This window comes from Rana temporaria, chromosome 3, assembly GCF_905171775.1.
Source record: "Rana temporaria chromosome 3, aRanTem1.1, whole genome shotgun sequence".
In the NCBI taxonomy this organism is placed as follows: domain Eukaryota; kingdom Metazoa; phylum Chordata; class Amphibia; order Anura; family Ranidae; genus Rana; species Rana temporaria.
In genome coordinates this window covers 446241972-446352747 of record NC_053491.1, presented here as the reverse complement: position 1 = coordinate 446352747, position 110776 = coordinate 446241972, and the positions used below count along the sequence as shown (strand labels likewise).

Sequence of the window (110776 nt, the reverse complement as noted above, 5' to 3'; positions counted from 1 at the left end):
ATGAAGCGCGTCCCCGCGCCGAACAAACTGCGCATGCGCCGTCCCTAAATTTCCCGCCGTGCATTGCGCTAAATGATGTCGCAAGGACATCATTGTTTTGACGTGGACGTAAATTATGTCAATCCCAATTCACGGACGACTTACGCAAACGGAAAAAAAAAATTTCAAATTAAACGCGGGAACGACGGCCATACTTAACATAGCAGGTTTAACTATACGCCACGAAACAGCAGCTTTAACTATACGCCGGAAAAAGCCGACTAGAGACGACGTAAAAGAATGCGACGGCTGCTCGTACGTTCGTGGATCGTCAGAAATAGCTAATTTGCATACTCAACGTGGATTACGACGGGAACGTTACCCAGCGGACCCCGAAGAATTGCATCTTAGTTTCGAAGGCGTACGCCTGTTGGATCTAACCCAGATGCCGTCGTATCTTGTTTTGAGGATTCAAAACAAAGATACAACGCGGGAAATTTGAAAGTACGCCGGCGTATCAGTAGATACGCCGGCGTACTCGCTTTGTGGATCTGCCCCACAGTATACCATCTTATGAAAAGCAGGGGCGTTTTGAGAGCAGTGTATACAGCGCTCCTAAACCGCCCCAAAGATGCTGCTTGCAGGACTTTTTCTAACGCCCCGCAAGCACACCGCCCCAGTGTTACAGGCATGAAAGGAGTATTGAAGCGGAGTTCCAGGCAAAAATGTAATTCCTTTGAAAAAATATGCACCCCCCTTTGTTTTTGGATATTTTTTTCTTACATACCTTTTTTGTTTATTTTCTCCGGAACTTCTGTCCCACGGCACCGCAGCCAGTCACTTCTACGATTTTATCCAGGTTCTCCTCCTTCCCCCGTCGTCTTCTGGGGCCTGTGTGTGTCCCCAGAATACAAAGAAGAAGAGTCGCTGCTTCAGGTGTATAATGATAACCTGAGGTGAAATGTCTCATAGAGTGCCAGAGCCAGCCCACCTCTGTGGAAAACTTGTAAGAAAATAAATGGCTGCACATCCAGGAGTTCCGATTGCCTTTTATTGTATTTGTATTGTAGTAATAACACCAAAGACACCAACACGAGGTCACGTAGGCGCGTTTCACACATACATCGTGTGCTTAATCATTTACAATGACTAAAATAACTGATATATCTTAAAGCGGGGGTTCACCCTTAGAGGGCACTTTTCCCCCTTAGATTCCTGCTCGTTATTACTAGGGGAATCGGCTATTTATTTTAAAATATGTGCAGTACTTACCCGTTTACGAGACGCATCCTCTCCGTCGCTTCCGGGTATGGGCTTCGGGAATGGGCGTTCCTTCTTGATTGACAGGTTTCCGAGAGGCTTCCGACGGTCGCATCCATCGCGTCACGATTTTCCGAAAGAAGCCGAACGTCGGTGCGCAGGCGCAGTATAGAGCCGCGCCGACGTTCGGCTTCTTTCGGCTACGAGTGACGCGATGGATGCGACCGTCGGAAGCCTCTCGGAAGGCTGTCACTCAAGAAGGAACGCCGGCTCCCGAAGACCCATACCCGGAAGCGACGGAAGAAGATGCAGCTCGAAAACGGGTAAGTACTGCACATATTTTAATATAAATAGCCGATTCCCCTAGACCGAACGAGCAGGAAGCTAAGGGGAGATTTTTTTTTTTTTTTTAAATGGGTGAACTCCCGCTTTAAATAGACTGCCCAGCCACTGCCTTTTCTGAATCCACTTCCTGAATCTGCACCTAGGTGAGGATGATGCAGATCCAGCCACCTGCTGCCTCCTGGGATGTCTTACGTCAGATCTCAGGAGGCTGTGTTTAATGCAATATCCGATACATGCACAGATTGCCACAGGGCTCAATGAGAGATGTGTCCTTCATGTGTCCTTCATTGCCCTGCTCCTGTGGCGCCATCTTGGAAAAAAATCAGGGCCACTCTGTGCAAAACCAACTGCACAGAGGAGATAAGTATGACATGTTTTTATTTTTTTTAGATATCCTTTAATTGAAATTCATCTGATCACTCTTCATAACATTCTGGAGTATATGCAAATTGCCAACACAAGGCAGCAGACTTTGTGAAAATTAATACTTGTGTCACTCTGAAAACTTTTGGCCACTGGCTGTATTATCTCTTTTTTTCATTTTTTTTAAAGGGGTTGTAAAGGTAAAAGTTTTTTTACCTTAAAGGGGAGGTTCACCCTAAAACTACTTTCTAGTATTACAATTTCCCGACACATTACAATACAATTATGCCTATTTTTTTTTTTTTTATGCTGTATATACCTCTGGACAGCTAAGTCACCCGCGGCTTCCGGGTTGCGAATCCCATGGGAGTGGGCATTCCTAACTTGCTGGTGATTGACGTGATGACCAAAAATGAGCTCCCCCCCCCCCCCCCATCGCGTAAGCTGCGTCACGATTGCCGAAAGGAGCCGAACGGCGGTGCGCAGGCACAGTATAGCGCCGACTCGCCGTTCGGGTTCTTTTGGCAATCGTGACGCAGCTTATGCGACGGGGGGAGCTCGTTTTTGGTCATCACGTCAATCACCAGCAAGTTAGGAACGCCCACTCCCGCGGGATTCGCAACCCGGAAGCCGCGGGTGAATTAGCTGTACCGAGGTATGGACAGCATAAAAAAAAACAAAATAGGCATAATTGTATTGTAATGTGTCGGGACATTGTAATACTAGAAAGTAGTTTTAGGGTGAACCTCCCCTTTAATGCATCCTATGCATTAAGGTAAAAAAACATCTGACAGCACCGCCCCCCCCCCCCCCCCCCCGAGCCCCCATTTTACTTACCTCACCGTTCGAAAGTCCCGGGCGCGTGCTTGTCATCTTGCTCGGTTCCCAGCCTGTCCGTTGATTGGCTAGGCTGGGCGGATTGATAGCAGCGCAGCCATTGGCTGGCGCTGCTGTCAATCACAGCAGATGACGCGGCACTCCCGGGGGGACAGGGCAGAGTGATACAGTCGGCGGCTATGGCCGCTGCTGTATCACGGGAGCGTGCTCGCAAAAGCTTTCCACCATGCGAGGGAGCTCGCATGAACGTGGAAAGCTTTTGAGAGGAGGAGCCGAGACAGCCGCTGAGGGACCCCAGAAGACACGGATCGGGGCCACTCTGTGCAAAACGATCTGCACAGTGGAGGTAAGTATAACATGTATGTTATTTAAAAAAAAAAAATTGTGCCTTTAGTGTTCCTTTAAATGTTAGCCTCTAGTGTCACTTTAATATTACAAAGTATCAACTTACATGCAACAGTGTTTCCGTTTACACATATCACTGGCTAGCCTAAGGGAAAATTCAGTGATATGTGTATCCAGTACACACAGGCCGAATGTAGAAACCGGCTGATATTAGGCCCATGTGTACAGCGGCCGGTCCGGCAGAAGGCTCATGTCCGAAAAAGGTCTGCCGACCGGTGACCTGTCCTTAATGTTCCCCTAACGGGGAAGTTCCTTCAATGTCTGCGCAGGCGCAAACTTGCCGACGGAAATCTCCGAACCTCGCCCGGCATCCAGGCTCATTCTTTAACATCCCCGTGGATTGGAGGATGTTAAAAAAAGAGCCAGGAGGCCGAACGCAGCGAGGACGTGAGGCCGACTGGCCACTTACCTCGAAATTCACGTCGCCCTGGATGCCGGCCGCGGTTCGGAGATTTCCGTCAGCAAGTTTGCGCCTGCGCAGTCCTTGAAAGAACTTTCCCGATAGCTGGAACTATCTCAGCACATCAGCTTGCGCATGCGCTGGAACTTCCACGATAGCTGGAACCAGCACGGCAGATCACCGGCTCCCGGTCGCCGCTCAGTGTTCTGGCGGGGGGGGGGGGGGGGTCAGGATACAATAGTACAGCAGGGGAGATCACTGTACTAACATCAGATTGTTAGTACAACTGCTCCTCCTGAGCTGTTATTTTTTTTTCATTCAACCCACTGGGTTGAACGGAAAAGGACTAGTAGTGTGTACGAGACTTAGAAGGTGCCAGAGCACTTTACCTCTCAGTGAGCTCTCCGTTACCCTGACTGTGGTAGGGGGCAGTGTGGTGCACGATTCACAGCTCCTTTTTTTGTACAAACTTTATTTGAAGTTTACAAAAATACACTTTATTCATGGCGCTGTAGAGCAGTGCGATGTGCTACGCTGCTGTACATTGCCACCCAGTTCTGTGCAGTGTGCCGCGAGCTTACTGCAGCAAAGCTCCGGGCTGCGCTGCAGTGTGAATGGGACACAGAAAACAGTTGTTTCCTGTGTGCCAGTGCAGTGACAGATGTTTTACAATGTGTGCATTTGCCATAAGGACATTTGACCAGAAGAGAAAATACCCGTAAAACAGTTGATTTTTCCCCATTCCCACAACAGCTGGTTACAGAACACACAGACTGAATGTAAAGAAAGTTTTACAGGACAAATAGCTATATGAATTTTTTAAGAGAGTGTCTATTATCTAATTATGTATTTTTGTAACACCTATCACAAGATAAAAGTAGTACATTTTTTTTTCAAAACTTTATATAATTATCCTCTTGCTGTTTCTTTTGTTATATTTTTTAGCATTCAATCTATACAACACCTTAAAGTCTCCTGAAGAAGCTCTTTGAAGCGAAACATGTAGAGCGGTAGTGTTTGTATCTGTATAAGAATTGACCTAATAGTACAACAAGAAATTTTAATGAATTTTAATGTTAATAAAATTTATATGTTTTCATACAAAATGTATTATTCATTTATTTTGACACCTTAAAAGTCCTGCAAATGTATTTTTTGTTCATGTATCTAGCTATATGAATGTTTAACCGCTTGCCGACCGCCCACCATAGTTTTACGGCGGCAGGTCGCCTCGGCTGAGCGAAATCACGTAATATAACGTGATTTTGCATTGCGGCCACTAGGGGCCCCCTTCTCGCCCCTGGTGCTGATGCAAGTGCCCGGCGGGCGCGATCACCGCCGATCACTCGTGACAGAGCGAGAACTGGGAGCTGTGTATGTAAACACACAGCTCCCGGTTCTTTCAGGGGGAGAAATAACTGATCGTATGTTCATACAATGTATGAACAGCGATCTGTCATTTCCCCTAGTCATTCCCACCCCCCTTTCAGTTAGAACACAATGAGGGGACATAATCAACCCCTTGATCGCCCCCTAGTGTTAACCCCTTTCCTGCCAGTGACATTTTTATAGTAATCAATGCATTTTTATAGCACCGATCGCTATGAAAATGCCAATGGTCCCAGAAATGTGTCAAAAGTGTCCGATGTGTCTGCCATAAGGTCGCAGTACTGATAAAAATCGCAGATCACCGCCATTACTAGTAAAAAAAAATCATTAATAGAAATGCCATAAAACTATCCCCTATTTTGTAGACGCTATAACTTTTGCGCAAACCAATCAATAAACACTTCTTTTACGAAAAATATGTAGAAGAATACGTATCGGCCTAAACTGAGGAAAGAAATTGTCTTTTATATATTTTTGGGGGATATTTATTACAGCAAAAAGTAAGAAATATTCATTTTTTTTCAAAATTGTCGCTCTATTTTTGTTTATAGCCAGTGGCGGCTGGTGCTCAAAATTTTTAGGGGGGCGCGAACAAATGAAAAAAAAAAGAAAAAATTGCAGCCTCACTGTGCCCATCAAAGGCAGCCATTGTGCCCATCAAATGCAGCCATTGTGCCATCAATTGATGCCATCAATTGTCACCACTGTGCCCATCAATTGTCACCACTGTGCTATGCCAAACGCAGCCACTGTGCCATCAAACGCAGCCACTGTGCCATGCCATCAATTGTTACCACTGTGCCCACATTAATTGTCCCCACTGTGCCCACATCAATTGTCCCCACTGTGCCCACATCAATTGTCCCCACTGTGCCCACATCAATTGTCCCCCACTGTGCCCACATCAATTGTCCCCATTGTGCCCACATCAATTGTCCCCACATCAATTGTCCCCACTGTGCCCTGTAAAATTCTGCCAGTCAGATTGCCCTCCCCGCCTGGCACTTACCTTTCTGGGGTTTGCCAACCTCCTTCCACAGTCCCTCGATGTCTTCTGCCGCCCTCGATTACGCTTCAGCCAATCAGGTTACTGATAACCAGAATCAGTGAACCTGATTGGTTGAGACGGCCGTCAGTCTTATCCAAGGGACGTAGCCCACTACGTTCCGAGGATAAGACATCCGGGAGCTGAAGGGCTGTACTGGAAAAGCCTATCAGAGCCGCTGGCTCTGATAGGCACTTCCGCACAGCCAACCAGCTGTCCTTATTCAGATAATCCGTGCCCAATGTCCGGTTATCTGAATAGGCTGGCCACAATAACATACACTCGTGCAATGCATGAGTGTATGTTATTTGCGCGGCGCTGCAAAACGAATTTTTAAAAGCCTTAAAAGACCCGTTTGTTTTTTTGTTTTTTTTATGACTACAGGAGGGGGGGGGGGGGGGCCGGCGCCCGGGCGCCCCCTATGGACGGGCCACCACTGTTTATAGCGCAAAAAATAGGGGAGGTGATCAAATACCACCAAAAGAAAGCTCTATTTATGGGGAAAAAAGGACGTCAATTTTGTTTGGGAGCCACGTCGCACGACCGCGCAATTGTCAGTTAAAGCGACGCAGTGCCGAATCGCAAAAAGTGGCCCGGTCATTGACCAGCAAAATGGTCCGGGGTTGAAGTGGTTATTTCAATAAAATTGAATTGGCAACCTCTTTGAGTTGAATGCACAGAATAAATACGCTTATTGGATCATCGATAAAAATGATCACAGCACTGGCAATCTTTGACAGAAAGAAATCTGCCTGCAAACAGCTCAGTAAGTCCCAGAACCGTGCCTGTGCACAGGAGGGATTAAACAAAGCTTATGCAGCAGAGCGCCGGGGATCATCATACACCCCCCTCTCCACCAGCCAAGCCATTGTCAACTGTGAGCAGCAGGAAAGCTTCACGTGACCTGAAAAGCCAAAGCAGAAACAGCGCCCAGGAGGTCGATGAAGAAAAGCTTTGATCCTTTAGAAATGCTGTATGTGGAGTATGTCTTTTCTAAGGCACTTCTTTTCTCACATATTGCATTAAGGTTCAGATATAAAGTGCTTTATACAGCAACTTTATATACAGTAGATGGTAGAGGAGAAAATAGAGGGAAACTGTCAGTAAAGTAAAAGTAATCGTATTTAACCTCTTCAGCCCCGGAAGGTTTATTCCCCTTCATGACTAGGCCATTTTTTGTAATATTGCATTGCGTTACTTTAGCTGACAATTGTCGTGCGATGCTGTACCCAAATAAAATTGATGTCCCTTTTCCCCACAAATAGAGCTTTCTTTATGTGGTATTTGATCACCTCTGCGGTTTAATTTTTTTGCGCTATAAACAAAAAAAGTCCGACAATTTTTGAAAAAAAAAAAAAAATTTCACTATATGCTATAAAACATATCCAATAAAAGAATGTAAAAAATCTAATTTATTCATCAAATTATTCCAATATATATTCTGCTACATGTTTTTGGTAAAAAAAAAAATCCTAATAAGCGTATATTGATTGGTTTGCGCAAAAGTTATAGGGGCAGATCCACAAAAGAATTACGCTGGCGTATCTATTGATACGCCGCATAATTTTAAAGTTCCTGCGTCGTATCTTTGTTTTGTATCTACAAAACAAGATACGACGGCATCTGGGATCGATCCGACAGGCGTAGTACGCCGTCGGATCTTAGGTGCATTTCTTCCGCCGGCCGCTAGGTGGCGTTTCTGTCGAATTCCGTGTCGAGTATGCAAATTAGCTAGTTACGGCGATCCACGAACATACGTCCGGCCGGCGCATTTTTTTACGTCGTTTGCGTTCGGCTTTCTCCGGCGTTTAGTTAAAGCTGCTATATGGTGGCGTACTCAATGTTAAGTATGGCCATCGTTCCCGCGTCGAAATTTGAATTTTTTACGTCGTTTACGTAAGTCGTTCGCGAATAGGGATTTGCGTAGAAGGACATCACCGTCGGAAGCATTGGCTTGTTCAGGTTTAATTTCGAGCATGCGCACTGGGATACCCCCACGGACGGCGCATGCGCCGTTCAAAAAAAAACGACGTTTGCGTCGGGTCACGATGTATTTACATAAAACACACCCCCATCACAGCAATTTGAATTCCGCGCCCTTATGCCGCCAAAGATACACTACGCCACCGCAACTTACGGCGCAAATTCTTTGAGGATTCGAAAAAAAAAAAAAGTTACGGCGGCGTAGTGTATCTTAGATACGATGCGCCCGGCGGAGAGAAGCGCCGAGGTACGTGGATCTGCCCCATAGTGTCTACAAACTATGGGATATATTTATGGATTTTTTACTTTTTACATATTTGTTTTTTACTAGTAATGGCTGTGATCAGCGATTTTTAGCTGGACTGCGACATTGCGGTGGACAAATCGGACACTAATAGCTAGATTCAGGTACATGTGTGTATCTTTGCGGCGGTGTAGCGTATCATATTTACGCTACGCTGCCGTAAGTCAGAGAGGCAAGTGCTGTATTCAAAAAGCACTTGCCTCCTAAGTTACGGCGAGGTAGCGTAAATGGGGCCGGCGTAAGCGCGCCTAATTCAAATGAGGATGAGGGGGGCGTGTTTTATGTAAATGGATGGTATGCGCCGTCCGTGTACATATCCCACTGTGCATTGCTCCAAAGTACGCCGCAAGAACGTATTGGTTTTGACGTGAACGTAAATTAAGTCCAGCCCCATTCATGGACGACTTACGCAAACGACGTAAAATTTTCAAATTTCGACGCGGGAACGACGGCCATACTTAACATTGGCTACGCCACCTAGGAAGCAGCTTTATCTTTACGCCGGCGTACCTCTTACAGAAACGGTGTATCTTTACTGCGACGGGCGCACGTACGTTCGTGAATCGGCGTATCTAGTCATTTACATATTCTACGCCAAACTCAACGGAAGCGCCACCTAGCGGCCAGCGGAAAAATTGCACCCTAAGATACGACGGCATAGGATTCTCCTACGCCGCTCGTATCTTAGCCTAATTTAAGCGTATCTGGTTTCCAGAATACGCTTAAATTTACGCTGGCGTAGATTCAGAGTTACGACGGCGTATCTACTGATACGCCGGCGTAACCCTACCTGAATCCAGCTAGAAGTGACACTTCTGATGTAAAAGAAGGAGGTCTGTGATGTAAGGAGGCGGCTGTGATGTGCAGTGAGAACAGAGGACATTGAAGTAAAGAAGAGGCTGTGATGTAAAGGGGGGCTGTATTGCAAAGGGGGTTGCTGTGATGTTAAGAGGGTGCAGTAATGTAAAGGGGGGCAGTTTTTAAAAAAGAGGTACAGCCAAAGGTCGTTTGGCTGTACTTGTAGTATGGATCACAGGATTGCAGTACGTTTTGCACTCCTGTGACCCATTTTCATCACGACCACAGAGTCAGGACCCGCCCAGATCCATACCTCCCAACACGGATTCTGCGGGACTTTCGCAACGAAGATGAGTGAAGGAGGTAGGAAGATATGACCCTGCGGCGCAGAACGAAAACATTTGTTTTGTTTCGATTCGTTGGTTACATAAATGTGTTTAGTTAAATTTGTTTCATTCATTTCATTCGTTTTCGAGTGATTCATTTTGTTTATCCGTTTTCAAATCGATTCGAAAAGTTTAAATAGTTTTTGAATTTGAATAGTATCTGAATCAATTTCGAATAGTTTTCAAATTCGAAAAGTTTTCGAATTTCAAACGTTTTTGCCTTCGAATAGTTTTCCAATTCAAATGGTTTTCCAATTTCCAATAGAATAGGAAATAAAGGAATAGAATCAAAAAAAATTCTATTCTATTCCTTTATTTTCTATTCTATTTTATTCTCTTTGGAAATTGGAAAACTGTTTGAATTCGAAAACTTTTCAAATTTGAAAACTATTTGAATTTGAATTTCATCCGAATTCAAATTTCGATATTTCGGATTGGTTTAAATTCTAATTCGGAAATTCGTATACATCCGAATTTCCGAATAACAAAAATTTGTCCGAATTTTCATCCAGAACGAAACGAACCGCACGTGTCTAGTTTACCCTATTTTATGTCAGGCGGGAAATCTTGCTAAGGTGGAGGGGGGCGGAGCTCCCTTCAAAAAGCTCTTGAGTAAGCGCCATCAATAAAGTGTTTCCGCTCTACAAGATTACGTATGAGAGTAGTTTGATAAAGTTTGTCTAATCGATCTGGATCGACACATGTGGCTGAGCCTAACAGTAGATGTTGATATAATGGGCACGCTTCTAGTGAACATGGGTGGTGCTGGGCCTTCCCCCTCCCCCCCATACCCTTTCCTTTCTTCTCCTCCTTGGTGTCACACTCCTGGTTGATTCACCTCCTGGCATTGGAAGATCATCGAAGGCCTAGATTTCCCTAGTTCTGATCTTCATTCAACCCTGCAATTGTATGTGTACCGGATGCTCCACTGTTTGTTTATACTGATAACTTACCTGGTAATCTTGGTTCTGTGCTGGCATTTTGACATGTACTGTTGACTCTAATCTGATTTCTTGGTCATGCTTGTTGTGTTTTTTGTTCAATAAAATCTAGTGTTACTAAACCCAATAATATGGAAATAGTTCATCTGCCCCCCCCCCCCCCCCCAGTGCCCACAGCTTATAAATCCATATACGTTTTTTGGATGATCTGTATACCACGGTCAGGCCTGGGGACCCGAGATGGCCAGGGGCCCCAGCAGGGAGGGCCCTTGTCGCACGCTGCGTCCTCCTGCAGTCCGGTCGGCCGTGTACCATAACCGCGCGGTACAGGAGAATCAGGTTCCTGTTCGCGGCCGGACTGACAGGAAGTGCACACACTGAGTGTTCACTTCCTGTCAGTCCGGCCCCGGGAACAGCAAAGTGAATCTCCTGTACCGCGCGGTTGTGGTACACGGCAGGAGGACACAGCGATGCGGCAAGGCCCCACCTATGCTGCGTACACCAACATCTGCCAGCTTGTGCGTGTGAGGTGGAGGATAGGGGTAAGGGGGTAAGCCAAACCGCCAACCCCCCCCCCCCCCCCGCTTCTCAACGTGAAATGTCACTTTTTTTTTTTTTTTTTTTGCTTGGGGCCCCTAAATGTCTTCGAATGGCCCTGACCACGGTAAGTGATAAACTGCACAGTTTCTCCAGTGCTGAGAGTTCAGGTAGGAGGAGATTTCCACTGCAGCCTGTATAGACGCCCACATCTGTGATGTCAATATCATGTGACCTGGCTAGCTCTGAGAAGAAGGACATGTTCTCTCCAGCATAAAAGACACAACGGAGCATGTGCAGGTGAGCTACCCTGCCTGTGTTAGCTGGCCTTCCCCAGATAGACAGTGCAGGAGGGAAGGATCTATGCATACAGGATCAAAGAAACTTTTTACACAATGCAGAGGATTAACCCCTTAACCCCTTAACCCATAGGTGGCAAACACAAGGCCCGCGGGCCGAAATCTGGGAAATCTGGCACTCCGGGCCATTTCATGTGGCCCTCGCACCTCTCCAGCAGCTGCAGGAGAGCTTCAGCCATCCTGTGGTCCTACTCCAGACCCTTACTTTTTGCTTTCAAGCAATGCATCCAGCTTCTTCCCAGCAGCAGCATATGGAAAGGGGGGTGCATTGTGATGTAAGGGAGAGTGGGGGACTCAACTTCTGATGGTGGGGTGGCTCTTGACATCTAATGTAAAGGGGAGGCGATGCGCTGGACATCTAATCTTACAGATGCAACCGGCCCTTTTGAGGGCAATTATAATGCTGATGTGGCCCACAATGAAATTGAGTTTGACACCCCTGCCTTAACCCCTTAACCCCCCTGGCGGTATTCCCGAGTCTGGGATCAGACTCGGGATCGCTCGCAGCATCCAGGCAGGCAGGGAGTTACTTACCTTGTCCCCTGGATCCTGCGATGCCTCCCCGCTGTGTGAGCAAGCTGTCTCCTCGCTCGATTCACACAGTGCCCGTGTGCCCCCGATCTCTGTTCCCTGCGACGTTATGACGCACGGGGGCGGAGAACGGCGCCAAATTCAAAAAAGTAAATAAACACAGTACATACAGTATACTGTAATCTTATAGATTACAGTACTGTATGTAAAAAATACACACACCCCTTGTCCCTATTGGTCTGCCCAGTGTCCTACATGTACTTTTATATAATAAATAATGTTCTTTCTGCCTGGAAACTGGAGATTGTCCATAGCAACCAAAAGTGTCCCTTTATGTCAAAAGTGGTTTTAGAGCAGCTAGAAAACAGCGATAATAAATTAGAATCACTTGCAGAATTGAGCGATAGCGATTTGTGGGGAAATTCCTCATCAACCAATAAACGTAATGACAGCGACAATTCTGCAACTGAGCACATTTCAGTGTTTTTGATTTGATTACATTATTGAATCATTTTTATTATAATTACATTATTATTTGTTAAAATTATTTATAGTTATTTATTAAATTATAATTTATGATTTTGTGTTTCAAACTTTATCATACCTGGGATGTCTACTAGACTCTTGTTTGGACAGATTTAGGTGAGTTATTCTTAAGAGATACAGGCCTAAACTATAAAATGCCAAATTTTCATGCAAAATAATTGTACCGCTTTCAGCACCTAAAACCAAAAAGAATCATACCGCCAGGGAGGTTAAGTTCCACAGTGGGTAGAACAAGCATGCTATGCTGCATATACAGACTGATTTTACTGTTTTGGGCTTAGTAGCACTTTAAATTCAGAATGTCTGCCCTATACTCACACAGGGCTCCTACAACTCCTTGACGAGACGTTGCTGTGTAGATCACAGCATCCAAAAGCATCACACCAAACTTCTTCCAGTGTACATCTCTATTCTCTACCAGGAAATCTTCAATTAGCGGACCTCCAGCTGTTGTAAAACTACAAGTCCCATCATGCCTCTGGATGTCCTGCTTGTGGCTGTCAGAATCTTGCAATGCCTCATGGGACTTGTAGTTCTGCAACAGCTGGAGGTCGGCTAATTGCATATCCCTGCCCTATAGGCTCAGGTTTCAACAGGCAGTTTCCTCTAACAACCCTCTCCTGGCCATACTAAGAACTTAGTTAGAAAACGGTAATCTTCTATGTTTGTTTCATTTTTTTAATGGTGACAATTCGACAATCATTTTCAAACATAGTGGCCGAAAGCAGAATAAAAGGGGGAACCTTTCAATGGGGACACTTGTTTCCACAGATGGTAAACAAATAACAGCTTACCAGTAGGGAACATCTGTGCAGCACAGGGTGATTAGGGTGTGCCTGGGCACACCTGGCACACCTATGTGGATATGTGAAATTAAAGACTCAGCCGGGGCTCCAGCCAAGCCTCTCCCCAGCGGGTTTCACTCCGCCCAGAGCTTAATCATGGGGATGATTAAGCTCCAGGGCCAAAGTGAACCGTGTTGAGGGAGTGGCTTGGCGTGAGCCCAGGCTGAGGCCATCATTTTACATAGCCACAGGGTCTTGCAGTGATGTGCGGCACATAGGACCTTGTTTGTCTGTTGTATCATTGGAGCTGGGATAAGCCCCGTCCTTGCCAGCACTCCCAGCAGTGTACTACAGGAGAGGAGCCGGCTGCAGCCTTGAGCGGCACCCAACGCTGTATCCTGGCCTAGGCCAACAAGGCCCAGGCCTAGGGCAGCACTTTACAGGGGGGCTGCACGGAAAGACTCCCTGCCGGCTTGCGCTACATTGTTGGTGTAAGGCAAGCTGCTTCTAATTTTGACTGTCCTATCATCCTGGACCACAAACCTTTCTCACTGTGCTAAATGTTTTCTGCTGCACCATTTGCATGGTTATATCTTCTTAGTCCTCTCCATCAAATTATCAGAAATTTGTGCTTAAAGTAGAACTATAGGCAACACTTTTTTCTTCATTTTGGATAGAGTATGGGAGGGTTATAGCCCCTGTCAGTTTATTTTTTACCATTCCATTCCCATTACAGAGATTTCACTCCCTGCCCCATAGCCAAACAGGAGGTGAGAGGAAACCTATGCAAATTAAGGGAATCCTCCCCAGGCCCTAAGAACTCTGTCTCTACTCGATAATTTCAGGGTGGGTCTTAAACAGAAAGGGGTGTGGCCTTGACAGGAATGGGTGGGTCATATGTAAATTAGGGGGTGCATGAGTTTAGTCAGGCCTAGGGCAGCACAAAACCTAAATACACTACTGGCGGCACGCTCTATCTGTTGTCTGGTAACACTCACTGCACTGTATCTATAGAAGAGCAGTGTTATTACCCTAGAACAGGGGTCGCCAAACTTTCTAAACAAAGGGCCAGTTTACTGTCCTTCAGGCTTTAGGGGGGCCGGGCTGTGGCTGGTGGGAGTAGAAAATGCCATCCTGTCAATGGGGGTAAGCAATACCCATTGGTTTTAATAGGAGGGATTAGTGCCCCATTGTTGGCGTCAGTGGTAGGCATAGCACCCCATTGTTGGTGTCATTGGGAGGAATGTTGCCCCAAAGGCCAAATAAAGGCAAGCAAAGGGGCCACATTTTCCCCTGGGCCACAGTACGGAGACCACTGCCCTAGAACAAGAAGTATGTTAGGACTACTAACTCCTTTACCCTCTACATCTCCATGACATAAAGGGGAATTATTTTGTAGCTCGTAGAAGTTTGCTGGGAAAACTGATAGCATACCAATGTAATCATCCGTGAGCTAGACCCGGCGCATCACGGATCGCGGTAAATTGCCGCTGATAGTGGCCGTTTACCACGTGATCGCTCCGTCAAATGACGGAGCGATCACTTGTAAACAAACCGGCGTCATGTGATGATGCCGGTTCCTCCCTCCCCTCTCTATACCGATCGGTACAGTGTGAGAGGAGAGGGGGGAGAGCGGAAGCAGCAGCAGCACTGTGGGCTGAATCTGTGACAAATGAAGTCACAGATCCAGCCATCCATCCTTCCCTGCACAATACTCTGCAATACCACCAATACTCTGCAATACCCCCAATACTCTGCAATTCCCCCAATACTCTGCAATACCCCCAATACTCTGCAATTCCCCCAATACTCTGCAATTCCCCCAATACTCTGCGATACCCCCAATACTCTGCAATACCCCCAATACTCCGCAATACCTCAATACTCTGCAATACCCCAATACTCCGCAATACCCTGCAATATTCCAATACCTTGCAATATGTCGCCTATGGGGATTTTTAAGTAGCGAAGTTTGGCGCCATTCCACGAGCATGTAGAATTTTGAAGGGTGACATGTTGGTTATCTATTTACTCGGCGTAACTTCATCTTTCATATTATGCAAAAACATTGGGCTAACTTTACTGTTTTTCTTTTTTTTTTAAGCACAAAACCGTTTTTTTTTTTACGCGTTCAAAAAATTGCTGCAAAAATACTGTGCGAGATAAAAAGTTGTAATGGATGCCATTGTATTCTCTAGGGTCTTTGCTAAAAAAGCATATATAATGTTTTGGGGTTCTATGTAATTTTCTAGCAAATACATGATGATTTTTACATGTAGGAGAGAAATGTCAGAATTGGCCTTGGTGTTCCAGAACACCTGATGGTGCTCCCTGCATGTTGGGCCTCTCTATGTGGCCACGCTGTGTAAAAGTCTCACACATGTGGTATCGCCATACTCAGGAGGAATAGCAGAATGTGTTTTGGGGTGTAATTTGTGGCATGCATATGCTGTGTGTGAGAAATAACCTGCTAATATGACAGAAACGAGAATTTATTTTTTATTTTTACAGAATTTTCAGTCTTTTTTCCTTTATAGTGCAAAAAATAAAAAACCCAGAGGTGATCAAATACCACCAAAAGAAAGCTCTATTTGTGTGAAAAAAAGGACAAAAATTTCAGACGGGTACAATGTTGTATGACTGAGTAATTGTCATTCAAATTGGGAGAGCACCGAAAGCTGAAAATGTATCTGGTTAGGAAGGGGGTTTAAGTGCCCAGTGGTCAAGTGGTTAATATTTAATAATAAATATTTCACTTACATTGTAATTTTAAAAATTTTCAACTATAAACATTTTTTATAAACATATTTTAAAAATAATGTGAATATTTTATTTAATATCACTTTATTATGAATAATGATTGTATATTACACCCAGACAACACAGGGATTTACTTCCGGAAATGTTTCTCTCCAGCAGGCCACAATGTAACTGAATGAGACTTAGTGCACCACGTGACACACACCGCACCGTCGCTCTCTCGCGGGGAGACGTCACGTGATGAGAAGACGCCAGGGGATGCTGGGAGTTGTAGTTTTTAGCGCTGCGACTTCCGGGAACGAGCAAGAGTAAACAGCCCGAGCTGGAGGGGAATCCGGGGGCGACAGCTGGATCCCCGGCGGTGGGGGATGGGGAACTGCCTGTCATCCCAGTCCGCTGATGACCTGTCCCTGCTGAATGATTCTGATGGGGCCAGCCTGCCCGGGGAGCCCCCCCCGCCCTACCAGGTGACCGACTGCATTGTGTGTGTATACCCTGTATACTGACACCTCCTACCTGTATATACACCTCTATATATACCGATCCCTGTATACTGACACCTCCTACCTGTATATACACCTCTATATATACCGATCCCTGTATACTGACAGCTCTTACCTGTATATACACCTCCTATATATACCGATCCCTGTACTCTGACATCTCTTACCTGTATATACCGGTACACCTCTATATATACCGATCCCTGTATACTGACACCTCCTACCTGTATATACACCTCTATATATACCGATCCCTGTATACTGACACCTTCTACCTGTATATACACCTCTATATATACCGATCCCTGTATACTGACACCTTCTACCTGTATATACACCTCTATATATACCGATCCCTGTATACTGACACCTCCTACCTGTATATACACCTCTATATATACATACCAATCCCTGTATACTGACACCTCCTACCTGTATATACACCTCTATATATACCGATCCCTGTATACTCACACCTCCTACCTGTGTATATATACACCGATCCCCTTATACTGACACCTCCTACCTGTATATATACTGATCCCTGTATACTGACACCTCCTACCTGTATATACACCTCTATATATACCGATCCCTGTATACTGACACCTCCTACCTGTGTATATATACTGATCCCTGTATACTGACACCTCCTACCTGTATATACACCTCTATATATACCGATCCCTGTATACTCACACCTTCTACCTGTGTATATATACTGATCCCCGTATACTGACAACGCCTACCTGTATATACACTGATCACTGTACTGACACCTCCTACCTGTATATACACCTCTCTCTCTCTCTATATCTATATCTATATATATATATATATATATACCGATTCCTGTATATAATACACCTCTATATATACCGATCCCTGTATACTGACACCTCCTACCTGTATATACACCTCTATATATACCGATCCCTGTATACTGACACCTCCTACCTGTATATACACCTCTCTCTCTCTCTATATCTATATCTATATATATATATATATATATACCGATTCCTGTATATAATACACCTCTATATATACCGATCCCTGTATACTGACACCTCCTACCTGTATATACACCTCTATATATACCGATCCCTGTATACTGACACCTCCTACCTGTATATACACCTCTATATATACCGATCCCTGTATACTGACAGCTCTTACCTGTATATACACCTCCTATATATACCGATCCCTGTACTCTGACATCTCTTACCTGTATATACCGGTACACCTCTATATATACCGATCCCTGTATACTGACACCTCCTACCTGTATATACACCTCTATATATACCGATCCCTGTATACTGACACCTTCTACCTGTATATACACCTCTATATATACCGATCCCTGTATACTGACACCTTCTACCTGTATATACACCTCTATATATACCGATCCCTGTATACTGACACCTTCTACCTGTATATACACCTCTATATATACCGATCCCTGTATACTGACACCTCCTACCTGTATATACACCTCTATATATATATATATATATATACCAATCCCTGTATACTGACACCTCCTACCTGTATATACACCTCTATATATACCGATCCCTGTATACTCACACCTCCTACCTGTGTATATATACACCGATCCCCTTATACTGACACCTCCTACCTGTATATATACTGATCCCTGTATACTGACACCTCCTACCTGTATATACACCTCTATATATACCGATCCCTGTATACTGACACCTCCTACCTGTGTATATATACTGATCCCTGTATACTGACACCTCCTACCTGTATATACACCTCTATATATACCGATCCCTGTATACTGACACCTTCTACCTGTATATACACCTCTATATATACCGATCCCTGTATACTGACACCTCCTACCTGTATATACACCTCTATATATACCGATCCCTGTATACTCACACCTCCTACCTGTGTATATATACACCGATCCCCTTATACTGACACCTCCTACCTGTGTATATATACTGATCCCTGTATACTGACACCTCCTACCTGTATATACACCTCTATATATACCGATCCCTGTATACTCACACCTCCTACCTGTGTATATATACACCGATCCCCTTATACTGACACCTCCTACCTGTATATATACTGATCCCTGTATACTGACACCTTCTACCTGTATATACACCTCTATATATACCGATCCCTGTATACTCACACCTCCTACCTGTATTTATACTGATCCCTGTATACTGACAACGCCTACCTGTATATACACCTCTATATATACTGATCCCTGTATACTGACACCTCCTACCTGTATATACACCTCTATATATACCGATCCCTGTATACTCACACCTCCTACCTGTGTATATATACACCGATCCCCTTATACTGACACCTCCTACCTGTATATATACTGATCCCTGTATACTGACACCTTCTACCTGTATATACACCTCTATATATACCGATCCCTGTATACTCACACCTCCTACCTGTATTTATACTGATCCCTGTATACTGACAACGCCTACCTGTATATACACCTCTATATATACTGATCACTGTATACTGACACCTCCTACCTGTATATACAACTCTCTATCAATATATATATATATATATACACATATATACACCGATCCCTGTATACTCACACCTCCTACCTGTATATACACCTCTATATATACCGATCCCCTTATACTGACACCTCCTACCTGTATATACACCTCTATATATACCGATCCCCTTATACTGACACCTCCTACCTGTATATACACCTCTATATATACCGATCCCCTTATACTGACACCTCCTACCTGTATATACACCTCTATATATACCGATCCCTGTATACTGACACCTCCTACCTGTATATTCACCTCTATATATACCGATCCCTGTATACTGACACCTCCTACCTATATATACACCTCTATATATACCGATCCCTGTATACTGACACCTCCTACCTGTATATACACCTCTATATATACTGATCCCTGTATACTGACACCTCCTACCTGTATATATACCGATCCCTGTATACTGACACCTCCTACCTATATATACACCTCTATATATACCGATCCCTGTATACTCACACCTCCTACCTGTGTATATATACACCGATCCCCTTATACTGACACCTCCTACCTGTATATATACTGATCCCTGTATACTGACACCTCCTACCTGTATATACACCTCTATATATACCGATCCCTGTATACTGACACCTCCTACCTGTGTATATATACTGATCCCTGTATACTGACACCTCCTACCTGTATATACACCTCTATATATACCGATCCCTGTATACTGACACCTTCTACCTGTGTATATATACTGATCCCCGTATACTGACAACGCCTACCTGTATATACACTGATCACTGTACTGACACCTCCTACCTGTATATACACATCTATATCTATATCTATCTATATATATATATATATATATATATATATATATATATATATATATATATATATATATATATATATATATATATATATATATATATATATATATATATATATATACATACCGATTCCTGTATATAATACACCTCTATATATACCGATCCCTGTAAACTGACACCTCCTACCTGTATATACCCCTCTATATATACCGATCCCTGTATACTCACACCTCCTACCTGTATTTATACTGATCCCTGTATACTGACAACGCCTACCTGTATATACACCTCTATATATACTGATCACTGTATACTGACACCTCCTACCTGTATATACAACTCTCTATCTATATATATATATACACATATATACACCGATCCCTGTATACTCACACCTCCTACCTGTATATAATACACCTCTATATATACCTATCCCTGTAAACTGACACCTCCTACCTGTATATACACCTCTATATATACCGATCCCCTTATACTGACACCTCCTACCTGTATATACACCTCTATATATACCGATCCCCTTATACTGACACCTCCTACCTGTATATACACCTCTATATATACCGATCCCCTTATACTGACACCTCCTACCTGTATATACACCTCTATATATACCGATCCCTGTATACTGGCACCTCCTACCTGTATATTCACCTCTATATATACCGATCCCTGTATACTGACACCTCCTACCTGTATATACACCTCTATATATACCGATCCCTGTATACTGGCACCTCCTACCTGTATATTCACCTCTATATATACCGATCCCTGTAAACTGACACCTCTATATATACCGATCCCTGTAAACTGACACCTCCTACCTGTATATACACCTCTATATATACCGATCCCTGTATATTGACACCTCCTACCTGTGTATATATACCGATCCCCGTATACTGACACCTCCTACCTGTATATATACTGATCCCCGTATACTGACAACGCCTACCTCTATATACACCGGTCACTGTATACTGACACCGCCTACCTGTATATACACTGATCCTTGTATACTGACACCTCCTACCTGTATATACACCTCTATATATACCGATCCCTGTATACTGACACCTCCTACCTGTATATACACCTCTATATATACCGATCCCTGTATACTGACACCTCCTACCTGTATATACACCTCTATATATACCGATCCCTGTATACTGACACCTCCTACCTGTATATAATACATTTCTATATATACCGATCCCTGTATACTGACACCTCCTACCTGTATATAATACACCTCTATATACACCGATCCCTGTATACTGACACCTCCTACCTGTATATGCACCTCTATATATACCGATCCCTGTATACTGACACCTCCTACCTGTATATAATACATTTCTATATATACCGATCCCTGTATACTGACACCTCCTACCTGTATATAATACACCTCTATATACACCGCTCCCTGTATACTGACACCTCCTACCTGTATATACACCTCTATATACACCGATCCCTGTATACTGACACCTCCTACCTGTATATACACCTCTATATATACCGATCCCTGTATACTGACACCTCCTACCTGTATATGCACCTCTATATATACCGCTCCCTGTATACTGACACCTCCTACCTGTATATACACCTCCTATATACACCGATCCCTGTATACTGACACCTCCTACCTGTATATACACCTCTATATATACCAATTGAGGATGAGCTCTGGCGTGTTCGCATAGAACACATGCAGAGCCCGCCAGGAAGTGAGCACGGCGCTGCGCTAATAACAGCCAGGGAGACATTTCACGATCCCCGCAGCCGAGCATCGGGACAATGTCTCCCTGGCTGTGATTAGCACAGCGCCGTGCTCACTTCCTGGCGAGCTCTGCACGTGGACTGTGCGAACACGCCAGAGCTCATCCTTAATACCGATCCCTGTATACTGACACCTCCTACCTGTATATACACCTCTATATATACTGATCCCTGTATATTGACACCTCCTACCTGTATATACACCTCTATATATACCGATCCCTGTATACTGACACCTCCTACCTGTATATACACCTCTATATATACCGATCCCTGTATACTGACACCTCCTACCTGTATATACACCTCTATATATACCGATCCCTGTATACTGACACCTCCTATCTGTATATACACCTCTATATATACCGATCCCTGTATACTGACACCTCCTACCTGTATATACACCTCTATATATACCGATCCCTGTATACTGACACCTCCTACCTGTATATACACCGATCCCTGTATACTGACACCTCCTACCTGTATATATACCGATCCCTGTATACTGACACCTCCTACCTATATATACACCTCTATATATACCGATCCCTGTATACTGACACCTCCTACCTGTATATACACCTCTATATATACCGATCCCTGTATACTGACACCTCCTACCTGTATATACACCGATCCCTGTATACTGACACCTCCTACCTGTATATATACCGATCCCTGTATACTGACACCTCCTACCTGTATATATACCGATCCCTGTATACTGACACCTCCTACCTATATATACACCTCTATATATACCGATCCCTGTATACTGACACCTCCTACCTGTATATACACCTCTATATATACTGATCCCTGTATACTGACACCTTCTACCTGTATATATACCGATCCCTGTATACTGACACCTCCTACCTGTATATATACCGATCCCTGTATACTGACACCTCCTACCTGTATATATACCGATCCCTGTATACTGACACCTCCTACCTATATATACACCTCTATATATACCGATCCCTATATACTGACACCTCCTACCTGTGTGTGTGTGTGTGTGTGTCTATCTATCTATCTATCTATCTATCTATCTATCTATCTATCCCTGTTTACACACCTCTATATACACTGCTCCCCGTATACACCAGCATTCTCCAGTTTTGGTAAATCGGCCCCAATGTGTCTGTAGCATTAACGTCTTTTGATGCCCCCTGTAACGTTGGCGCTCGTCTGTAGAAGAGCTGAGAACCCGTCTTCTGTGCTGAGCTGTTTTTTTGTGCATCCAACTCGGAGCTGCGTGCAGGCAGCCCATTGAAGTGGATGCAGGCACAGCAGCTGCACAGACACAGTCCCATGTCAAAATGTATCACGCGGGTGTACATATCCGATCACAGACACTGCATTCGGATCTGTGCATTTCCTCCTACCACAACCTGTTGATCCATTAAATAGTTGCAGGCAATGTGAAGCAAGTTGTTTGTATTGTAGTCTCAGCACCCCTTGCTATACCCTCTCAAAACCTCTCCTCGATATTTACATTAGAGGCTGATAAGGCTGTCCAGTCACTGCTGGAAGTAGGAGCAGCAGGAAGGGGATCTGCTGAGTCCCAGTTTAGAGGGAAAGCTGAGAGCTGCAGAGTTAGGACTCTTGCACACGGTTTTACATTAAACAGTATGGGCCAGATTCACGTAGAATCGCGTCGGCGTAACGTATCCTAGATACGTTACACCGCCACAATTTTTCATCGCAAGTGCCTGATTCACAAAGCACTTGCGATGAAAACCTACGCCGGCGGCCTCCGGCGCAAGGCGGGCCAATTCAAATGGGCGTGTGCCATTTAAATTAGGCGCGCTCCCGCGCCGGACCTACCGCGCATGCTCCGTTTCCGAACTCCCGCCGTGCTTTGCGCGAAGTGACGTCATTTTTTTGAACGGCGACGCGCGTAGCGTAACTCCGTATTCCCGGACGGCTTACGCAAACGACGTTATTTTTTAAATTTCGACGCGGGAACGACGGCCATACTTTATACAGCACATACGTGTGCTGTGTAAAGTTAAGGCACCAAAAAAACCTACTAACTTTGCGACGGGAAACTAGACTAGCGGCGACGTAGCGAACGCGGAAAACCGTCGGGGATCGCCGTAACTCCTAATTTGCATACCCGACGCTGGTTTACGATGCAAACTCCACCCAGCGGCGGCCGCGGTATTGCATCCTAAGATCTGACAGTGTAAAACAATTACACCTGTCGGATCTTAGGGATATCTATGCGTAACTGATTCTATGAATCAGTCGCATAGATAGGCCGTCGTATCTCTGTTTCTATCAGGAGAAACGCCGTCGTATCTCATTTGTGAATTTGGCCCTATGATCTTATAGAGAGAAATATGAGATAGAAAACTTTAAAGAAAAGCTGAGTGGGTTTTTTTCTCTGTGTACCTGTGATGCAGCATTCCACTCTTGTGGCAGGTTAGAGGTACTGCATGCTTTAGAGGAGTTTTCCACCATCTTGTCCTAATTTCTTTGTCCTGCTTTATTTCAGGAACGGGAGCCGGTGCCCGTTTACCACCCCACACCCAGCCAGACCCGTCTAGCCACCCAGCTGACTGAGGAGGAACAAGTGTGGATTGCGCAGAGGATGGGCCTAATTCAGCATTTACCGAAAGGCAGATATGACTCTGGATCTGAGCCCTCGGAGAAGAAGCTGAAAGAGTTAGTGTTATAAGCACGGGATCGCATGTTCTCATTGTCTCCTTATGAGCGTTAGACCCCTTTTCACGCTGAGGGCGTTTTGCAGGCGCTATAGCGTTAAAATAGCGACTGCAATCCGTCCTTAACCACTTAAGCCCCGGACCATTATGCAGCTAAAGGACCAGGCACCTTTTTGCCATTCGCTTTAACTGACAATTGCGCGGTCGTGCGACGTGGCTCCCCAACAAAATTGGCGTCCTTTTTTTCCCACAAATAGAGCTTTCTTTTGGTGGTATTTGATCACCTCTGCGGTTTTTATTTTTTGCGCTATAAACAAAAATAGAGCGACAATTTTGAAAAAAATGCAATATTTTTAACTTTTTGCTATAATAAATATCCCCAAAAAATTTATAAAAACATATTTTTTTCCTCAGTTTAGGCCGATACGTATGCTTCTACATATTTTTGGTTAAAAAAAATCGCAGTAAGCGTTTATTGATTGGTTTCCTCAAAATTTATAGCGTCTACCAAATAGGGGATAGTTTTATTGCATTTTTATTAATTTTGATTTTTCTAGTAATGGCGGCGATCAGCGTTTTTATCGTGACTGCGACATTATGGCGGACACTTTTGACACTATTTTGGGACCATTGTCATTTTTACAGCGAACAGTGCTATAAAAATGCACTGGTTACTGTAAAAATGACAATGGCACTGAAGGGGTTAACCAGGAGGGGGCGCTGTAGGGTTAAGTGTGCCCTAAGGGAGTGATCCTTACTGGCACAGGCTGTGCGTGTGATGTCACTGATCGTCGTTCCCTATGACAGGGAACAGACGATCAGTGACAGGCTCACTAGGAAGCACGGGGAGATGTTTGTTTACACTTACCTGTCCCCGTTCTTCCTCTCTGTGACCCGATCGCAGGACACCGGCGGCGATCAGGTCCGCCTATCCCGCGGGGACGGTCACAGAGCTGAGGACCGGGGGTTGCGAGCTAGCCCCCCCCAAGGCTGGGCTCTTATAGGGGACGTACATGTACGCCCTTGTGCCCAGCCGTGCCATTCTGCAGATGTATATCTGCGTGCGGCGGTCCTCAAGCTGTTAAACAGCTGCTCTATTCCAGTGTGAAAGTCCGAGGGCTTTCACACTGGAGCGGTGCGCTGGCAGGACGTCAGAAAAAGTCCTGCCAGCAGCTTCTTTGGAGCGCACTAGGAGCGGTGAACTCGCCTCTCCTATTGCGCTTCTGCCCATTGAAAGCCATTACAGCGGCTCATTGCGGGCGGTTTTAACCCTTTCTCGGCTGCTAGCGGGGGGAGTTAAAGCGGAGCTCCACCCTAAAGTGGAACTCCCACTAATCGGAACCCTCCCCCCCTCCGGTGTAACATTTGACACCTTTCAGGGGGGGAGGGGGGTGCAGATACCTGTCTAAAGACAGGTATTTGCACCCACTTCCGGCCACACAGTCTCGGGTAAACTGCGGGCATGACGTCACCTCCCGTCCCCCCGTTGTGTTCTGGGAACACTCGGGTCCCAGTACACAGCGGGAGCCAATCGGCAGGCCTAGCGCGACTCGCGCATGCGCAGTAGGGAATCGGGCAGTGAAGCCAGAGCACTTCACTTCCTGGTTCCCTCACCGAGGATGGCGGAGGGGGCAGCAGAGTGACGCGCTATCGCTCGTCCTCTGCTGCGGACGGCGCTGGACTCCAGGACAGGTAAGTGTCCTAATGTTAAAAGTCAACAGCTGCAGTATCCTTGCTAAAGTCTTGTTTGTTATTTAAAAAAAAAAAAAATTATACTTGCCTGCTCTGTGTAATGGTTTTGCACAGAGCAGCCCGGATCCTCCTCTTCTCAGGTCCCCAGCCGGCACTCCTGGCTCCTGCCGGGTGCTCCCACAGCAAGCAGCTTCCTCTGGGGGCACCCAAGCAGGTGCACTTCGGAGCCGTGGCTCTGTGTGTCAATTTACACATGGAGCTGTGGCTCTGTCCTACCCCCCTCCATCTCCTGATTGGCTCACTGGTTGTCAATCAGAAGTGCGAGTCCGCGAAGAGACAAGGATCTCATGGACATCGCTGGATTGAGAGGGGGCTTGGGTAAGTATTAGAGGGGCTACTGCACACAGGTTTTTTTTACCTTCATGGTTTTTAAAGTCAGCAGCTACAAACACTGTAGCTGCTGTCTTTTAACAAGGATATACCGTATTTATCAGCGTATACCGCGCACTTTTTTGCCCTGAAAATCAGGGCAAAATCGTGGGTGCGCGATATACGCCGATACCCGCGCCGAGTTTGAACCACTGCGACAGCATATACCGAGCGCAGTACACTCGGGTATAGCCTAGTTGGGCAGGCTAGGCTCATCTCGCGGTCACGTCCTGGACGCACAGGACGTGACCGCGAGAGGAGCCGAGCCTGCCCGACTATACCCGAGTGTACTGCGCTCGGTATATGCCAGTGCAGTGGTTCAAACTCAGCGCGGGGAGGACACCGCAGAAGGACGCCGGACCCGACGAGGAGGACACCACCGAATTCATTTTATACAGGAATGCGGGTCCACTTTAGGGGTGCGCGCTATACGCCGAAGCGTGCAAATTACCCGATAAATACGGTATACCTGTCCTCGCCCGCAATGTTGCCCCGCGGAGGCCGATCCTGGCGCCGCCATCCTCACTAAGGGAAACGGACAGTGAAGCCTTGCGGCTTCACTGCCCGTTTCCTACTGCGCATGCGCGAGTCTCGCGGCGCTGTATGAATGGGCGGCTGCTCTCTGGGATACAGTTCCCAGAAGGCATATGCACGTGTGTGTGTGTGTGTGTGTGTGTGTGTGTGTGTGTGTGTGTGTATATATGTGTATGTATATGTGTGTATATATATATATATATATATATATATATATATATATATATATATATATATATATATATATAATTTTTTTCAAAATGCTGCTTACCATATTTGTCAGCGGCCAATACGCGTGAAAACGCGTGCTTTTATGGCATCGCTACCTTGCTGAAACTTACAGGATCTCGGCTGACAAGGGAGCAATGATGGACTGAAACTTTGGTGGTCTGGCCAATGAGGAAGCGATTCCGTAGTAATAGGCTCTTTTAGTAATCTCTTTCTACTCCCTCTTCTTTTTTTTTTTTTTTTAGCAATCCCATCACTGGCGAGCTGCCTCCGGCGACAGGATTGCTGGAGTGACATGGGTCTTTGGGTTATCTAATAGCATTATTCAAAGTAATCTGCTTTCAGTAGCATGAGCTCTGCACCTAGCGGCTTACACCAAGGAAAGGAACAATTGCTACCAGTCTTAAAGGGTAACTCCACTTTCGTGAGGGGAAAAAATTGGCAAATAAAGAAAAAACAATATAGCGTATACAATTGCAACAAAAGTCATATTGTAGTTGAATGTTATTAAAAATAACCTTTCCTTTTCAATCTGCAGCTCTGTCATTTTCTGAAAATGCAATGTAATATGGCTACCTGGAGGTGTTCTGTACACAGAACGTGTACCAGTAATGCCAACCTACCAGATTGAAATTTACTGGCGCAGCCACGTTTTTACTGACATTTCACAAAAGTTACTAAATTACATTTTTAGGTGCAAATTTCAGTATTTAGGCTACAAAAAAGTACACTAGGCAAATGGCATCCCCATCTGCCACCAACAACCCCTGCCTTCACCCCCCTCTGCGGTGCCACAATCTCCCCCTGCCTCCAATGACCCCCTGCTTTCAATCACCCCCCGCCTCCATCGTCCCCTGTCTCCATCCCCACCCTCTGCGATGCCACCATCCCCCTCTGCGGTGCCACCAACACCACCTGCCTTCAATCTCCCCCAAGCCCCCTGCCTCCATTGTTCCCTGCCACTATCCCCCTCTGCTGTGCCACCAACACCCCCTGCCTTCAATCTCCCCCAGGCCCCCTGCCTCCATTGTTTCCTGCCACCATCCCCCTCTGCGGTGCCACCAACACCACCTGCCTTCAATCTCCCCCAGGCCCCCTGCCTCCATTGTTCCCTGCCACCATCCCCCTCTGCGGTGCCACCAACACCACCTGCCTTCAATCTCCCCCAGGCCCCCTGCCTCCATTGTTCTCTGCCACCATCCCCCTCTGCGGTGCCTCCAATCACCCCCTGCCCCCACCCCCCTCTGCGGTGCCACCGCAGCCACCATCACCCCCTGCCTCCAATCTCCATGCGTAGTTCCAAGCCGAACCGATCTCGGCTATTTTTACTGGCACATTTCGGCAACCACGGACATTTACGAACGGGGGAAAAAGTGACCGTTTTTACGAACTGTCCGTAAAAATACAGACGGTTGGCAACACTGATGTGTACTGACCACCCCCCAGAAACATAATTTCCTGCTTGTGTGATTGGCTCACTGATTTTCTCAGAAGTCTGCACTAAGATTTGGTAAGATACTTCTAATAGGAACATGTCTAAAGGGATGCAGGCCCAGCAGCTTTCCTTATTAGTGCCCTATGGGGGGTGGGGGATGGGGGGGGGGGACAAAACAAAAGAACAGTTGTTAGGTGGAGGCAGGGTAGGCTTCACCAAAGAAAAAAGTTTTCAGGGATTGCCTAAAAGTAGATAGATTTGGAAATAGTCTGACAGATTGGGGTAGGGTATTCCATAGGATGGGAGAGGCTCGAGAGAAATCCTGGAGGCGAATATGGGAGGAAGTGATAAGGGAGCTAGAGAGCAGGAGGTTTTGGGAGGAACGAAGTGGAGGATTAGGTTGGTATGTTTAGACTAGGCTAGTGATGTATCTTTATGATTTACTGCTGCTCAGGGGCTCTGGTCTTCAGCAAAATGGTAGCCTTCAGCAAGAAGAAACAGGAACAATGCTAGAGGAAATTTGCAGCACATACAACATTTGGTAGCTTCATATTTAATGTGAAATGCATCTTCTTTGCTAAAGAACATTCTTTTTGTATTACATTGTGATGGGTAAAGTTCCACTTGAAATTAAATAATAAAACTGTATTTAAAAAAACATAAAAACTAACAAAATAACACAACAAACCTTTTACCTGAACTCTTTTTTTTTTTTTTTTTTTTACTTCAGCCAAAATTCGAAAAATAGCTTTAGATACACTAACCGGTTAACGACCGACTCCTGCGCATATACGTCGTCAGAATGGCACAGCTGGGCAGAGTAACGTATATTTCCGTCACTTTAAAATTTCCGGCGAGCTCCGTGCCCGCGGGACCCGCCGATTCGATGTCCGCCGCTGTCCCGAGATCAGGTAACAGAGCTGCAGAACGGGGAGAGGCAAGTGTAAACATGCCTCTCCCCGTTCTGCCTAGTGACACCGACGCTGATCGTCTGCTCCCTCTCATCGGGAGCAGCCATCAGTGACGTGTCACTCGTAGCCACGCCCCCTAACAGTTAGAATCACTCTCTAGGACACACTTGACTCCTTCAGTGCCACCTAGTTTTCACAGGAATCAGTGCATTTTTATAGCACTTATCGCTGTAAAAATGACAATGGTCCCAAAAATGTGTCAAAAGTGTACGATGTGTCTGCCATAAAGTCGCAGTCACAATAAAAATCGCAGATCGCCGCCAAGACTAGTAACAAAAACAATTATTAAAATGCCATAAATCTATCCTCTATTTTGTAGACGCTAAGGGCCAGATTCACAGACAAATACGTTGCTCCCCCGCGGCGTAACGTATCTGATTTACGTTACACCGCCGCAGGTTTACAGCGTAAGTGCCTGATTCACAAAGCTCTTACCTGTAAACTTGTGGCGGTGTAACGTAAATCCGCTCGGCGCAAGCCCGCCTAATTCAAATGGGGCGGGCACCATTTAAATTAGGCGCGTTCCCGCGCCGAACGTTCTGCGCATGCTCCGTGTTAAAATTTCCCGACGTGCTTTGCGCGAAATTACAGCGCCCCGACGTTTTTTTGAACGGCGACGTGCGTTATGGCGTTTCGTATTCTCGGACGTCTTACGCCAAAAAAAATCGAAATTCGACGCAGGAACGACGGCCATACTTTAACATGGCTGATCTAAAGATAAGCCATGTTAAAGCACGTGTAACTTTGCGATGGGAAAAACCGACTAGCGACGACGTACGAGATTGCAACGAACGCGCGGATCTTCGTGGATCGCCGTAGCTAGTCATTTGCATATTCTACGCCGACCGCAATGGAATCGCCACCTAGCGGCCGGCCTAGAATTGCATCCTAAGATCCGACTGTGTAAGTCAATTACACCTGTCGGATCTTAGGGCCATCTATGCGTAACCGATTCTATGAATCAGCCGCATAGTTAGGACAGGCGGATCACAGAGATACGACGGCGTATCAGGAGATGATCAATTTCCACCAAAAGAAAGCTCTATTTGTGGGGGGGGAAAAAGGACGTAATTTTTTTTTGTTTGGGAGCCACGTCGCACGACTGCGCAATTGTCTGTTAAATTGACGCAGTGCCGAATCGCAAAAAAGTCCTCTGGTCTTTGGCCAGCCAAATGATCCGTGGCTTAAGTGGCTAATAAAGCAAAGGGGGAAAAAAATATGCAGATGGCGGTCATATTAGTGCAGATCAGTACCGTTTGTCTACCTAAAGTGGGGGGGGGTTGTAAAGTCTCGTATTCTAATGCCCATGCATGCAGGGTTTATGTCTGTGTTGTTAGTAATACAGTGAATCATCACGTTTTTTTATTCTCTTCTGATTTGTCTGTGCAGGTGCGTGATCTGTATGCTGGACTTTGTCACCGGGGATCCAATACGCTTCCTGCCTTGTATGCACATTTACCATATGGAATGTATAGATGACTGGCTTATGCGCTCCTTCACATGTCCATCATGCATGGAGCCTGTGGATGCTGCACTGCTGTCCTCCTACGAGACAAACTGATTGGAAAGGGGGACACCCTGGATGTGCCGACACCATGGCTTCTGTCGATCAAGGACTTTGGAAAAGGCTCGTTGACACCTGCTGGCCAAAACCTGTATAAGAATGGTTTGCTGGTTAGAAATAGATGAAGTGCTGCTGCTATAAAGTCATGTGAACTACCTTTCCAGAGTCACCGGATGGAAGAATATCAATTAAAAGATAAAAAAAACCTCCATCATTTTTCTCATCTCGTTCAGCTCCGCATTCTGGTCTTCACCAATCTAGACACTTCCATGCAAGCTTTGTTTGCTCTTCCTAATGAGAAGACTTTTTTTTCATTCTTTGATAACGGGGGTCAAAATGTCTCTTTATTAAGATATCAAATAGATCCCTGAGCAACTATAGAGACTGAGGTGTGTGCATGTGAACAAGGGCAAACTGCTGGCCAGTCTGGAGAGGTGCACACATTTTAGAAGGAATGACGGTTTGGTTGAGAAAGTACCACCTGCAATGGGTTGAGGTTCTCTTGTTCCTTAGACCGGAGAGAGACGCTACCTGCAATGGCTTGGGGTTCTCTTGTTCCTTAGACCGGAAAGAGACCCCACCTGCAATGGCTTGGGGTTCTCTTGTTCCTTAGACCGGAGAGAGACACCACCTGCAATGGGTTGGGGTTCTCTTGTTCCTTAGATCGGAGAAAGACACCACCTGCAATGGCTTGGGGTTCTCTTGTTCTTTAGACAGTAGATGGGCACCTCCTGCGATGGGTTGAGGTTTTCTTCTACCTTGGCAGTAGAGGACACCACCTGCGACCAGTTGGGGTTATCTTCTTCCTTGGACAGTAGAGCGACACCACCTGTGACGGTTGGGGTTATTTTCTTCCTTGGACAGTAGTGAGAGACCGCCTGCGACGGGTTGGGGTTATCTTCTACCCTGGACAGTAGCGAGACACCGCCTGCGATGGGTTGGGGTTATCTTCTTCCTTGGACAGTAGAGGATACCACCTGCGATGGGTTGGGGTTATCTTCTTCCTTGGACAGTAGAGGATACCACCTGCGATGGGTTGGGGTTATCTTCTTCCTTGGACAGTAGAGGACACCACCTGCGACAGGTTGGGGTTATCTTCTTCCTTGGACAGTAGAGCACACCACCTGCAACAGGTTGGGGTTATCTTCTACCTTGGACAGTAGAGGACACCACCTGCGATGGTTTGGGGTTATCTTCTACCTTGGACAGTAGAGGACACCACCTGCGACAGGTTGGGGTTATCTTCTACCTTGGACAGTAGAGAACACCACCTGCGACAGGTTGGGGTTATCTTCTTCCTTGGACAGTAGAGGACACCACCTGCAACAGGTTGGGGTTATCTTCTACCTTGGACAGTAGAGAACACCACCTGCGATGGGTTGGGGTTATCTTCTTCCTTGGACAGTAGAGGACACCACCTGCGATGGGTTGGGGTTATCTTTTTCCTTGGGTTATCGTGTACCTAAGACAGTGGAGAGCAGTGGCTGCTTGGCCTGATAGCAAGGGGATGTCTTTGGTCACTGCATGCAGGACCTCCTGTGAGTTCATAGAGTGCGGCCATCGACACTTCCAATCTCCCATCCACAGCTTCATCACCATGTAGAGGGTTTGTTGTCGAGTAGGCAGAGCATTGTTTATTGAATCCCTTCCCCTGCCCAGTGCCTGGATTACCACTCTGCAGCCTCATGGCTTGGCAGGAGCCTATGCTTGAACACAAATGGAAGCCTGTAAAAAAAAAATTAAATCACCTGGGGGGTGATGTGTATAAAAATAAATAAATATGGCCGTCCATCTGCATTACATGACGGTTCATAGATGCCTACAGCTCAGCTTTACATTTGTATTTATCAGTTATTAACTATCTTCTATTCTGCCTCTGTTATGCTGCTGAATTACTAGTTATACCCAATCAAAACTATTTAAAAGGTTATTTCACCTTTACCAAAAAAACTACCTATGCAGATAAGGGAAGTCTATAGATAAAGGCAAACTGCTCAGCTCTGACTAAAGTCCTTGCTTCAGGTGTAGGCTATTTTTTGTCTTTTATGCTAAAGAAATGACAACTGTTGCCAAAAGTTATTGAGCATTTTACATGGTTGTCAGTGAAAGAATAGGTCTTCGGCTCTTTATTGTAAACCATTGTTGAGGGAAACACTAGACACTGCATGTCCTTTCCAATCGATCAAAAGCATTTTGTGTGCGCAAGAAGCCCCTAAAGCTGGATGCAGTATGATCCCGGTACTACACAAGATACACTATAATACCAAAAGTATCGGGACGCCTGCCTTTACACGCACATGAATTTTTAATGGCATCCCAGTCTTAGTCCAAAGGGTTCAATATTGAGTTGGCCCATCCTTTGCAGCTATAACAGCCTCAACTCTTCTTTAAAAGGCTGTCCACAAGGTTTAGGAGTGTGTCTGTCTATGGGAAAGTTTGACCATTCTTCCAGAAACGCATCTGTGCAGGCCAGTCAAGTTCCTCCACCCCAAACTCGCTCACCATGTCTTTATGGACCTTGCTTTGTGTACTGGTGCACAGTCATGTTGGAACAGGAAGGGGCCATCCCCAAACTGTTCCCACAAAAATGGGAGCATGAAATTGTCCCAAATGTCTTGGTATACGGATGCTTTAAGAGTTTCCTTGAACTAAGTTCTCCTGGAATGAAGGGGCCAAGCCCAACCCCTATAAGACAACCCCACACCATAATCCACCCTCCACCAAATGATTTGAACCAGCCCATAAAGCAAGTCGCACATGGATGAGCGAGTTTGGGGTGGAGGAACTTGACTGGCGCTCACATAGTTCTGACCTCAACCCGATAGAACACCTTTGGGTCGAATTCGAGCAGAGACTGCGAGCCAGACCATCCTTGTCGGACCTTTACAAATGTGCTTCTGGAAGAATGGTCAAACATTCCCATAGACACACTCCTAAACCTTGGGGACAGCCTTCCCAGAAGAGTTGAAGTTGTTATAGCTGCAAAGGGTGGGCCAACTCAATATTGAACCCTACAGACTAAGGCTGGGATGTCATTAAAGTGGTTGTATACCCCAAATAAAAACAAAACCTGCAAGGCATAATTGAGCTAGTATGACTAGCATACTAGCTCATTATCAATTACTTACCTTAGATCGAAGCCCCTGCAGTGGTCCTCGGACATGCCCTTCGTCGCCACCATGATACCCGTAGTGACTTTCAGGTATCGCCACCCCGGCGATGGGACTGGCCGGAGCGGCGATGACGTCACTCCCATGCGTGCGCGCAGAACGGCACGATCCCCGCGCATGCGCACTTTTCTGGCAGGCTCCCATTCAAGAGCCGCCGTGCTCAGTGCGCCTGCGCCGTTGTCTACGGCGCCCGATTCTCTGCAAATATATCTTCTTAACCATGTAGGTGAAGGAGATATTGCAAGCACCTACAGGTAAGCCTTAATGTAGGCGCAATTGCTATCAGAGGGTATACAACTGCTTTAAAGTGCGTGTAAAGGCAGGCGTCCCAATACTTTTGGTAATAAAATGTATTTTAGACTTCTCTGAAGTTCCGGTCGGACAACTTGCAGAGTATCTGCTTTGCATGGCTGTTTCTAATGTGATATTTCTTGACGCAAGGCCAGTCTAAAATTGTCCACTGGCCCTTTGATTGGACAGACTGACTCCTCAAAAGTATAACAATTCACAGTCTATGGTTCCTCCATGTTTTCACACTAGGCAATCCATACCTTGCATATGGATTCCAACATCAAGTTTGTTTGGCTGGTGTGATCTGTCCGTACCATTGCTTGGGTATGGTTCATCATACTGTGCCCTGACCCACTTGAAGAGGTGGGCTCGGGCACAGTTCAGTTGAACTTATTACAGTATGCATCTATGTGAGGCAGAGGTAATAAGGGAAGCGTTCTTAGGCCCAGCACAATGTGAGCGCAAGTCAGCGGGGAAGGGAGGACAATTGTGATTGGGTACGGTACAAGGCGGCAATGCCTGGTGTTAGGACGCCCTTAAACATTCAGCCAAAATAATATATTGTGTACAGGTGTAAGGAAACAAGATGTTATTTATAAAAGTAGTTCATTGTCCTGTGTTCATCACAACCATGTGAAAACCAAGGTGCTGCTGTGGTGTGCGCTGAGAGCCCATGAACAAAAAAAAACATCTTATGCAAATTTGCGATCTTGACAAAGGGTTTCCCCGATCTTTGGTATGCAGAACATTTTTTTCTCTGCTCTCAGCCCTCAAAAGTCAAAGTCTGGGCAGTCTGCCAAGTTTTAAAACATTCTATCAGTGGAATGTCAAGTCTAAACATTGTATCAATTTGTCTTTTACATCAAAGGAATAGACTTCTGTATGTAAATTAGGAACGTTTAACCGCTTTAACGCCAAAACTTTTTTCTGACCTTTTTTTTGCTAGAAAATTACTTGGAACCCCCAAACATTATATATATATTTTTTAAAGCGGGAGTTCACCCGAATTTTTTTTTTTAACCTTAGATTAATGCTCATTTTGTCTAGGGGAATCGGGTAGTTTTTTTAAAATCTAAGCAGTACTTACCGTTTTAGAGAGCGATCTTCTCCGCCGCTTCCGGGTATGGTCTTCGGGACTGGGTGTTCCTATTTGATTGACAGTCTTCCGACAGGCTTCCGACGGTCGCATACATCGCGTCACGAGTAGCCGAAAGAAGCCGAACGTCGGTGCGGCTCTATACTGCGCCTGCGCACCGACGTTCGGCTTCTTTTGGAAAATCGTGACGCGATGGATACGACTGTCGGAAGACTGTCAATCCAATAGGAACGCCCAGTCCCGCAGCCCATACCCGGAAGCGGCGGAGAAGATCCATCTCTAAAACGGTAAGTACTGCTTCGATTTAAAAAAAAACACCCGATTCCCCTAGACAAAATGAGCATCAATCTAAGGTTAAAAATGTACTTTTCGGGTGAACTCCCGCTTTAAGTAGAGACCCTAGAGCAGGGATATGCAACTAGCGGACCACCAGCTGTTGCAAAACTACAAGTCCCATCATGCCACTGCCTCTGGGTGCCATGCTTGTGGTTGTCAGTCTTGCTATGCCTCATGGGACTTGTAGTTCTGCAACAGCTGGAGGTCCCCTAATTGCATAGCCCTACCTAGAGAATAAAATGGCGGTTGTTGCAATATTTTATGTCGCACTGTATTTGCGCAGTGGTCTTTCAAATGCAGATTTTTTTGGAAAAAAATTACTTTCACGAATTAAAAAAAAAAAAAAACTAACCAGTAAAGTTAGCCCAAATTTTTTTTGTATAATGTGAAAGATTTTATGCCATGAGAATCGTGATCTTTATTCTAAGCAAAAAAATTGTGATTCTCATTTTGCCCAGAATCGTGCAGCTCTACAACCTGGTAATGGCTGCAGCAGGTGGGTGGAGTGGAGAACCCGAGTGCAGAAATCTCACCAATGGAATTCTGGACATACAAGCAGTAGCAAACCACAGTTGATGAAAAAAGAAAATCATGCCATAATGTGCTAGTATGCATCGTTATGAGAGACTTCACGTCCTCCCCTTCGGCTACAAGAGTGGCCGGGGACACGATGACGTCACTCCCACACAAGCTGCCGTTTACCGTAACGTCACCTGCTGTATGCACTCTGAATATCTCCAAAACTGTTAAAGTAAAATACAGCGAAACCTCGTATTGCGAATAACACTGTTAACGAGCATTTCGCAATACAAGCATTTTTTTTTTTTTTTTAATCCTAAATAGGGTTGGGCGATTTTGGCCAAAAATAATCAGCGATTAAAAAAAAAAAAAAAACTCAATTTACGATTCGAATCAAGTTTTTTTTTTTTTCCTGATGGACACTGCGCCGGCATACATTTTTAGGCGAGGCCGCAGCTTCGGCCTAGTCCGCTGCGATCCTGGGAAAAGGCCGCGGACTAGGCCGAAGCCGTGGCCTCGTCTAAAAAATCCTGCTCGCCGCCATCCTGGGAAAAGGCCACGGACTAGGCCGAAGCCGCAACCTCATCTAAAAAATCCTGCTCGCCGCGATCCTGGGAAAAGGCCGCAGACAAGGCCGAAGCCGTGGCCTCGTCTAAAAAATCCTGTTCGCCGCGATCCTGGAAAAAGGCCGCGGCCTACTCCGCGGAGTGCCGGTCCTATGAAAAAAATAAAATCAATTTGCCCTTGAAACTCGATTTAGATTTTAAATCGATTTTTTTCCCCAGCCCTAATCCTGCCTCGGTTTGTGAGTGTTGTCTCACAAAAAGAGCCGGCTTCAAGCCACTGCGGTGTGCAGTACCGCGTTTAGCCAGAGGTGGATCGGAGCCGTTTGAAAAAAAAACTCGGAAATACTCCGTTCCCGATCCTTTCTGAGGCTCTCCGACACCCCCCCTCACCTCTGGCCACATGCGGTATTGCATGCCATAGAAGTCAATGCGGAATGAATTATTTTCGTTTCCATTGACTTCTATGGGGAAACTAGCTTTGATATGCGAGTGCTTTGGATTACGAGCATTCTCCTGGAACGGATTATGCTCGTAATCCGAGGTTCCACTGTCTTTAGGGAGATCTTCACAGTACCTACAGATATGCCTTACTATAGGTTTGCCTGTAGGTACAGGTGGTAGAACAAAGTTTACTACCACTTTAGGAAGCCAGTAGATGATTAAACGCACTTGCCTCAGCACGAAATGGGAAATAGCGGTTCTGGATGGGCTTAGATTTCACCTCTACAGTGTCCATGGAATATATGAAAGTTGACATTTTCTGCTTTTGATTTAGTTGAATACAACTCTGCCCCGTGATCTTGGTACAAGTTCTGCCTCCCAGGAACATCTCCCCTCACATTTAGAATGATGACAAACCTTTGTGTTGGGTTAGTGCAATTTCTTAGGGTATAAGTGTATTAGATTGAATATGAAGGTTTTGTGTTTTTTTGTTTTTTTTTTAAAGCACTGTCTTTTTATCATTGCAGTACACTGCCATGAACTAAGTTTGACTATATCAGATCTGATACAATTACTGCATTGTCATGCCATAAAATAAACCCACGCTTCTATGCATTTGTAGATCGTGTCAATTTTTTTTCTTCTCCCTCTTATTCCATCTATGGGCAAATATATACTCACCGGCCACTTTATTAGGTACACCTTGGTAGTGCTGGATTGGACCCACTTTTGTCTTCAGAACTTCCCTAACCACTTAAGACCCAGACCAAAATGCAGCTAAAGGACCAGGCCAGGTTTTGCGATTCGGCACTGCGTCGCTTTAACAGACAATTGCGCGCTCGTGTGACGTGGCTCCCAAACAAAATTGGCGTCCTTTTTTCCCCCACAAACAGAGCTTTCTTTTGGTGGTATTTGATCACCTCTGCGGTTTTTATTTTTTGCGCTATAAACAAAAATAGAGCGACAATTTTGAAAAAAATGCAATATTTTTTACTTTTTGCTATAATAAATATCCCCCAAAAATATATAAAAAAAAATGTTTTCCTCAGTTTAGGCCGATACGTATTCTTCTACCTATTTTTGGTAAAAAAAATTGCAATAAGCGTTTATCGGCTGGTTTGCGCAAAATTTATAGCGTTTACAAAATAGGGGATAGTTTTATTGCATTTTTATAAAAAAAAATTTTTTTACTACTAATGGCGGCGATCAGCGATTTTTTTCGTGACTGCGACATTATGGCGGACAATTTTGACACATTTTTGGGACCATTGTCATTTTCACAGCAAAAAATGCATTTAAAATGCATTGTTTACTGTGGAAATGACAGTTGCAGTTTGGGAGTTAACCACAAGGGGGCGCTGTAGGAGTTAGGGTTCACCTAGTGTGTGTTTACAACTGTAGGGGGGTGTGGCTGTAGGGGTGACTTCATTGATTGTGGATCCCTATAAAAGGGATCACACGATCGATGACACCGCCGCAGTGAAGAACGGGGAAGCTGTGTTTACACACGGCTCTCCCCGTTCTTCAGCTCCGGGGACCGATCGCGGGACTACAGTGGCGATCGGGTCCCGGTCACGGAGCTTCGGGTCGCGGGAGCGCGGCCGCGACCCATGGCTGGGCTTAAAGATCAATGTACATATATGTTGATGTGCCCAGCCGTGCCATTCTGCCGACATATATGTGCAGGAGGCGGTCCTTAAGTGGTTAAAGTGGATGTAAACCCACTCTCATCCTTTCTAAACTCCTGCCATAGTGCTGATCTATAAGGATATAGATGCCTCCTGCATGTATCCTTACCTGTCAAATGTCTCCCCTCTGTCTGTTATAAGAACTGAAAAACTGCAGATTCTGTGGGTGGATCTGTTGTCTGGAGCTCGATGGGTGGAGTTGTGATGTCAGTAGACTCCCCGCCCTCCTCTACACTCCCCTTACACTGAATTCTGCTATGATCACTAATATCCAGTCAAAATCCAGAAAAAAAAACACGACTTCAGAAAAGGAGTGGGGGTGGTAATAAAAAAATAATGCTTGTCTCAGGCTAGTGCATGAGATATGTAAATAACCTGTCACTCACAGCAAGGGGGAAGAACGGACAAAAGTTTTCTCCTGTTTGTCCGTTTATCTCACTGAAAAACAAGGATTGCTCAGAGCTGGATTAACTCTTTGTGGCAAGACTGGGCACAGATGATAGAAAATCTTATACTCCGCAAAAAAAAAAAAAAAATATTATTGGACCTCTCTACCCAGGGTTCTTGGCTCTTGATTGGATAGATTGATAGCAGCACAGCCATTGGCTCCTGCTGCTGTCAATCAAATCCAAGACACGAGCACCGGGGCCGTGTCTGTATTCTGTGTCTTTGCGCGCAAATGCTGGGCTCGGGAGCACGCCCGCAAGGTAACCCCCCTCGGGAGAGCACTTCTCCTAGGGGGTTATACAATGTGGGGATGAGCCGCAAGCGCCGTCGGGGGACGAGGTTCGGGGCCACACTGTGCAAAACAAACTGCACAGTGGAGGTAAGTATGGTGTTCGTGTTTTTTTTTTTTTTATATAAATAACAAAGGTTTACAACCACTTTAACCACTTAAGGACCGCCTCCTGCACATTTATGTCGGCAGAATGGCACGGCTGGGCACATGTACGTCCTGTACAACTGTAGGGGGGGTGTGGCTGTAGGTGTGACATCATAGATTGTGTCTCCCTATAAAAGGGATGACACGATCGATGACGCCGCCACAGTGAAGAACAGGGAAGCCGTGTTTACATACAGCTCTCCCCGTTCTTCAGCTCCGGGGACCGATCGCGGGTCTCCAGCGGTGATCGGGTCCGCGAGTCCCACTGTCCCGGAGCTTCGGACCGGGTCGCGGGAGCGATCGGGAACGGTCATCATTGACGTGTCACGTGTAGCCACTCCCCCCTAACAGTAAAAATCACTCCCTAGGAAACACATAACCCTTACAGCGCCACCTAGTGGTTAACCCCTTCAATGCCAGTGCCATTTTCACAGTAATCAGTGCATTTTTATAGCACCGATCGCTGTAAAAATGACAATGGTCCCAAAAATTTGTCAAAAGTGTCTGCCATGTCGCAGTCACAATAAAAATCACTGATCGCCGCCATTACTAGTAAAAAAAAAAAAAAAATATATTAATAAAAATGCCATAAACTATCCCCTATTTTGTAGACGCTATAACTTTCGCGCAAACCGATCAATAAACGCTTATTGCAATTTTTTTTTTACCAAAAATATGTAGAAGAATACGCATCGGACTAAACTGAGGGAAAAAAAAGTTTTTTTATATATATTTTTTGGGGATATTTATTATAGCAAACATTAAAAAATATTGATTTTTTTTCAAAATTGTTGCTCTATTTTTGTTTATAGCGCAAAAAATGTAAACCGCAGAGGTGATCAAATACCACCAAAAGAAAGCTCTATTTGTGGGGAAAAAAGGATGTCAATTTTGTTTGGGAGCCACGTCGCACGACCGCGCAATTGTCAGTTGCAATAGAATTCAATGGACCTGCATCCAAAACGCAAGTACCGCGTTTTGCATTTTTTAACCTGTTTATAGCTGGTTGTTAAAGGAAATGTAAAAAAAAAAAAAATTACTGGCTAAAAAAAAAAAAAAAAAAAAACCTAAATCGCGGTAAAAACGCACGTCAAAAACGCTCAAAAGCAACATCCATAGGTGTGAATCGAGCCTAAGGCTGGATTCACACCTATGGCATTTTCAGTGCATTTTGCAGATTTGCACTACAGAACATTTAACATGGTTTCCTATGGGACACGTTCTGTAGTGCAAATCTGCAAAATGCACTAAAAATGCCTTAGGTGTGAATCCAGCCTTTCATAAAAAACGCTGCTTTTTGCGGGGAAAAAAAAGTTTCCGACCCTTTCCAAAAACACAGAGGCACGAAAAAGCATTGATGTGAACGTGGTCCATAGGAAACCATGTTAAAAAAAATTCCCTGCAAAATGCATCAAAAAACGCATTAGTGTGAATGGAGCCTTACAACCCCTTTCTTCCCCATTGTGATGCTCAGTTTGAATGTCAGCAAGCAGTCTTCACATCTAGATGCCTAAATGCATTGAGTTGCTGCCATGTGATTGGCTGATTAGCAATTTGTGTTACCAAGCAATTGAACAGGTGTACCTAATAAAGTGGCTGGTGAGTGTGTATATATATATATATATTACATATACACACACTGTATATTCTTTTTATATATTGTATATACCACATATCCGCTTACTGTGCAATTCACAAAGGTGGCTGGGCCTAATGGCACAGCATTGGCAGGCTTGCCCACTGAACCTGGAAGAGCCTGTGGGCATCTCGCTGGCATCAGAGACAAAGGTGGCACAGAACCAAGCAGTGACAGGATATGAAAGGATCTCAGCAGGACATCACTGGATTGGTGAGTATCTGAAATCTGAAGCACTAACCTCCTTGTAAACCCAGAAGAAAAAAAATTCCCAGAGGCTGCCATACTGCAAACCTTCCCCCTGCATATAGCACCTGGGGAGAACCTAACACCACCTTGGTTCCTGTGGCAGCACCTGCACCATGGTGAAGGGAACACACAAACAGAGACCGTGATGGAAGTCCTCTGATTTTAAAGACTATTGCTGCAGTGTCTCTTGGGAGAAGGAGAGGCGCTACACTTGCTCCGGATGCTGTCCTGAAGACGCTTGGGGAAAAAATAGGATTTTTGTACTCACCGTAAAATCCATTTCTCTGAGTTCATGGACGGACACAGCATCCTTTGACAGTAGGGTTATGCACCTTCCTTCCAGGAGAGTTTAGGCAGAAAAAAACTCTCCTGGAAGGAAGGTGCATAACCCTACTGTCAAAGGATGCTGTGTCAGTCCATGAACGGAAGAGAAATAACCCGGGCGTGGGTGGAGATTCATTTTAACTCTTAAAACAAGTTCACAAAGATTGTGTTAACCCCTTGACTGCTATGCCATGGTACATATCCAAAAGGCTTACAAATCCAGGTTTCCAGTAAACGTAAATAGTTAATATGGGCAAAGCTGGCCCAAAATGAACTATTTCCATGATCATGTTTTTTGGTGGCCTTCTTGAGCAGCGGTACGGGCGACTTCTCATCTGCTGCTGGAACAAAACTCACTTGGGCTGAATGCTTCTCATTTATTCAATGCAAGCTTTGTATTTTTCTCAATGAATAAAAAGGATTAAAACTTCATTACCACCCCCTCCCTGCCCAGGCCAGCTTTCAGCGCTGTTTAGAAGACGATTGCGCGGTCGTGCTACACTGTACCCAAACAGAATTTTTATCATTTTGTTCCCACACATAGAGCTTTCTTTTGGTGGTATTTGATCACCTCTGCAGTTTTTATTTTTTGCTAAACAAATTTAGAAAAAAAAGTTTTTTTCTTGTTTCCGTTATAAAATGTTGTAAATAAGTAGGTTTTCTCCTTCACTTATGGGCACTGATATGGCGGCACCGACAATGGACACTGGTAGGCAGCACCCATGGGTGGCACTGATAGTGCAGCCTATCAGTGTTGTCTGATAGGTACTTTTGGGTGGCACTGCTAGGCATCACTGATGGCACTGGGGATGGGTACTGATTGGCATTTCCCTGGTAGTCTAGGGTGGCGGCCATCCGAGGGGGGGCTGCGCTGATAAACAATCATCACAGACCCCCCCCTGTCAGGAGAGCAGCCGATCAGCTCTCCTCTACTCGCGTCTGTCAGGCGCGAGTGAGGAAAAGCCAATCAACAGCTCTTCCTGTTTACATCGTGATCAGCCTTGATTGGACACGGCTAATCATGTGGTAAAGAGCCTCCCACGAGCATGCAGCGGCTGTTATTCTGCCTTATACATGACGCCCAGTCAGGATAACTGAACCACCGCCCGGCTGTCATTCTGCTATAGGCCAGGCGGTACGTGGTTAACTAAGGTGGGTGGACACAATCTGCAAGGAATATTTGAATTTATTGATTTAAAAAGACTTTACAATCACTTTAAAAGGATAAGTTCACCTTTATAAAACAAAATATGTTTTTATTATCAGGAGCCTATAAAGCTGCACTCATGATAATCAGATCAGGGGTACAATCTCAGGCTCCTGTAGCCTGTCAGTCCCTACAGCATACAAGTAGGCATTTACTGAATGAGGCTGGGTTCACACTACTACACTACTTTCATCCTACTTTGCTCTGTGTTCAATGTTTCCCTATGAGAGCGTCTTGTAGTGTCCTACACAAGTCGGTCCGACTTTGAAAATGCTCCCTGTACTACTTTTGGTCCTACATTGATCCTACTTCAGGCCCATTGAATATCATTGAAGTCGGACCAAAGTAGTATCCTGTTCATGAAAGTAGGATGGATGTAGGACCAATGTAGGATCAGTGTAGGACCAATGTAGCAGATCAAAGTAGGATGAAAGTAGTGTAGTAGTGTGAACCCAGCCTGACAGGTAGATTCAATGAGCAATCAAGGGTGATCATCATCTCCCTGGTAGTTCATTGAGAACTACAAGCCACAATGGCTGTAGGGAGTTGTAGTTCTCTCATTCAGAGTGGAGGAAGAGCCCTGCGCGGCTGCGTTTCTTTTAAACAGGTTGTAAACCCTGTTTGCTAATTTTACCTACAGGAAAGCCTATACCTGTAAGTAAAACTAAGATCTCCTAAAAGTACATCGAAATTAGTCAGTTAGTAACATGTTACACACTAAATATGGGTGCAACATGTTACGTAAGGTGAACGTATCAGTTTAAATGTTCTGTATAGAGCAGCAATTCAAGTCATTTTGTCAGTGCTGAGCTAGGAGAGACGATATCACTCTAGGAAGGAACTACCGTATTTATCGGCGTATACCACGCACTTTTTTGCCCTGAAAATTCGTGAAAAATCGTGGGTGCGCGATGTACGCCGATACCCGCGCTGTGTTTGAACCACTGCGCCGACATATACCGAGCGCAGTACACTCGGGTATAGTCGGGCAGGCTCGGCTCCTCTCGCGGTTACGTCCTGTACATCCTTTACGCGAGAGGAGCCGGCCCGACTATACCTGAGTGTACTGCGCTCGGTATATGTCGGTGCAGTGGTTCGAACACAGCGCCGGAAGCGGGGAGGACACCACGATGGCCGCAGGACCGGACGAGACCGCCAATGGACGACGGGCATCCAAACTAAGTATTTTTTTTTCAGGAATTTTCCTTCAAGTTCAGGGGTGCGCGCTATACGCCGGGGCGCGTTATAGCCAGATAAATACGGTATATAGCGCACACTTAGCCACAGATGCTCAGATCAACAATTCTCTTCCTCCTCACTACACACAGACATAAATTCAGGTTACACTGCTAAAACCTTCCGTCCCCCTCCCCCAGTCAGCTTTCTACAATAGCATGGCTTACAATGCACAATCTCTTCTGTCTGAACATATCTTCAGCTGACGCATTTCACCGCTGTTCAGGTCTTATGATGAAGGATATTTCCTGAACCAAGTGAAACGTATCAAAGTAAACGTTTTACCCAGTAGAAGGATCCTGTTTTTGGAAACCATACGATTGTTGCAATAAAAGTTATTTAAAAGAAGAAGAAAAAAACAAAAAAAAGTTTTTAGCGGAATGCAACCTGAATTTCTGCCAATGCTGAGCTAGGAGAGCATGCCAACATTTGTGTAGTCGCCAACAATCCCTGTCTTTCCACTGTAAACAACTGCTAAAAAAATAAACCTTACGCAACTAAAGTATGGAATGTAGTTTCATAACAAATGTATTAAAAATAGGAAGACTTGAGCAAACAGAGAACCCTCCAGTTTAATGAAATGACATTAAGCAAAATGAAAACACACATTGTATGTGAATTCGGAAATAATTATGTAAACACTGTAGACATCATGATTGTACAGGTGAAAAAAACTTGTGTATTCTCCATGGTATTTTCATTTCTATGCCTCAGGGTAAGTCTAAAGCCTCATACAGACGATCGGATTTCCATCGGACGAATCCGTGGATTTTTTTCCAAAGGGCGTTGACTGTCAACTTGTTCTGCATACAGACGGCAGATCTTTTTCAGCCAACATTCACAAAACGACATGTCTTTTTTCTGCTCTTTACCGCCACCCTTTTGGCAATTTCTGCTAATGTTGTCTTATGGTTAGCATTGGTTGGGAGCATGCGTGTTTGTACTTTGGATTTTAGTCCGACGGATTTGTGTACACGCGATCAGATAATCCGACAGAACACATTTTGTCGTGCACATCCAACATTTGTTTCGGAAAATTCAAGCGTATGGCACATTTTTTGTCAAAAATTCTGACAACAGTTGTCCGATGAAGCATACAGATGGTCGGATTATCCGACAAAACAGGTCCATCACACAATAGTTGTCGGAATATCCGATCGTGTGTACGGGCCTTAAAAGACCGTCCTAAGCACTTTCAACTCAAGTTTGACTTCCAATGTTAACTCTATCACCACCAGTAGACATGCATTGCAGTCTACATGTTGCAAAAACACAGTTTGCAGTTAGTGGATACCCTCTTGTCTTTGACAAAAGCAATGGTCTGTCATTCAAATGACACGGCTCTGCTCCTGTTCACAGTACAGATTATGCAAGGCTGTGCTTGGAGCAAAGATTGGTAACAGCGAGGGGGAGAGAGTGTGAACAGCAGGAACCCCTCAATCAGGACACTTCCAGAAGTGTTTTGGCACTTCTCACTGTTGCCAGCTTAAAGCGGAGGTTCACCCTCAGAGAGCACTTTCTCCCCTTAGATTCCTGCTCGTTTTCTCTAGGGGAATCGGCTAATTGTTTTAAAATATGATCCGTACTTACCGTTTACGAGATGCATCCTCTCCGTCGCTTCCGGGTATGGGCTGCGGGACTGGGCGTTCCTTCTTGATTGACAGTCTTCCGAGAGGCTTCCGACGGTCGCATCCATCGCGTCACGATTTTCCGAAAGAAGCCGAACGTCGGTGCGCAGGCGCAGTATAGAGCCGCACCGACGTTCGGCTTCTTTCGGCTACGAGTGACGCGATGGATGCGATCGTCGGAAGCCTCTCGGAAGACTGTCAATCAAGAAGGAACGCCCGCTCCCGAAGACCCATACCCGGAAGCGACGGAAGAAGATGCATCTCGAAAACGGTAAGTACAGGTCATATTTTAAAACAAATAGCCGATTCCCCTAGACAAAACGAGCAGGAATCTAAGGGGAAAAATTTAATAAATGGGTGAACTCCCGCTTTAAAGCGGTAGTAAACTCCTATAGCCAGATTCATAGAGAGTTACGCCGGCGTAACTCTGAATCTACACCGGTGTTAATTTAAGCGTATTCTGGAAACCAGATACGCTTAAATTAGGCTAAGATACGAGCGGTGCAAGTCTCCTACGCCATCGTATCTTAAAGTGTAATTTTTAGGCTGGCCGCTAGGTGGCGCTTCCGTTGAGTTCGGCATAGAATATGTAAATGACTAGATACGCCGATTCACGAACGTACGCCCGTCGCAGTAAAGATACGCCATTTCCATAAGAGATACGCCGCGTAAAGATAAAGCTGCCCTCTAGGAGGCGTAGTCAATGTTAAGTATGGCCATCGATCCCGCATCGAAATTTAAACATTTTACGTTGTTTGCGTAAGTCGTCTGTGAATGGGGCTGGACGTAATTTACGTTCACGTCGAAACCAATACGTCCTTGCGGCGTACTTTGGAGCAATGCACACTGGGATATGTACACGGACGGCGCATGTGCCGTTCGTAAAAACGTCAATCACGAGTAATTAACATAAAACACACCCCCCCAACCTCATTTGAATTAGGCGCGCTTACGCCGGCCGCCATAAGTTAGGAGGCAAGTACTTTGTGAATACAGTACTTGCCTCTCTGACTTAAGGCGGCGTAGCGTAAATACGATACGCTACCTTAAAGTTGCGGCGGCGTCTCTGAATCCAGCTACTAGACTGTAAACTCTAACAAGCAGGGCCTTTTAATTCCTCCTATATTGAATTGTACTGTCTGTCCTCATATTGTAAAGCACCGCACAAGCTGTTGGTGCAATATAAATCCTATATAATATTTTTTCCTGGGCAACTGTATGCCATGTAAAGTAGTATTAAATCACTTACAAGTAGGTGGATTTAACAGTATTTCAACTTGAGCCATTTAGGAGATATAACCCAATGTTTCTGTCAATGATGTCGCTCGCACATGTCCATTCCCCCCCCCAAATTGAGGGCACACTCATCGTGCCGCCAGTCTGTGCATTTACATGCCATGCCTCCGTCAGAACTCTTGCAGGATTGAAACACTGTGTAGTTATGCTGACCATTCATAACGTTGTAAAACATCCCATGTGATTAGATCCGTCACAGGGAGTGTGTAAAGAGAGCAAGGCGACGACACATTCTATTGCCGGGTTTTACATGAAAGCAAAGCTTGGTTCTCATTCATTGTGCATGCGCAAGATTCTGTCATTTACATACTGAAAAGGTGAAAGTACAAACGCAGAAAGATTTAAAAAGCAGCCGCAAAGATGAACAGAAATAGGGAAAACAAGCTGCACAAACCTGCTACGAGTCTAGTCTATCCCTGTGTTTACAAATCATAGTGGTCTTATGCTTGCTGGGTGTTTAATTTTATTTTCTACCGCTTTAAGAGGTTCAAGGTGGTGATCAGGTCTCATTAGTAAATAAATGTTGAGTAATGATTTTCAAAATAACAGTTCACCATTTCCATGAAAAGGTGCAGAAGAACATGGTGTAAAGATCCCTGTAGTGATTTACATTTTTGTACTAAACACTCATGGTAGAGAAGAGATTTATTTTTGCATGAATTAGAGAACAAGTATAATGGGAAAAGAATAACCCAGGGCCTGTCCCTACACAGGCAATTTCTTCAGCACAACCTGCTACAGATCCAATCTGGATTTCATACATTACAGGATAACTTGTTTCGTGTAACTAGGAACAAGGGTAGGGTTAGAAGAGGCTGGGAGTATTGCATTAAAATTCATGTGATGTCCCAGAACCCCAAAAGTCTGGAGGTTCTGAGGCAGCCTTGTACAAACTAAGCACCCTAGTTTTGTGGGCCTAGAGGGTGAGCCTAAATATTCCTGATTACATCTCAAAAATAATAAAAAAACACACCACTTACAGCCAGCTGCAGCAGAATACTTACGGTGGAAGTCTACTAGCACCACGGCTACCCAAAACTTCCGAGTAACAGATAACATGTCCCCCTGTGGGGTACTGCACATGTCCCCCTGCTGGCTGCTATGTTACTACATAGTAGTGACCTAAATTTTGCCGGAAAAAACAACAACTGAACACTGTGGGGTACTGAAGACATGAACACTTGCAGTAGTGCTGGTCTTCCAGCAGACTTTGGGGTACAATTCCTCTACATTGGAGCGTTATTTGGCAGTCCTTGTAGCAGAGAGGACTAGGCTGCCAATCATGTTCCAGAAGCTACAACTGTGGTGAATGGATACTATGCAGCTTGTGGTAAGGCTGCTTTCACACTGGGATGGGTGGGCAGTGATGGTAAAACGCTGCTAGTTTTAGTGGCGATTTACCGTCATTTTAGTGGCACTATTCACCCGCTAGCTAGGAGCTTTTAACCCCGCTAGTGGTAGAATAAAATGATTTAATGCGCCCGTGTAGCACAGCTGCCGAGGCACTTTGGCAGCGGTGCCCATTCATTTCAACGGGCAGGAGCGGTGTATACACCGCTCCTTCACCGCCCTAAAGATGCCGCCAACGCATCACACCAGCGTGAAAGCACTCTGGCTTTCAAACTAGGACTGCAGGGGGGGGGGGGGGTGTTTCAGGCGCTATTTTTAGCCCAAAAGTAACCTGCGAATTGGTTGCGTATTTTTTCCGCATTCAATTCGCATTACAGGAGAGTGTGACCGGTTTCAATGGAGCCGGTTTACACATCTCCGGGGTGGCCGCGGTCTGCACTGAAAAAGGGTCCTCTGCATCTTTGGCTTTGTTTCAGGTCCAAATTCAGGCAACATTTCAGACCTGATGATTAGCACCTGAAACAGCGAAACAGGGACGCACCGACTCCCTGCTGCAAGCCGCGGCAAGTATGAACCCAGCCTACATGGAAACTATAGAAAAAAAAAAGGTTAGGATGGGAATATAATTGGGGTCAGGTTGCCTTTCATTTCACAGGGCAACATTCTACATTGATATTGATCTGAATGCAAGCGTTGTTACAAACATAAAGTGAAAGAAGTCATGCCCACAACACATATAAAAAACAAAAGTTTATATTCCTCCATTCTGCAGCAGCAGACAGGTTAGGGGGGAAACAAGGTGCTCCAAGAGTCCAGGTAAGGGAAAGCATCCTCTTTGAGGAGTGAGCATTTCACCAGCACAGCATTTTAGCACCCACTAGGAAAGTCTCTTCTCTCCATGGTAAAATTAGCAAGTCCAAAACAGATCAACAATATACACTCCAAGGTGACATTTGGGGGGACAGCAGAAGGATCCTGCAGTATATGCAGCTGGTGTTGGGAAAGAATTACTCTTGGGTTTGGGAATCCAAAGCCACCCCCTAAATTCACTCGGCACAAGTCCATACATTTTTCTTTGTTATTTGACAAGCGGTCGGGTTTTGTCATCATCACTGCACTGATGGGCTTTGTATTTTTTAACTTCGGCCATGTACTGTGCCCAAGCCCCTCCTTTCTGTACGACAACCTGGAGAAAAAAAAAAAGGAGAGTGGTATATTACAGTGAGGCACAATTAATGAATGATTTTTAAAACGAGGTATAATAAGCGGGACTCCCTTAGAAGATGCTTAGTGTATCAAAGCTGGATATACATGGTGAAAAAAAAAAAAAAAAAAAAAAGGGGGGGGGGGGAGAAAAAAAAAAGAGAGGGATTCCCCCAGCCACACAAGCAAAGTGGATGGAGAAAGCCTAACTTCTGCAACATTGTATTCAGACAGCTGGACTCTCTGCTAGAATACACTGATCAGCGACTGCAGCTGGTGGTCGACTAAAGTGTTCTAACGTGACCACGCCACAAAAGTCAACTTCTGTCAAACAGGAGGACCACACATGCAGATCAAAATTCAATTCCCACGTTAAAGGATACGTTCTCCTTTTGACAAAAAAAAAAAAAAAACACCACACACAAGGGGTGCACTTATTTTTTGTTGCAGGAGCTTGTAGGTATTGTAAAGCATTGCACCAGTAATCAGCAGACCGCTGATGCCATGCAGGTCTCCTGCAGAAATGTCAGTGTATGCGCTTGCTAGTACCTCATATGAGCAAGCCAATATACGCAGACAAGAAACAATAAACTACCACAGTGCTGCAGTAGTTCATTGAAAGCTGCAAGCCAACAGCCACTAAGGCGGCCAGGACATTTAAGGGACACCATGAATGAGTGATGACAACAGGCGAGAGGAGCTGCGCACAGCCACTTTTTTTTTTTATTGTTAAAGCTAGCCCCAACTAGCTGTCAAAGCAGGGAAGCAGGAGCCAGTCCTAAGTTGTGAGAGGTGAACTTATCCTTTAAGTCAGATTCAGTTCTTTTAAGGAAAGCCTATTTTCAGCAAGATTTGTTTACTAGCAGATTAGTACCCATTCATGAAGTATTCTGGGTGCAGCCTGTTCATTGTTTATGTGGATTTTTTCATAGAAGAGATTTTAATTCTATTATGGGTAGGGGTTATAAATATGTTACAATAAGGCTATATGTACACTACTGCTGATAAACAGACGTTTAGGAGCAGTTGGGTGTTTTTTCAGCTGCCTCTGAACTCTCCTCTATGTTATCTTATTAGTACATGTACACAGGGTCGTTTATAGCAATTTCTAGACAGTTGAGTTTTGAATTTTTTGGGGGAAAAAAAAAAAAAAAAAGCATTCAGGACGGATGTTCAGAGTAATTATGGTTTATAAACGTTCAACAGTCAGAACACAGAGACCCTGCAGCAATGCAGAGAAATGTTGGCTTCTGGAGTGTGGTTGTACACACATGGCTATAAAATATCCCATAGTTAGATACTCGGCCACGACAACTTACAGCTCCATGGCCGGGCACGAGACCCGCTGTGCTCTGCTATTGGCCAGCCGATTTTCTGGGACCTGTGTTGTGTCCCAGAATATCACCGGCAGGAATGGGCCGCCTAGGGCGAGAGGACTCGCCATATAGGCAGCCAAAAAAGGAAGCAGGAACTGGGACAGGAAGTCCCACTAAAAATGACACGCCATGTCAGGGGGCAAGGAGTACTTAAAGCGGAAGTTTGACTTTTTGGTGGAACTCCGCTTTAAAAAGCTCAATGTAAGATTGCTTGCATTGCCACTCTGACCGAGCTACAGCGCACATGCAGTAGTGACCTTATCTCGGCACCCAGAAGCCGCTGGGCTAAAGATGTCAGCAGCCACAGTGGAGCTCATGGAACGCTGGAGAACAGTTGAGTAAATTTCCATTTAGTAGCTAAAAATGTATTTATTTTTTATTATTATTTTAAACTGGTAGATGTTTTACTGAATAATACACAGAATTGGGCATACCAAGCCACAGTCTTATTTTTTTTTGATTAGCTGGAAAGTGTAATGGGGAAATTTTACACAGCTTTTATACATTTGCCTTTGTATTGCAAAAAAAAACCTGCAAGTGTTGGGCTTCCTGGATCAGACAGTATGAATACAATGACCCTCAGAGGAGATCAGGCATTAGCATTGTGCATCACATCCAGGCAACACAAAAATGTAAATGATTGGGTTTCACAAACAGGTATAACACCGGTTACCACATTCCAACTGTTCTTTCAAATGTGAAGCATGGACATGCAAAAGTAGAAGCTTCTTACCTCTTCCTCGTCCGTCTTTGGCTTCTTGGCTACCAGGCCAGTCTTCAGGGCCAGCTTCGCCCCTCCTCTACGCCTGCCCACCTGGGGGTGGAAGGAACAGAAGACTGCAACCGTTATACGAGCCCTTGCAGCCTCTCTGAGTCCCTCTATATAACAGAATATAAGGGAGGCCTCAGTTAGACAGGCACAAGACACTCCCCAACTGCAATGCTTAAGAAACCAAACAACTCACCACACTCCCCTTCTATATATCCCAGCTGCGGGGTGCTAAAGCCTTTGCAGGTCAGCTGAATATGAACAGGGACTCTCCCAATTAGCATGCACACAACTACACACACACATCGGTCAAACCCCAAAGGACAGCTTGCACCTTTGTTTTAAGAGTCCATATTATAATGAACCTGGCCCTTAATACATACATATGCTATACCTTCCCCATACATACATATGCTATACCTTCCCCATACATACATATGCTATACCTTCCCCACACAAACTAAAATGTTGCCCTAGCTTGGCCAACTTGGCTATTGCTAAAAATTAACCACATCGCTAACTGACCATCCAGGCTCCTGTGGAGGAACAAGTAGTACTATCCTGGGCTCCACAAGATCTTGCATTCAACGCACCCGAGGAAGCCGGCTAATAGATGGGTGCGATGGAAGAGGAGATTTGTCAAATTTTGACCATTAACATTTTTAGAGCCCTTTCACACTGAGCCGCCTGCCGTGGGTAAAAAAAGCACTTTTAACCCCCGCTAGTGGACAAAGAAAGGGTTAATAGCGCTTGTGTAGCGCTGCTGCTAAATTGATTTGCAAGCAATGAAGCAGCAAACAAGAAGCCTCTGGCGGGACTTTGAAGGGCAATGAATCCAAAAAATTGTGCATGTAGACAATAATTGTTTAAAACTAATAATACAAAGTCTAAAAACATAGATGCATGAAAAAGTTTGGTATCAAGTTCAATGATGTGTATCCATATGAAATTGCAACAAACCACTTAAAGTGGTTGTAAACCCCCAATAAAATTATATATATATATATATATATATATATATATATATATATATATATATATATATATATATATATATATATATAAAAAAAAAAAATACACACAACACACACACCTGCATAGCATACTACCTCAGATCGAAGCCCCCGCATCGGTCCTCGTCCCCCCACTCCGGCATCTCTCCTGGGGCTTACTTACAGGTATTGCAGCTACGGTGCTGCGATTGTCCGGAGTCGCATGACGCAGGATCCGCCGGTAACGGCACATGGACTGAAGCAACGGCACAAAGGTGCCATTGACATGCAGGGGATAAGTCCTAAACCGTGCAGGAGATGTCCTGGGTAGCTACAGGTAAGCCTTAACGGTAGCATAAAGTGGTTGTAAAGGGTTTACAACCACTTTAAACTTATATCACTCTTGTACAAAGTGAAACATTACAAAAGAGAGAGCGAGCGAAATTTTGAACTTACTGTATCTTGGATTGTAGATATCATAAACCCCTATAGCACGTTCTGATGAAGAGGAATGACGTAGAATCTTTTAAGTGGTTTGTTATGATTTCATGTGGATACACATCATATAACTTGTGATACAAAAAAACAGATACATGAAAAAGTTTGGCAAGTTTGTATTATTAAACTTCAATTACATTTTAAATTGTCTACATACACAATTTTTGGGATTCATTGCCTTTCAAAGTCCCGCCAAAGGGTTCTTGTTTTGCTGCTTCTATGACTTATTAGGGATGTGGGCAATGTCTCCAAAACCCCCAGAGTTTAACTATCCCTTATATACAGTGAAACCTCGGATTGTGAGCAACGCAGTTAACGAGCGTTTCGCAATACGAGAATTTTTTTTTTTTATTCTGACTCGGTTTGCAAATGTCTCGTAAAACTAGCAGGATTCAAGCCACAGCGGTGTGCAATACCACATTTGGCCAGAGGTGCGAGAGCGCTGGAGTCGAGCCAATCAGAAATACTCCGTTCCCGAGCCTTTCCCCAAGTTCAGTCGAGCTGGCCGAGCCTTTCCGGCCCCCCCCCCCCCCGACCACATACGGTACTGCATGCCATAGAAGTTAATGTGGAACAAATTATTTTCGTTTCCATTGACTTCTATGGAGAAACTCGCTTTAATCGCTTAACGACCGCCGCATGTATATGTATGTCCACAGAATGGCACCTACAGGCAGATGGGCGTACATGTACATCCCTGTACATCCCTGCCTTTCCGCGGGTCCGAGCGGGTCCGACCGGGACCACCCCCCCCCCCCCGGTACATGCGGCGGTCGGAAATCGTGTGGGAGCGATCCGGGACGACGGCGCGGCTATTCGTTTCTAGCCGCCCCCCTCGCGATCGCTCCCCGGAGCTGAAGAACGGGGAGCGCCATATGTAAACACGGCTTCCCCGTGCTTCACTGTGGCGGCGTCATCGATCGTGTGATCCCTTTTATAGGGAGACACAATTGATGACGTCACACCTACAGCCACACCCCTCTACAGTTGTAAACACACATTAGGTGAAACATAACTCCTTCAGCGCCCCCCTGTGGTTAACTCCCAAACTGCAACTGTCATTTTCACAATAAAGAATGCAATTTAAATGCATTTTTTGCTGTGAAAAGGACAATGGTCCCAAAAATATGTCAAAATTGTCCAAAGTGTCCGCCATAATGTCGCAGTCACAAAAAAAAAAAAAAACTGATCGCCGCCATTAGTAGTAAAAAAAAAAAAAAAAAAAAAAAAAAATTTTTTTTTTTTTAAAAATGCAATAAAACTATCCTCTATTTTGTAAACGCTAAAAATTTGGCGCAAACCAACCGATAAACGCTTATTGCGATTTTTTTATACCAAAAATAGGTAGAAGAATACGTATCGGCCTAAACTGAGGAAAAAAAGTTTTTTATATATATTTTTGGGGGATATTTATTATAGCAAAAAAAAAGAAAAAAATATTGAATTTTTTTTAAAACTGTCGCTCTATTTTTGTTTATAGCGCAAAAAATAAAAACCGTAGAGGTGATCAAATACCACCAAAAGAAAGCTCTATTTGTGGGAAAAAAAGGACGCCAATTTTGTTTGGGAGCCACATCGCACAACCGCGCAATTGTCTGTTAAAGCGACGCAGTGCCGAATCACAAAACATGGCCTGGGCATTTAGCTGTCTAAAGGTCCGGGGCTTAAGTGGTTAATTTCAATGGGCAGGGGCGTTGGAGGAGGGGTGTATACAGCGCTCCTTCACAGCCCCAAAGATGCTGCTTGCAGGACTCAACATCCTGCCAGTGCAGCGCCCCAGTGTGAAAGCACTTAGGCTTTTACACCTGGGAGCATTGAAAGACGTTTTTCAGACGCTTTACAGGCGATATTTTTAGCACCAAAATACCTTCAGTGGGAAAAGAGTCTTAGGGTGTAACATGTGGTAGTATCTGCAACCTCCCCCCCAGGTTACAGCGGATTATCTCCCTGCACCAGTGGTCACAATTTGACAACAGCGCAGCCCTACGGGGGCTCCGCCCACATTCATAGTTTCTTATGAATGAAAACTACAACAACCATCATCTATTGCAGCTGACGGTTTGTAGTTCTCAATGAACTACAAGGGCGCGGGTGAGCACTCTAGTAGCTCACCAATTCTTCCTATCTTCTGGTAACTGCCTTATTCTACAAGGAGACAGCTCTGCTGAATGTCTGCAGGAGCCTGAGATTGCACCCGCGACTTGCTAATCACTAATCAGAACACGTGCCCCCCCATTGGAAGATCTCCCCTCACTTCCTGTCCCATAGCCAAAACAGGAAGTCAGGAGGATATCCCCAGAACTAATGTCCCCATTGGAAGATCTCCCCTCACTTCCTGTCCCATAGCCAAAACAGAAAGTCAGGAGGATATCCCCAAAACTAATGTTCCCATTGGAAGGTTTCCCCTCACTTCCTGTCCCATAGCTAAAACAGGAAGTCAGGAAGATATCCCCAGAACTAATGTCCCCATTGGAAGATCTCTTCTCACTTACTGTCCCATAGCCAAAACAGGAAGTCAGGAGGATATCCCCAGAACTAATGTTCCCATTGGAAGGTTTCCCCTCACTTCCTGTCCCATAGCTAAAACAGGAAGTCAGGAAGATATCCCCAGAACTAATGTCCCCATTGGAAGGTTTCCCCTCACTTCCTGTCCCATAGCTAAAACAGGAAGTCAGGAAGATATCCCCAGAACTAATGTTCCCATTGGAAGGTTTCCCCTCACTTCCTGCCCCATAGCCAAAACAGGAAGTCAGGAGGATATCCCCAGAACTAATGTCCCCAGTGACAGATCTCCCCTCACTTCCTGTCCCATAGCCAAAACAGGAAGTCAGGAGGCTATCCCCAGAACTAATGTCCCCATTGGAAGATCTCCCCTCACTTCCTGCTCCATAGCCAAAACAGGAAGTCAGGAGGATATCCCCAGAACTAATGTCCCCCATTGAAAGGTTTCCCCTCACTTCCTATCCCATAGCTAAAACAGGAGGATATCCCCAGAACTAATGTCCCCATTGGAAGATCTCTCCTCACTTCCTGTCCCATAGCCAAAACAGGAAGTCAGGAGGATATGCCCAGAACGAATGTCCCCATTGGAAGATCTCCCCTCACTTCCTGTCCCATAGCCAAAACAGGAAGTCAGGAGGATATGCCCAGAACGAATGTCCCCATTGGAAGATCTCCCCTCACTTCCTGTCCCATAGCCAAAACAGGAAGTCAGGAGGATATGCCCAGAACGAATGTCCCCATTTGGGGAGATTTCCCCTCACTTCCTGTTTCCGGTGACAACCCAATATGTGGGATATCGATGATGAAATCAGTACAATGGAGGGAAGGGGGGGTGTAAATCTCAATAATGACTCCCCGGGCATCTTACAAAGCTGATGGGCTTCCTCTTCTCGGGCTCGGGGGGTTTCTTCTCCTCCGGTGCGGCCTCCTCTTTGCTCCCGGCCGGGCCTTGCTCCATCTTCTTCTTGAAGAGCTCCATGAAGCTGCCGTCGTTGGCGAAGACGTTGACTCCGGGGGTGGTGGAGGGGAAGGCCGGAGCCGCGGCGGGGGTGTAGTAGGCGGGGTAGGCCGGCATGGTGATGGGGAGGGCCGGTGGTGTGGGTTGGAGAGGCTGGGGCGCGGTGGGGGAGGGTGAGGCCTTCTGCTGCGCCTTCCCCTCCTCGTGCGGCGGTGGTGGGGGTTCGGGGGTGGCCTTGGCCTCCTCCTCCTCGGTACTGTCCTCGGACTCCGGCGGAGTCTCCTTCTTCATTAACGCCGGGGCCTCTGCGGCTGCCTCCCCCTCGCTGTCCTCTCCGGACTCCGGTCGTGGGCTCTCCTCTGCCATCCCGGGGCCTCCGGACCTCACTGACACTCCGCCACAGCCGCCCCGGTCTCTAGGCCGCAACGTTCAACTCGGGATAACCGGCGGGAAAGCTTTTCCAAGATGGCGGACAGCGGTAAACCCGCAAGAAGAAATTTCTAGACTTACGCAGAATCGGTGACTGGCGAGCAACAGCCAATGGCGGCTTACGTACGAGGACGCTACGTAACGACAAGCGGCGCCGAGGAGAGGAGATTGTCAGGAAAGATAGCCAATCGGTACGCTGCTTTTGCAGGCACAAATCCAATCAGACGATTGACTGCGAGACGCATCTGGGCGTGTTTCTCTGGCGTGCCCAATGAGCACTTCCAGCAAATCCTGTATTAGAAGCGCCGTGCAGTCCACCAATAGGACGCCGCTTATGTAAATGAGGAGAATGACATTGATTGGCGTGTCTCCCGGCCACTCAGCGTCAGGGAGGTTTCGGGATTGGTGACAGCTGAGGCGGGGCCTCCCTTCTCTGTGTGATGTGGTGCGGGCTCTGTGCGGATTGGCTGTCTGTGGTCACGTGAGTCGGACTGAAGATGGCTGCGCCGGTAGATGAAGAGTTTGAGGATGCCCCAGATGTAGAGCCGCTGGAGCCTACCCTGCTCAACGTGATAGAGCAGCGCTCCCTCCGCTGGATCTTTGTAGGAGGGAAGGGCGGAGTGGGCAAGACCACGTGCAGGTGAACGGCGCGGCCTGTACTGCGTAGGCCAGGCAGGAGATGGGTGTAGGTGGACTGTACCAACTCAGCACCTCGGGAGGGGGGAGAAACTATCTGTGTAGGAGGGGTGTCTGATTGGGTTTCCCTAGCAACATCTGCTGGCCTTATTCTAAGGGGTCTGTGCTTTGCCAGATGTGGTGGGACTACAAGTCCTAGATTGTCAGGGCATGCTGGAAGTTTGTGCCACCCTCTTATATGGGGTGGCCAGGACATGCTGGGAGATTGGGGGATCCTCTTATATGGGGTGGTCAGGGAATTCTGGGAGATTGGGGGACCCTCTTATATGGGGTGGTCAGGGAATTCTGGGAGATCCTCATATATGGGGTGGTCAGGGAATTATGGGAGATTGGGGGACCCTCTTATATGGGGTGGTCAGGGGAGATTGGGGGACCCTCTTATATGGGGTGGTCAGGGAATTCTGGGAGATTGGGTGACCCTCTTATATGGGGTGGTCAGGACATGCTGGGAGATTGGGGGACCCTCTTATATGGGGTGGTCGGGGAATTCTGGGAGATTGGGTGACCCTCTTATATGGGGTGGTCAGGACATGCTGGGAGATTGGGGGACCCTCTTATATGGGGTGGTCGGGGAATTCTGGGAGATTGGGGGACCCTCTTATATGGGGTGGTCAGGACATGCTGGGAGATTGGGGGACCCTCTTATATGGGGTGGTCGGGGAATTCTGGGAGATTGGGGGATCCTCTTATATGGGGTGGTCGGGGAATTATGGGAGATTGGGGGACCCTCTTATATGGGGTGGTCGGGGAATTATGGGAGATTGGGGGACCCTCTTATATGGGGTGGTCAGGGAATTCTGGGAGCTTGGGGGACCCTCTTATATGGGGTGGTCAGGACATGCTGGGAGATTGGGGGACCCTCTTATATGGGGTGGTCGGGGAATTCTGGGAGATTGGGTGACCCTCTTATATGGGGTGGTCGGGGAATTATGGGAGATTGGGGGACCCTCTTATATGGGGTGGTCGGGGAATTATGGGAGATTGGGGGACCCTCTTATATGGGGTGGTCAGGGAATTCTGGGAGATTGGGTGACCCTCTTATATGGGGTGGTCAGGACATGCTGGGAGATTGGGGGACCCTCTTATATGGGGTGGTCGGGGAATTCTGGGAGATTGGGTGACCCTCTTATATGGGGTGGTCAGGACATGCTGGGAGATTGGGGGACCCTCTTATATGGGGTGGTCGGGGAATTCTGGGAGATTGGGGGATCCTCTTATATGGGGTGGTCGGGGAATTATGGGAGATTGGGGGACCCTCTTATATGGGGTGGTCGGGGAATTATGGGAGATTGGGGGACCCTCTTATATGGGGTGGTCAGGGAATTCTGGGAGCTTGGGGGACCCTCTTATATGGGGTGGTCAGGGAATTATGGGAGATTGGGGGACCCTCTTATATGGGGTGGTCGGGGAATTCTGGGAGATTGGGGGATCCTCTTATATGGGGTGGTCGGGGAATTCTGGAAGATTGGGGGATCCTTTTTATATGGGGTGGTCAGGGAATTCTGGAAGATTGGGGGATCCTTTTTATATGGGGTGGTCAGGGAATTCTGGGAGATTGGGGGATCCTTTTTATATGGGGTGGTCAGGGAATTCTGGGAGATTGGGGGGACCCTCTTATATGGGGTGGTCAGGACATGCTGGGAGATTGGTGGACCCTCTTATATTGGGTGGTCAGGGAATTCTGGGAGATTGGGGGACCCTCTTATATGGGGTGGTCAGGGAATTCTGGCAGATTGGGGGACCCTCTTATATGGGGTGGTCAGGGAATTATGGGAGATTGGGGGACCCTCTTATATGGGGTGGTCGGGGAATTATGGGAGATTGGGGGACCCTCTTATATGGGGTGGTCAGGACATGCTGGGACTTGTACTCATTCACAAAGACAGGTTCTCTTGAAGGCCCATCCACCAACACTCCCCTGCTACGTGTCTTCTCAGCACTGTCATTATAGGGGATCATGAGACCATCTCCCCTCCTCCCAGCATGCATGCTTGGGCCTGATCGGCCAATCACTGCAATGCAAGGGAGGGGAGAAGGTAATTTCCTTTACATTTTGTATCTCTTTATTTAGTCTTATACATAAAATGTAAAGAAAGTACAGCAGGCTGTGATCTATCTATGCGGCCATCATAATAGTAATAGAGATACACAAGTGACAATGGGTCACATAATAAAACCTAGAACACATTGATTCTCTTTTCACTTTGGAAAGTACCTAACAAGACCATCTCCTTCATCCAAATGAGAGTGAAATAAGGCCGTATAGATGCAGTGCATCCGGGAAGTATTCACAGCGCTTCACTTTTTCCACATTTTGTTATATTACAGCCTTATTCCAAAATGGAGTAAATTAATTATTTTCCTAAAAATTCTACAAACGATACCTCATAATGACAACGTGAAAGACGTTTGTTTGAAATCTTTGCAGGTTTATTAACCACTTCCCGCCCGGCTTATAGGCGATTTACGTCCGGGAAGTGGTTTTGAAATCCTGACTGGACGTCCTGCAGGATTTCATGTCGCGCGCGCCTGTGGGGGCGCGCAGCGCGGCGACCGGTGATGCGGGGTGTCAGTCTGACACCCTGCATCTCCGATCTCGGTAAAGAGCCTCCGGCGGGGGCTCTTTGCCACGTGATCAGCCGTGTCCAATCACGGCTGATCACGATGTAAACAGGAAGAGCCGTTGATGGCTCTTCCTCACTCGCGTCTGAGGAGAGCCGATCGGCGGCTCTCCTGACAGGGGGGGTTCGCACTGATTGTTTATCAGTGCAGCCCCCCCTCGGATCGCCACACTGGACCACCAGGGAAGGACAAAAAAAAAGTCTGGGGGGGAAAAAAAAAAAGCATTAAAAAATAAAAAAGATGCCAATCAGTGCCCACAAATGGGCACTGACTAACAACATGTGTAAATCAGTGCCGCCCCACAGTGTCCATCAGTGCCACCCCACAGTGCCCATCCATGCCCAGTGCCCACCTATCAGTGCCCATCTGTGCCATCCATCAGTGCCGCCTATGAGTGCCGCCTATGAGTGCCCATCAGTGCCGCATACTAGCGCCGCCAATCAGTGCCACCTCATCTGTGCCCGTCAGTACTACATCATCGGTGCCCATCAGTGCCCGTAATTGAAAGAGAAAACGTACTTATTTACAAAAAAAATGAACAGAAAAAAATAAAAACGTAATTTTTTTTTTCCAAATTTTCAGTCTTTTTTTAGTTGTTGCGCAAAGAAAAAAATCGCAGAGGTGATCAAATACCACCAAAAGAAAGCTCTATTTGTGGGGGAAAAAGGATGCCAATTTTGTTTGGGTACAGTGTAGCATGACCGCGCAATTGCCATTCAAAGTGCGACAGCGCTGAAAATTGGCTTGGGCGGGAAGGTGCGTAAGTGCCTGGTATGGAAGTGGTTAAATAAAATCCCATGTACATAAGTATTCACAGCCTTTGCCATGACGCTCAAAATTTAGCTCAGGCGCATCTTTTTTCCACTGATCACGATTGAGATGTTTCTACGATTTGATTGGAGTCCACCTGTTGTAAATACAGTTGATTGGACGTGATTTGGAAAGGCACACACCTGTCTATAGAAGGTCCCACAGTTATCAGTGCATGTCAGAGCACAAACCAAGCCATGAAGTCCAAGGAATTGTCTGTAGACCTCCGAGTCAAGATTGTACTGAGGCACAGATCTGGGGAAGGGTACAGAAAAATGTCTGCAGCATTGAAGGTCCCAATGACCACAGTGGTCTCCATTCATAAATGGAAGAAGGTTGGAACCACCAGGACTTTTCCTAAAGTAGGCCACCCGGCTACACTGAGCGATCGGGAAGAAGGGCCTTAGTCAGGGAGGTGACCAAGAACCCGATGGTCAATCTGACAGAGCTCCAGTGTTTTTCTGTGGAGAGAGGAGAACCTTCTAGAACAACAATCGCCTCTGCAGCTCTCCACCAATCAGCCTGCATGGTAGAGTGGCCAGACGGAAGCCACTCCTCAGTAAAAGGCACATGACAGCCCGCCTGGAGTTTTACAAAAGGCACCTGAAGGATTCTCGGACCATGAGAAACAAAATTCTCTGTCTGATGAAACAAAGATTGAACTCTGACCTGAATGGCAAGCGTCATGTCTGAAGGAAACCAGGCACCATTCATCACCCGGCCAATACCATCCCTATAGTGAAGCATGGTGGTGGCAGCATCATGCTGTGGGGGTGGTTATCAGCGGTAGAGACTGGGAGACTAGTCAGGATAGAGGGAAGGATGAATGCAGCAATGTACAGAGACATCCTTGATGAAGACCTGCTCCAGAGCGCTTTGGACCTCGCACTGGGGTCAAGGTTCATCTTCCAACATGACAACGACCTTAAGCATGCAGCCAAGATAACAAAAGAGTGGCTACAGGACAACTCTGTGCATGTTCTTGAGTGGCCCAGACTTGAACCCTGGAGATATCTGAAAATGGCTGTGCACCGACGCTCCCCATCTAATCTGATGGAGCTTGAGAGGTCCTGCAAAAAAGAATGGGAGAAACTTCCCAGAAATAGGTGTGTCAAGCTTGTAGCATCATACTCAGAAAGACTTGAGGCTGTAATTGGTGCCAAGAGTTCAAACAAACTTTTTTTCTCGTTGTCATTTAGGGGGTATTGTTTGTAGAATTGTGAGGGAAAATCTATTTTGAAATAAGGCTGTAGCGTCACAAAATGTGGAAAAAGTGAAGCGCTGTGAATACTTTCTGGATGTACTGTACAGTCAAGTAGCTACAAGGTTGTGTTTCAAAAGCAAACCTATACAGAGGATATGAACGACATCAATGTTAGAACAAGTAATATAAGTACTGCCTATCTATACCATTGTTACTTGGTATTGTAGGATGGTGGCAACCGAGCTAATGGATGAAAATCTGATGGTTGACCTCCATATTGTGAAACTGAGAAAGTAAGCAAGACAAAAGCAGAAATACAAAGTAGATAAAAGTAAGAAAATAAAGTGTAAGTAATGAGGGGGTAAGGGCCCAACCACTATGGCATATCCAAGTCCGAGACACTGACTGAGGATGACAATTAGGGCAGTAAGTGAATCAGATATAAGAGATAAACTTGCAGGGTTGTTGTAAGTGATTACAGACTGACCATGTCACAAAGGGATACTGAGGCACAGGCGCAAGGACACACGGGGATACCGAGGCTCAAGGACACACGGGGATACCGAGGCTCAAGGACACACGGGGATACCGAGGCTCAAGGACACACGGGGATACCGAGGCTCAAGGACACACGGGGATACCCAGGCTCAAGGACACACGGGGATACCCAGGCTCAAGGACACACGGGGATATCGAGGCACAGGCGCAAGGACACACGGGGATAGCCAGGCGCAAGGACACACGGGCGTACCCAGGCGCAAGGACACACGCAGGGGCAAGGACACACGGGGATACCGAGGCACACAGACACGCACGCAAGAACACAAAGTGATACAAAGGCACACTTGATACACATGCAAGCACTCACAAGGATCCCGAGGCACATGGGACATACATGCAGCGACACACATACAATAACACACCGAGATACTGAGGCACACATGCAAAGACACACAGGGATACTGGGCCACATGGGGAACACTTGCAAAGGCACACATCTATGGACACACAGGATAGAAAGGCACAAGGGACACGCATGCGAGGACACACAGGGTTGCTAAGGCACATGTGTACGCTGGCTCTAGGAATGATGGGATATGTAGCCTTGATAAATGTAATCCTATGACATGGGTGCACACTCTGTTATAAGGGTGAGAAAGTAACCAATATCTTTTGTCTGTGCCCCACAGCTGTAGCCTGGCAGTGCAGTTGTCTCGGATTCGGGAAAGCGTGCTGATCATTTCCACAGACCCCGCCCATAACATCTCCGACGCCTTCGACCAGAAGTTTTCCAAGGTCCCTACGAAAGTGCGCGGCTATGATAATCTCTTTGCTATGGTGAGCAGACTCTCCTGTCTAATGTGAAGACAGTATAGGACACGGCTCACATTTTCCATCTTTCCCTTGAGTAGGAAATAAAAATGCATTCCAATGCTATGGACATTGCCCGACTCTTATGAGGGCCTTCTCTGTTCTGTCAGTCTCCTATGGAGTGTGCAGGGTACCCTTCCACCAGGCAGTACCAGAAGGCTGGTCAGCATTTTGTTCATGAATATCCCCCTGTAATCATCGCTCCTAAAACAAACTATGAATGAACACATGTGGAATTATACATAACAAAAAAGTGTGAAACAACTGAAAATATATTTCATATTCTAGGTTCTTCATAGTAGCCACCTTTTGCAGCAGACACATCTCTAGAACTGGTAAGAGGAGACTGTGTGAATCAGGCCTTCATGGTAGAATATCTGCTAGGAAACCACTGCTAAAGAAAGGCAACAAGCAGAAGAGACTTGTTTGGGCTAAAGAACACAAGGAATGGACATTAGACCAGTGGAAGTCTGTACTTTGGTCTGATGAGTCCAAACTTGAGATCTTTGGTTCCAACCCCCGTGTCTTTGTGCGACGCAGAAAAGGTGAACGGATGGACTCTACATGCCTGGTTCCCACTGTGAAGCATGGAGGAGGAGGTGTGATGGTGTGGGGGTGCTTTGCTGGTGACACTGTTGGGGATTTATTCAAAATTAAAGGCATACTGAACCAGCATGGCTACCACAGCATCTTGCAGCGGCATGCTATTCCATCCGGTTTGCGTTTAGTTAGACCATCATTTATTTTTCAACAGGACAATGACCCCAAACACACCTCCAGGCTGCTGTGTAAGGGCTATTTGACCAAGAAGGAGAGGGATGGGGTGCTGCGCCAGGGGACTACCTCTTGAAGCTCATCAAGAGAATGCCAAGAGTGTGCCAAGCAGTAATCAAAGCAAAAGGTGGCTACTTTGAAGAACCTAGAATATGAAATATATTTTCAGTTCTTTCACACTTTTTTGTTATGTATAATTCCACATGTGTTCATTCATAGTTTTGATGCCTTCAGTGTGAATCTACAATTTTCATAGTCATGAAAATAAAGAAAACTCTTTGAATGAGAAGGTGTGTCCAAACTTTTGGTCTGTACTATATATATATATATATATATATATATATATATATATATATATATATATATATATATATATATATATATATATATATATATATATGTATGTATGTATGTATGTATGTATGTATGTATGTATGTATGTATGTATGTATGTATGTATGTATATGTGTGTGTGTGTATATATATATATATATATATATATATATATATATATATATATATATATATATATATATATATATATATATATATATTGTTATTGTGGTTAAAATAATTCTGTTCCCCTGTTTTCTACCCATGAAGAACCTTTTGTATAACTCATTGTGTCCTGTGTATGCAGGAGATTGATCCCAGCCTGGGAGTGGCTGAGCTGCCAGACGAGATATTTGAGGAGGACAACATGCTTAGCATGGGCAAGAAGATGATGCAGGAAGCCATGAGTGCCTTTCCTGGAATAGATGAGGCTATGAGTTATGCGGAGGTGATGAGGTGAGCAAAAATCTAAAACAGAGACCTAGCTGTCAGCATACCAAACCCACAACAGTAAAATCAGTCTGTATGTGCAGTGAAGCATGCTTGTTATACTCACTGTGGAACCCTCTGCATTGTGTAAAAAGGCTGCTTGATCTTGTATGCACAGATCTTCCCTTTCCGGCACTGTCGTCCTGGACAAGTCTGGATAAGGCTTGATTCACACCAATTGGTGTCCGCTCCATAGGGCAAGGGGGGGAAATTGACCCCCCCTGGAATCGAGAAGGTGTTGAAGAGTGAAGACACCCCTCCGCGACTGAAGCAGTGACAGTGCCACGGTGACAGGCAGGTTAGAACAGGGAGAGAGAGAGAGGCACGCTGCTGGCCGTGGCGTTGCAAGGGGGGGGTGGTCTGGTGCGGGGTGACACCACTGCACCTGACCAACCATCCCCTTCTCTCGCGGCCACGGGCTGTCTGAGCAATCCCGGGCCGGATGTCACACAGGCACAGCAAGCAGAGTGAAGCCGCCTCCCCCTCCAGTGTTTGTGTACGCAGTGGGAGGGACCGTCTGTGCTGAATGGGGGGTTTGTGCTGAATGGGGGGTTTGTGCTGAATGGGGGGTTTGTGCTGAATGGGGGGTTTGTGCAGATTGGGGGGGGGGGGTATGTGCTGAAGGGGGGTACATCTGTGCTGAAGAGAGGGGGTCTGTACATTCTCTAGACTATATTTATATGGGCATGGAAGCTGAATTATCTCAAGAGCTATTTTATCGGTAAAGCGCCGCTAAAAAGCAGTGCTTTACTAGCGTTTTAGCTGCGCTATTTCGGCCGCTAGCGGTAGAAGAAAGGGTTTAATGCGACTGCGTATCGCCACTGCCGAAGCGCCCCCCCCCCCCCCCCCTGAAAAAAATTCTGCGGACGCCCATGTTCACACATATGCATTTTTGGTGCATTTTGCAGATTTGCACTACAGCCCATTTAACATGGTCTCCTATGGAACACGTTTTGTAGTGCAAATCTGAAAAAAACACTTAAAATGCATAGGTGTGAATCAAGGCCCCTTTCACACTACTGCGATTTTTTTTTTTTTTGACGTGATTTTTTTTTTTTTTCTGCGATTTCAGGGAATGGCTGTGTAAGTGGCATCAAAATGGGACCAAAGTACTGCAGCGACTAGAATGGTTGTCATTGGAAATCATGGGAATCAACTTGTCATGCTACTTTGCCATCACAAATTGTGGGACAAGTCGTATAAGTGTGATAGGGGCCTAAGACAGCCTTTGGTTTCAAGCTGCACATGCTCAGTTTGGTGTGCATTGCTAGAGAGGTGTTTTGTTTTCTTGGGAGAGTACATGTGATGAGCACAGGGCCAATCGGCACTGTCCAGACAGAGGGTCAGTAGCCCTGAAGCCCCATAGAAGAGCTCAGTGCAGTAGAACTCCTCCTGCAAGCTTTACCAGGAACTGATAGAAACCACAAGACTGCCATTTACTGCTGATGAGAAAAGGTATTTAGCCATTTATATTTGCTAAAAGAATTGTCTGTGTATTGTGGGAGAACAGATATAGTGAACGCAGTGTCCGGGGTTTAGTAACACTTTAACGTTATATGGCATGGCGCAGGTGACCACAGACATATGCATGCTTGCAAGCTCTGAAGATGAGACAAGTATTACAAGCTGTGTGTGCGTTTTTTATATAGACCTCATGTAAGAAAATGGTCAACTCCCACTGTAAGCAACACTATGACCTTTTAAGGACTTGGTCAGTTGCAGTAACATTCCTTTGGTATGAGTCAACTAAAGGAACCATCCTTTTCTTGTAAAGCCCCTTAACCAGGTTTAGAATTTATTATTAGATATTGTGAGCTCCTAATAAGGCTCCATGCACACTGAAGCTGATAAACTGCAGTTTATTGGCGTTTTGGCTTTTTTTTTTTTTTTTTTAAAGCCCATAAACCAGGGATATGCAATTAGCGGACCTCCAGCTGTTGCAGAACTACAAATCCCATGAGGCATAGCGAGACTCTGACAGCCACGAGCATGACTCCGAGAGGCAGAGGCATGATGGGACTTGTAGTTTTGCGACAGCTGGAGGTCCACTAATTGCAGATCCCTGCCATAAACTGAACTCTTTGTTAGCCTATGTGCCCATGCACACCTGGGTGTTTTTTTAGTGTTAATGAGCTTTGGAGTTTATTGGCTTTTTTCTGAACGCCCGAAAATTTGCGTTCAAAGTGCCGTTTTTTGGCAGGAAAAAAACGCAGAAAAACGCGCAAAACCGCTTAAAAACGCCGGTGCCAGCATTTTTTTGCGTTTTTGAATCCACTGAAAAGCGCTGATTAAAGCTATTGCAAAAACGCTAAACGTTGAAAGGCTCCCTGCAAAGCTACTGGCATTTTTTTATAGCTTTTATCAGCTTCGGTGTGCATGGAGCCTTATAATAAGATAAAAAATTGACTGTTTCCTCATCGCTGCCAAAGCCTTGATCTTGGTATTGATTTTTACGACTGATTCTTGTTTTTTTTGGTGATCACTCTTACAGGGCTCCAAAGGTGCCATCTCCCCCAGCCCCCCAACCCTTCCTCACTAGTGTTCGCAGTGGTTCTTGGGCTCTCCTGTTCCTCTGAAGAGCTCAGGACTACTGTAAACCGTAGTAACTTTGAGAGCAGGAAGTGATCAGGTTAACACCCGTTCCCCCCCCCCCCCCATAAGACTAATGATCCCCGAAGCAACATATTATATCACTTCCAGGTTCACAGCTGTCATTCCTCAGCTACTGTAGTCAAGGATGCATCTAATCATTTACTACTTGTGAGGGAAGGTAAGACATTGGGAAACACCAGATGTCTCCATAAAGAGGACCTGTCACATGCCAATGCTATATCACAATGGGGTTTGTTTGCCCCCATGTGATGGCAATAATTAAAAAAAATATATATTTTTGTAAAAAAAAAAAAAATTATATATATATATATATATATATATATATATATATATATATATATATATATATATATATATATATATATATATATATATATATATATATATATATATATATATATATATATATATATATATATATATAATTAGGGCTGTGCAAATTAACTTTTAATTAATCGATTAATCTTTAATTTTTTTTGATCGATTTAAAATTCTTTTGATTGGTACTCACCTCTCCGCCGGCTTCTGGGCCTTCAGGGAGTTCCGTCGGAGATCCAGTAACGTCACGGACACCGGCGGGGCTTGCCGTGTCCATCTGAAGGGCTCCTTTGCTGTGCCTTCATATCTGCATGCCGGCGGGACCTTATTATCTGCCACACGCAAGGGCTGTTACACTTCCCTCTATCACTTCCCTCTATCAACCTGGGATTCTACAACCATCCACTGGGAGTTGTGATAGTTCCCTTCATGGGACATCTACATGCCGACGGACTGATGTTAACCTCTCCTCATCTGGATTCAGCAGTGGTATCGTTGTACAAATTTTTATACCAGTATCATACTTGGCTACATGTTGTTTTTATGACTGCTTTTGGTACCGTTTGGTATTACTCGCACCATTTTTACAGTTTATGTAGCTACATCAATTTTATCTCCAGTGCAATATTTATTTGGTTACCTACTTGAAGACTATAAAAGTTTTAATGCTATTCCCATCGAGCGCTGCCTTTGTGTGTTTTTTGTATCCTGCTATCCATTTTTCCAGTGGTTGGTAGCTGCACTGGGAATCAGCCTGCAAGGAGATCAGCTAAAAGTAGTTGAATCTGTATGTGCGTTTATAATTAATCGAAATTAGTCGATTAATCGATAAAAAAAAAGATTAATCGAACAGAAACATTTTGATCAGTAACATCCCTAAAAAATATATTTTTTTTTATTTTTGTAAAACAAATAATTGTAAAAAAAAAAAAATATATATATATATTTATATTAGTATCCCCCTCACTATTGTGCACACTCCAAATGCACAGCTGGTTGCTGGAAGTAGTGCCTGGAGAGGATGAGGCTTAACCTTGAATTGAAAAATATATAGAAAGAGCCGCACTACGTGTATATAAATTAATCCAATTTAATTGGAAGTGCCAGTCCTATTAATTAATTTGGTGTTAACCATAAGTGTCAGTCCATATAAAACAAATGCTGTAATGCACTGTAACTTTCAATAAACACTCCAAAACTGTGATTTGCTCTTCCCACTACCATACAGGTACACTCACCAGAACTCCAAGACCCCCGAAGAGGTCTATATTGCTTAATTAGTTTCCTCCGATGGTCATGGGTATTGCAGCATATACTCCCAGGAGTTTCAGTTGGGTCCTCAACAAGATGTCAAAAAGCCACAATAGAAGCCATCATTGCACAACATCACAACACAAAATCTTTGTATTAAAAACAAAATGGTTCACTCACATTTGATGGTGCCCTCAGAATCGGCACCTAGTTGAGCCAGCGATCATTCACAGCAATGCACCCCGCCATTCCCGCAGTTTGGGCCTGTGTGCGTTCGAATTATAGGACGTGACATATCGGGAGAGGCCGGATCTGACGTCCGAATCATGCTACTGCATCTCAACGCGTTTTGCACGCATTGTGCATCCTCAGGAAGCCAGTGGATATTTGTATTCTGGTTGTTAATCTTGAATTGGAAGTCCGTGTCCTAGCTAGATTAGACTCTAGGTGTCCAGAGGGAAATGGGCTTCAATACAAAAACCTGAATCAAGAATGCAGCAAGTGAAGTCAGGATGTCTTTTTTTTTTTTTTTTTTCCACCCACTGTGTAATAGGCATGCTGCCCCCTCTTTTATTAATTTGGTTTTACTGTCCATTATGTGGGTTTGTGACAAATACTGTTTCCTCTGTTCCTCTCAGGCTGGTAAAAGGAATGAATTTCTCAGTAGTGGTCTTTGACACGGCTCCTACAGGGCACACGTTACGACTCCTCAACTTTCCAACCATTGTGGAGCGAGGTCTGGGAAGGTTGATGCAGATTAAAAACCAGATCAGCCCCTTCATTTCCCAGGTGAGACCCCCTCTCTATTCACTAGGCTATATTAAATAAAGCGGTATTAAACTCTGTTAATTTTTATTTTTTCTTAATGGGCCCACAGGAGGTTTATTCCTTACCATATATTAACACATCATGGCAGACTGACCTGTCATACCAGCCCTCCAGCTGTGCTGTCACTGCTGCAGCTGGTCCCGGGTGCTTCTATCTTCGCCTGGTTTTCCTTTCAGGTTCAATCGCTCCGGACGATTGATTGGCCAGGCCCGTGATGACATTACTCCTGCATATGCACACAGGATTCACTTCATCTCGGTACAGAGCAGCCTGTCAGTTGTTTTTCAATGATTAAAGCGGATGTGCCATGGGAACAAAATATTAAAAGTCAGCAGCTACAAATACTGCAGCTGCTGACTTTTAATAATAGGACACTTACCTGTCCTGGAGTCCAGCGCCGATCGCAGCAGAGCACGAGCGATCGCTCGTCACTCTGCTGCTCCCCCCGCCATCCACGCTGAGGGAACCAGGAAGTGAAGCGCTGCGGCTTCACTGCCCGGTTCCCTACGGCGCATGCGCGAGTCGCGCTGCGCCCGCCGATTGGCTCACACGCTGTGTGCTGGGAGCCGAGTGTTCCCAGCACACAACGGGCGACAGACGGGATGTGACGGAATGCCCGTCTTTCGCCCGTATCGTGTGGCCGGAAGTGGGTGCAAATACCTGTCTTTAGACAGGTGTCTGCACCCCCCTCCCCCCTGAAAGGTGTCAAAAGTGACACCGGAGGGGGGGAGGGTTCCGATCAGCGGGACTCCACTTTAGGGTGGAGGACCGCTTTAAATTCAATACTGCTCTAAATCACAGTACTCTACTCTGTCGCAAGAAATGAGCATATGCTTACCCTCTTCACCAGATCTGACTAATGGTTACATTAAAGTGGAGTTCCACAAAGAAATATATATATATATATATATATATATATATATATATATATATATATATATATATATATATATATATATATATATATATATAAAAAAAATTTTTTTCTTGTACTCACCCGAAATACCTGTTGCTATGCGGAAGTCTGTAATCTGCCTCTTCCGTAACCGCGGACTATCTTCTTCTAGTGAATGGGGCGCGCTGCTTTCTGGGAACTGTGTGTAATCCCAGAGAGCAGCCGCCCATTCACAAGTCGGGTGGTTTTAACCCTTTTTCGGCCACTAGCGGCGGTTAAAAGTGCGGCCAAATACCTCCGCAAAAATGACGGTAAATCGCCGCTAAAAATAGCAACGCTTTACTGCCGACGCCTCCCTAGTGTGAAAGCGGCCTAAAACACAGAAGGGTAAGCTCTTCTTGTATTCTATGTGCTGAGAATTCTTTATTTTCCCTGGTTCAAAACTGTGCAGCTGTTACACAATGAGGAATGGTAGTGGTCATGCAAACTTTGGCCCCTTTCACATTGGGCGGATCAGTAATAATCTGCCCCGTGAACCTCCGCTTGCTCAGCGGGGATCGCTCCGTTGATCCGCGCTGCGCCGGCGGATGACAGGGCGGTCCCTGCACACTGTGCAGGGATGGGGGATCGTCTGTCCGTGTTCATCCGATCCGCCAGACGGATGGAAAAGTAGGTTTTTTCTCCGTCACACTTTGGCGGATCGGATGTCAGCGGGCATGTCACCGCTGACATCCGCGGCTCCATAGAGGAGCACGGAGCGCCCGTTCAGATCCGCCTAAAAAACTGGCATGCAGACCTGAACGGGCCGCCCGTGTGAAAGAGCCCTAAGTCATGTTTTTTTGTGTTTTTAATGTTCAAGATTTTTTTGTTACTAATGAAAGATTTTTTTTTTCAGAAATTTGGGCTTTGAAGTTTCCAAAGCAAAATGAAATTGACTTGGGACCAATAATGTTTCACTTTAATCACAACATTCCACTTGTTTTTCTTTTCATTCTCCTTCTGTGTCTTTCTGCTCTTCAGATGTGCAACATGCTGGGACTTGGGGACATGAACGCCGACCAGCTTGCTTCCAAGTTGGAAGAGACTCTCCCCGTCATCCGATCAGTCAGCGAACAGTTCAAAGACCCGGTGAGATCTGTAGCAGTGGCTATGATTGAGGTCATGGGTTAAAGCGGGGGTTCACCCTAAAAACGATTTTCTAACATTACATCCAGCTCACTCTCTACATTGACAGTATGCCGTTTTTTTTTTTTTTTTTCTGTACATACCTCGTACAGCTATTTTCTTCCCCGGCTTCCGGGTCGGGACTCCCGCAGGGGGTGGGCATTTCTATCCAGCAGGTGATTGACGTGATGACAAAAACTACCTCCCCCCGTCGCATAAGGAGCGTCACGAGTTGCCGAAAGAAGCCAAACGTTGGTGCGCAGGCGCCGACTCGCCGTTCGGCTTCTTTCGGCAAAACGTGACGCTCCTTATGCGACGGGGTGAGGTAGTTTTTGTCATCACGTCAATCACCTGCTGGATGGGAACGCCCACTCCCGCGGGAGTCCCGACCCGGAAGCAGGGGAAGAAAATAGCTGTACGAGGTATGTACAGAAAAAAAAACCCGGCATACTATGAATGTAGAGAGTGAGCTGGATGTAATGTTAGAAAATCGTTTTTAGGGTGAACCCCCGCTTTAAAGTGTAAGTCCACCCTAAAACTAAAATCCTTGCATATACAGCTATCCATGATCTAACACTAACCTATCTAGCCCTGTAAAGTAGAAATCAGTATACATAACTTTTCCTGAAGCCGTTTCGACCTGATCTCCAGCGGTGGAAGCTCTGCAGAGGAAACCGCTGACAACGGCTGTGAAATAAATGGGGAGTGATGTCGCCCGTAGAGTTACTATGGCGCTTCCGTTGTCAGACGTGTCCTCTGCACCTGCCCATACAGCGAAGCCGCAGCTGCCAGCTCAGTGTGGGATCGGGTTGGATTGGCTGCAAAAAAGGTATGTATACTGATTTCTTCTTTACAGGGCTAGATAGGTTAGTGTTAGATCGTGGCCATCTGTAGGTGCAGGGATTTTAGTTTTAGGGTGGGCTTCTACTTTAAAGTGTTCTTAATTATCTTCAGCAAATATGTACCGCTGTGTGTGTGTGTTTTGTGTTTTTTTTTTTTTTTTTTTTTTTAAATCTTTATAAAATTTCAGTAAGGACAAGTAGAAGATGAGCTGCTCAACAAATCCAGTTCCAAAATACAGTACAGGCAGTCCCCGAGTTGCATACATACATACATACATACATACATCCGACCGACCGACCTACCTACAACTAATACTTACTTACAAATGAAGGGAGAGGAAATCTCCCCCTAGGAAGGGAAATTCACTCCTGTAAGGCCCCGTACACACGGACGGACTGTCGGATGAAAACGGTCCGCCGGATCGTTTTCATCGGACATGTCCGCTGCCGGATTTTGGTCTGATGGTTGTACACACCATCAAACCAAAATCCCTGCGTACAGGATACGCGGTGACGTGCGCGACCCTGGAAGGTCAATGCTCCCACGCATGCGTCGAATCACTTTGACGCATGCGAGGGCTTTCGGCCAAGCGGACATGTCCGGTGAGTCTGTACAGACGACCGAACATGTCCGACGGACAGGCTTACAGCGGACATGTTTCTTAGCATGCTAAGAAACATTTGTCTGCTGGAAACCTGTCCGTTCTGCCAGAAAATTGCCCGGTCGGACGTACAGACGACCGAACATGTCCGCTGAAACTGGTCTGCGGACCAGTTTCAGCGGACATGTTCGGTCGTGTGTACGGGGCCTCAGAGTAATGATGGGAAAAGGGTGTCTCGGCTGAAGCTTTATCACCAATCCTTGTTTCCACAACAACCCAAAATGTTCAAAATACAATTGTCACAGAGACAGAAAGTGAGGTGAAATCTTCTGAACAGGGGCACAGACGGCAAAACAAACGTTACAGGGGTGTTAACCCTTCCCTATGCTATCCAAAAAAACGTAAAAAATATTTTTTTAGCTGGAGTTATGCCGCGTACACACAACCGTTTTTAATGTCATGGAAAAAAACAAAGTTTTTCTCTACGTGATTCTTGTCAAGCCTGCCTTGCATACACACGATCATGGGGGGACAAAAAACGGTGACGTACAACACGTATGACGGCACTATAAAGGGGAAGTTTCATTCGGATGGCGCCACCTGCTTTTGCTGATTTCGTGTTGGTAAAAGTTTGGTGAGAGACGATTCGCGCTTTTCAGTCTTCGTGCTTTTCAGTCTGTTACAGCGTGACGAATGTGCTATCTCCATTACAAACACTAGTTTTACCAGAACGAGTGCTCCCGTCTCATAATCTGCTTCTGAGCATGTGCGTTTTTTGCCATCGTTAAAGCGTACACGTTTTTCACGACGAGAAAAATTAGAGCATGTTGTAAATTTTTTAATGCCCATTTTTCACGTTGAGAAAAATGCTCTGATACATACACATGATCATTTTTAACCACTTCAGCCCCGGACCATATTGCTGGTCAAAGACCAGAGCACTTTTTGCGATTCGGCACTGCGTCGCTTTAACTGACAATTGCGTCTTTAACTGAAAATTGGCATCTTTTTTTTGGTGGTATTTGATCACCTCTGTGGTTTTTAGTTTTTGCGCTATAAACAAAAATAGAGCGACAATTTTGAAAAAAAATATTTTTTTTTTTTTTTGCTTTAATAAATATCCCCCAAAAAATATAAAAAAGCTATTTTTTTTCCTCCAGTTTAGGCCGATACATATTTTTCGTAAAAAAAAAAAAATCACAATAAGCGTTTATTGGTTGGTTTGCGCAAAAGTTATAGTGTTTATAAAATAGGGGGTAGTTTTATGGCATTTTTATTAATAATTTTTTTTTTTTTCGGTACTGCGACATTATGGCGGACACCTTTGACACATTTTTGGGACCATTGGCATTTTTATAGCGATCAGTGCTATAAAAATGCATTGGATTACTATAAAAATGCCACTGGCAAGGAAGGGGTTAACACTGGGGGCGGAGTTAAGTATGTTCCCTGGGTGTGTTCTAACTGTAGGGGGGGTGGCCTCACTAGGGGAAATGACTGATCGCTGTTCATACATTGTATGAACAGACGGTCAGGCATTTCTCCCCTGACAGGACCGGGAGCTGTGTGTTTACACACACAGCACCCGGTTCTGTAACGAGCGATCGCGGGTGCCCGGCGGCGATCGCGCACGGGAGTTGAGGGCCCCTATTGGCTGCTTGGCGAGATGACGTATAGCTACGTGATCTCGCCCAGCAGAGCTGACCTGCCGCCGTATAACTGGCGGCTAGTCGGCAAGCAGTTAATGACCAATTTAAAAAAAAAATTATAATATTCTCGTCATGAAAAACAGTTGTGTACGCGGCATCACACCTAAAAAATATTACCTGTTACAACTTGCATACAACATCAGCTTAAGTACAAACCTACAGAACAGATCTTGTTTGTAACCCGGGGGGCTCCCTGTATGAAGGTTATCGGATCCAGTGCGTCTCTATGAACATAGTTGCCGGTATGTGAAAACAGTGATGGTGAACCTTGGCACCCCCGGATGTTCTGGAACTACATTTCCCATGATACTCGTGCATTCTGCAGTGTAGATGAGCATTATGGGAAATGAAGTTCCAAAACATATTTTTGTCCTGTCTCTCATTGTTTAAAATAAACCTACCATTAAAATTATAGACTGTTCATTTCTTTGTCAGCGGGCAAACATACAAAATCGGCAGAGGATTAACCACTTGAGAGCCGCGCTATAGACGAAAGACGTCCACAGCGCGGCTCTCAACTGCCGGGTGGATGTCCCTGGACGTCCTTTTATGTGCATTCCCCACACTGTGCCCGGCGCATCGCTGAGATGCCGATGCGCATGCATGGCGGCCGCGATGTCCGCCGGATACCCGCAATCGGCGGTGACAGCAGGGACATGGAGCTCTGTGTGTAAACACAGAGCTCCACGTGCTGTCAGAGGAGAGGAGACCGATGCGGTGTCCCTTGTACATAGGGACACAGCATCGGTCACCTCCGCCAGTCGTTCCCCCTCCACACACAGTTAGAACACACCCAGGGAATACATGTAACCCCTTCCTCACCCCCTAGTGTTAACCCCTTCCCTGCCAGTCACTTGTATACAGTAATTAGTGCATTTTTATAGCACTGATCGCTGTATAAATGTGAATGGTGCCAAAATTGTGTCAAAAGTGTCTGATATGTCCGCCGCAATATCGCAGGCCTGACAAAAAAATCCCAGATCGCCGCCATTACTAGTAAAAAATAAGTCGTAAAAATCTATTTTGTAGGCGCTATAACTTTTGCGCAAACCAATCAATTTACGCTTATTTTTTTTTTTTAACAAAAAAATGTAGAAGAATATGTATCGGCCTAAACCGAGGACATTTAAAAAAAAAAAAAAAATGGGATATTATCATAACAAAAAGTAAAAAATATTGTGTTTTTTTATTCAAAATGTTCTGTCTTTTTTTTTTTTTTTTTTTTGTTTATAGCGCAAAAAATAAAAATCGCAGAGATGATAAAATGCCACCAAAAGAAAGCTCTATTTGTGGGAAAAAAATGATAAAAATATAATTTGGGTACAGTGTTTTATGACACAATTGTCATTCAAAATGCGTCAGCGCTGAAAATTGGTCTGGGCAGGAAGGGGGTTTAAGTGCCCAGTAATGAAGTGGTTAAATACCCTTTTCACCCCCTCACTGTATGTACATACACATTGTATTAGATGACACTACATTTTAGTAAAATTTTGAGGGCCTTTATTTGGATATAATGTTAAATGGACATAAATACAGTATTGTACACGTTCCATTTTTAATGTTTGGGAAAAAGCTAAACACTAAGGCCCAGATCCACGAAGAAGTTACGTCGGCGTATCTATTGATACGCCGCGTAACCTCTAGGTTGCTCCGGCGTATCTTTGTTTTGTATCCACAAAACAAGTAATGCCTGAAGCTGGGCTAGATCCGACTGACGTACGTCTTGGTACGCCGTTGGATCTAAGGTGCATATTTACGCTGGCCGCTAGGTGGCGCTTCCGTTGATTTCCGCGTCGAGTATGCAAATTAGCTAGATACGCCAATCCACAAATGTACGTGCGCCGACGCATTTTTTTACGTCGTTTACGTAAGCCTTTTTTCGGCATAACATTACCCCTGCTCTATGAGGCATACGCAATGTTAAGTATGGACGTCGGGCCAGCGTCGAATTTTCCGTCGTTTGCGTAAAATGTTCGCGAATAGGGCTTTGTGTAAATTACGTTCACGTCGTCTAGGCATTGAGCGGGCGTAATTTAATTTGAAAATTCGACTTGATACTGAGCACGCGCCGTACGAAAAAAGCGTCATTTACGTGGGGTCAAGCTTATTTTACATAAAACACGCCCCCCTGTTCATCATTTGAATTCCGCGCCCTTACGCCGGGAGATTTACGCTACGCCACCGTAACTTTAGAGGCAAGTGCTTTGTGAATACAGCACTTGCCTCTCAAAGTAGCGGCGGCGTAGCGTAACTATGATACGCTACGCCTGCCTAAAATTACGCCGCGCTACGTGGATCTGGCCCTAAATGTACATTATTTTTTTTAACATAATACAATTTGAACTTTGTTAAGGTTTTATTTATTTACCTCTATTGCTATACACATTGATAAATAATAATATTGCTGACCGAGCTGGTATGATGTCCCTCCATACAGGAGCAGACGACGTTTATCTGCGTTTGTATTGCTGAGTTCCTGTCCCTGTATGAGACCGAGCGATTGATCCAGGAGTTGGCGAAATGTAAAATAGACACTCATAACATCATAGTGAACCAGCTGGTGTTTCCTGAACCTGAGAAGCCATGCAGGATGTGTGAAGCCCGACACAAGATCCAGTCAAAATACCTAGACCAGGTATGCTAATGACGATTGGGGGGGTAGTAAGAGGGAAATCTATTTTATTATAGTTGAAGGGAGGGGAGTGCGGCTTGGTAATAATTGGGGAAGTGTGTGTGTGCAGCAGGGAGCGGCCTACAGGGTAAGGAAGGGTTAAGACCTTAACCATTAATTGGCCAAAGTGTGGAATTTGCTGGTAATAATAGGAAAGGTGTTGGAACTGTCTGGTATTAAAAGGTAGATTGGATGAGCATTCTAAATTGAAGAGTGGGTGGAGCTTCCAAGATAAAAATGGGGGGGGGGTAGAGAAACCTTACATTTCTCTGAAAATGGGTGGAGTATCCTGGTATTGGACGTACATATTTCTCTTTCGTTCATAGACGGACACAGCCTTCATTGACCTTAGGGTTATGCTTCTTCCTACCAGGAGAAAATCTCCTGGTAGGAAGAAGCATAACCCTAAGGTCAATGAAGGCTGTGTCCGTCTATGAACGAAAGAGAAATTGATTTTACGGTGAGTACAAAAATCCTATTTTTTTTACATAGGAAAAATCAGAAGGTGCCGATGATTTGCATAAATGAGGCGTAAAGTTATTAGGGTGAAGGACCTTCCTGGTATTAAAAGAAACTTCTACTAAAGCTGCTCACTTCTACTCACCCTGTAGATCTCAGTGGCTCACAGCAGGAGTCCAGTGCGTGTCTTTTGGTCCGCTTCAGGTCCGATTTAATTTGGACCCGAAACGGACCAAAAGACACGCAGGACCCCTGTGCTATACGCACCGGAGCTGCTGAGAAACGGTGTGAATCGGCCCCATAGAGAGCCAGTCACAACCTCCTGCTATTGCGAATTGGATGTGGAGAAACCTGCATCCAATTTGCAGTAGTGTGAACCCAGCCTAAGGCTTCATCCGCACCATGTGGGGGAAGTTTTTCATAAACTTGCGTTGACACCCAGCGAATCGAGTTCTAACCCACCGTTTTGCTGCTGCTCACCCAGGCCACTCTTGTGTCCTCTAGATCAGTGGTCATCAACTCCTGTCCTCAGGGCCCACTAACAGGCCAGGTTTGCAAGATAACTGAAATACATCACAGGGGATATCATTTTCTGCTCAGTGATTGCAGTATTCTAGTCTGCATCTCCCCAAGGTAATACATAAAACCTGGCCTGTTAGTGGGCCCTGAGGACAGGGTTGATGACCGCTGCTCTAGGACAGTGGTCATCAACTCTGTGCTTAGGGCAGGTTTTATGTATTACCTTGGGGAGATGCAGACTAGGTTCCTGCAATCACTGAGCAGCAAATGATATCACCTGTGATGTATTTCAGTTATTTAGCAAACCTGGCCTGTTAGTGGGCCCTGAGGACAGGGTTGGGGACTACTGCGCTAGGAGCTGGCTGTGTCTTCCTGGTAGTTGCAGCCAGCCTACTGATGGCATGATGCAGTGTATGTGCTGTACATCACCGTGAGGCCTCCTGAGATTTCTGGCAAGAGAATCCCAGAAGGCCTCGGGCACCATTGAGATGATCATGCTAATTTTGGTGAAAAAATATTTTTTTTCAGGGAAGTTCTCCCAAAAGGGTATTTGGGGGGGAAGAACGTATAATTTGCAGTTGCGTGAAAGGTGGGGGGTAAGGGGTAAAAGGATTAAAAGTGGGTGAGGCTAATCGGCATTCTGTGCCACCGTGTATTTAAACCTATATGTAAAATACACCAATGTGTGCAGATTTTTATTATAGCGCAACTTCACTCAAAAGGAGAAGTTCCACTTTTTTACATCCTCTGCCACATTTGGCATTTTTCGGAGGGTGCTTGTACCTAGTTTTGACAGGTACCCGCTCCTATTTCTGGTCAGATTGCTACTGCGATCTGAGCAAAAGTTGGACCCTCCCCCCTAGGCTTTTGGGACACATCACAGGTCCCAGAGGACAAAGCTGGATCCTTGGACAGATAAGTTTGCGTTTATTTGTAGCTGCTGACTTTTAGACCAGGTTCACACTGATGCGGGTTTGAAATTGTGTGAGTTCAGCTTTAACTTGTACATGGGAGTAAACTGAATGATTTCAAACCGGTGACTTGTCCTTAAGGTTCCCCTAACGGGGATGTTCCTTCAAGGACTGCGCAGGCGCAAACTTGCCGACGTAAATCTCCGAACCTCGCCCGGCATCCAGGCTCATTCTTTAACATCCCCGTGGATTGGAGGATGTTAAAAAAAGAGCCAGAAGGCGGAGCGAGCACGTGAGGCCGACTGGCCACTTACCTCGAAATCCACGTCGCCCTGGATGCCGGCCGCGGTTCAGAGATTTCCGTCGGCAAGCTTGCGCCTGCGCAGTCCTTGAAGGAACTTTCCCATTAGCCGGACCCATCTCGGCAGATCACATTGCGCCTGCGCAGGAACTTTCACGATAGCCGGAACTAGCTCGGCAGATCACCGGCAATGCAGCCTGACTTCGGGGGCGATTTCACAGACATCTGTTCGGGTTCATGCACAGATGTCTATTCAAATTACCCCTGAAGTCGCCAAAAGTAGTACAGAAACGACTTTTGGGAACCACTATGGCGCCGCAAAGTCTGTGTCGCACTAATTCGGACAGTGCTATTGTCAGTAATAGCCGCCGATGTGGCATGCGATTTGTTGCATCAATCCCAGAGGAACAAGACATGGCAAAACTTTCATGTTTCATGCCACAAATGGGTGCTTAATCATAGCTAATGCCATACCAGCGATTCCCCTGTATATGTAGGAGTTATCTACCAATCAAAACAAGTGACTGGACCGTGCAGCCCACACACACAGAAGGGAATCCGGTCATCAGAACGTAAAGTGATACACCCGATGGGCATCTATGCATATTATGAGATTAAAAATTATATATATATATAATAATTTTTTTCTGTTCTGTTGCATATATTATATAAAATGCAACAGACCGGCAAAAAATAATTATGTGTGTGTGTGTGTGTGTGTGTGTGTGTGTGTGTGTGTGTGTGTGTGTGTGTGTATATGTATATGTGTGTGTATATATATATATATATATATATATATATATATATATATATATATATATATATATATATATATATATATATATATGTGTGTGTGTGTGTGTGTGTGTGTGTGTATATATATATATATATATATATATATATATATATATATATGTGTATATATATATGTGTGTATATATATATATATAATTAGGGTTGTCCCGATACCACTTTTTTGAGACCGAGTACAAGTACCGATACTTTTTTTCAAGTACTTACCGATACTTGTTTTTAATGTCATGTGACCGTGGCTTTTTTTTTTTTTTTATATAGTGATTTTTTATTTATTTATTTTTAGGGGGGGGGGGGGGGTTGTAGTGGATTGTCTGTGTGTGTTGTTTTTTTTTTTTTTTTTTCTTTATTTATTATTCACATTTTATTTTTTAAATTTATTTATTGCAATTTTTTTTTTTTTTTTAAATCAGCCCTGTTGGGGGGGCTTTGGTGAGATATCGTGGGTCTTAATAGACCTCTGACATCTCCCCTTTGAGACAGAGGAAGGGACTAAGGACACAGATTCCCCAGTCCCTTTCTCTGCAGCCTCAGCTGAAATGAATGGAGAAAGCTCCTCTCCATTCATAAATTTAAGCATTGTAATCACAGGTTCATTCGGAAAAGGTAGGAGCCGGGTTTAGTGGCTCCTACCTCTGCTCTCCTTCCTGACAGATTGAGGGGGGAGAAGACGGCATGGGGGGGAGAGCACAGCACGGAGGGGGACAGAAGACGGCACAAGGGGAGAGGAGATGGCACGGGGGGAGCAAAGCACGAAGGGGGACAGAAGATGGCAGGGGGAGAGAAGATGGCACAGGGGAGAGCACAGCACGGAGTTGGACAGAAGGCGGCACGGGGGGCGAGAAGATGGCACGGGGGAGAGCACAGCACGGAGGGGGAGAGAAGATGGCGAGGGGAAGCACAGCATGGAGGGGGACGAGAAGATGGCACAGGGGAAAAGACAACACTGAGAAGACTTGTAACTCCCCCCACCACCTGACTGTACAGGTATCGGGTGAAGCATCGGAGCATTTCCCCCGAGTACAAGTACTCGGGAAATGCTCGGTATCGGTACTGATATCGGTATCGGGACATCCCTAATATAAATATAAAAAAAAATTGCCGCCCTGTTGCCCTTTTTATTTTTTTATATATATATATATAATGCAACAGAATGGGGGGAAAAAAATGAAATAAATTAATCGTTTGGATCTCTATAGTCAAAATCAATTTAAGGTGTTACCACAGACAGAACATTGCGTCTTCCTTACTCTTGTCTCTTCTCTCATTTTTTTTTTTCTTTCATTCTACCTCTCCTCATTTATTCTCTCTCTACCTGTAACATTCTCTAATTCAATCTAAGATGGAGGACCTGTATGAAGATTTCCACATCGTGAAGCTCCCTCTCCTCCCGCATGAAGTTAGGGGAGCAGAAAACGTGAACACATTCTCTAACCTTCTACTGGAGCCATACAAACCTCCAAGTGGGAAGTGAGGGGTTGGGATGCGGGGTGGTTACCCACAACACCGTTTTCATGAACACTACAGAGGCAAGCAAGACAGATGACCTCCCTCTGACAGATCAGGTTTTACCCCCCTCCAAAAACCTCCTGTCGCCCGCACCCTTATTGTGGAGGATTTATTTATTGTTTCTGGAATTTGGGGACCCAAACAATATGTACATCTCACTCCGATCTCCTTGTTGTCTGTGTATGTGTCTCGGCCTCATTCTATCTCCCTGGACATTTTGTCTTTTCATAGTCTCTCAAAAACATTGAGAATACTACACTAAAAACCAATACTAAGCATGACGCCACTCTAGTTTCAGGGTATCACTAATATACCCCCTCTTTTTCCCCCAAAAAAACACATACTGTAGTGCTCTGGGAGCGGAGTATTAAATTCTCTTTATACAAATCTGTGTTGTGTGTTTTATTATCAGAGTACAACATTTATAATCCTTATACATTTACCAGTGTATAAATACTTTTTATAGCGTACAGTGTGATTATCGGTGGATATAGGTATTCAATATCCTTATGGGGGGGTGACAAACCCTCTGTCCTCAAACAGATCTAGGTCCGCCATCAATGCTTCCTCTGTCCAGATCTAGCACCTTCCAAGATCACCAGACAACACCTCAGTGTAGAGTGGCAAACAAACTGCTTTATTTTCACACATGAACACAATAGCTATCCCTCTCAGGACCATAACCCCTCCCTTTGGAATTTAGGGTGGGGTAAACTGTCCAATCAGCAAGGAGAGCTTGTGGGGTGGGGGATTCCTCCAACGACAGAGACAATAAAATATAACCACACCCCAAACGATCTCAGCAAAAGAGTCCAACAGCATGGAACAGCACACATTATATACATTTTACAAGGTTCTAATGTTGCTGTAAAGAGAGTCTGACTAGCACAGATCAGACTGGAGTTCAAATTCACCCTGTACCCCTATTAGAGATGCAGGATGATTTACACATAAGGCCCCGTACACACGACCGTACACCGCGGACCAGTTTCAGCAGACATGTTCGGTCGTCTGTACAGCCGAGCGGACAGGATTCCAGCGTACATTTGCCCGCCAGACCGTTTTCGAGCGGACAAATGTTTCTAAACATGTTTAGAAACATGCCCGCTGGAATCCTGCCCGTCGGACATGTTCGGTCGTCTGTACAGACTTACCGTACATGTCCGAGCGGCCACCATCCCTCGCATGCGTCGAATGACTTTGACGCATGCGTGGAAGCATTGAACTTCCAGGGCCGCGCACGTCGCCGCAGCCTCGTCACAGCGTATCGTGTATGCGCGGATTTCTGTATGATGGTGTGTACAGCCATCATACAGAAATCTCCGGGCGGGCATGTACGCTGAAAACGGTCCGGCGGACCGTTTTCATCGTACGTGTTTGCCCGTGTGTACGAGGCATAAGAGGGCCTGGGGAAGCTGGGCAAGGAGCCTCTAGAACTCTCCAGGGCAAGCTGAGTCCCACAAACCCCTGACCCAAAGTCACTCATGTCATGGGGGGGTATAGGTATTCAATAACCTTATGGGGGGGGTATTCAATAACCTTATGGAGGGGGGGTATAGGTATTCAATAACCTTATGGAGGGGGGGGGTATAGGCATTCAATAACCTTATGGAGGGGGGGGGGGTATAGGCATTCAATAACCTTATGGAGGGGGGGCATAGATATTCAATAACCTTATGGAGGGGGGGGGGGGTATAGGTATTCAATAACCTTATGGGGGGTATTGGTATTCAATATCTTTATAGGGTGTGGTGTGATTTTTTTTATAAATGTGCTGTGATCATTATCCGCTTATATTACATACTTGTCATTTTTATACGGTGCATTGTGATCATCATCAACCTAAAGATACTTGGGCCCAGATTCAAGAAGCGGTTGCGCGACGCAAGGGCTTACTTGCTCCGGTGTAACGAGTGCTCCTGATTCAGGAACCTCGTTACACCGACTGCAGCCTAGGATGTGACAGACATAAGCCTCCTTATGCCTTCATATCCCAGGCTGCATTCTTGCGTTGGCCGCTAGGGGGCGCGGCCATTGTGATCGGCGTATAGTATGCAAATTGCATACTACCACCGATTCACAAAAGTTGCGCGGGCCCTGCGCACGCAAGGTACGGAGTTTCCGTACGGCGACTTTAGCGCAAGGTTGCTCCTGCTATAGCAGGGGCAACCTATGCTAAAGTATAGCTGCGCTTCCCGCTCGTGAAATTTAAATTTCACGTCGGTTACGTAAGTGATTCGTGAATGGCGCTGGACGCCATTCACTTAGAAGCAAATGACGTCCTTGCGACGTCATTTGCCGCAATGCACGTCGGGAAAGTTTCCCGACGGAGCATGCGCTGTTCGCTCGGCGCGGGAGCGCGCCTAATTTAAATGATTCCCGCCCCCGGCGGGATCATTTACATTAGGCAGCCTTACGCCCGGCTGTTTAGCATATCGCCCGCGCAATTTACGGAGCTACTGCTCCGTGAATCGCGGGCATTTCAAAATATTTGCGTGGGCGCAGAGCAAAACTCGTTGCCCTGTGCCCACGCAAATATTGCACGGATCTACCTGAATCTGGGCCACGGTATTTTGACAGTTATCAGCTTTTGAGAGCGCCTTGTACCTGCAAGTACTTAAATGATAATATAAATCATTTGAGATACCTTACTGTACGATATGTAGCAATAAATCGGCCATTGAGAAGAGCAGTGAGAAGCAAAGAAAATAAACATGAGTGCTGATTGGCTATTATGAGATACTATGCTTTGCCTTATTGCATAATCCCATCAGTGCAGAATAAATTAAAGCAGTTTCTCAACCAGGGTTCCACAAGGAGTCCTACTGCTGACCACCAGCCCAACAGATTTATACCCACCCAATGATGGCTTCAGAGCTCTTGTTAAAGGAGTTGTAAAGGCATCTCTCCAGCGATTGGCCATTAGTGTCTTATGCCGCGTACACACGATCGGAAATTCCGACAAGAAAACCATGGATTTTTTGCCGACGTAATTTTGGCTCACACTGGTGTTGCATACCCACGGTCACACCAAATTCTGACCTTCAAGAATGTGGTGACGTAAAACACGAGCATGCGTCGACTTGATTCCGAGCATGCGTAGGATTTTTCTCAGTCGGAAATGCATACAGACGATAGGAATTTCCGACAAGAACTTTTCCCGTCTGAAAATTTGAGAACCAGCTCTCAAATTTTTCTTGGGCGGAAATTCCGACAGAAAAATTCCATTGGAGCCTACACACGGTCGGAATTTCTGACCAAAAGCTCACATCGGACTTTTCTTGTTGGAATTTCCAATTGTGTGTACACGGCATTAGCCGTCCAGGACTCTCCTCCTAATTGGCTGGCGACATTGGCTCCCACGGCTGTGAATCGAAGTAAATTAGCCAATTGGGGGGAGAGGGGATGGGTTGGGGGTGAATGGATACACGGAGCTGTGACTCGGCTCCGGTGTCCCTATAGCAAGCTGTTGGCTGTGGGGGGCACTCAACTGGAGGGAGGGGCCAGGATCACAGAAGAGGGACCCGAGAAGAGGAGGATCTGAGCTTCTCTGTGGAAAATCACTTTAAAGCGGAGTTCCATCCGTTTTTTTCATTTATTAACCACTTAAGGACCCCTTCAAGCCGATATACGTCGGCAGAATGGCATGGCTGGGCACATTCACGTACCTGTCCCTGGCCCTTTAAGCCCAGCCGTGGGGTCGTGCGTGCGCGCCGCCGGCGACTCGGTCCGAAGCTCCGTGACTGGACCCGCAGACCCGATCGCCGCCGGTGTCCCGCGATCGGTCCTCCGGAGCTGAAGAACGAGGAGAGGTGTGTGTAAACACATCTTCCCTGTTCTTCATTTTGGCAGTGTCATTGATCGTGTGTTCCCTGATATAGGGAAACCCGATCAATGACGTCACACGTCCAGCCCCGCCCCCCTACAGTTAGAAACACATATGAGGTCACACTTAACCCCGTCAGCGCCCCCTTGTGGTTAACTCCCAAACTGCAATTGTCATTTTCACAGTAAACAATGCATTTTTATAGCATTTTTTGCTGTGAAAATGACAATGGTCCCAAAAATGTGTCAAAATTGTCCGACGTGTCCGCCATAATGTCGCGGTCACGAAAAAAAATCGCTGATCACCGCCATTAGTAGTAAAAAAAAAAAAATGCAATAAAACTATCTCCTATTTTGTAAACGCTATAAATTCTGCGCAAACCAATCGATAAACGCTTATTGCGATTTTTTTTTTTTACCAAAAATAGGTAGAAGAATACGTATCGTCCTAAACTGAGGAAAAAAAATGTTTTTTTATATCTTTTTTTGGGGAGTTTTATTATAGCAAAAAGTTGCTCTATTTTTGTTTCTAGCGCAAAAAATAAAAACCAAAGAGGTGATCGAATACCACCAAAAGAAAGTTCTATTTGTGGGAAAAAAATGACGCCAATTTTGTTTGGGAGCCACATCGCACGACTGAGCAATTGTCAGTTAAAGTGACGCAGTGCCGAATCGCAAAAACTGGCCAGGTCCTTTACCTGCATAAAGGTCCGGGTCTTAAGTGGTTAAAAGTCAGCAGCTACAAAAAGAATAGCTGCTGCTTTTTAATAAACTGACACTTACCAGCCCCATGGTCCAGCGATGCGGCCGTCCGGAGGCTTGTTCCTCTCCCCCCTCCTCGGCGCCATCATAGTAACTGTGGGCACCCTGCCATGACAGCTTACAGCTTCATGGCCAGGCGCACACTGCGCATGCGCAAGTCACGCTGCGCTCTGCTATTGGCCAGCCGATCTTCTGGGACCTGTGTCGTGTCCCAGAAGATCGCTGGCAGGTAGGGGCTGTCTAGGGCGAGAGAAGGAGTTGCCTAGGCGGCCAAAAAAAGTCAACACCCCCCCCCCCCCAAAAAAAATGACATGCCAAATGTGGCATGTCAGGGGGCGAGGACATCTCAGGTCAATATTATTAGATGTTATTTACACTACTACTTGCTTTTTCCTTCACCCAGGAAACAATATGTTAATATATTATCTCTCTCCCTTCAGCGTTTCCACTTTTGATTCAGTTCATTCGCATCACACAGTCAAACATGGTTAGAGAATTTGTATTTCTTAATCCTACATTACAAGACACCGGATCCCACTCCCATGGGTTATGCAGCTGCCTTCAGGAGACTGGATATATGCAGCCCAGTATAACCCCTCCTACTTCCAGAAAGCCGCGTTTTTTTGCTAGTGTCCTTTGGAGAATGGAAGGATGAGAGAAGCCAATCACGTTTTTTTTTTCCTTTTTAATTTTGTTTATTTTCAAGATTCTAGCAAGCTTTCCTAGCTTCTATGTAGCCGTTAAAACACTTTTTCTTTTTTACCCTGCAGCTTGCCAGATCTGTTGCTGGTCCAGGGCTATGGTTCATCCACAACTAAAACTGTGTTCTTCCATACGGGTTCTGATTTTTCTAGCCCAGCTCACTGCCTCCATAGCCCCTTCCATGACACCCACCTCCTCTTACCTATGTCAATTTATGGACAGGCATTCAGTGCTTTTTAAGGCCTCAGGCTGCAGGGATCACTAGCAGGCCTGATCTTCCTGTCCCTCAGAGTCTCTGGGCCAGATTCACAAAGAGATACGACGGTGTATCTCCTGATACGCCGTCGTATCTCTGACTTAAACTGGTCGTATCTATGCGCCTGATTCATAGGATCAGTTACGCATAGATATGGCTAAGATCTGACAGTGTTACACCGTCGGATCTTATTTTCAATTTGAAAATGGCGCGGGGGGCGTTCCCGCTGATTTACGCTGAATAATATGTAAATCAGCGAGATACGCAAATTCACGAACGTACGCGGACCCGACGCAGTGTTGTTACGATGTTTCCGTAGCGGTTTTCCCGGCGTATACTTACCCTGCTTCTATGAGGCGCAGTCAATGTTAGGTATAGCCGTCGTTCCCGCGTCGAGTTTGAATTTTTTTACGTCGTTTGCGTACGCCGATTCAGAAACCCACGCGTCGCAAGTTACGCTCACGTCGAAACCACTGATGTCCTAGTGATGTCAGCGGGAGCAATGCACGCCGGGAAATTTCGCGGACGGCGCATGCTCATTTAAATCGGCGCCGGAACGCGCCTGATTTAAATAGTACACTCCCCCTAGCCGCGGAATTTGAATTCCGCCGGGGGTTTTACGATCCGCCGCCGCAAGTTTGGAGGTAAGTGGTTTGTGAATTACCCACTTGCCTCTCAAACTTGCGGCAGCGGATCTTAAATCAGATAGATCGAGTGGATCTAAAGATCCGCTGATCTACCTGAATCTGGCCCTCTCTGTGACTTTACTCTGACTGCTTCTGTACTTCATGAAGAGGAGGATGATACCTTTGTAGGACTCAGTACAGACGGCAAACTTGCTGATTTTTCCTCCTAAACTTATGGATACCAGCTCTATCTTAAAGGGGTTGTAAACCCTTGTGTTTTTTTTTACCTTAATGCATTTTCCCGTTTTACTTACCTGAGCCCCCGTTGGGCGGGGCCGAGTCATACACTCGGTGGCTATGGATGCCGAGTGTATGATACGGGAGCGCGCCCGCAAGGTAACCCCCTCGGGAGAGAGCTTCCCCCAGAGGGGGTTATCTAATGCGAAAGGAGCCGCAAAAGCCGCCGTGGGACCCCAGATGAGGCCGATCTGTGCAAAACGAACTGCACGGTGGAGGTAAGTATGACATGTCTGTTTATTTAAAAATGTAACCTATAGTATCACTTTAACTGGTGCATGTGCCTTGCTTAGAGCATGGGTGCTCAACCTGTGGCCCCCCCAGGTGTTGCGGAACCCATTGAGGCATTGCAAAGCTGTCAGTTAAACAACCATGAATCCCAAAGGCAGAGGCATGATGGGACTTGTAGTTTCGCAACAGCTGGAGGGCCACAGGTTCAGCACCCATGCCTTAGAAGAGCATGGGTGCTGAACCTGTGGCCCTCCACCATGGGTCTTCAAACTATGGCCCTCCAGTTGTTCAGGAACTACCATTCCCATCATGCCCAGTCATGTCTGTTAATGTCAGTGTGTAACAATGCATCATGGGATGTGTAGTTCTACAACAGCTGGAGGGCCGTAGTTTGAGGATCCCTGCCTTAGAGCATATCCTGCATTAACCCAGCCAAAGGTCATAAGCCTAAGTTCACTTAAAACGCCTTGGCCTGCCAAAACCTTCCATGTACACTGGCATTGCTCACATTGCTGTCCGTGTGTGCTCCATAGGATGCCATGGGATCTCAATCTGGTTCTGTCTGTCCTCCAAAAGCCGCCATTTGAACCTATCAGATACATTCCCCTGTCTATTCTGACAAGGTTGCCTTCCTTGTTGCTATCACCTTTTGCCACAGATATGACACGTACATACTTACACTGGTCCAAGCTGGATCAACTTAAAGGGGTTGTAAAGGTAAAAAAAATTTCACCTTAATGCATTCTATGCAATAAGATGAAAAAACATCCGAGGATTAGTGCCCCCCCCCCCCACGAGCCCCTGTCTACTTACCTGACCCCTCAAAAGTCCCACGCTGTGAACGCGATGGCTTCTCGGCCGGGTTTCTCGCCTCATGGATTGATAGCAGCGCAGCCATTGGCTCCTGCTGCTGTCAATCAAATCAATGACGCGGGGGACAGGGCTGCAGGCTGTATCACGGGAGCCCATCTGCAAGAACGAACCCCCATGGGAGAGAGCTCCCATGAAGGGGGTTAGCTCTTGCGGGGAGGAGCCAACACAGCCACCGAGGGACCCTAGAAGACGTGGATCGGGGCCACTCTGTGCAAAACGAGCTGCACAGTGGAGGTAAGTATAACACTTGTTATTATTTATTTATTATTTATTTATTTTTTAAACGGGAACCTTTTAACAATGTAAAAATTAAAAAATATCTGGAATATATCTTTAAGGTGTTGCTGGATACTGTTTTTTTTTCTTTTTTTTAAAGTGTATTTTGTGTGTGTACTCGAGAGAGGAGCCGTACTGCAGGAGTTGGGAGTAGGCAGGCCTCCCCCAGAGGCAATTTGCCACCTTTCTCTATGCCCCGGGTGGCAATGGTGGGTGTGTGAGGGGGTCCTCCCACACAGCCCGCCCTACCTGCTCCGCTTTGAAGCCCAACGGGGCAGAGGGACTCCCTATAAGGGAGTGAGAGGATCTAGCCCGCTCAACCAGCCCCGTTAGTCCTTCCCCTCTCTTTTTAGAGACCGCGTGGTCAAAGTGCGTGCATGTTAACCCAATTTCGAGTGCGTGTAAGTGTGGTGGTTCTTTGTGGGAGGGGGGTGGGCGTACTAAGAGCAGGCTTACCTCGCATAGCACACCCACCGGGAGGCGGGCTGAGACCACCAAACTCAATTCACATGTAGCTGAGACCGGCATCCGAACCTCTAGCTGCAGAGGTGAATGGCTTGTCAGCGCAGTGCCAATCGCGTTGAGCCACCGCAGCTCCCCAATTTGCTGGATACTGTTTACGAAGGACTGATGTACATTTGAATGGGAATGCCATGTATTCACACTTGCTTGTAGGCTCTTATGGGTGTACTTAAAGGGTTACTAAGAGCCGGTTCACACTGGGGCGACTCGTCAGGCAGCTCAGCCGCCTGACTAGTCGTGTCCCATTCAATGCAATGGAACCGTCCTAATGGGAGCGTCGCTCCGACTTAGAAAAATATTCCTGTACGACTTCGGGGCGGCTCGGGGCGACTTGCATTGACTTCTATACAGAAGTTGTTTTGCAGGTCGCCTCTGAAGTCGTCTTCAGGACGACTTGCAGAGTCGCCCCCAAAGTCGTGCCGCGGCTGTGCGAACCGGCTCTTAAGGAAAAAATGTTTTTTCTTTAAAATAACAAACATGTTATTCTTACCTCCACTGTACAGTTCGTTTTGCACAGAGTGGCCCCGATCCACGTCTTCTGGGGTCCCTCGGCGGCTGTCTCTGGACCTCCCCGCAAGAACTCACCACATTCATGTGAGAGCTTGCATGGTGATTAGTCCTTGCGGGCGCACTCCCGTGATACAGCGAGCGGCTATAGCCGCTCGCTGTATCACTCGGCCCCGCCCCGCTGCGCGCCACGTCACTGGATGTGATTGACAGCAGCGCCAGCCAATGGCTGCGCTGCTCTCAATCCATCCGCTCTAGCCAATCAGCGGCCACGCTGAGCGGCGAAAAGGATCTCGGGACCGAGCGCAGGACTTTCGATAGGTCAGGTAAGTAAAACAAGGGGGGGCTCGGGGTGGGGGGGGGGGTTGGGGCATAGATTGCATTTAGGTGAATTTTTTTTTTTCCTTTACAACTCCTTTAAGGCCGCATTCACACCTGAGCGTTTTGTCGCCTGAAGCTCCAAAACGCTAGAGGGGAAAAAATCCATTATTCTCTTTGGAGATGGTTCACATCTCCACTCCAAAACGCCTGAAGCCGAACGCCTGAAGCTCAAACAAGTTTCGCGAATTGGGCGGATTTGGGCCTTTTAGAACGTTTGTATTCCCATAGAAAGTAATGGAAACGCTCGATTCAAGCGTCTTGCGCGACAACGAGCGTTTGCTACGGGCGTTTTGTCACTTTAATCAATAGAACATTTCACCCAGGCAGAAGATAAAAAAATCTACAAACATAGCAACAAGTGATGAAAGAGATGATCATTTTTCCTATTGGCTAAAATAAAAAACGTCGAAGTTCAAAAACGTCGGATGACGCGGTATGCAAATGCGCGAATACACACAAAAAAACGACCGAAAACGCTACGCTCAGGTGTGAATGCAGCCCAAGTGTACACGGGACCTTATTTGCCTGTACGGGGATGAACAGGTGTTACAGGCATCAGTGTGCAGTCAGTCCCATTCATGTCAGATGAGACCCAGTGACTGCATGGACACAGCCGCTGCGCTAAGACCCCTTTCACACTGAGAAGTTTTTCAGGCGGTACAGCGCTAAAAATAGCGCTGCTTTACTGCCTGAAAAACTCCTGCCCAGCAACCTCGATGTGAAAGCCGGAGGCGATGCACTGGCAGGAGAGAAAAAAATCTCCTGTCAGCAGCATCTTTGGAGCGGTGAGAGGAGCGGTATGTATACCGCTCCTTCCCATTTAAAACAATGGGAAACCGCGGCAATACCGCCCGCAATGCGCCTCTGCAGAGGTGCATTGCGGGCTGTATTAACCCTTTGTCGGCCGCTAGCGGGGGTTAATACCGCACCGCTAGCGGCCGAATCCCGCGGCAAATCTGACGGTATAGCGCCGCTATTTTTAGCGGCGCTATACCGCCACTGCGGCTCCCACCCCAGTGTGAAAGGGACCTAAATTTGACATCCATATGGGTGCTGGTGCTTGACCCTGAACTCACACTGGGGCTGACTTACTAAAACTGTAGAGTCTGGTGCAGCTCTGCTTATAAACCAATCGGCTTCTAACTTCAGCTTGTTCAATTTGGCTTTGACAAAAAAAAAAAAAATGAAAGCTGATTGGTTTCTATGCAGAGCTGCAGCAGATTTTGCACTCTCCAGTTTTAGTAAATCAACCCAATTGTCTGCGTTTGGGGACCTGCACCCACACGAATGTCAAACTGGCAGAAGCTGCCATTGCGTACCAATTGACATCATTTGGACTGCCTGCACTTGGGTGAACTGAACACACGTGCTCAGGGCCGCCATCAGGAATTATGGGGCCCCTTACACAGCGTTAGGCTGTTGCGAATTGATATAATATATATAATATAAAAAAAATATATATATATATATATATATCTTTTTTTTTAAAAAGGGGGGTTGCCATCTGGGGCTCTGGGCCCTTTAATAATATATATATATATATATATATATATATATATATATATATATATATATACAAATATTTTTTTTAAAAGAAATTACAAAAGAAGGGGGGTTGCCATCTGGGACCTCTGGGCCCTTTAATAAAAAAAAAATAAAAAAAATATGTAAAAATAAATAAATAAACATTTATTAAAAAAAATTCAATAAATTGGCCCTTTAATAAAAATTAAAATAAAAATATATTAAAAAAAGGGGGGGTTGCCATCCGGGGCCCTGTGGGCCTCCGGGCCCCTCCGGACCTCTAAAAAAAAAATTGTCCTTTTTTTTTTTTTTAAGGGGATTGCCATCTGGGGACCTCCGGACCCCTTACAGGTGTACTGCCTGTACCCCCCTGATGGCGGCCCTGCATGTGCTTAAAGGGGTTGTAAAGACAAAAATATTTTCCTCTTAAATTAAAGTCTGACAGTAGCTGATAAAGTAAAAAGTAATGTTTTGCATTATAACTAGTTTGATACCTGTTGAAATCGAGCCGTTTTATCCACCTCCAGCACTCCTGAATCGTTATTCTCACTGACTTCCTGGTTTGCAGTGCGCATTCATTCTTGCCACATCACGGCCTAATGGGAACTACAGTTCCCATTAGGCTTAGCCTCCATGCCTGTGAGGGATAAGAGAGCATCTTCACGCAGGGCTGTAGTCATAGGGAGGGGGTGAGCACATTCTGCTTTCCACCATGCAAAACTTCTCAGATGCCGGTGGAAAGCAAGAAGAGGAGAGACAGGAAATGGCATTTTCAAACCTGGATTACTGTATTTTGGTGGTCAAAAGGAAAAACGAGGTAAGTGATATTTAAATGCTCTTGCTTACAGCAATCAATTGATCACATAAAAAACGAACCTTTAGTGTTCCTTTAAGTAAGCCAGCATGAACAAGGCCTTATGGAGCAATGAAAGCAAAGCACAACCTGATCCCACATGCCTGTGTACACAGCTACTTAAACAAGGAAAACTGATCAATGTTTATTGAACCGGATCTTGTCGATTGCCCTGGGTTCCTGCATTTTTCAGTCTTCCCCCATCCTCCCTGCCATGCAATGATTGAGCTGAGAGTCTTTTCTCAATGAGGGTTTTTTCCCTGTACAGCTGGCGCAGCCAACCACTGCGGGTCTTCTGTTTTTCCGGGAACAGGTCAATCAGACCGTCCCTCCTCATCGCTCTCCCCTCCACTCCTCTATATTTTGGATTTTCTGCTTAATTACTCCCAAACAAAGCACAGGAGGGAGCCCCAGAGAGACGCACAGTTCTGGACAGAGAACAGAAAACGTCTGTGCCCCTTACATAACCTGCCGGGAACGTCCAGCCCCCCCCCCCCCCCCCCCCCCCCCCCCCCCCCCGAAAGCCACATCTACTATAGCACACCACTGATATATGTTTGTTGGCCGACAATTATTTGCTATTTGTATGCAAGACAAGTTCACGGCCAACGCCCTTTGGACAAAAGTCCTACGCTTTTGTCCGATGGAAATCCGATTGTGTGTACGAGGCTTAAGCCTGAAAGGATCTGTGTGCTAAGGTCTACTGCAGCGGCCCCCCTGTGAGCCATTTTGATGACTGGTAGTTTATCTAATTCTGTTCCTTGTTTTCATCCCCACCCGAAAAAAAAAAAAAGAAAGGAAACCTGTCCAGGGGAGAAATACAGACTGCCATTGGTGACCCCCCCACCCCTTTTTTTTTTTAAATGCAAGTTGCCTGGCTTTCTTTGGGTTCAATACTTTTCGAGTCACTGACCTGGAACAAGCATGTGTTAAGTAACACAGTGATTGTAAAGGATCTGTTTTTATTTTTTAAATAACAAACATGGTATACTTACCTGCTATATATAATGGTTTTGCACAGAGCAGCCCTGATCCTCCTCTTTTGGGGTCCCTCGTGGGGCCCCTCCCCCCACCAAGTGCCCCCATAGCAAACCACTTGCTATGGGGGCACTTTTGCGGGCTTGATCCCAAACCGTACTGTGTGTGTCTATTGGCACACACAGTTTGGCTTGGCCCTGCCCCCTGTTCTCTTGTCACTGTGTTTAAATGATAGTAGCAGAACCCAATGGCCCCCTATCCTCTCACTGAGTCCTGTGAGGAAGGAGAGAGAGAGAGAGCAGCGCCTCTGCCCTCGGGCACAACGCTGGATAGAGATTGGGCTCAGGTAAGTATTTAAAGTGGCCGGGCGGGAGGCTGCACCTAAAAAAAAAAAATCACTTTAATGCAGAGAATGCATTAAAGTGAAAAACCTTTAGCTTTTACAAAAAATTTAAGATGCCAATAGCGGGTAGGCTGTACAAGAAAAAATGAACAGCTGTTTAGCGTGCATGGGGGAGTTTTCACTGTTGCCTTTTGTATTCAGGCAGCTTACACACATTGCTGCCTGAGTACAATGGTGCTAACGAACAGTGACTGCATCCGATAGGAAGCAGTCACTGTTTGGCTGATATATGTCCGCCTCCTGCGTGATTCAATGTTTAATTTTGAATTTTTGTTGACCTGGGTGATGCTGGCAAGGTCACCCACAGCTCGAATTTCATCCGATTCACCAAGAATCAAACAAAAGTTGAGCTGTCTATGTCTATCTCCCCACTGTAATATCCACAGACATCTCCCCACTGTAATATCCACAGACATCTCCCCACTGTAATATCCACAGACATCTCCTCCACTGTAATATCCACAGACTTCTCCCCACTGTAATATCCACAGACATCACCCCACTGTAATATCCACAGACATCCCCTCCACTGTAATATCCACAGATATCTCCCCACTGTAATATCCACAGACATCTCCTCCACTGTAATATCCACAGACATCTCCCCCACTGTAATATCCACAGATATCTCCCCACTGTAATATCCACAGACATCTCCCCACTGTAATATCCACAGACTTCTCCCCACTGTAATATCCACAGACTTCTCCCCACTGTAATATCCACAGACATCTCCCCCACTGTAATATCCACAGATATCTCCCCACTGTAATATCCACAGACATCTCCCCCACTGTAATATCCACAGATATCTCCCCACTGTAATATCCACAGACATCTCCCCACTGTAATATCCACAGACTTCTCCCCACTGTAATATCCACAGATATCTCCCCACTGTAATATCCACAGACATCTCCTCCACTGTAATATCCACAGACATCTCCCCCACTGTAATATCCACAGACATCTCCCCACTGTAATATCCACAGATATCTCCCCACTGTAATATCCACAGACATCTCCCCACTGTAATATCCACAGACTTCTCCCCACTGTAATATCCACAGACATCACCCCACTGTAATATCCACAGACATCTCCCCACTGTAATATCCACAGACTTCTCCCCACTGTAATGTTACATCCCCCCACTGTAATATCCACAGACATCACCCCACTGTAATATCCACAGACTTCTCCCCACTGTAATATCCACAGACATCCCCCCACTGTAATATCCACAGACATCTCCCCCACTGTAATATCCACAGACATCTCCCCACTATAATCCACAGACATCTCCCCACTGTAATATGGTCCATATCTCCCCCACTGTATAGGAAGATTAGTGCTTGGTTAGTCTTGCCAGAGAAGCCGGCCGAACACAAGCAGTTGAGGCCAGGTGATGACGTCAGTGAGCCGCTCTAGGCTCAACTTGGCCGCCGCCGGGTGGACCAAGATGGCCGCTGCTCCGGGAGCTAGGCCGAAGCCGCTGCCTTTCCTATGGCCAAGGCAGCAGTGGAGCTCCACGGATCACGTGGTGTGGCGATCCGCTTATGGTGACCCGTTCGGATCACGGATCATTTACGATCCGTTGCACCACTCGTACCGATCAAAAGAATTTTGATCGATCAAAAAATTAACGATTAATCGAGGAATTAATCTTTAATTTCCACAGCCCTAAAAAAAAAAAATATATGGCCAATATCATGACATACAGCTGGAGAATCTTTTTTATTTATTATGATTTTTTTTTAATGGCCAAAAAATTCGTATCTCTATAGTTTTTTTTTTTAATGGGGGTGAAACATTGCCTAAAGTCAAAAAAATTAAGAAAAAAAAACATAGTGTGTATATGTTTTTTTTTTTCATTTGATTTTTTTTGGGCTTTAGGCACGGTTTCACCCCCATTAAAAAAAAAAAAAATTTTTTGGGCATTAAAAAAAAATAATCATAATAAATATAAAAGATTCTCCAGCTGTATGTCATGACATTGGCTATAATTTTTTATTTTTTTTGGTGGTTCTGTCCGTTCGTGTGTGGTAGCCATTTTGACCTTGTCCATACTAAAACTGGTTGACTGTGCTCTCATGCATGAGTAAAATATTTTGCTCTTGACGTCAGAGATTTTTTAAACGGCATTTATGTTGTTTTCCTTCCCACCGTACGTGGATGACTCTACTTATTAGATCAGCGATTATAAGACAACAGTGCGTTGAGCAGGGGATATTTTGTCTTTAATGTCACTTTACTTCCCACAGTCACTGTGCATTGTCTGCTCAGGTGCTGGATAAATAGGGACGACCATGTTTGTTGTGTCCACTTAGAATAAATCCTTTTATAATGCTTTGAAAGTGTGATAGTAGTGTATGATTGTATTATGGATGGAGAGAGGTGACAGACAAGGACAATGGCTGGCAGGCCTAAAATAACATCCTGAGCATGGCTCCTGTCCTTCCTCCTGTGGAAATGGCAAATAATTACATGTATAGGAAATATAATGTAACATATTTATTATAATACATCGCCCACACAAAAGGTATTCAAAATATATGATCCTTTACGGGCGAGGTCACACTGTCTATTGATATCATTAAGCAAAGAAACACGAATACAAAGTATGAGACCATTAATGGATGAGCGGTGGTTAGAAGTCCTGCAAAGGGTTCTTCAGATGTCAACAATCCCCTCTCTGAGACTTGCAGTACCTTAACTACTTCCTGACGGCCGTATATAGATGAGATGCCGATGCGCGTGCCTGGCGGCCGCGATTTCCGCCAGCCACCCGCGATCGGCGGTTACAGAGACAAGGACGTGGACAGATTCACATCCTGTCAGGCCTTGTACACACGACCGAACATGTCCGCTGAAACTGGTCCGTCGGACCAGTTTCCGCGGTCCGCAAAAAATAAAAACCGCAGAGGTGATCAAATACCACCAAAAGAAAGCTCTATTTGTGGGAAAAAAAGGACGCCAATTTTGTTTGGGAGCCACGTCGCACGACCGCGCAATTGTCAGTTAAAGCGACGCAGTGCCGAATCGCAGAAACTGTCCGGGTCCTTTACCTGCATTTTGGTCCGGGTCTTAAGTGGTTAATGCCCGCATAGGTGTGCACAGCCTATTGCATTAGGGTGTGCACCCCAAAGCGCAAACACATATGCGTGTGTGTATATACAGTCACTCACAAAAGTGAGAACACCCCTTACATTCTTGTAAATATTTTATTCTATCTTTTCATGTGACAACACTGAAGAAATGACACTTTGCTACAATGTTGTGTAGTGAGTGTACAGCTTGTATAACAGTGTACATTTGCTGTCCTCCTCAAAATAACTCAACACACAGCCATTAATGCCTAAACCACTGGCAACAAAAGTGAGTACACCCCTAAGTGAAAATGTCCAAATTGGGCCCAAAGTGTCAATATTTTGTGTGACCACCATTATTTCCCAGCACTTGCTTAACCCTCTTGAGCATGGAGTTCACCAGAGCTTCACAGGTTGCCAATGGAGTCCTCTTCCATGAAGACATCACAAATCGGGTGGATGTTAGAGACCTTGCGCTCCTCCATCTTCTGTTTGAGGATCCTAGGTTTTTTTGGACTCATAGTATTACATGTCCTTTTTCTCTGACTACATTTGCATCCTAATGGCCCGGATTCTCGTACGAGTTACGCCGGCGTATCTCCAGATACGCCGTCGTAACTCTGAGTCCGAGCCGTCGTATCTTGGCGCCTGATTCAAAGAATCAGATACACCAGAATTTGTATAAGATATGACCAGCGTAAGTCTCCTACGCCGTCGTATCTTATGAGAGAGTGGGTAACCGCTCAAAGAGAACCAGGTAATCTGATTCCTGTGGTCCGAGCCAAGGGTGCAGGCAGTGCAATTAAAATGCAGGTTAGGATGAAGGAAAAAAGGAAGGAAAAGCGTGTACGCTGATTTACGCCTAGAAATATGTAAATCAGCTAGATACGCCAATTCACGAACGTACGCCCGGCCGACGCAGTACAGATACACCGTTTACGTTAGGCTTTTCCCAGCGTAAAATTACCCCTGCTATATGAGGCGTACCAATGTTAAGTATGGACGTCGGAACAGCGTCGAATTTTTCACGTTTTACGTCGTTTGCGTAAGTCGTTTCGCGAATAGGGCTGTGCGTCATTTACGTTCACGTCGAAAGCATTGGCTTCTTGCGGGTTAATTTGGAGCATACGCACTGGGATACTTTCACGGACGGCGCATGCGCCGTTCGTAAAAAGCGTCATTTACGTGGGGTCACGTTAAATTTACATAACACACGCCCACATCTTCCACATTTGAATTAGGCGGGCTTACGCCGGCCTATTTACGCTACACCGCCGCAACTTTGGTTTGAGAATACTGCACTTGCCTGCCAAAGTTGCGGAGGCGTAACGCCCGCACAAAGATGCGCGCTTCTACGTGAATCCGGGCCAATGTGTTCTGGAACAAGTTTTTATTCTCTTCCCACCACCAGTCCTCCCACGTGTAATGTTATCGAGACGTTGCTCTTTCATACCAGTTTTTGTTGGCTGACTACCCTATTTCTGAACTAGATACAGTACTTGTGTTCTCTATGTTCTGTGATTTACTTCTATAAATAAAGTGAATTACAAAAACAATCATACCCATAAAGCACTGTACGTGACTGGTTAATAAATGACAACACAGGGCCATAATCAAATACTAATCATAATCAAAAACTTGTAATATATGGCTCTTTATTCACAATGGTAATGCTTTGTGTATGTTCATGCACTATTTACTGTTATGCTCCACCTTATTGTTTTGATGACCTTTTTCATACAAAAATGTCTGTACTAAGAAGCTCAAAGACCGCACTTAAACACCTTCATATACGGAAGTCGCTGCTTTATTGCTTTTCTAGAAAACAAGCTGTGGAAAACGTGTTCTTTCCAAATAAAAATGTCTTGATGGGAAAAAAAAAAAAGTACATGTCTCAAAACGCGTTGCTCCATGGGAAGCTAGTTCCTACAGTATCAGTAGCTTCAGTATCAATATTAGCTTGTTCCTGAGCCTGGATAACAAAAGTTAACAATTCGGTAGTCTACGTCCAGAGATATGTAGATAATATTTATTGTCGCTTGCTGTTATATTGCCTATACCAGGCATGCTCAACCTGGGGCTCTCCAGCTGTTGCGGAACTACAAGTCCCATGAGGCATTGCAAGGCTGACAGATACAAGCATGACTCTCAAAGGCATGATGGGACTTGTAGTTCCGCAACAGCTGGAGGGCCACAGGTTGAGCATCCATGTTCTAGACCAGTGGTCTCCAAATTGCGGCCCGGGGGCAGCTGTGGCCCTTTGCTTGCTTTTATCAGGCCCTTGGGGGGTAATATGTCATCCATTGATACCAACAATGAGGCACAGTTCCAACAACTGACATCAATGATGGGGCACGACTCCTCCCACCAACACCAACAAAGGAGCACAATCTCACCCAATGACACCAACAATGGGGCACAATTCCTCCCAGTGACACCAACAATTAGGGCCCAATGACACCAACAACTAGGGCCCAATGACACCAACAATGGTGCACAATTACTCCCAATGACACCAATGATGGAGCACAATTCTTCCCACTGACATCAAAGATGGCACATTGTTTATTCCCACTGACGTTGGGACCTTTTCTACTCAAAATGGCCACAGTCCGGCCCCCCCAAAGTCCAAGGGACAGTAAACTGGCCCCCTGTTTAGAAAGTTTGGAGACCCCTGTTCTAGACTGTTGCTATGGAACCAAAAAGTGACAGCCACACCATCAACATATGCATACAGGTGGAGCAACATATATCAAATTATAGGTATTTTTTGCACTTGAACTGATATAACTATAGAACATTTTTTTCAGGCATTTTTGCTTGCGTTTGTATGGGCATTTTTGTACTTTTTTTTTTTGAGCTGTGGCATTTTTTATTAGCCAGTAGAGATACATATCATGTTTCATCATTTGTTGCTATGTTTTTTAGCTTTTCATACACTTTTATTTAATATTATTATTTATTTATTTTTGCAAGAAGTTGGGGGTTAAAGGTCAGGGGTTAATTAATTGTATTTATTATTATTTTAATTATTATTATTATTATTATTATTATTATTATTAATAATCATTTATTTTGTTAGGTTAGGGTAAGGGTTATGGGTTATTATTAAGGTTAGTGGTTAATATTGGGGTTAGGACTAGGGGTTAATATTAGGAGTTAAAGGTTAGGGGTTAATTAATTTATTTTATTTATTATTATTTTACTTATTATTATTAATAATCATTTATTTTGTTAGGTTAGGGTTAGGATTATGGGTTTTTATTAAGGTTAGGAGTTAAAATTGGGGTTAGGACTAGGGGGTTAATATGAGGCCCCGTACTCACGACCAAACATGTCTGCTGAAACTGGTCCGCAGGCCAGTTTCAGCAGACATGTTTGGTCGTGTGTGGGCGCGAGCGGGCCGAATTCCAGCAAACATTTGCCCGCCGGGCCTTTTCCCAGCGGACAAATATTCCTGGACTTGTTTTAAAACAGTCCGCTGGAATCCTGCCCGCTCGGACATGTACGGTCGTCAGTACAGACCTACCGTACATGTCCAGGCGCCCGCCGTCCCTCGCATGCGTCGAATGACTTCGACGCATGCGTGGAAGCATTTTAAAGGCGGGCCGCCCACGTCGCTGCGTCATTGTCGCGGCGACACCGCGTCATCGACGCGGCGACACCGCGGACACGCCCCGCGTATTGTTTACGCGCGGACTTCTGTACGATGGTGTGTACAACCATCGTACAGAAGCCCTCTGGCAGACATGTATGGTGAAAACGGTCCGACGGACCGCTTTCACCATACATGTTTGGTCGTGAGTACCCGGCCTTAGTGTTAGGGGTCAATATTAGGGTTAGGGTTATTTTATTTATTTATGTTTAATATTACTTATTATTATTTATTTATGATGATTATTATTGCTGTATTTCATTTATTATTTATTTATGATGATTATAATTTCTGTATTTCATTTATTATTTGTTTGTATTTTAATTCTTGCACCCAGAAACGTGTGACAAAACGCGCTAAAAAACTCAAAAGCATGTGAATCAAGAGTTTCCATGCATTTCTATGGGGCAAAAAAAACACGCTTCAAAAACACACCAATCTGCCCGATTCAAGCTACAAAAAAAGCTCCAGAACTTTTTTGAGCTTCAGGCGACTTGTAGTGGACATGTGAACCAATGTCCACTACATGAGAATAATTGTTTTTTTTTTTCCTCCAGCGTTTTGGATCTTTGAGCTTCAAGCTACAAAACGCTGAGGTATAAATGGGGCCTTAGAGACAGAAAACAAGACGTTTGTTGTAAAGGTTTACATATCTTTTAAAGGGGAGTTCCACCCACAATTTCACTTTTTAAATATAAATACCCCTGTAATACACAAGCTTAATGTATTCTAGTAAAGTGAGGGCCAGATTCTCAAAGGCGTTACGACGGCGCAACACCATTAGCGCCGTCGTAACACCTCATCTGGCCCCGGGTATCTATGCGACTGATTCTCAGAATCAGTTGCGCATAGGTACCCATTAGATCTGACATGCGTAAGGCTGTTACGCTGTCAGATCTTAAATGTATTTTTTTTTCCCGCCGCTAGGTGTCGCATCGTCGCTTTTCCCCGTCGTCTATGCAAATGAGGTAAGTACGGCGATTCCCGAACATACGCGAGGTCGACGCAGCGAATTAACGTCGTTTGCGTAGCGTACCCGACGCGTAAGGTTGCCCCTGCTAATTAGCAGGCGCAACCAATGTTAACGATGGCCGTCGTTCCCGCGTCGAATTCAATAAAAATTACGTCGTTTGCGTAAGATGTCCGTGAATGGCGCTGGACGCCATTTACGTATACATCTAGGCAAATGACGTCGGGGCGACGTCATTTAGCGCAATGCACGTCGGGTAATTTACCCGACGGAGCATGCGCAGTACGCTCGGCGCGGGAGCGCGCCTAATTTAAATGGTGCCCGCCCCATTTGAATTGGGCGGGCTTGCGACGAGCAATCTAACGCTACACCGCCGCAAGTTTACAGGTAAGTGTTCTGAGAATCAGGATGTAAACCTGTAGACCTGCGGCGGTGTAACGTAGATCTCATATATTCCGCTGCCCAGGAGCAGCGCGAATGTATGAGAATCTGGCCCTTAGTCTGTAAACTAAGGTCCGTTTTGTTAGGTTGTTAGAGCATTTAGTTAGTTTATAATCTAGAAATAGACCGTGGCCATCTTAAGTGTGGGCATCATGAAGCCAGACTGTATGACTTCCTGGATTTCACCCTTGAAGATCTCGCACATGCTCAGTGCTGCACAAGCGATGTAATAGGTTTCAGTCAGGTTTCCATAGCAACGGGAGTGTCAGAGGAAGTTGCCGCCCCTTCTCTATGCAAATAGGCTATTTGCAAGGACTACTGGGATACATGATGCCTATCCCAGAAACCCTTGCGAATAGCCTTGTGACTTATTAGCCTAGGCCAGTGATGGCGAACCTTTTTGAGCCCGAGTGCCCAAACTGCAACACAAAACCTAATTTTTTTTTGAAGTGCCAACACTGCAATTAAACATGAATACCAAGGTTTTCGTTTAGAAAAATCAACTCGTACACTTGTCCAAACTAATTAACAGCTTTTGTTTTAAAAGAAAAACACAATAACAGAGCTTTCTATTAAACATTTTTTTTTTATTGAAAAAGATTCTCAACAACTGTACTTGTGCATGTATTTTTGGATAAGGATACATTTGCAGATCGCTGGTAAAGATGCCTTTGCTGATCGCTGGTAAGGATGCCTTTGCTAGGCATTTTCAAAGATGGCTTTGCTGGGCATTTCCAAAGATGGCTTTGCTGGGCATTTTCAAAGATGACTTTGCTGGCCATTTTCAAAGATGACTTTGCTGGGCATTTTCAAAGATGACTTTGCTGGGCATTTCCAAAGATGGCTTTGCTGGGCATTTCCAAAGATGGCTTTGCTGGGCATTTCCAAAGATGGCTTTGCTGGGCATTTCCAAAGATGGCTTTGCTGGGCATTTCCAAAGATGGCTTTGCTGGGCATTTCCAAAGATGGCTTTGCTGGGCATTTCCAAAGATGGCTTTGCTGGGCATTTCCAAAGATGGCTTTGCTGGGCATTTCCAAAGATGGCTTTGCTGGGCATTATTAAAGATGCCTTGGTAAGGCATCTTTAAAGATGCCATTGCTGGGCATTTTTAAAGATGCCTTGTCTGGGCATTGGTAAAGATTGGTAAAGATGCCTTGGCTGGGCATTAGATGCCTTGGCTGGGCATTGGTAAAGATGCATTTGCTTACACAAGGGATAGAGATCTACAATGCTGTGATGGGTACAGGCACAGTATACTTTGCATAGCTAAAAGACATTATTGAACATAAGCAGAGGATGAGTCTAATGATCTATTGCTGGGCATTATTAAAGATGCCTTGGCTGGGCATTGGTAAAGATGCCTTAGCTGGGCATTGGTAAAGATGCCATGGCTGGGCATTATTAAAGATGCCATGACTGGGCATTTTTAAAGATGCCTTGGCTGGGCATTGGTAAAGATGCCTTGCCTGGGCATTATTAAAGATGCCATTGCTGGGCATTTTTAAAGATGCCTTGGCTGGGCATTGGTAAAGATGCCTTGCCTGGGCATTATTAAAGATGCCATTGCTGGGCATTTTTAAAGATGCCTTGGCTGGGCATTGGTAAAGATGCCTTGCCTGGGCATTATTAAAGATGCCATTGCTGGGCATTTTTAAAGATGCCTTGGCTGGGCATTGGTAAAGATGCCTTGCCTGGGCATTATTAAAGATGCCATTGCTGGGCATTTGTAAAGATGCCTTGGCTGGGCATTGGTAAAGATGCCTTGCCTGGGCATTATTAAAGATGCCATTGCTGGGCATTTTTAAAGATGCCTTGGCTGGGCATTGGTAAAGATGCCTTGCCTGGGCATTATTAAAGATGCCATTGCTGGGCATTTTTAAAGATGCCTTGGCTGGGCATTGGTAAAGATGCCTTGCCTGGGCATTATTAAAGATGCCATTGCTGGGCATTTTTAAAGATGCCTTGGCTGGGCATTGGTAAAGATGCCTTGCCTGGGCATTATTAAAGATGCCATTGCTGGGCATTTTTAAAGATGCCTTGGCTGGGCATTGGTAAAGATGCCTTGCCTGGGCATTATTAAAGATGCCATTGCTGGGCATTTTTAAAGATGCCTTGGCTGGGCATTGGTAAAGATGCCTTGCCTGGGCATTATTAAAGATGCCATTGCTGGGCATTTTTAAAGATGCCTTGGCTGGGCATTGGTAAAGATGCCTTGCCTGGGCATTATTAAAGATGCCATTGCTGGGCATTTTTAAAGATGCCTTGGCTGGGCATTGGTAAAGATGCCTTGCCTGGGCATTATTAAAGATGCCATTGCTGGGCATTTTTAAAGATGCCTTGGCTGGGCATTGGTAAAGATGCCTTGCCTGGGCATTATTAAAGATGCCATTGCTGGGCATTTTTAAAGATGCCTTGGCTGGGCATTGGTAAAGATGCCTTGTCTGGGCATTGGTAAAGATGCCTTGGCTGGGCATTGGTAAAGATGCAATGACACATTTTTGTTTTTTTTCATTTTAGCCCTTTGGATTCTTCTTTGCAATTCTTGTAGATTAGAATCTACAGCAGCTTCCAGACCCAGCAGAGCAGTGGGCATTTTTAAAGATACCTTGGCTGGGCATTTTTAAAGATGCCTTGGCTGGGCATTGGTAAAGATGCCTTGCCTGGGCATTATTAAAGATGCCATTGCTGGGCATTTTTAAAGATGCCTTGGCTGGGCATTGGTAAAGATGCCTTGTCTGGGCATTGGTAAAGATGTCTTGGCTGGGCATTGGTAAAGATGCCATTGCTGGGCATTTTTAAAGATACCTTGGCTGGGCATTTTTAAAGATGCCTTGGCTGGGCATTGGTAAAGATGCCTTGCCTGGGCATTATTAAAGATGCCATTGCTGGGCATTTTTAAAGATGCCTTGGCTGGGCGTTGATAAAGATTTGGGATGCTTTTGCACAATTAATGTGATTTTTGCTGTTGTATGCATGCTGATAACTTGTCAAACCTTGGCTCATACTCCGTTAGTTTGAGAGCAACACATACAGCACTCAAATCATCTGTTAGTCTATTTCTGGCATCACATTTGATATAATTCAATGCTGAAAACAGCTGCTCACAAGCATAGGATGACCCAAACAAAGTAAGGAAAGCAATCCCAAGTGTTTTCATTGCCTTAAAATTATTTGGCAGAGAATTCCACACTTTAAGTATTTCATTTTCTGAACTAGCAACTGTGCTGTCTTTGGTCATCCCTTCACACTCCATCTTTTCAAGAGTGGCACGCAGGTCAGAGAATTTATTTTTCCAGATAGAGCTTTCTTGAAATTCCAGTAGCTCCATTTCCAAATTTTCTAAATCTAACCAGTGTAAGCAGGAAAGATCAAGTTCTTCAAATTTGGCTTTATCTGGAGAAGTAAGAAAACTCAGGGTTGTTTCCATCTTACGGAACTGTACAAATCTGTTGCCAAAATTCTCCTTTGCAACTGCTATAATGCTAGAAAATTCTTTGTAGATTTCATGATGGTTTGGATTGTCTGTAAATGTTGTAGAATTTTCCAAATGCATTTTTAGATTGGGAAAATATTTCAGCTGCCCACTTTCAAGGTCTCTTTCAAAAACCTGCAGTTTTCTCTCAAATGTTCTGATATCACAAAACATTCTTTCTGCTGTTTTCCCTAAACCTTGCAGTTTTTTGTTCAGGACATTGAAGTGTATTGTAAAATCAGTAAAAAACATGAGATTGGTGAGCCAGGTCATATCAGTGAGCTGTGGATATTCCTGCCCCTTGTCATTCATAAACAGCCTAATTTCATCCAAACAGGCTACAAATCTCTCCAAGACCCGTCCTCTGCTTAGCCATCGTACATTATTGTACATAAGTAAAGTATTATACTGTGCCTGTACCTCATCAAGAAGTGCTTGAAACTGTCGAAAATTAAGAGCACGAGCCATTATGTAATTCACCATTTTTGTGACATCCTTGAGGATATCGTCTAATATTTTGCTGCTTTCCTTGGCACAAAGAGCTTCTTGATGTATAATACAATGAAATTGAATGACTGGGTGCTTTGCTTCTTTGACAAAAAACTGTATGAAACCAGATGTTACCCCCACCATGGAAGGTGCCCCGTCACTAGTAACTGAAACCACTTTTTCTGGCCTTATGTCTTGTGAGACAAAAGCCTCCATCACAGCATTGTAGATATCTATCCCTTGTGTTCTTCCAGGCAAAGACAACAGTTTCATGAGCTCCTCTCTCATGGTGTCACCAACAGCATAACGCAAAATTACTGCTAGCCTTGCATGATTATTTATGTCTGTGCTTTCATCCAAGCACATGGAGTAACAGGCTGCCTTTTGTAAGTCAGTGGTGAGCTGCTGACTAACATCACTTGCCATACGCAGGACTCTATCTTTAACAGTATTTCTGCTAAGTGGCATTTCAGAGATTCGTTGCTTAATTTTGTCCTTGTTTGGAAATTCATGAAAAAGGGAATTACTCACAGCCAACATGGCCGTTTTGATAAAATCGCCATCAGAGAGGGGCTTTCCATGTTTTGCTATGCACAGTGAAATTTCAAAGCTGGCATTTGCCAGATAATTTGTTTTAGAAAGATAGTTGCAAAAACTACGATACTGGCAGTGATATCTCTTCAATTTCCCATCAAGAAACTCTTTTCTTTCAGCTACACCAAGTTCGGCAACACTTTTGTGGTTGGTATCAAAATGACGTTTGACACTAGATGTGCGAGATACCACACTTTCACTACACAGAACACATAACGCTTTCCCATTGCGTTCAATCACTCCAAATGACTGTGTCCAGGTCTCTTGGAATGATCTTCCACTATCTGTTTTTAATTTTGCTTTTTTTGATGTACTCATTTTTGGTTGTTCATGTCTACAAAAAACACAAAATGTATAAAATAAGGATGGATGAAGCACCCAATACAAATCTATCCCTACCTACCTATACCAAAAATATTATTGCAACATTTCACAAAAAAGGTAGAACAACTCACGGTTTTGTAGACAGATATACATCGTCCAATATCCTGTGAAACAAGAAGTCGCGCTGTGCCGCTGCTGACACCGCTATGCTGGGTCTGGAAGCTGCTGTAGATTCTGAATTGCAAAGAAGAATCCCAAAGAGAGGGCTGTAATGAAAAAAAAAATATGTTTTCATTGTTGTCCATAGGGACACAGGAAACTACCATAGCCCGGGGGCCAGATGTGACCCTTAGCAACTTACGTTTCTGTAATGTAGACAGATATAAGCTCAAATCGTCCAATGTCCTGTGAAACAACAAGGCGTGCTGTGCCGCTGCTGACACCGCTCTGCTGGGTCTGAAAGCTGCTGTACATTCTACAAGATTTGCAAAGTAGAATCCCGGAGAGAGGGCTGTAATGAAAAAAAAAATATGTTTTCATTGTTGTCCATAGGGACACAGGAAACTACCGTAGCCCGGGGGCCAGATGTGACCCTTAGCAACTTACTTTTTTTAATGTAGACAGATATAAGCTCAAATCGTCCAATGTCCTGTGAAACAAGAAGTCGCGCTGTGCCGCTGCTGACACCGCTCTGCTGGGTCTGGAAGCTGCTGTAGATTCTACAAGAATTGCAAAGAAGAATCCAAAGGGCTAAAATGAAAAAAAAAAAAAGTGTGTCATTGTTGTCCATAGGCCAGGACACAGGCCCAATAACAGCAATGATGGGGGTTATATGTTTGCAAATGACACCTATGCCCAATAACAGCAAACATATTACCTCCCTCATTGCTGTTTTTGGGCCTAGGTGTCATTTGCAAACATATTACCCCCCTCATTGCTGTTATTGGGCCTAGGTGTCATTTGCAAACATATTACCTCCCTCATTGCTGTTATTGGGCATAGGTGTCATTTGCAATGAGGGGGGTAATATGTTTGCAAAGGACAACTAGACCCAATAACAGCAATGAGGGGGGTAATATGTTTGCAGAACAAAGTTTCCCAAGTCAGTCAGCAACTGTCAGAACACCCACCAGCGAGATTAGCTAAAGTAATTGTTCAGCA

At 45.4% G+C, this 110776-nt stretch overlaps 3 protein-coding genes and 1 non-coding gene across 4 annotated transcripts; 2 read left to right on the top strand and 2 right to left on the bottom strand.

The window, feature by feature from the left end:
• Positions 1-16185: 16185 nt before the first annotated feature.
• On the top strand, positions 16186-31422 carry LOC120933367 (RING finger protein 11-like). The gene is made up of 3 exons (XM_040346557.1): positions 16186-16420; positions 24196-24365; positions 31043-31422. The coding sequence occupies exons 1-3, from the start codon at positions 16322-16324 to the stop codon at positions 31212-31214; spliced, it is 441 nt and encodes a 146-aa protein (XP_040202491.1). The 5' UTR covers positions 16186-16321; the 3' UTR covers positions 31215-31422.
• A 16988-nt stretch (positions 31423-48410) lies between these two features.
• TRIR (telomerase RNA component interacting RNase) lies at positions 48411-58293 on the bottom strand. Its single transcript, XM_040346556.1, has 3 exons — positions 57342-58293; positions 52446-52526; positions 48411-50319 (listed from the first exon to the last, which is right to left on the bottom strand). Exons 1-3 carry the CDS (start codon positions 57795-57797, stop codon positions 50212-50214), a joined length of 645 nt encoding a protein of 214 aa, XP_040202490.1. The 5' UTR covers positions 57798-58293; the 3' UTR covers positions 48411-50211.
• LOC120934206 lies at positions 52262-52331 on the bottom strand. Its single transcript, XR_005748351.1, has one exon. It is a non-coding gene; the product is annotated as a small nucleolar RNA SNORD41 (small nucleolar RNA).
• GET3 (guided entry of tail-anchored proteins factor 3, ATPase) lies at positions 58290-83951 on the top strand. Its single transcript, XM_040346555.1, has 7 exons — positions 58290-58500; positions 64383-64530; positions 65978-66126; positions 70980-71130; positions 73085-73192; positions 78819-79016; positions 83398-83951. Exons 1-7 carry the CDS (start codon positions 58358-58360, stop codon positions 83527-83529), a joined length of 1029 nt encoding a protein of 342 aa, XP_040202489.1. The 5' UTR covers positions 58290-58357; the 3' UTR covers positions 83530-83951.
• The last annotated feature ends 26825 nt before the right edge of the window (positions 83952-110776 follow it).

What these genes read in the sequence shown, in the direction of transcription:
- LOC120933367 (XM_040346557.1), top strand. Translation starts at nt 16,322, where the DNA reads ATGGGGAACTGCCTGTCATCCCAGTCCGCTGATGACCTGTCCCTGCTG. An exon ending in AGCCCCCCCCGCCCTACCAG is followed by an intron (nt 16,421 to 24,195) that starts GTGACCGACTGC and finishes GCTTTATTTCAG; the next exon opens with GAACGGGAGCCGGTGCCCGT. An exon ending in TCGGAGAAGAAGCTGAAAGA is followed by an intron (nt 24,366 to 31,042) that starts GTTAGTGTTATA and finishes TTGTCTGTGCAG; the next exon opens with GTGCGTGATCTGTATGCTGG.
- TRIR (XM_040346556.1), bottom strand. Translation starts at nt 57,797, where the DNA reads ATGGCAGAGGAGAGCCCACGACCGGAGTCCGGAGAGGACAGCGAGGGG. An exon ending in AGAGGAAGCCCATCAGCTTT is followed by an intron (nt 52,527 to 57,341) that starts GTAAGATGCCCG and finishes TTCCACCCCCAG; the next exon opens with GTGGGCAGGCGTAGAGGAGG. An exon ending in CAAAGACGGACGAGGAAGAG is followed by an intron (nt 50,320 to 52,445) that starts GTAAGAAGCTTC and finishes TTTTTTCTCCAG; the next exon opens with GTTGTCGTACAGAAAGGAGG.
- GET3 (XM_040346555.1), top strand. Translation starts at nt 58,358, where the DNA reads ATGGCTGCGCCGGTAGATGAAGAGTTTGAGGATGCCCCAGATGTAGAG. An exon ending in AGTTATGCGGAGGTGATGAG is followed by an intron (nt 66,127 to 70,979) that starts GTGAGCAAAAAT and finishes TGTTCCTCTCAG; the next exon opens with GCTGGTAAAAGGAATGAATT. An exon ending in TCAGCCCCTTCATTTCCCAG is followed by an intron (nt 71,131 to 73,084) that starts GTGAGACCCCCT and finishes TCTGCTCTTCAG; the next exon opens with ATGTGCAACATGCTGGGACT.